This window comes from Lepidochelys kempii, chromosome 1, assembly GCF_965140265.1.
Source record: "Lepidochelys kempii isolate rLepKem1 chromosome 1, rLepKem1.hap2, whole genome shotgun sequence".
In the NCBI taxonomy this organism is placed as follows: domain Eukaryota; kingdom Metazoa; phylum Chordata; order Testudines; family Cheloniidae; genus Lepidochelys; species Lepidochelys kempii.
The window spans coordinates 269,044,327-269,182,996 of NC_133256.1; the positions used below are offsets into that span (position 1 = coordinate 269,044,327).

Below are 138,670 nucleotides of genomic sequence, written 5' to 3' on the forward strand. Positions count from 1 at the left end.
TTACATTATTTTTCCACTTGTACTGGTTTAGTATTCCTTGAGAATCAAATTCTGCCTGGTGTGGTAGATTCAACTCCCTTTGAGACCAATGTATAGTGTGGGTGTGTAACAGCATGAGAGGGGCTTTGCAAAAAAAAAAAAAAAAAGAAATCTTTCATGCTCTTAGTAACTTCTCCGGCTCCCTGTCTAAGTTTTATTCACTTAGGGCACCAGAGTGGATGCAGCAGGTGTATGTCACCCTCTTTTGCCACGTACACCTAACATGTAGCTAACACCACTGTTTATATCACTTCTAGATTTTGCCCAGAAATTCCTCCAGGAGTTGCACTTCCCCTCTCCAGGCTACATTTGGCTGAATTAGCCCATGATCTTTATGCTCACGCAATTCCATATACATAAGCCACACTCAGATTGTTTTCAAATAGAACATATACATGTATATGAGATTCCTGAACAGAGGGTGAGTGTTCAGCACTTTCTGAAAAGCAGGTTCCTCTAAGGTGTCAAGCTAAGCACTCAAATAGAACATATACATGTATACAAGCAGTTTGAAACAGCAAAATATTATATATCTAATCTATAGCTATATCTATAAAAAAAATTCCAAAGCTCAAATTGATTTACATTGTTTATTTGAGACTTGTTGATAGAATTATGCTTTCATACACCATAATAGGATATAATTAATTAAGATATAAGTGAGGTGTAACAGGATCATGAATGGCTGAAGGTCGGGACTGTATTATAGAAGACTAAAAATAAAATACCAGCAGATTGTTTCTGGGCCTGAATGAGCTGATTCTGCCAAACCATACTGTCAGGTACCAGGAGTCCAGAAAACCATGGCAAACTGGGCAGCCAGCAGACTGTTCAGATGGCCCTCTCCTCCCTAATTTACCTTATGGGGGTACAGGACAAAAAAACCTCTCACCCCCAAAAACTTTATGAAGACCTCTGACTTAAGTGAGAGTGCTGAAATATATTGGGCAGAACCTGGGGGAGGAGGATGTTCCGCATTGGCTCTAGAGATGAGTCAGTCTTCTTGAGGGGCTGCCCATAAATTGATCTAAAAATTCTGGACCCAAACTGTTTACCTACCAAAAGTGAACAAAAAGAACGATAATTTCTTAAAGCATGTTAAAAAATCATCTGGCATACATATAATTATAAGAGACATCAAAAGCTCCCACAGAAAACTGAAAGCTACAAGGAAGAACAGAGTAATAAAATTACCAAGCTGCTTGTCTGCCATTTCCTCGATTTCTAATTAAGAGAAATCAGAACACTGATAAGTGATTCAATGAATCCAATTGATTTCATTTAGCAAAAAACTCAAGAGCCACCAATCAATAACAAGACTTCACTCAAGCATATGCTGGATCACAGAAGGATCCACTTCTACGGCCATCAGACTGGTGTGCAGATTTTGGATTGTTGCTTTGATTCCAAAACGCTGTCTCCAAAGGACAAATGCAGCCACAATCTGTGACTGCACATTGTGAGGGTGATGGACTTTACATCTGTAGATGTCATTCAGTGACAAACCCAGGGACAGTACAATATGCTCCCACTCAGGCCCCAGACTCCTGGCAAGTTTGTTAATCTGATGATCTGTTGGTGGGTTCTTCAAAACATCTGGTGGAATTCCAGTTAACCCGTCACCTGGAAAAAAGCAAAAAGCATACATACATCACTAGGCAATATTTTGGGCAAAAAATGGGCAAGGTTAATGCAGCCGGAAGCTTCAACAAAAGGGTTAAGGTTTATGGTTAAAGACTGAATTAATTTAGGGAACAAAACATATATAAAACAGAAGGATTCATTACAAAAAAAAAGTGCTAAACAAACTTTGTTATAGGACTCTGAGATTTAGGAAAATAAAAGACCTAGACATAGTGATACTACTGAGGGTACGTCTACACAGCCTGTGGAACCAAGCCTCCCAGCCTGGGCTGACAGACGTGGGCTAGCAGGGCTCACACTAGCATAGGTGCTGGAACTAGGAATGCTGGGGGTGCTGCCACGCCCCACGGCTTGAAGTGGTTTCCATCATATGCAACGTTTACAGTCTGGTTCAATGGCTCTCTGTGCCTCCGCTATATAAATTGTTCCAGCTCCATCGCACATTAGCCCTCCAAAAAGAGCTGTGTAGGCAGCGCTTTGAAATTGCGGCTTGGGTTGGAGCTCTGGCTCTGAAGCCCCCTCCATCCCCTTCCTAGGCTTCAGAGCCCGAACTGCAACTTCACTAGCTCAGACATAGGTAAGAGGTTTTTCACAGGAGTGGGTGGGTGAGATTCTGTGGCCTGCGTTGTGCAGGAGGTCGGACTAGATGATCATAACGGTCCCTTCTGACCTTCATATCTATGAATCTATTAAACTAGTTTCAGAGGGCTAGCACAAGTCCTGCTAGCCCGAGTCTGTCAACCCAGGCTGGGAAGCTTGCTGTCACAGACTAGTACACATACTCTAAGAGGCCAAGAGTTTCAAAACTGACTGGTGGTACTGGGTGCCTAACTTGAGATTCCTGAACAGAGGGTGAGTGTTCAGCACTTTCTGAAAAGCAGGTTCCTCTAAGGTGTCAAGCTGAGCACTCAAAATCACCAGTCACTTTGGAAAACTTTGGCCAGAGTTTATGTCATAGTTGCTAAGGCCAGAACGGATCATTATGGTCATCTAGTCTCACCTTCTGCATAAACACAGGCCATAGAATTTTGGCCCGTAATTGCGTCAAGCCCATAATTCCTGGTTTAACTACTGTATATCTTTGAGAAAAATATCCAACCTTAAAGACTTCAAGGGATGAAGAATCCACCACATTCCTAGATAACTTGTTCCAATGGTTAATTAACCACATAGTTAAAAATTTGTTCTTTACTTTTAGTTTAAATTTGTCTCGCCTCAGCTTCCAGCTATTGGATCTTGTTATGCCTTTGTCTGTTATATGAAAGAGCCATCTACTATCAGAAATCTTCTCCCCATGGAGTTACTTATAGGTCATGATCATCCCTTAACCATCCTCTTTTAAGTTAAATACACTGAGCTTCTTTTGTCTCACTAAGAGGCATGCTCAAATCATTCTTGTTGCTCATTTTTGATCTCTTTCCAATTTGTCAAAGTCCTTTTTGAAGCGTGGCCATGATGAGTAGACACAGTATTGCAGTAATGGTCTCACTAAGGCTTTATACAGTGATAGTAAAATCTCCATACTGCTTCTTCTTCCCCTACTTATATGCGCAATGATCACATTGGACTGTGAGCTCATATTCAGCTGGCGTTCTACAAGTACCCCTAAGTCTTTTATGTGTTGATGCTTACCAAAATATAGTCCCCTATTCTATGAGTCTGATCTACATTCTGCGTGACCTAACTTTCATGCATATAGTTGTATTAAAATACATGTACTTCAAATAAGCCTGGCTTACCATGGAATCAAACTTGCTCTATAGAACTGACCTGTCCTTATCGTTAGTTACCATTCCACCAATTTTTGTCATCTGCAAATTTTGCCAGCAATGCTTTTATAGTTCCTTCCCAGACCACTGATAGAGATATTGAATAACAGAGGGCCATTAAAAGATCCCTGTGGGATCCTACTAGAAATGCTCCCAGTGGATGGTGATCCCCCATTTACAGTTACCTTTTTTTTTTTTTTTTAAGATCTAGCAGTTAGCCAGTTTTTAATCAATTTCACCAAATTGCCCATGTCTCCTCTCCACTCCTGCCAATACAATACCAACCTGCAACGCCTTATCTCACTGAGCTATTTGGCCTCTCCTCATTCACAATCTCCTTCCCATTACAAATAGTTTCCCATAATCCCTCTTCCCCGACCCAGTTCCATTCATCTGGCCTTCCTCAAATCTCTTTCATGGGATTTCTTCCAGTCCCATGGTCCCAAAACAATTCTTGTGGCTAGCTCCTGAATTTTGTCCAAGCTCCCCAGTGCTTCCCGCAAAATCCAGGCATGTATTGCTCACCTCAGAAAATTCCAATGCACTGCAAGATTTTACTACCAGAGTCACAGACTACAGTACCAATACAGTCCATCCCCCAATACAGCCACCTGCGGAAGTGCATAGGTTACCATAGTTAACAGTGTTTAAAATGTTAAAGGAATTGAACGTAAAACCTCCGGTTAACCTGGGGGGCCTTCCTGAGTATTCCTTATTGTAATTTCAAAGGAACTGAAAAGGATATTTTAGATCTCAATGTGCTGTTCAGAGACACAGTCTTTTGCCTCTAAAGTCACAGCTGATACTAGTTACATTGAAAATGATGCAATTAGAAAGAAGGTATTGCAAACATATCTATGAAACCTAGTCATCCTTAGATACTAACTGTCCCTTGAGATTACACCCTGATGCTACAGGCCAATGAATTTTGTACTCTAAATTTGTTGCCTGGGGGATTGCATCAAAATGGAAGATAAATACCCTCCAAGAGAGTGCTAATTATAGCCTACTGATCTCAATAATGAATAAGCAGCCAGCTCCCTACAGAAGAGCTGCTTTGTGAAATCTAATTCATAGCTCCAATATCATGCTCAGTCTCCATCAGCGTAACACAGTAACAACAGTGAAAATGCAGCACTCCCTTTGCATCACGAAAAGTTTCTTGTAAAATATTTTTGGCATAAAAAATCCAGGGCCTGCAGATCATTTGGGTCATTCAAGACTGATGTACACTATCAAGAGCTCTTTTGAATAAAATAAATAGTTACTGTCTGAAAAATATTTTAGGCTGCTTTCATCTTTATGTCTCCAGACCACTAGAAGAGCCCTGGGGGGTTGGATGGTTAACAGAGGACTAATGATGGGCTACCCTGCCTTCCTTAGGTCACCAGTACAATCCCAGCCCAAGTCAGTACTAGCTGAACAGGATGACCCCCCCCAATTGGCCATTTAGTGGCTTATGGGAAATGAGTTGGTGGTCTCAGTCCAGATCACAGTGGATGTAATTTCCAATCAGTTTGCAAAAGTGGATTATTTTGGGCCTGATCCACTGAAGTTAATCAATGTCTTTCAACCGACTTCAGTAAGCTTTGGGTCATGCCTTTTGTTGGCAATCTCAACAAAGGCATCAAGGATGAAATGGGTAAGAAAACTGAACTACCCTCTCATCAGTAGAGGGGGTCTCTCCAGAAAAGGGTTAAGACAACGTTGGTGGGGCTGCCTGTACTGCCGCTTCCCAGCTCTGCAGGTAATCAGAGGCCTGTCTCCATAACTGTTAATCTGAACCCTCCGTGAACAAATATTTAACTAAAACTAAAATTAAAAAGATATGGTACAGTATAACTATGGTTATATTGTACTCTGGCCGATAATATCTCATGGTAATACAGTTATTATTATGCTTAGCTACTAAATATAAAACAATGACTGCTCCCCTCCCCCCAAAGAACTGTTATCTGCCAACCTCCTATGATCTTTGCTCTTATACCAAACTGTTTACATTTTCTGGGCACTAGCAATAAGATGATTTTATGCTGAGGATATTGAAATGTGATAATGCAGGAGGCCTAACAAAAACACGTTATCCTGCGCGTCCATTCTCTAATATTAAACAGATTTGATTACACCTAGTTGTGACCCAGGGAACCCTTGGTGTCAAATAGCGGAAAGCACAGGGGGTTGGATAGGTTTTATAGGGATCTCCTGGGTCAGATATCTGCATGATAGCTCACCAGAAGGTGACATGAAAGGTCTCTACCGAGAGCCGGTAGCCCACTGGTTGCCATAACTATTGCAAAATGTATGTAGGGATAATATTTAAGGAGTTACGTATCTACACTGAAAATTATGTTCTTAAGGTCTTAGAGTAAGGGAGGTCACCAAGAGGAGACATACCTTGGACATATTCCTTTCAGGCAGGAGGTAGCAGACACTTATATCCCTGTCTGATCATTTGTGTATTGTCTGCCTTACACTGGAGGCCTATGTGCATACTGAGCCAGGTGCCAGTCAAAAAGCTACAAAATCTACAAAAGAGAAAATCTACAGGCAGAAACAAATACAGCAGGCGCAGTGTCCTGTTTATGGATGTAGAAAAAGGATGGGAGTGGTACATCCAGGGGGGCAAGGAAACTCACTCAGTCATCCTTGACCTAGGAGACAAGCTGACAAGTTGTCTGTCTCATGAAAGGAGGATTACAGACAAGCCTGGTTGTAAAGCACTGCAAGGATTTGGGGTGAGCATTTGCTCTAAGACACGAGAATATCTTAGTAATTAAGTCTACTTTTTAGGATGAGTGTTATGATTTTGTTTTATATGTAACCATTTATTTCCCCTGCTACTACTTGAGTCTCTGTGCTTTGTTAAACAAACTTATACTTAATTTCATTATAAATGGGGCCCTACCAAATTCACAGTCCATTTTGGTCAATTTCACGGACAGAGGATTTAAAAAATCATAAGTTTCATGATTTCAGCTATTTAAATCTGAAATTTCACAATGTTATAATTGTAGGGGTCCTGACCCATAAAGGAGTTGTGGGGGGAGGTCCGCCAGGTTATTCTAGGGGGGCTGCGGTAACTGCTACCTTTACGTCTGCGCTGCTGCTGGAGGCGGCGCTGCCTTCAGAGCTGGGCAGCTGGAGAGCGGCGGCTGCTGGCCGGGAGCCCAGCTCTGAAGGCAGCGCAGCTGCCAGCAGCAGCACAGTAGTAAGGATGGCCTGGTATGGCATTGCCACCCTTACGTCTGAGCTACTACCTGCAAAGCTGCACCCTCAGTCAGGAGCCGCCACTCTCTAGCTGCCCAGCTGTGAAGGCAGCAAAATAGAAGTAAGGATGGCATTGTACAGATTTGCCACCCTGACTTCTGTGCTGATGCTGGAGGGGCGCTGCCTTCAGAGCTGGGCACCTGGCTAACACCCGCTGCTCTCTGGCCACCCAGCTCTGAAGGCAGCATAGAAGTAAGGGTGGCAAAACCGCAACTTCCCTAAAATAACCTTGCAACCCCCCTGCAACTCTCTTTTGGATCAGGGTCCCCAAATTTGAGAAATGCTGGTCTCCTCCATGAAGTCTGTATAGTATAGGGTAAAAGCACACAAAAGACCAGATTTCAAGGGAGGGAGCCCAGATTTCACAGCCAGTGACGTGTTTTTCATGGCCGTGAATTTGGTAGGTCCTTAATTATAAACAGCTAATTGCTGTGCATTACGTGGAGTGGTGATCCAAGGTAGATCTGGAAAGCTGGGATGTAGTGTTTCTTTGGAAACAGTGAATCTGTGTATACTGCAAGTGTCCAGTGGACGAGGGGCTGGACACTCCAGGGGGATTGGAGGGCTCAAGGTTTGGAGAGCAACTATTGCTACTTCTGCAGAGTAGCAGTGGGGCCTGCAAAGACTAAAGGGGAGTGTTTGAGTTGATGGTGGTGTTGGGGAGCTGACCCACGCCAGGCACAGACAAGGCTTCCTCATGCTAAGGGCAGATGCAGTAGTGAGATGCTTGGCAACTCGTACCCCTGGGAAGCATCACACAAGTATCTTGCCTTCAGCATAGAATCATAGAATATCAGGGTTGGAAGGGACCCCAGAAGGTCATCTAGTCCAACCCCCTGCTCAAAGCAGGACCAATTCCCAGTTAAATCATCCCAGCCAGGGCTTTGTCAAGCCTGACCTTAAAAACCTCTAAGGAAGGAGATTCTACCACCTCCCTAGGTAACGCATTCCAGTGTTTCACCACCCTCTTAGTGAAAAAGTTTTTCCTAATATCCAATCTAAACCTCCCCCACTGCAACTTGAGACCATTACTCCTCGTTCTGTCATCTGCTACCATTGAGAACAGTCTAGAGCCATCCTCTTTGGAACCCCCTTTCAGGTAGTTGAAAGCAGCTATCAAATCCCCCCTCATTCTTCTCTTCTGCAGGCTAAACAATCCCAGCTCCCTCAGCCTCTCCTCATAACTCATGTGTTCCAGTCCCCTAATCATTTTTGTTGCCCTTCACTGGACTCTCTCCAATTTATCCACATCCTTCTTGAAGTGTGGGGCCCAAAACTGGACACAGTACTCCAGATGAGGCCTCACCAATGTCGAATAGAGGGGAACGATCACGTCCCTCGATCTGCTCGCTATGCCCCTACTTATACATCCCAAAATGCCATTGGCCTTCTTGGCAACAAGGGCACACTGCTGACTCATATCCAGCTTCTCGTCCACTGTCACCCCTAGGTCCTTTTCCGCAGAACTGCTGCCTAGCCATTCGGTCCCTAGTCTGTAGCTGTGCATTGGGTTCTTCCGTCCTAAGTGCAGGACCCTGCACTTATCCTTATTGAACCTCATCAGATTTCTTTTGGCCTAATCCTCCAATTTGTCTAGGTCTTTCTGTATCCTATCCCTCCCCTCCAGCGTATCTACCACTCCTCCCAGTTTAGTATCATCCGCAAATTTGCTGAGAGTGCAATCCACACCATCCTCCAGATCATTTGTGAAGATATTGAACAAAACCGGCCCCAGGACTGACCCTTGGGGTACTCCACTTGATACCGGCTGCCAACTAGATATGGAGCCATTGATCACTACCCGTTGAGCCCGACAATCTAGCCAGCTTTCTACCCACCTTGTAGTGCATTCATCCAGCCCATACTTCCTTAACTTGCTGACAAGAATACTGTGGGAGACCGTGTCAAAAGCTTTGCTAAAGTCAAGAAACAATACATCCACTGCTTTCCCTTCATCCACAGAACCAGTAATCTCATCATAAAAGGCGATTAGATTAGTCAGGCATGACCTTCCCTTGGTGAATCCATGCTGGCTGTTCCTGATCACTTTCCTCTCATGCAAGTGCTTCAGGATTGATTCTTTGAGGACCTGCTCCATGATTTTTCCAGGGACTGAGGTGAGGCTGACTGGCCTGTAGTTCCCAGGATCCTCCTTCTTCCCTTTTTTAAAGATTGGCACTACATTAGCCTTTTTCCAGTCATCCGGGACTTCCCCGGTTCGCCACGAGTTTTCAAAGATAATGGCCAATGGCTCTGCAATCACAGCCGCCAATTCCTTCAGCACTCTCGGATGCAACTCGTCCGGCCCCATGGACTTGTGCACGTCCAGCTTTTCTAAATAGTCCCTAACCACCTCTATCTCCACAGAGGGCTGGCCATCTCTTCCCCATTTTGTGATGCCCAGCGCAGCAGTCTGGGAGCTGACCTTGTTAGTGAAAACAGAGGCAAAAAAAGCATTGAGTACATTAGCTTTTTCCACATCCTCTGTCACTAGGTTGCCTCCCTCATTCAGTAAGGGGCCCACACATTCCTTGGCTTTCTTCTTGTTGCCAACATACCTGAAGAAACCCTTCTTGTTACTCTTGACATCTCTGGCTAGCTGCAGCTCCAGGTGCGATTTGGCCCTCCTGATAACATTCCTACATGCCCGAGCAATATTTTTATACTCTTCCCTGGTCATATGTCCAACCTTCCACTTCTTGTAAGCTTCTTTTTTATGTTTAAGATCCGCTAGGATTTCACCATTAAGCCAAGCTGGTCGCCTGCCATATTTACTATTCTTTCGACTCATTGGGATGGTTTGTCCCTGTAACCTCAACAGGGATTCCTTGAAATACAGCCAGCTCTCCTGGACTCCTTTCCCCTTCAAGTTAGTCCCCCAGGGGATCCTGGCCATCCGTTCCCTGAGGGAGTCGAAGTCTGCTTTCCTGAAGTCCAGGGTCCGTATCCTGCTGCTTACCTTTCTTCCCTGCGTCAGGATCCTGAACTCAACCAACTCATGGTCACTGCCTCCCAGATTCCCATCCACTTTTGCTTCCCCCACTAATTCTACCCGGTTTGTGAGCAGCAGGTCAAGAAAAGCGCCCCCCCTAGTTGGCTCCTCTAGCACTTGCGCCAGGAAATTGTCCCCTACGCTTTCCAAAAACTTCCTGGATTGTCTATGCACCGCTGTATTGCTCTCCCAGCAGATATCAGGAAAATTAAAGTCACCCATGAGAATCAGGGCATGCGATCTAGTAGCTTCCGTGAGCTGCAGGAAGAAAGCCTCATCTACCTCATCCCCCTGGTCCGGTTGTCTATAGCAGACTCCCACCACTACATCACTCTTGTTGCACACACTTCTAAACTTAATCCAGAGACACTCAGGTTTTTCTGCAGTTTCGTACCGGAGCTCTGAGCAGTCATACTGCTCCCTTACATACAGTGCTACTCCCCCACCTTTTCTGCCCTGCCTGTCCTCAGCATGTAAAGAGCATGTTATCAGCCCTTTAATAATAAATTATCATCATCATCATCATCATCATATATAAAACCCATCCAGGAAATCTTTTAATCTTCCATTTAATCCAACATGGGTGTACATGTTTCTGGGATGTTAGCCAGATGTTATATTTAATACAAAGCATTGTTATCTGAGTCCCATTCTATACTCTGTGTTGATTCTTTTTCATATATAGTAGCACAGTTTTTGGAACATTTGGGACAGATAAATAGATAGATAGATGTTATCTAGATATATAAAAACTGTTGTATCTTTATTGAGAAATATTTAAATAGGCCACTTTAGATTCTAAGTTACATAAAAGAGGGTTGAGGTTTATTAAGATTACTGTTTTACAAAAGCAAAGGCATTTCAGTTGAGGGTGAAATTTGCTATACAATTGAGGCCTTAGTCTTAACATATTGTTCAGATACTACAAGTAATTTGTAGTAACTACAAAGTATCCCCTTAAATACTACTTCAGTGTGCTCTAGTGAGCCTACGTGTTGGGGCCATATAGCAAATTTCAATGAACAAGGATCAAACTCATAATCCTTTTCTTTCAGTCCTGATGCATGCAAATTGTATCGCACCTTCCAAAGCCCTGTCTGCTCCCATTTCTAAGGGCTAGTCCACATTAGAAGTGATGCAGCTGTGCTGCTGTAGAACATATGATGAAGACGCTCTATACCGAAATGGCAAAGCTCTCATTGACTTTAATGCTGCAGGATCAGGCGGGGTGTTCCTGAGCTTCCAGACCAGTGCACAGACAGGAGGATGGTACTATGCTGGTGAAAGCAGAAAGCCAACAGAATCAGGATCTAAGCAGAACAGACCATAGATGCGTACCCAGACACAACATGGCTCTCCCTTAATAATCCAAGCAGCACAACCTTAAGTGGAGCAAAATGGCAGGATGCCACCTGTGAATTCCCTTGTTCCTCAGGGCTGTTCTGACTTACAGCAGACTAAATGGGCCATTGAACAGCCCCGGGTCACTGGAGCATTCCAGTAATGCCCCGATGCCAAGGGCGGTGAGGGGAGATGGCATAAAACTAACCAAAGCAGGCTTTATGCCACCTTGAGATTTTCTTATGTCAGGGGACTCCCCAGCTGGCCATGTCAGTCAGCTTTAGCGCTGCTTTGTGCCACTCGTTAGGGCCAAGGATCTGGTCTTCCATTCCCAAGATTGTTGGAAGTCATTAGGAAGTGCGTAATTCCCACAGAGTTCATAGCAAGCGTATCAATAGCCTCAGTGATGACTTTAGCCTCCTGCCTTCACTCCGAGCACAGTTCTTCCCTGAAAAGTGCTAAATTAAAAAAGGCAGCCTGAGGCTCAACATTTCTCATCTCTCAGTGATCTCCATAGCAAATCTGCTCACTTGACAAATCTAGTGAGCCAACAGCCTGTCACACTCGGAACACACGTTTCATTTTTTAAAGGAACTTAACACCAAATTGCTCTCCCTGAGGCCCCCTACAGGCCTATACACTTCCTTAACTGAAACACATCACAGCTCTAACAGCAGGTACCAAACTGGCACACACAAAGCTGCCAGGTTCTGTCCTGCTCCAGGTGTGATATATTACACAAATTATTTAAAGAGTGAATGTTCCTATTAGCAAATAATTTGCATGTAGCTATAAACTCAGGGCATAGACTGGAACAGAATTTGGCAGCTCTGACTGGTAGCTGGGTGGGGGCAGTGAAATCTGAGTGGGAAGCATGGGGAGGTGGTGGTGTGAGGATTGGTGCTGCAGCAGAGCAGAGTGCTAGGGCTCCCAGGGACAGGGAACCCCTCAGGGAGGTAAGAGGTACTTGTGCTGCTTGTTGCAGGGTAGGATAGAGTGAGCTGGGAGCTCTGGAAGCCGGAGGATAGAGGATGTTGGGGCTCATAAGTGGGGGCACTTGGCAGAGGTGGTGGTGGGGAATAGAAGGTTCTGGGGCTCCCTGGGAGTGGGGGGCAGGTTGGGGATGGGGTAGTTTAGCTTGGTTTGTACTGAGGGCAACCTGAGGCCGGTATCAGGCCTCCCTCTTGTGCTGTCACCCTTCCCACCTTCTCTTCCTGGCTGCTCCTTCTTGACCCCATTCCATCAGGCAGAACTATGGGCAAATGCCTGTAGCCCCCTGCAGCATATCCAAATACGTGAGGTCAAGGCTGCCCTGTGGGAATACGTGACTGGACTGTCAGATACATGTTCTGAGATATGCGTGATATTTAGCAGCCCTGCACAGTGAATGTTTACTATGTACAGCACCAAGACCCTTGTTTGCACTTTGCAAATACTTGACAATGAGAATGAAGTATTACAATGATGTTACAGTTATTCTAAACTTCAAAGGGGTCAGATCCTGCTCTCATTTAAGCACAAGCATGGGCTCAGATTGCTCAACATTGATGCGGTCATATAAATTACCCAGACCATTTCCCAATTTCTGACGTTGTGCAAATTGGACATTGAACTTGCTCAGGGGAGGAAGAATGGCACTTTGCAACAGCTCCAAATAAATCATATATTCTGGAATAGGAAGCTATTACTTATGTACATACCACCCCCTTTCCACCCTGTCTACTAACAGGATGGAAGAGTCTGAACCAAAGCCCATTCAAATCAATGGTGGTCTTTCCACTGGCATCAATGGGTTTTGGAAAAGTATTTCAAGGATCAAGGAAAATAGATTTAGATGCTGTAATATTTGAATTTAGGCAAACAGGTTGGATATGTTAGAAAGTTTTCCTTATCAAAGTCAATTGAAGTAATATAGATTAGAACGTTCTTTAGAAGGTACAGAACCCCCTGCAAGCATTGCTGTGTACAGGAATCTATCTGTGCTGTTACACACATGAGCAATGAGTAACATTTCTTCACCTTGGGAGAACATGTCCATGATGCAAGATTTTGGCAGGCCCTGCCCTAATCTCTCCCCACTGCTCCCCTGGAAGAGGTTTTTACTCACTACTTAGCCTCGCCTTCTCCTCATAACCCAGTACAAGGACATCTACTTGTAGTCCTGTCTCATAATTGCTGCCAAGAATTAGCTGACCTGTAAGTGGAAACTCCCTTTTCCTTGAATTACAGAATGGAATCAGTATTTTGGAAAATTCTGGTGATGGAAAAGCTATCTGCAGAAACTAGGGACCAGATTCTTTTCTCAGTAACACCTCAGTATAAATCCAGAGTAACTCCACTGCCTGCTGTAGAGTATGATCAAGCTCAGAGTCTGGCCTATTAAATATACTGCAATATGGAATCTGTACCAAGAGCAGAATGAGGAAAACACCACAAGTCTTCCAAAACTTGCATAATACTTTTCAGGTTCAGTTAGCACTTACCTGTTTATTCCCCATTCCCTCAAACCTACAGTAGCACAGGCTTTAATGAGAAAATTATGCTAGTTTGGGATACTGCTGAGTTAGGTATATACTGTACGTATAGTTTTGCTCTGCAGCCCTTGTTTTCATGTCTGAATTAATTCAGGATGGTATGAAGCCTATATAACTGGATAGCTTCTAATCTGATGATTGCAAACAAAAAAGTCATTAAAATGCAGAATATGTATCATACCAGAAATCACAGCCACTGACAAGTATCCATATGATATTTAGTATTTCCATGTATTGTAACTGATTGATTGAAGCTGCTAATAAAAATGGAAGACAAAAAATAAAATATGGTTTGCCATGTCCTTTGAAATGCTTCTACATAGGATCCGCAAATTCTCCCAAACCTTAAGCATCTGGTAGTGAACGCTGGTAACTTTAATAGTCATCATAGCAAGTGGGGTTTTGTGACCGCAGACCCAAAACAGCGAACAACTGTTGGAGTTGGCAACTAATAATGATCTCACATTGGTCCATGACCCTAAGCAGCGTGGTATCTTCCATTCAGCATGCTGGAATAGGGACTACTGCCCAGGCCAGGGCTGGGTCACCTCATATGCCAATCACACACAGCAAGTGGCGTGTACCGTATTTAATGATTTTCCATATAGCCAACATTGTCTGTCATTGATTCAGATGGGAATGCATCTTCCAATTATAGGGAGTGTACTGAAGCCTAGATCAAACTTCCAGGAGGCAGACTGCGACTCCTTTACAGATACTTAGAACGGAGCAACAGATTATAACCATCCTATTAAACATCATCTCCGGGCAAGATGCAAACCATTGTTTCTGTTGTGCCATTTTTAAAGCTGCAAGTGCAACAATTCCACGCAGCTTCTGACCAATGTACATTCTATGTCTGAACGAGGATTGTGAAGAATTGCTGAGGCAGTATGAGCAGTCAAGTGATCCGGAGATTGTGGACCATTTTATAGAATCATTGGATGCCACTTGCCAGGCTTAATGGGAGGAAGCAAGAGTGGCACTTGACTTTATGTAATCAAGCCGGAAAAGCTGGAGCTGAATTCATCATCCAGGTATGGCTCAATGTCCATGTGCATTAATCAGGCCAGCAGTTACTCCAAATCAGATTGCCAGTCTTCTGTTGAAGGTCACCAAAGCTCCTGTTGACAGAGTTGTCAAATGACAAGTACATGATGAATGGCAATGTTTCCTAAGGAGTAATCCAGTTGATGGTAAAATGGAGACATTCACTAATCTGGAATTGTATAAAGTGCCGAATAATTTAAAAACGTGTACAGTTCCCGGATACGATAGAATTGCGCCTGAATTCATGAAACATCTGGGATCTTGAGCTCAGGAATGGCTTGTTTGGTTTTTCAACAGAGTTCTGCGGGAATCTAAACTGCCTAGAATCTGGTGCCAAACAAAGATTGCCTTGCTGAAACCAGGGAAAGATCCACACTTGCCTTTGAGCTATAAACCAATTTACTTCTAAGCATCTGCTTTAAGGTGCTTGAGCATCTGATTTCAGAAAGAATTTGACCATCTCTGGAAGGCATACTGGTACCAGAGCAAGCTGTTTTTTGCCACAGCTGTAGTACATGTGATCAAGTGCTGGCACTTACAACTTCCATCAAAAATGGATTCCAACATAAGCTGAAGACTGGTGTTAGTTTTCCTTGACCTTACCATGGGATACGGTATGGTTTGGCACATGGGCCTCTTGGTGAAATTGTCTAGAACTATGCCAAGTTGGTTAGTATGTGCAATGGCTCTGTTTTTGAGAAATCACCATTTCCGTGTGGGTATTTCCCTAGCTGCTGGCATCATGCGCTTATGTGAGAATCTCATTGTTAGTTTAAAAAAAAAGCGGGGGGGGGGGGGAGAAAGGGAATTTCTAGTAATTAAGGCTGTGAAGAAAAGCTAGAAATGTGAATACTGCAGGCTAGAAAGCAAATTAAAATAAACAGAACCCAAAATTCATTTTGTTTTTAAATCATGATTTTTAAGACAATCATGATTGTTGGGGCCTGACTTACAATTTTTGAATGTTTGAGCTTGTCATGTTGGTCCCAACCAAGTTCTGTGGCACACTGAAAACTGAATATTAGAGGCAGTGTAAAATTAACAGAATTTAATCTCAAAATAAGTAACACAAGAAAGACTGAACAGATTATATTACTCATTTTATATTTAATTAAAAAAAAAATCCTACCATTTTTAGTGTGCTTAAAGCTACAATAGCATTTCCTGTTTGCCTCAGAATTTAGCCCCGGAGTGCTGAAAAAAAAAATGCTAACTTTTCCATGAGAATAGAGGTCCAGCTTGTGGCAGAATAAATGAAGCTCTGTATTAGAAGGAGGCAGTATGGTCTACTGGACAGAGTACTGGAGTGAGACTCATGAGATCTGGGTTCTATCACTGGCCTGCTGGGTGACCTTGGACCAGTCACTTCCCCTCTCTTTGGTTCTATTTCCCCATCTGTAAAATGGGGATAATGAGGCTTCTCTGCTTTGTGAAGCATTTTGAGATCTACTGATTACAAGAGCTAGGTATTATTGATATACATTAGTACTAAGTTAAACACATGTGCAAGGAAGTTACATTATAGTTAGTATGGAGCCCACAAGTGAATTTTCTGACATTTGAGCATTTTAAAATCTCAGACATAATGCGAAATTAATGCAACAGCTATGAAATGAAATAAAGTTAAGTGAAAATACATTTATGCAATGAATTAGGGCTTGATTCTGGAAGCTCTGCAGCTCTTAATGAAATCAGTGGGAACTGAGGTTACTCAGGAGGTGTTCAACCCTTTCCCAGATTAGGCCCCAAACCAATCTACCCTATCCCCCACATCAAATCCCCTCTAGGTTCTACCACAATACAAATAAGAAATAGTAACAGCAGTCAGCAGCTGCTTGTCATGATAACCATCAAGTACATGCATATCTGCACTAGATATCTTTTAGTTCCACTGGAACCATATTTAGCTTCTGTCAGTGCACACCAAGTAGATGTGGCTGCACTGAAAGTATGTTTCCCCCATGTATATTGTAAACTAGGGAAAACTGAAGTGATGAATAATTGTTTTAACCATTTTGTGACAAATTCATCATATGATTTTCATCAGGGGTTTGGAAATCACTTCTATCCACCTTGAACCCTCATCTCAAAAGGCCTATGCTCTCCTCTCAAAGCTGTTGAGCACATACTATTTGATTGCTCTTTTGCCTGGAAAAATCATGATAAAAATTGACAGTGTGTTTCTCTCCTAACTCGAAGAAACAAACAAAAACTCTTAATAAGCAGAGTGAAATTCTTATTAGTGACATTCCTAGAGAGGGAAATTTCCAAAGGATACATGCAACTTTTCAACAGAAAAATCAAGTGCTTTGGATTTAGCTGCAGCTGTTTCTTTCTTGCAACAACAAAAGTAACACTGCCAGTTATTAAGTGCTGTTTTGTTTTATAATGCAGTTAATCTCACTTTTCCTTCTTACGGGATTTAAACCAAGTATTACTGTAGGCTATTCTGTTTAGCCTTGATAAAACTATTCATTCCTTATAGAGATCTTTCCTCAGAACTGGCTACTTTTCTGGCCTTGGTTTAAGAAGTCAAAATTAAAGATCTATGTAACAGCTGGACCTCAGTTTAGAAGAGCGCTTTTGGGTGGCAAAGTTATTTTGGTTGACAGGTGTCAAACCAAAATTAACATTGTATACACTATGCTTTACTGAGTTTTAGATTTTAGTGAAGTGAGACTGTTCCTTCTTGCCTATGATCACACAACAGGTCAGTGGCAGAACCGGGATTAGAACCTCATAGCTTGACTCCCAGTCCAAAGCACTACTGGACACTGCTGCCTCTTCTAGTTATTGTCAGGGTTTCCACACATGCTTAATGTAGGGCTCTGATAGAATCCTGACCTACTTTTATTTCTCTGTTTTACTTGATTTGATTAAATTCATCTGCAAGCTAGCTCATAAGAGAGACTAGTTAAGTTATTAGACTCCAAGAGTTTAAATAATAAATTGTTCCTAGTCATCTGTAGTGTGAAATTTGGGAGTGATATTTGGCAAATCCACTAACCTATTGACCTGAGGTGCCAGACTGAAATGGCTATTTTACTAGCTCGGCAGCTAGCTATTTGAGCTACAGCTGATAGAATAATACATACATATTTTTCTGAATAAACAAGAGGCCCAATCTTGCAATTGACTATGCATAGATGGACCTCTATGTCCCCAGCCCCACCCCAACTGATGTCAATGAGGCTCTGCACAGTCCCAGAGGGCCTCCCACACATTGTACTGTAAATTGCAGGATCGAGCCTAAGAGTTTGCTCTGATATTGTTCCTTGGATCACATGCTTCATTGTTTGTAACTGTTCCAGTGAGCACCTGGTTATTTGTGAGAACATTTGAGAACTCGTAAATTTTCACAAATGTAAGTATCCAAACATTCCAATCAGAGCTGCATCATTACTGACTTACTATCTACTATTCAATCTCCATCATATATAATCAACCTGTTTAAAAAAATTCATGCTATTGCCCCTTCTGTTTGCTGTGAGTGTAATGCTGTTAGCAGAGACAGTGAAGTAGCATGGACTGGGATGTCTTCAGAATGCACATGACACTCAACTTGTTTGTTTGGTTTTGTATTAGATGCACATGGTGCAGTTGTTAGACATTCCCCAGTGACTTGCTGAGCCTCAGGGTACATCTACACCACAAGCACTACAGCCGTGCTATAGTGTAGACACATACTACAGCGAGTGAAGGGATTTTTCCATTGCTGTAGTAAATCCATCATCTCAAAAGGCGATTAGCTAGGTCGATGGAAGAATTCTTCCATCGACCTAGCTGCATCTACAGTGGAAGTTAGGTCGACCTCACTGTCACACAGCGCATGAAATTCTTCACCGCCCTGAGAGATGTAGTTTGGTCGACCTGTGTTTTAGGTATAGACCAGGCCTAGTGTTCAGAAGAATACTTAGCTGGGTTAAGATCAACTCTAATAAGAAAGAAGTGAGGTAAAGCTGCTGGACCTGGGGAGAACAATCAGAGGAGATGGCACGTGTAATATCTGCTGCCACAGATGAAGAAGTTTGTCTACCTCTTGTTACTCAGGTTTTTCAATTAGAGGGTTTTGCTGGATCTGAAACAGGCTATGGATGCTGAGAGAACAGCCATGCTTTTTGCCCCAGTGGGCATCTGGCACCTTTTCCTCCTGGATGTGGACTTCACCACAATTATTCTTTTTTTTTTTTTTAAACTAGATTACTGCAGTGCATTCTCTGAAGAGCTACTTGGTGACCACTCCAACTCCAGCGGACACAGAATGCAGCTGCCAGCTCACTTTAGCAGTGCTTCCTGTGAGGTGCAGATTACACTTGTGCTCCACAGGTTGCACCAACTTCCAATTTTGTCTCCAGATGCACTTCAGGGTGTTGGTTTTAATCTGTAAATTCCTTTGGGCCAGATTCTGATACCCTTACTCATATGGAGAGTAGTTTTTCACCACAGATAGTCCCACTGAAATCTATGGGTCTGACTGCCCAATGAGGCATCATCTACATGAGTAAGGGGAGCAGAATTTGTCCTTTTATGGTTTGGGACTCAGACTGCTTCTCTTCCTTGCATTTCCTCCTTGTCGTTGAAACCAATGGACTCACTTGAGCTCACACTTCCTGGACGTGTTCAGCTGGTAAGTGGGTATTTTCTGTTAAGGGCCCCAGATTTTGGAACACAGTCCTCTCCCCACACCTACCACTTTTGGTTGGATAGAGGCCCAAGTCTGATGACCATTAGGGCATGTTGCAAAGCCCACCCATTTCTCCAGGCTGCATCTGAGCAGGTGACTTGGTCTGGGATAAGTGAGCTGAGGTAGCACAGGGAGGCTTAGGGCTGAGAGGTTTGTAGGCTTGGATTTTAGAGAGTTAGGGCTGGAGACGGTAAAAAAAGAAAAAGGCTCGATGTTTTCCTCAAAAACTTCCAAACACCACAGAAATGTTTCATTTTATTCTAAGTTTTTTGCCATAATGAAAAAATGAAACATTTTCCAGTGAGCCTATTGCTATGGCATGTGAACATGTTACATATCGAAATAAGTCCACGTGAATGGTATACACATCATTATTTGTAGTGTGGTGGCAGTTTGAGGCTCCACTGTGCAAATGATGCACTGTACAAATGCATAGTACGAGATATTCCCTGCCCTGAAGAGCTTACATGCGATAAAGAGAAGACGGACAATTGAAACAGGAACCATACCCTTGTGTTTCTTGACATGTGTGCTTGTGAAATCTAAAGCATAATGTAGGGTTTTGTATGTATATTATTATTAATTATTTGTATAAATTCTCAACCCAATGCATCTTTACAGACATGGGCAGCAGCAAAGCGTCACCATTCATGCCTGTCGATGGCTTGTTCAACCCGTTACGCTCAACCTGGTCATGTCCCTGCATGAAATGTCCTGCCATCTAGTTGATGATCTGACTGTACTTGGTTGCATTTGCATTAATTTTCTTTAGTATCTTGTTATCTGTTTCTACCCTTCTATCTTGTTATCCCCTTCCCCCGCCATTGTAACCTTTTCAACTTTCAATCTTTTCAGCAATCAGTCCTGTTCCTTGATTATACACTCTACTCTCCTTGTAACTTTCTCATGGGTCTTAAAATCACTCCACTTTACACCTGCCATCTTCTGAAGAACTCTCATCTCTATTGCCTCCAGCCTTCTGAGGTCTGTTTCATTTAACGCAGCTGCTACTAGACCATAGAGCAATACTGTCAGAACACTGGTTTGATAATTTTTCACATTGATACCAAATGCAATGTTTTTATCAGTCCATAATTTCATCAGCTTCTGTGCAGCACTTGTTGCTAAAGCACATCTCCTTTTAGCTTCAACCTTGATGGAACTATTGGCACAAATCAAGCTTCCTAGGTACACATATGACTTTATTTTGTATTTGTATTATAGTAGCACCTAAAAGCCCCAATTTTACAGCTGGGGGACCTTGAGAGAGAGAGATTGTGACTTGCCCACAGTCACACAGCATGACTGTAGCAGAGCTGGAAACTGAACCCAGGTTTCCTAAGTCCCAGGTGACAAAACTTCCTCTCTTCCATGTGAACACCTGAGTTTTCTGTCTCCTGACCCAGGAGCTTCACCATTCTTTTCATTCTTTTCTTATTCTTTTCTCCCCATTCTGGGGGTAGTCTGGATTCAGTAAGGTCGCATCCCTAAAAGTAGTTTGGATTTCTGCCCACAAAAACTTATTCCAATGGGTGAAGAGCCAAAACGCTACTGAAGTCAACCTATTATGCAATATATTGAAAAACTGTTAATGCCAACGTTGGGGTTTTGTTTTTTTAACACTGTTTTTCTCCACCACAGAATTCCAGTAACTGACCTAACTGAAATGTACTTTGATGAGTTACGACAGCACAGAAAACCCACCTATAAAATTATAGCCTTGCAATATCTTCCAAAGTAAATTGTAATCTTGGTATAACAGCTGGTGATGGAAAACTACAAACCAGTGGTTTTCAGGCATACTGAAAACAGTTTAATTTTGTGTGTGTGAGAGTGAGTGAGTGAGAATAACCCAGAGAGATAGATAGCAAGTGCTATTACTTAGACATCTACGGTCACTTAATCTCTTTAGTCCTGGGTTCTGCTACATTGAGAGGGCTCCAAATGATTAACCCCCCTGGAACACTAACAACACTGGCAGCCTATATGCTTGCTCTGTTGGTATCTCATTGCCTTTAATCTCTCTCTCAGGCAGCGGCAGATAGCAATAGTTCTCTGCCCAATCTGTCCCACTGCTGGCCTTACCTCGTATGCCTGGTCCTAAACCATTACTCCTCCAGTGCCTGCCTCCCTCCCTGCTATCTGTCGATCCCCAAAGGACACAAGTGAATCACATTAAAAACATGACTCTATCCCCACAGCTTCACCTCAACCCCACTTGGATTGGTGATGACAGAGAGCTTTTCATCTCAGTGGAGTTCCCTTCTTTCCCCTAGGGATAGCAGCAAAGTTTCTCCCACTCAGAACAAATATACGTTTCAACAAAAATCTTCTCTACCCTCCAGAGAAGCAGCAGTGGCAGCAGGAGAGACTCCCAATGTTTACCCCTGCAGTCAGGCTCTATCTTCTTGGGTGAGCAGGCTATGCCTGTTGCACTGTTCTTCTCCAGCCACACAGTGTTCTGCTGGGGTGGTGTTGGAAGAGCTTTCAGGTCAACAGGTCTTGGAGCTAACCCCCCCTTGAGATGCATGGGGAAATGCATGACTTTCTGAGATATAATTTCTGACTGTCTTCAGACAGAGGCAGACATCTCTGCATTGATTATACTTCGGTCATGTTTCCAAGCTTTTCTCCACAACCATGAGAGAGAAAAGTCTTAAACTAAAACCAAAGCCAAAAAAAACACAACAAAAAACAATCCCAAAAAACAGTGTTGCCAACTCTCTTGATAAAATCAAGAGTCTTGTGATATGTGACCTTTTTTTGATAGCTCTGGCTTCTGGAGTCATGTGAATAAGTGTGAGTCTCAGCTTTCATTTGCAAAGAAAAGCTGGAAAGGTGAACTCTCAAGCTCAAACACCAGGAAAAAAAAATCTATTGATTTGTAAAATCTAATAATTTTTAAACCAATCTCATGATTTCTGAGTGCTTGGATTTGCAACACTGGTCTGATATAGAAGCATAGAATAACAGGGTTGGAAGGGACCTCAGGAGGTCATCTAGTCCAACCCCCCCCTCAAAGCAGGACCAATCCCCAATTTTTGCCCCGATCCCTAAATGGCCCCCTCAAGGATTGAACTCACAACCCTGGGTTTAGCAGGCTAATGCTCAAACCACTGAGCTATCCCTCCCCCCATTTATGGATCAGGGGCAAAAATTGGGGATTGGTCCTGCTTTGAGCAGGGGGTTGGACTAGATGACCTCCTGAGGTCCCTTCCAACCGTGATATTCTAGGATTCTGTGAACATGTACGTTACTAATATATTTGCCCACTTGCCAGAAAGAAAATGGAGCAATGTACAGTGCCCAAAAGGTGTGGATCTGGGCAAGGTTTATTGTCATGTGTATTGCTGTAGAAGAGTCAAGGATCCCTACTCACAGCCCAGGACACCATTGTGTTAGGCACTATACAAACAGAACAAAAACATGGTCCCTGCCTCAAAAAGCTTACTTGTTCCCTCAATTCCTCCTTATTTCCAGTCCCGTTCCTTTTCCTGCCTGTCACTGCAACAAAGAGGAGGGAAACTGAGGGATAGATAAAAGCAGCACTAAACAAACGCTCGCACACAACATTGCCAGCAGATGAGATGAAGCACCTGCAGCCCTGGCACTCATTACAGTGCTTCCTGCAGTAACTGCTGATAAGAGAGAATCATCAGGACTGGAAGCAGTCCAGAAGCAGAAGGTCTGGGGTGGAGGCTGGGTTTGCAATAAAAGGGTGGAGGACATCACAGTACTTCTAGGTTCACTGAACAGAGAAGTGGCCAGTCCCATTCTCCTTTTCTCTGATCCTAGGATTGCTTAGACTATAAACTCTTCATTGCAGGGATGATGTCTTTATTTGTTCCTGAAAAGCAGCTGGCATACTACTGAGTGCTTTAAAATAATAAATAGGATGGAGTTGGGAGGACAGATAGCTTCAGGTTAGCTGTAACTGTTTCACTCTTCCTCTAACACGCTTTAAAATGCCAGTAATTGAAGTGCTTTGGAAAATGAGCTAATAAAATATGCAATTTGCAAGACTTCTGCACAAAATAAGAATGAGTCGGCAGGCCACTTGGCTCCTACTGTTGAGCTAATCTACATCCCAGGCACGTTAGCATGTCAGGAAGTAGTAAAAATGAAGGAATACAGCCTAAAAAATAAAATACTTTAAAAAAAATACTTCAAATTTTGCCACACTTCTTCATGAACACACAAATATTTAAAATGGACAGACTTGCAGGAATGTCCAGATTTTTCTAAGACATCTTGATCTGAAACATTCATGACCATCGCAGTAGTATTTTTCTTGGATAGTGTAATGAATCAAGTTTATTACCTACTGGTGCCAAAGAGCTGAAAATAAAATAACAGAGTTGAGTGCACTCAGGTTCATCAACTCAAACCAAATACTTCTGAAAAATTCATTACTGTCGTACCAGGAATACAACTCTCAGGGTTTGTCTACATGGTAGTATGATGCATTCTACAGTGGTGTGATTTCTAAAGTGCATTCACATGTTATATATAAATTGGTCCGTGTAGACCCCAGTGTGCATTAAAGGGTCCTTAGTGCACTTTAACATAGTACTATTTCAAACAGCACTATGTTAAAGAACACCAGCAGAATCTACACAGGCTAATTTACAAGCAACACAGTGTGCCTCAGAAATCAAACTCTTGTGGAGCACATTACCCCACAGCGTAGACTAGCCCTCAGAATATACTGTCTCTCAAACTGTGTGTTAAATGCATATTTTATCCAGCTGTGTTATTCGAAGCAAATTGCTTATTTCAGAATTTCTAAATTAAATAAAGTGGCTCTGCAAAGACCCCAAAAGGTGAGTTCTTGGCATCTCCATCCATGTGCAGTGGGTGAGCACTGTATGAGCAGGGGGAAAGGTAGTTTTGCATGTTGGTGTTTAAAGTAAGTGCAAGATTGAGTTTTGAAAAATGTACAGAAGTACCACCAACTGCTGGAGAAGCAGGGCTACACAATTATTACAACTGAATTTATTATTATTTGTATTACTGTAGCACTTAGAAACTCCAGTCATGGACTAAAGCCCACAGGTGTAGTTTGACTTCTATGTTTGGAGGGGGTAGCTCCAGTCAGGCCAACAGGGACATGTGTGGGGGGCAAATTCTGCACCTACTTGAGACTTGCAGTTTGGGGGGCAATGCCCCCATGTCCCAACTACACCCATGCTAGAACCCCATTGTGCTAGATGCTGTACAAGCACAGAACTAAAAGACGGTCCCTAGGAGTCTAGGAATGTGGTTTTATCAAACCTTACAGCCTCATTCCACACTAGTCTCCCTGACTCCCACTTTCCCCTGCTCCTTTCTGAGCAAACTGCAGCCCCTTAAACCATCTTTTTGATGGTAGCTACAACTATTTCACCCTCACAGCTTTTGAGTCCCTCCCCAGGGCACCCCCTTCACTACATTATATTCAAGCTTCTTTTCCTTGACTTCAAGACTCTGAGTAACTTGGCGCCTCCCTGCTTATCCAGCTCTTTTATTGCATCAGCCCTGCCTAGTCCACAATGCCATCAGCCTCAATACATCATTTTATCTATTTCTTCCACAACCATGCACACGGAGGTGACTTGTAAAGCCAATATTCCCTCCTAAGCTTCCTGGGGTAGGGGTTGTCTTCATATGCGTTTGGACAGCACACGTTCACAAGGGATACTGTCATATAAATCCTCTATGACTAGGGCTCCTAGGTGTTAGGGTAATACAAATAAATCATCAACATCTTTTCTTTACTTCTGGTCATGCCATGAGTTGTGGAGAGGAAGGGATGTTTTAGAATTATGCTTTTGCTTCCTTGCCTAGTGTATCCATGCTGAATATTTAGATCTAATCATAGATTTTCACCAAATGGAAAACATAATGCAGTAAACTAAACCAAAGCCTACTGAAAACTTTGGGCCATCATTTGATTTTAAAAATAAAAGGCGGGGGGGGGGGTGCCTAAAGCTGGACTCTTATGCTCATACTTAAGCATCTAAATACATGAGCAAATTTTCAAAAATTCTGAAGTTAATGGAAACTTCTGGGCACACTTTTGAAAACTCACCCACTTATTTTGGTGCTTAAGTAACAGCCTAACTTTAGTCACCCAGATTTTTTAAACTTTTGTCTCTTGAAGGAAAAGAGAAAGCAGTTTTAATCACATGGGAGAGGGGCTTTTTATTTTTTCTTTCTGGGACATATCTACTTTGGGCTCAGCAAATAAGGACTCTACCATTAAGTATTTATCACTGAATACTTAAATATCTTGTTCTGTTTTTGCCAAACTTCCTACAAAAATGAAAAATATCCCTTTAAAAAAAACAACAACACTCTCAGAGCTTATTTGTGTCTCCATTGGAAGGCCAGTTGCACAGTTTCAGAAAGACTAATATGTCCTCAGTCTGAAAAGGAAAGAGGCTGTATCATTAGAGCCCTGCACGGATACAACATTTGTATCTGCATCCGATTTGCAAAAACCGTCTGTGGATATCCGCAATCCATGGGTCATAGAATATCAGGGTTGGAAGGGACCTCAGGAGGTCATCTAGTCCAATCCCCTCCTCAAAGGAGGACCAATCCCCAATTTTTGACCCAGAGCCCTAAATGGCCGCCTCAAGGATTGAACTCAGAGCCCTGGGTTTAGCAAGGCAATACTCAAACCACTGAGCTATCTCTCCCACAGTGATGCAGGGCTCTGCCAAGCCCCCAGTCGCCTCCAGGGCTCTCCCAGTGTGGAGGCTCAGACACCCATATGCAGCCACAACAGCTCTAACACATGCAGACCCAGCTGGGACAGACAGCGGCAACAGCAACTCTCTGCTGTTGTTGCCTGCTAGTTTAAAGTACAACCATGCCTCTTTCAAAATGGTGCTTGGCTCACTGTATAGGAGAACATGGTCGCGCTTCCTTCCGGGAGCTGTAGTTTACCTCCTCGATCCAAGAAATCTGGGGGCTACAACGTCCAGAGCGCCCAGCAGCCTTTTGGCACATATCGCAGCCTGCTGCTGCATGATTCAGAGCCAAACTACAGCCTGAGAGCTGGGTGACAGCCGCTCTGTTCGGGTGAGCATGTGCTGCAGAGCCCTGCATGGATACAAAATTTGTATCTACCTCTGAGCTGTGAGTGGCAAAAATGATCTGCGGATATAAAGCAGATATTTGCGGATTTGCAGGGCTCTCTGTATCACGCTTAAGGAAATACAAAGGAGACGTTATTACTGAAAATTTCCATATGCCAGAAAATTTTAGTAGGTCAATTGTTTATTAACACAACCTGAAGGTCTATTTTCAGACACTGTAGCAGAGGGAAGGATTTACTATGGTTTTGGTGACAGGGGAGTGAAGGCCCCTGAAAATCCCTCTTCTCATCCCCATCAGTCAGACCGGCAATTATTAACCCTGAGCCGCGTCTGTTTAAAAGACATCAAGGAAAAATTGGAGCCTTCCTACCTATCCAAAAAGAAACAAAAAGATTTTGAATATGTCTACGCTAGTGACTCTACAAGTGTCCATGTGCAGGTCTGTGCCATCATAACCCCCCTCTTGTCCACACTTAAACCCCAGAAGCACATGTCTCAAGGTGAATAGAGGGTGAGCAAGCAAGCATGCCTGAAGGATGTGGGTGAGTACATGCTTTAGGCTGTGCCACTGCCCTGTACCCATGCCACTTTGCAGTGTGAAAGAGGTCAAGGGGCACGTAACAGGTATTGAGTTTCATTAGTTCTCCACCCTCATTCCTATCATGCACTGAACCTTATTCTTCTTGACCCTGACACAATATAGGCCCCTGTTCCTCTGAGAAGTGGTAGTAGCATCCAGCAGAATAGCTTTCCACTGCACTCTTTACAGGTGAAAATGGATCCAGCTCTGAGAGCAGCAGCTTGGCCTGCTAAGCGCACCCAAGTGCTGATCCATGTGTGGGTGGAGTCACCATCCTCATGGTGTCATGAACCTTTCCAGTGTTTCCCACATTTAATTCAGGAATTTGCCTCTGGGGTCCACTAAGCCTTGCAAAACAACTAAGTAGCAACCTTTTCAGTTCACATATTCATTTTCCCCTTGTAGTGGGCAAAGTATTAGGCTGTGGGTGCCATCAATGGCCCCTGTACAGTTCTGAAACCCCATCCTCAGAATTCCTGCTATTATTTCTGAAACTTTTCTAATGTCAACCACTTGTGGACAGATCACATGTTAACTGCCTTACAAATGTGCACAACCACTACCCTGACAGTGGACTTCTAACCCCAAAGTGGTTTGGACCAATGGACCAACATCTGTCTGGTGTAGCCAGCTTTCACAGGGCAATAGCGACCCACTTGTGAAGTGGTATGGCTTCTCTGAATCAAGCGTTGGAGGGCTGGTACAGACTCCTCACACAGCTCCATGAAAGTCTGTTTCCTCATTCAGAACTTCTGAAGCCATTGCTGCTCACCCCAGATTTCCAAAATAATGCGATCCCACCACACTGCACTGGTTCTCCTGCACAGAAGCAATGGTCAGCAAGCAAAGGTCAGACATCTTTGACATGTCATAAAATGCTGCTCGAATTCTAACCAGCCTCTCACTGAGTGCCCACTAAACTCTATAAACATTTGTCCCACCAGGAGCAGGACCAGAACTGGATCATCATCCCATTGCTCCATGGTTTTCCATCCAGTTCTGCAGGGAATTACAACAAGGATTTACACAATCAGGAATTGCCATTGGCAAAAGGGTGAAAGGGGGACGACAGTGCCAACAAAACACAGCAAAGTAGTTCCTAGACTGTCTCTTTGTGATGCACAGAACCCTGGGATACCATCCCAAAAATGGTGCTAATGTTGCGTACCACAGTGGCAGTGTGGATGCAAGTATATGCGTGTACAAAGCATTATACCCATGTCCAGCACAGCACACAGGGACACTTGGGTGCAAGTATGGGAAGCACGCAAGAACATTTCATGATCCACTACTCAGGTATGTGTGCAAGTTTAGACATAGCCTTAATGAAAACAGGGTGCAAGGGAATTGTTTGGATTTCAAACATTTCCAATGCGGCATTTGTAACCCAAACATTGCACCACAGGTCTAGCGGAGGGGAGCCAGAAAGTGAAACTTGTTAAAATTGGACTTTAAAAAGAAAAGTCAAACTGACCAATCTATTTCCTTTGTTCATGGAACATGAAACTTAAAACATTATTAGCGACGAAAAGCACTCCCATGGAATCAGATACACCCTGGGTTTATATCTGTATAATTCTGTTTCAGTAATGTAAGGTGTTATTAAAAAATATACAGACATTTGTGTTAAAATATATGATTTTTAACTTGACAGTGTCTCTACAGAACATACAAAGATATCTTCATTATACCAAAAGCTCTGATATTTACATGTTTTAACATATCAGTTTAGGCCTACAATATTATGACTATAGTACATTTAAATATAGTATACATTTAAAATATAATGATTTATGCTTAGCACGTTGTCCTGCATAAACAAAATCTTATCAGTTCCAAGATGAATCATGCTATCAGACATACTCTGCAAAGCTCTCAGTAGACTCAGAGTCTGCCATTAAGGTTTCAAAAATAGAATCTGGCATCTATGTTTGCAAGAATAATTTGTAGCAGTAAGTCTAGCCTTAAGAACACTGTATCCTAGCTAACAGCATGTTTCACATCTGGCAATATTCAGCTGTATTATTACTGTACATTCATTAGAGGTAGGTGAAACAAACTTTCCTAAAGTTTGGGAATGTTCAGACCCAACTGCAATATCCATAGCCTTTGAGGTAAGAAGCATACAAAAGAGATGGTTGAATCAGAGGCTCAAAAAGGATGGTGATGAGAACTGTGAAAATTTAAAGCAGACATGCTGCCCATGATGGATTCTATAACTGCAATCCCCTTAGAAGACATCTGAAATGGACAATATAGCAATTAAATCGGTAAGACCACTTCTCTCTCTCCCGGGCTGCTCTTTGAGATGGATACCTGCACCACCGAATAAGTAACTGAAGGGTTAAGAATTAAACAGCCTCAAAGATATAGCACCTAACTGAGGGTAGTCAAGGGAAAGATTCCTTAACCAATTAGAAGGCAATTCCAACCTTCCTTGGCAGGTGTTACAGGAATGTGACCCTACCTGAAGATGAAACAGCCAGCAGTGGAGCAGGAAAGATTTAGTTTGGAAGAAAACTTGGAAATATTCTGAGTATTGAACCAGCTTTAAAAAGCTGAACTCTCCTGAGGCTAATGGGACTTAGGGAAAATGTTACTCTTAGCTGAGCACATGTAACTCCCACAGAAGTTGTGTGTATCTGCCATGTTATCTGGTGGGAGAAACTCCAGGGATGTATACTGGCATTTTTGGATGGGATCAAAACTGAGGGAAGGTGAGTATTGTATGTTAGCATTCAGCTAAACAGGATTAATTGTTTAAATATAGAAGCCTGACCTCTTTGGTTTCTGAGGGGACACATTACCTATCTCCTGACCTCTTAAAATTGACAGTGTCAAGTGAAACGTAACGTTACAAGAAAAAGATGCATGTAAGGTTTCACTCAGAAGTGATCAACGGTGCTCTGGAAAGGATGAGGCTATGAACCGAAGAGGTTCCAAGTGCCTACAACTCCCCCTGACTTCAATGGGCGTGAGGATGCACAGCTGGTTGGCAGAACAGACCCACACTGAGCTGCATAGTTCTTATAACTTAGCCATAAAGCAGAGAGCAAGAAGAAGACATCAGTTGCTGTGACTAAGGAGCCAAATTCTCCCTCAGGACCATTGACTTCAAAAGGGATTACATGGGATTGGGAAGGCCTAACTGAGTAGTGGGAAAGAGTAGTCTGAATCATAACAGAACATAAAAGGACTTCCTGTTGCAGCAATTATAACAGTAGCCAGAAGTGGCAGGTAAGCATAGTCAGTTGAATGGCCAGGAATTTCTTATGTTTCAAAATCAGCCTGGTTAAAACACCATTACCACTAACAACAATTTTTGGCTTTGGTAGTAAAATCCCAGACAATTAGTCAGCCATTTCCAGTTAGAATGTTTTCATAAGGGCTTGGCAAAGCTTTCTATCTAAGGGATGTCTTCCATTGGTGCAAGAGTTCTCAAATAATAGAGAATTCCTCTTGGGGGTGAGCTCTTATGGGACTAACTTCAGTCTGGCTAGTTTCTAATTGTTTGATCAAGCATTCCATAGCCCTCTAAAAAGAGAAAAAGGCCAGTTGGCTATCAGTTACATTTTCATATGTGATATACTGGAAGTTAAATAGAGTGCTCCAGTGTAGGCAAATGCCGAAATCTAAGGCACCTGTCTGTGGTATGTTGACATGAAGAACAGGTTACTTATCTTGTGCTGTAACTGTGGTTCTTTGAGATGTGTCCCCTGCTGGGCGCTCTACTTCAGGTGCACATGTGCCTCTTGAGCCCTGAAGCAGAGATTTTCAGCTATCAGTGTCCTTTTGGCCCATGCATGTGCCCTAAACCTCCTCATGCCAGACACCAAGGCTATATGGGGGAAGGGGGCCCCCCGCAGGAGAACCGCCCTTGGTTCCTTCTCTTCCCCAGCATCCCCTGGCCCAGTCCAAAGCAGAGGGGAAGGAGGGCGGGTAGTTGAGCACCCATACGGATACAGATCTCAAAGCACTGCAGTTACCGCACAAGGTAAGTAACCTCTTCTTCGAGTAGTGTCCCTATGGGTGCTCCACTTCAGGTGACTTCTGAGCAGTATCCCCAGAAGGAGGAGGGAGCTTTGGAACAGAGTCCAGAACTGAAGATAATACTGCAGAGCCCAGTGCTGCATCACACCTGACAGTACAGATAAGGGCGTAATGTTTCATAAAGGTATATACTGAAGCCCATGTAGTGGCCTTACAAATTTAAAAAAATCAGTACGTTCTTCAGTACAGCCACAGATGTTACCTGACAGCTGGCCAAATGTGCTATCACCCTAAGGGGGGGGGGGCAAAAGACGGGGGAAAGGGATGTTGAGCATCTGCAGTCTCATTACAATTTACAATACAACCAGATATTCATTTCGATAGTCTCAGAGTAGAGATAGAGAATCCCCTGGATCTATTTGTGATGGAGATGAAGAGCCTAGGTGACCTTTGAAATTGTCTGGTCCTACCTAAACAGAAGGCTAAAGCTCTTCTAACATCCAGGGTTTGGAAATAGGATTCCTGCTGAGAACCGAGTTTTTTGGGAAAAAATACTGGTAGATGGATGGGTGAAGGTGAAAATCTGACAGAACTTTCGGTAAGAATTTAGGATGTGGGCATAAGGAGACCTTATCCTTGAAGAATACTAAGGAGCGGCAGTGGGGAGACTCTGCCATTAAGGCTCCAGTTTCCACAGTCCTATGGTCTGACATGCTGGCAACTAAGAAAACAGTTTTCATAGATAAATGGAGCAGGGAGAAATTTGCCACTGGTTTGAATGGTGGTCTCATAAACTGATGGAGAACCAGGTAGAGATCCCAGTAGGGGTAGGCTGCTAATACAGGGGTAAGAAATTGCCCAAGCCCTTAATGACTCTAGACAATGCTGGGTGAGCAAATCCAAAGAATCCCTCCCACTGGGGGATGAAAGGCTGATATGGAAATCAAATGTACCTTACTTGAGCTAAAGGACAATCCCAGTTTATTCAGATCCAGCACGTAATCCACGATGAGTGGAAGTGAAATTGAATAAGGCCAGAAGGAGCAATGTCTGCACCAATGAGAGAATCTTGCCCATTTTTGTAGATCTTTCTGCTGTTTAGTAGCACTTGCTGTACGTCCGCAGAGCAGGAAGCCTCTAATTCAGAGAACCATGGAGGAAGCATGCCCTGAGGCGTAGAACAGCTAGGTTGGGATGAAGCACATGACCTACATCCTGAGACAGGAGATGAGGAATGACTGGATGCTTGAACAGTGGTTGGACAGACAGATGAAGCAGATATGAGTACCAAAGTTGTCTCGGCCAGGTTGGCACTGTCAAGATAACTCTGGCTCCATCCTGTCTGATCTTGTGCATAACCCATAGAATTAATGGTATGGGGGAAATGCATAAAACAAACCCTTCTTCCAAGGGAGAAGGAAGGCTTTTCCCGAAGAGTGGTGACCCAGGCCCACTCTTGCACAGAAAAGATGGCACTTCCTGTTTCTGGAGATGGTGAAAAGGTTGACCTGTGCCAGTTCCCATCTTTGGAATACGCTGCGGAGAATTTGAGTGTCCAACTTTCATTCACAGTCCTGTGAGAAGCGTCTGCTGAGGGCATCGGCTGCAGTGTTCTGAATACCTGGGAGGTAGACAGCTGAAATATGGGCCTAATGGGCTATATGCCAGTTCCAGAGCTTCATGGCTTTGTCACACAAGGAGTGGGACCTTGCTCCCCCCGTTTGTTGATGTAGAATATGCAAGACATGTTGTCCATTATAACCCTGATTGCTTTGCCTTTGGGAAGAAAATTACGGCAAGCATTCCTGAAAGTCATGAGCTCCAACAGATTGATGTGTAGCCTGGTTTTTTGGGCTGTTCTTCTGCCTTTAATCAGGAGAGCATCAAGGTGGGCTCCCCATCCTAACAGGGGTTGTTAAAGTCACTGATGGGCTCAAGAGACAGAAAGGGATGCCCATGCAGACATTGATTTGTTCCTTCCACCAATTTAGGGAATTTTTTTTACCTGCAGGGGAACCATCAGCTGCCTGTCCAGGATGTCCTTAAGGAGGGAATAGGTTGATCTGAGTCAATTTTGGTTCAGCCTTGCTTGATCGGTCCTTGTATGGGTATCAGTATGGATTTCTGTACATTCAGCTGCAGGCCCAACTCTTGGAACAGAGCAAGGAGCCAGTGGGTGGATGATAACACTACTTTGTAGGAGCAACCCTGGAGTAGCCAGTTGTCAAGGTACAGAAAGACTAAGATTGCGTCCTGCTAAAAGTAAGCCATTGCTACTGCTAAAACCTTTGAGAACACCCAAGGGGGCTGATGATAGGCTGAAGAGAAGTACCCAGTATTGAAAATGAGCCTGGCCTACGGTGAAGCACAGGTGTTTCCTGTGCGACCGTTGTATTGATACATGAAAATAGGCATCTTGTAGGTCGAGGGCCAAAAGCCAATCCACTTCCTCCAGTAAGGGAATTATAGTTGCCAGAGTCACCATCCTGAACTTTTGAGGCTTCACGTACTTGTTGAAGAGTCTTAGATCTAAGATCAGCCTCCACCCTCTGTCCCCACCAGGAAATATTTTTAATAGAGCCCCTTGCCCCTGTGGGGAGAAGGGACCAGGAACCAGTTCTGTTGCTCCTAACCAGAGGAGAGAGTCCAGCTGTTGTCTCAACAAAAGCTCATGAGAGGTGTCCCTGAAGAGGGACAGGGAAGAGTGTGCAGGGGGTGGGGGATAATGTAAAATGGATGGTATAGCCCAACGTTATGACCTCCATGACCTATTTGTCCATGTTGATCTATTTCCAAGCTTCTGGAAACAAGAAAGATGGTCCCCAAAGTGGAGGAGGTAGGCCAATGGGCACAACTGTAAGTCCAGAGATAAAGGAAGCTTCAAATCCTCAAGCAAACTATCAACACTGCTGCTTGGATGAGGCCTGGGTGGCCAAGGAGGGTGGTTGAGTGGCTCTTTCTCTCCCTGAAATCTCTCTCTCTTTCTGGCAGTTCAGAAGATCCATGGAGTCCAGAAAACTGAGTAGGACGTGACCTCTGGGCAGTCTCTGACCTACTAAACCTCTTATTATTTGCAGATGCATATATATATATATATATGCAGGGATTTTAAGGTAGCCCTCGAGTCTTTCAGTGTGTGCAGGAACTCATTTGTGGTTTCTGAGAAGAGTTTATAACCATCCAAGGGGAAGTCCTCAACAGTGTTCTATACTGTCTCTCAGAAACCCTGAGAACTGAAGCCATGGCGCTCTGCACATCACCACCACCATGGAGATGGATCTGGCAGCAATGTTTGCAGCATCTAAGGATGCTTGAAGAGCAGTTCTAGCCAACAACTGGCCCTCACAGATGATAGACTGGAATTGCTCCCTGTGTTCTTGTGGTAACTGTTCAATAAATATCATAAGTCTGTTATAAATGTATGGGTATGGGTAAATGATGAAGTTGTATTTAGCTATGATCACCTGCTAATTTACAATCTGAAATTACAGGGTTGCTGATGAACAATAACTTACTGCTTTTTGTACTGTGATTTTAGTCTTGTTCATAAGCCAGCTGGCTACTTGCATGAACTACTTTTGTTCACAGTCTGAATTTCCAGCAAGCGAGTCAGCAGCTGGTGATCCGCTTAGAAATTCTTTTAGCTTTGAATTGTCAAAGAAACCCACGGGGAGTTAGGTCTCCAGTTCCCATTGGATTTCATTCAGAGTTGGAACCTGACCCACTTAGGCTCCTTGAAAGTCTCAGCTTTAAGGCTTAACACAAACAGGTATTATTGGTTCATGGCTAAATGGACATGATCCTTTGAGGTACTAAGAACTTGAATTTCATACTGACTTCAACAGAAGGATCAAGCCCTATGACAGCATGATGATGTAGCTGGAATAGTCCAAGTATTTGAGACACTCTACATTATGCTGCTGTAATAAATGGAGAAGCCCATAAAATTTAGTAGTAGTAACTGTTGTCCACATTTGTTAATTCACAAGCACAACATTCAGTTGGAATCTGTAAAGCCTCATGCATGCTTAATGGTGATGGAGAAATAATAATTTGTATTTCTGTTGCACCTTCCATCAAAGGAGCTCAAAGTACTTTACACACATTGCAAAACCCTGTGAAGTAGCTCAGTGTTATCTCCATTTTACAAGTGGCATAGTGGGGCACAGAATTTATGCAACTCAAAGCAGATGAGGCAGTGTCTTTTATATACTTCAACTCAACCAGAAGCTATGGGGTTTACTGAGGAATTATTGGGTAAAATTCTCTGGCCTGTGTTATGCAGGAGGTCAGACTACTTTATCATAATTGTCGCAGCTTGGCCTTAAAAATCTATGAACAGGTTTCCTATATCCTGTTTCCCACTCCCAGGTCTCTCTAACCAGCAGATTGGTTCTCCAAATTCGATTTTTTCTATAATTTAGGGGCAGAAATGGCTTTAAAAGGTTATAGGTTTGCAGGGTTGATTGAACATGTCAGAAGTTGATACAAGATAGGAGACAGATGGGGCAGTCTGCCCCAGGTCTTGCTTTAGCTTCCAGCCTTTGGATCTTGTAATGCCTTTCTCCCCTAGATTAAAGAGATCTTTACTATCCAATATTTTCTTCCTATGATGGTACCTTATACACTGTAGGTAAGTCACCTCTCAATCTTCTTTTTGATTTCCTAAACAGATTGAGCTCTTAAATCTCTTTGTGGCACATTTCAGAGTAACAGCCGTGTTAGTCTGTCTTTGCAAAAAGAAAAGGAGGACTTGTGGCACCTTAGAGACTAACCAATTTATTTGAGCATGAGCTTTCGTGATCCGATGAAGTGAGCTGTAGCTCACGAAAGCTCATGCTCAAATAAATTGGTTAGTCTCTAAGGTGCCACAAGTCCTCCTTTTCTTTTTGTGGCACATGGGTCACATCTACAACTACCAACCACAGATCAGACAAAACAGAGGCTTGAACCCCACCTCCTCTTCTTTCCCTTAATCGGAGTAGAACATTAGAGGCAGACATCTCTTTCCTTGGACCTTATCTACACTGGCGGTGGTGTTTACAGTACACATAGCTACACACCGGAGTGAAAAGCAGGCTGTGTCCACACTGTGATGTGTCACTACAGATGGCAATGGGGAGGCAGCAGGGAAAGGCTCTAGCAGCAGGACACTACACTACTAAAAATAGCAATGTAGATGTGGAAGGCACTACTTGGGTGAGTAGAGAGCCATGTAGGGTATATACCCTAAGATTCGGGTGCTCACCTAAGCAGTGCCTCACAGCCTACACTGCTCTTTATACCAGTGCTAGTGGGACATGCAGGACCTGTACTCTACATGCCGCACGGTACGTGTAGACATAGCTTTAGAAAGACTAAAGTAGATGAGACATCCCTGTATGGCCTAATCATGCACTGTGACTCACTCACGCCAGGACTCACTTACAGCCATAACTAGATTCCGAGCACATTAAGAGTTTAAAAAAAAAAATAAGGTTTTGCCAGCACCAATCCAAAGTTATCCACTGTAAACCTGGTATACTAATGAATACTTATAAATGATTAACTGCCAGAGTGGTTCAGTAGCAAATTCAATTGCAGCTGTAACAGAAAACCCTGAAAAGCAAAACACTCTTAAAAATGACTACAGACTCCACATTTTACTCTGGTTCAGGCTATACTATGAAAAAAACTTCCACATGTAATTGAAAAACTGTAATTATAACAAATAAAGACTTGGCAGAAGCATGTGGGATTCCCCTCCACCCCAATAATACAAGGGACCTATCAGGTCAACATGTTTCAGAGTAGCAGCCGTGTTAGTCTGTATTCACAAAAAGAAAAGGAGGACTTGTGGCACCTTAGAGACTAACAAATTTATTTGAGCATAAGCTTTCGTGAGCTACAGCTCACTTCATCGGATAGTCAACACTATCTCACCCTGACTATTATGCTGAGAGGTACTGGTGAGTGCATGAGTCACAAATCTCTTTCAGATTGGATGTGAATGCATCCTTCAATTAACATAGCTGCCAGGATTGCAAGCCCCCCACCTAAAACACAAGGGGGATGAGAATCTGTCCAGCAGTTTGGACTGAGTTGGTGGAGGAGTATAGCTGAACATTGTCTGTATCGTAGGGAGTAAGATGGGCAGCTTTGGGAGGGGGTGGGGGGTAGAAGTTAGAGGTCTATAACAGGAGTGGACGGGTGAGGCTCTGTGGCCTGCAATGTGCAGGAGGTTCAGACTAGATAATGACTGTCCCTTCTAGCCTTAAAGCAGTGGTCACCAGTTAATCGCGATCGACTGGTTGATCCTAGAGACTCTCCCAGTCGATCGTGATCTCCAGTGGTGCAGCGGGGCTGCTGCTAAGGCAGGCTCTCTGCCTGCCATGGCCCCATGCTGCTCCTGGAAGCAGCCAGCGTGCCCTTTGGGGGGCGGAGGGGGAAGGGTCTCAGCACACTGCTCCTGCCTGCAAGCACTGCCCCCACAGCTCCCATTGGCCGGGAACGGAGAATTGTGGCCAATGGGAGTTGCAGAGAGGGGCAGTGTGTGGAGCCATGTTGGCCCCTTCTGGGAGTGGCATGCGGTCGGGGCAGGCAGGGAGCCTGCCTTAGCCTCACTGCGCTGCTTGCCAGGAGCAACCCAAGATAAGTGCTGCCCGGTGGGAGGCTACACCCCAACCCCCAGCCCTGAGCTCCCTCCCCGAGCCAGAACCCCATACCCCCTCCTGCACCCCAAGCCTCTGCCCTGACCCTGAGCCCCTCCCCGAGCCAGAACCCCATACCCCCTCCTGCACCCCAAGCCCCTGTGCCAGCCAGGAGGCCAGACTCCCTCCCAGAGCCTGCACCCCTCACCCGCTCCTGCACCCCAACCCCGTGCCCCAGGCTCAACCCGGAGCCCCCCTCCCACACTGTGAAGCCCTTGGCCCCAGCCCAAAGGCCGCACTTTGGAAGAAACTATCAAGGTTGGTAGGCCAGAGAACCGATCCACCTTGGAAGCACTATGTCTTTACATTGGGTTACCCATACATTTATTTTTTAAGTGACTGTTGCAGAACTTGAAAGAAATGTATCTATTGCATACCCCTTATATAAGACTTGCTCTGATAAACACTCCCAGTATATAGGCAGTGCATTCCATGCAAATGAGGAAATCAAATGCTGGCAGCAGTCGGGAATTTTATATTTAAAAGACAAACACTAAACCCAATCCTGCAAGCTTTTATTAATGAAGTAATCCTTACTGAAAGTAGGGCTACTCACCTGAGTAAAGATTACATTAGCATGAGTCTGCAGGATCAGATTATGGCTTTCAAAAGTCAGTCAGTTGAAAATTAAATTCACTCCTACAAATAAACACTTCTATTATTTCCTGCACTGGGCGGCAACCAATTTTACTACCAATCTTCTACTTTTCTCCCACAGAGGCTGTTTGACAAAAAGGCTCCTCTTTGCACACATTATTGTCCTTTACTTACAAAATATTACCTGTTGGCTTTAGGAATAAATCACCTGACACTATCCATTATCTACTGGGAAAGCACTTGCCTTTAGTCAATGTGCCAATTGACAGTTCAAGTATCCATTCACTGCCCAAGGCCAGTATTTATTTCCTTCAGATTCTGAGTCAGATCTTCAGATGGTGTAAACTGGTGTAACTCCATTGCCTCTGATGGAACTATGTCAATTGGTGATTTGACCTATTATTTCTTGCATTTAACACAAATTATTTCATTCCAGAAACACTCATACCAAGAAGAGTTACAACAATATGCTCCAATATCCTAATTTTACAGAACTGCACCATCTTGGGCCTGTGTCAGATTTGGATGTGATATGTATTTGATAGTACTGCCACACTTCTTCTAGGACCACTAGGTATTAAGACCACTAGGTGACTAATCTACTAATTGTCTGGTATTTTGCTTTGATTGCTTTTGTGTAGTACCACCTTGTATCTTCCGCAGCTGCTCTCTGTATGGTAATACCCATTGTTTCACATTCTCTATGTATATAAATCTCCCCACTGTATTTTCCACTGAATGCATCCAATGAAGTGAGCTGTAGCTCACGAAAATTTATGCTCAAACAAATTTGTTAGTCTCCAAGGTGCCACAAGTACTCCTTTTCTTTTTGCGGATACAGACTAACACGGCTGCTACTCTGAAACTTCTCCTTACTCTGAAATCCACAAGAGGGGAACTACAATGGATCTCAGTTAGAAAATTAAAAAATAATCCGAAGCTTGGTCAAAGAATGTCTAAGGTAGTCGGACTACTGAGTTGTGCATTCCTGAAAAATCATGCTGAGTTTTGTTGTGTTTGTGATTCCTGTGATAGATGCATCGCTCTGGAAATAGGGAATGTTCAAGGACTATTATATTGAGATGTGACCAATGCTATGGACACATAGAACAGTCAAAGCCTATTGTATTAACTATATAAATAATATATGTATCTTTATGGGCTGGCTTGTATTATATTCCTGGCTCAATGAATGAGCTAAACTATGTTTCCTGTAGGAACTAAAATCACTGTTGGGTACTTAATACAAATCCCTAATGCAGGTAACAAGTGTGTGGAAATAGCATATACTGGTTTGACTTGATTCAAGAGGCCTGGCAGACAAAGAACTTAAAACTGTATAAAGCTCCGGTGAAGGGACAGGAGTCACTGTCACTCCATCCAAGAACTGACAACAAAGTGTGATCAAGAGAGCCAGGCCCTATAGAAAGAGCAAAAGTGCTTCAGGCCCTCGTAGGGGATCCACATAGAAGAGGGATGACTCCATGGCCATCCCAGACATGCCAAGATAATCACAATGAATTGCAGGAGTTGGCAGTCCAAGCCCCAAGTCTGGAGGGAGGAGATCATGATAGCCAACCCTGAGAAAGGTGACAGAAAGCCTGAAATCAAAACTGCAGGTGCCCTCAAGGAGACCACAAAAGAGACAGAGGTGTCATTACCTCAGAAACTGGGCAATTTCTTTTTGCAGTTCATTTCTGTCTGTGTCAGTATGACACACTTTATGTTCTCTCTTGCATGGTAAGTCTATTCCTGATCCCTGGCCTCCCTTTTTTGTTTTGTTTTTTTAAAATAGTCACTAACAATAAACCTGAATTTTTTAAAAATTCAGCTACCGGGGGAGGAGGGGGGTTTGGGGAGGGGGGAGGAGAAAAGGGATATTTTCCAATTAATTTCTCCATGGCTGATGATGGCCAAATACATTTTTTAAATTGTGTAACCTTTTATTTGGGGGTGCAGATGTCTGCCCAGTGCAACACTCAGGTGACAGGGTTACAAACCACAAACTGCACTAGTGACCTAATCACACTTGCCAGGGGAGTGGGTTTGTGGGAGAGTTGTACCACTGAAACCATACCCAGCTCCAGGCAGGTCTCCCAACATCACAGACCCACAAACCCAGGTTTCATTGGTAGAATGAATCAAAACTATAATACATATGATATCTGGTGCTGCAGATGATCGGCAACAGAGATTTGCCCTCTAGCACAAAGACAAAGCCATCTGTGTCTTGACTTTCAATGGAGTCTTGTGGGCACTCAGCAAAATGAGTAAAAGTGTGTGTGTGGGAAGAGGGGGGAGGAAGACAGAGGAGACAAAATAGGATCTGCTGAGTAAATAGCAGGAAAAGAAGAAGAAGAAGAAAAAGAAAAAGGAGGAGGAGGGCAGGAAGTCACAAGTTATGGCATTGTTTCATTGGAAAAACAAAATCAGATGGAAACAAGTAACTTATTATCCCTTCCATTAAATCTAAAAGGAGTAAAAAAGAAGCAATTCAGGAATAGAGGAAAGAATGTAGAAAAATATTACAGCATTTATTTTTATGTTTTCTGAAAATTAGTTTTATTATTTATTCATTCACCCACTCCTTCCCTTTATTTTTTTTCTTGTTTGTTTGTTTGTAACTGGAATCACTTTTTACTTCAGATGGGTAGTGTTTTTTTTCTCAGTGCCACGATTATATCTGCAATTACTGTTTGTGGTTCTGTTCTGGTTAAACATGCTTATAAAAGGTAGCATGTTATGTAACGCATTACAAATCTCTATTTCACAGGTCTTCGAAACTTAAAAAAAAACCCTCTGAATTAGTGGCTCCAAGTTTTCAAATTCTAAGTAATGCATTTCTCAGTTCAAGGGTTCCTGGAAAACACTAAGAATAACTGAGAAGAAACCAGGAACCACAAAAGCACAACAAATAGCAGCTGTAACACAATTATAACAACCTACGTAATTTCATAGCTCCAGGGAGTATTAGAAATTTCAACATACTTTTTGGACATATATTCAGCTTTCAGGCTGGAGTCATCAATAAATACATGTTTCTATGCTTTTGTTTTTAGAATAATCTTTTGCTGGGTATATAATGATCTTCCAGATGCTCAGAATTACATCTCCCACAATCAAAATACAGTGCAGAGATATAATAGGATTTACCACTACCAAGATTAAAGCTGAAAATCCACCAACACAAAGGCTTATTTAAAAAAGGTAATTATTTGCTATAAATACCCAAAAGGATTATTGTAAATTATTTGCAATGCATGATAACAAATAAGTTTTGGTTTTAATTTTAATTCAGATGTAGAAACATTGTGATCCATTGTGAAACATTGTGATAGAAACATGTGTTCATTCATTTATTTTACTAAAATCTAGTAAATAAAAACATGTTCTTTCCCTCTTGTAACTAGACTTTTCTGAAGACTTGTACTAGAGCTAATTAGCTTTAAGATGTCCTTTTTTGTGAAAGAAAAAAAAACAGACTTGCCAGAAACATTCTTAAGACTTTACAGTAGATTTGTATTATTAAATCAAGCAGTTAAGAAATTTTTTCTTCCAGAAAGGTGCACATTTTTTTTTTCATGTGAACTGTTAAATCAGCCAGTGGCTTTTCTAATAAATAGCTAGGTTGATTAAATCCAGACAGCATCATCAACTTTTACTACAACTGGTTTCAATTCCTTGATGTAAGTCTCTCTTTTAAGCCACTCTTATAAGCCACTAGCTTGATTACAGTATGTGTTTTCTTTGAGACAGAAACCACTGCATAGTTAAATGCAAATTTGTTTACTGAACCTTAGAGTACCAATTTAGGACTAGTCATTATGTCATGTCTTTTACAGATGCATGCCTATAGATTGTTTAAAGTAAAATCTGTTTGTGAAAAGCAGCATGGTACATTTGCAGGATGCAAACAGTAAGATTATGTATATGCCATTTGACCATAATAGTCATGTTTCCATTTGCAGTTACAATTAATTGCAGCAAGCCAAAGTTCTATACTTATTCACTATCAAACAATGACAATTATTAAAATACTAATATATTAAAAATGACAAAACAAGTGACTAAAAAACAAGTAACGTTATGACAGGTGAAAATTCATGCACTCCAAAACTACTGATTTCAGTTGTATCCACTGTCTCCAACTCCTGATTTATAGTGAAAATTCAGATACATAATTTCATATCTATCCTTAACACCTGCTGGAGTCTAACATTCAGATATCTGTCTCTAGAAGGGAGAAGGCTCTTTTTTGACACAAACACAATGGTCATGTGTGTAAAACCTTGTTCACAATTTTTGCAGTGAGCACTTAACTTAAATGTACTGAGAAAGGCAAGAACATTGGTTCTTGAGCTAATAAAATAGGGAAGTTCTATTGTACCAGCAAATTTTAAATTTATTTTAGCAGGTTGCTTAGAAAATGTACATGCTGGTGATTTACGTGTTCCCTGCACAACAAGCAACTAGTGCTTTCCCCACTCTTTTGTTCAGAGAACCTTAAAGGACTTGAAAGAGCAACTTTGGAGGAGTTTAATCTTAGAAATCCAATTATTACAATAGCTTTAATTAAACAGATACTGATCCCTGGAATATTTGTACACTTTTTTTTAAGTCTGTAGCTCGATCATGAACAATACCACTCTAAATTCAAGCTGCTTAGTTGTGACTTGTCATAGAAATCAATGTTCCTATCCCCAGAATGGATGGTTGCAACACTTGAAGAATCTGACCAGGAGCTTTGAACCTTTCAAGGAGGAAATAAGTAGGCATGTGTGACCTACAGTTCAGTGTGCTTTGTTCCCCTCTGTACCCAACCCTCAGAGAAGGCAAGTGTATTACAGTCCCTAGCTTCAGAGCTGGGCTATTTAGCTCAAGGTGTAGAGACTAATGCTTTCAGCTCTGGAGGTAATCCAAGATGGCAGATGTTGAACTCTCTCTTTTGGGGCCATACAGGTCTTGGCTAAGGCATCATTCCTAGGGGGAAAATAGTCTACTGTAAGTTTTGACTAGATAAAGACATAAGCACATTTAAATTAGACTCAATTCACACTCATACATAATAACTGCATTTGCAGACCAATTTGCAGTGGGGGTGTAACCAGATCCTTGTCTAGTTCATTTGTTTAGTTCATTTCAATGCCCAGGCTCTGTCATTGGGTTTGGGAATCCTTTTACCCTGGTGTGTCAAGTAGCAATTCATTCCATATACGAACACTCACATGAGTGAGCTTAAAAGGGGCTATCTACATCATCTGTAAGAATGAAATGCAATGTCTTGAATATAATAGGAAGGCCAAAAAAGAATTTGAAGAACAGCTAGCCAAAGACTGAAAAAGTAATAGCAAAACATTTTTTTAAGTACATCAGAACCAGGAAGACTGCTAAACAACCAGTGGTGCTACTGGACAACGAGCACTCAACGAGAAACTAAATGAATTCTTTGCATCGGCGTTCATGGCTGAGGATGTGAGGGAGATTCCCAAACCTGAGCCATTCTTTTTAGGTCACAAATCTGAGGAACTGTCCTGGATTAAGGTGTCATTAGAAGAGGATTTGTAACAAATTGATACATTCAACAGTAATAAGTCAGGACCACATGGTATTCACCCAGGAGTTCTGAAGGAACTCAAAGGTAAAATTGCAGAACTGCTAACCTATCATTTAAATCAGCTTCTGTACCAGATGACTGGAGGATAGCTAATGTGACACCAATTTTTAAAAAAGGCTCCAGAGGTGATCCCGGCAATTACAGGCTGGTAAACCTAACTTCAGTACTGGGCAAACTGGTTGAAACGATAGGAAAGAACAGAAATGTCAGACACATAGATGAACGTGATTTGTTGGGGAAGAGTCAACATGGTTTTTCTAAAGGGAAATCATGCCTCACCAATCTACTAGAATTATTTGAGAGGGTCAACAAGCATGTGGAAAAGGGTGATCCAGTGAATAGAAGGAGTACTAGTGGCACCTTAGAGACAGTATCCAATATTAATAATCCAGTATTAATAGTATCCAATTTGCAAATGAATTCCAATTCAGCAGTTTCTCGCTGGAGTCTGGATTTGAAGTTTTTTTGTTTTAAGATAGCGACAAATCTTGGGAGACAGGCCAGTCCTTGCCTACAGACAGCCCCGCAACCTGAAGCAAATACTCACCAACAACCACATACCACACAACAGAACCACTAACCCAGGAACTTATTCTTGCAACAAAGCCCGTTGCCAATTGTGCCCACATATCTATTCAGGGGACACCATCACAGGGCCTAATAACATCAGCCACACTATCAGAGGCTCGTATACCTGCACATCCACCAATGTGATATATGCCATCATGTGCCAGCAATGCCCCTCTGCCATGTACATTGGTCAAACTGGACAGTCTCTACGTAAAAGAATAAATGGACACAAATCAGATGTCAAGAATTATAACATTCATAAACCGGTCGGAGAACACTTCAATCTCTCTGGTCACGCAATCACAGACATGAAGGTCGCTATCTTAAAACAAAAAAACTTCAAATCCAGACTCCAGCGAGAAACTGCTGAATTGGAATTCATTTGCAAATTGGATACTATTAATTTAGGCTTAAATAGAGACTGGGAGTGGCTAAGTCATTATACAAGGTAGCCTATTTCCTCTTGTTTTTTCCTACCCCCCCCCAGATGTTCTGGTTTAACTTGGATTTAAACTTGGAGAGTGGTCAGTTTGGATGAGCTATTACCAGCAGGAGAGTGAGTCTGTGTGTGTATGGGGGTGGGGGGGATGTGAGAAAACCTGGATTTGTGCTGGAAATGGCCCACCTTAATTATGCACATTGTAGGGAGAATGGTCACTTTGGATGAGCTATTACCAGCAGGATAGTGAGTCTGTGTGTGTGGTTTTTGGGAGGGGTGTGAGGGGGGTGAGAGAACCTGGATTTGTGCAGGAAATGGCCCAACTTTATTATCATGCACATTGTGTAAAGAGTTGTCACTTTGGATGGGCTATCACCAGCAGGAGAGTGAATTTGTGTGGGGGGGTGGAGGGTGAGAAAACCTGGATTTGTGCTGGAAATGGCCCACCTGATGATCACTTTAGATAAGCTATTACCAGCAGGACAGTGGGGTGGGAGGAGGTATTTTTTCATATTCTCTGTGTATAAATAAAGTCTGCTGCAGTTTCCACGGCATGCATCCGATGAAGTGAGCTGTAGCTCACGAAAGCTCATGCTCAAATAAATTGGTTAGTCTCTAAGGTGCCACAAGTACTCCTTTTCTAGATGCTACAAAATTACTGAAGACATTTAAGTCCCAAGCAGACTGCAAAGAGCTACAAAGGGATCTCACAAAACTGGGTGACTGGGCAACTAAATGGCAGATGAAATTTAATGTTGATAAATGCAAAGTAATGTACATTGGAAAACATAATCCCAACTATACATACAAAATGATGGGGTCTAAATTAGCTGTTACTCTCAAGAAAGAGATCTTGGAGTCATTGTGGATAGTTCTCTGAAAACATCCACTAATGTGCAGCAGCAGTCAAAAAAGCAAACAGAATGTTGGGCATCATAAATAGGACAGAAAATATCGTATTGCCTCTGTATAAATTCATGGTATATGCACATCTTGAATACTGTATGCAGATGTGGTTGCCCCATCTCAAAAAAGATATATTGGACTAGGAAAAGGTTCAGAAAAGGGCAACAAAAATGATTAGGGGGATGGAACAGCTTCCGTATGAGGAGAGATTAATATGACTGGGACTTTTCAGCTTGGAAAAGAGATGACTATGGGGGGATATGATAGAGATCTATACAATCATGACAGGTGTGGAGAAAGTAAATAAGGAAGTGTTATTTACTCTTTCTTATAACACAAGAACTATGGGTCACCAAATGAAATTATTAGGCAGCAGGTTTAAAACAAATAAAAGGGAGTATTTCTTCACACAACATACAGTCAATCTGTGGAACTCCTTGCCAGAGGATGTTGTGAAGACTATAACAGGGTTCAAGAAAGAACTAGATAAATTCATGGAGGATAGGTCCATGAATGGCTAATATCCAGGATGGGCAAGGATGGTGTCCCTAGCCTCTGTTTGCTAGAAGCAGGGAATCTGTGACAGAGGATGGATCACTTGAGGATTACCCATTCTATTCATTCCTTCTGAACCACCTGGCATTGGCCACTGTCGGAAGACAGGATATTGGACGAGATAGACCTTTGGTCTAACCCAGTATGGCCGTTCTTGAATGTTCACAGAGAGCAAACCTCAAAAGGGGGAGGGAAAACATTTAAGCGTGATTCAAACAAAGCCACTTTCATGCTTAAATGCTTATGGAAAACGTTTGTAGTGTTTGCCAAGCTCTGCTATAAACTCAACCCCCTGCAGGACTACAACATAGTATAACAGTGTCAGAAACATGAGCCCCAATTCTGCAAGCTGATCTACATGGGCATCTGGGTCGACTCATGTGGCTCAGTTTGCAGGACTGGTACCATCATTTGTAAGTGTATCAAGTATAGACAAAAGTCATGTTACAAACATAACCGTGTTTCAGATGGTTTCAGTCGCAGTCACAACCCCCCATAATGAACAGTGCCTAGTGCTAAAAAGTCAAGAGGCCAAATTCAGCCATATTGTTATGCACTGAAGTGACAGTAAAGCTGCAGCTCTCACCCAATTTTAGCTCCAGACTCCCATCATCTTTGGTTTTTACAAAAATATATTCTACATTTAAATCCCACTCTCTTTAAAAAAATAAATAAAAAAAAGCCTAGAAATTCTCGGTTTCAGTACCACCTAATAAAAAAACATAAACCATGAGGGGGAAATAACCTTGAAATGTGTAATTAAAAAACAAAAAACAAAAAATAACCAGAACCCTGCTGCAGTTCTTAAAATGCTTGTGTCGAAATAAGGATCACTATATTAGCATACAGTGACAGAGCCCAAATTGCGACATCATAAATTGTTTTATTTGATATATAAATTAAATACCCATGAGCATCTTAATTTTAAAACAGCAACTGTGAATTAAGATGCCTTACATAGTATATTTTGGGCCAAACTCTGTCTGCCTGAAACACAGCCAGGCAAAATTTAACATCCTAATTCTGGCTCCCAACAAACCCACAAAGAGGTAAAGTTGCTGTGTACAAGAGCCACAAAGGAGAGGCCTAGCATGGGGCTTAGGCATCAGGCTATTGCTGGGGTTCTGAAACTTCATTGCACCGCGACCCCCTCTGACAAAAAAAAAATTACTACATGACCCCAGGATGGGGGACCAAAATTTGAGCCCGCCTGAGTCTAACTGCCCCGGGTGGGTGGGCCAAAGCCCAAGACCCACCACCCCAGGTGGTGTGGACCCAAGAGCTTCAGCCCCAGGCTTCGGCCCCGGGTCCCAACAAGAGTAAGTTAGCCCTGGCGACCCCCATGGGGTCCCGACCCACAGTTTGAGAACCTCTGGGCTACTGCAATCCCCACATCAGTGCATATGCACCTCCTGGCCCAAAATGGCAATTATGCAGATATACGCACATACTGCAGATTAATCCTACTCTGTGTAGGCCTAACCACTCATGCTCTGCATGAGGCCACTGACAGCCAGAATACAGACACTCACATTAACACTGTTCTGGATTCCTTTATGTGGTGGGCCAGACTTTGACCTTTTGTGAATAAAGCAAGCCGTCTGTTTATTTATTGACCCTTGTTTACACATAGGGTTGCCAACCCTCCAGGATTGGCCGGGAGTCTCCAGGAATTAAAGATTAAGTCATGTAATGAAATCTCCAAGAATGCATCCAACCAAAATTGGCAACCTTGTTTACACACCACTAAAGGGCACAACTACCCCAGAGGACTGCATAAAGATGCTGTACTGTAGCCTGACCAGATTTAAGGATGGCTGGTCTAGCTGCACAAGGGGATTGCATGAAACCCCCATTCCATTCGTGGCAGGGACAGAGCTGCTTGGTGCAGGAATGGAAAACATGCACATCAACTTCAATCACCCCTGGAAGCCACATATCTATCCTGACACACTTCTTCCCCACACCAAAATGGGGCTGATGGGGGATGACTACAGTAACCCTTGCACAGATCCTGCAAGGAGAGGAGGTATAAGACTGGGTTCCGGGAAGTTTTAAAGTTGGAGGAAAAAATGATGACAACAAAAGAATGTTATCAATCAGTTAATACTAAATGCTACTTTTTATCTGCATCAAGCAACCCTCCTGTGCTTTAAACTTGCAATGTTATTTAATGTCATAAAATTGAGAATGGGTGGAGCTATGTCTTCAAAACCCAAACACCCTCTCCACCTCCCTAGAAGCACAGCGGAGGAGAAGGCAGCAGATCAAGGTGAGAGAAGAGAGAATGTCCCTTCCATGACCTCATTCCCTTATTCACACAAATGCCTCTCTGCAGGGAACCAGCTGCATGGCTAGAGTGCAGGCAGGTTTACCTACCTCAGACCATAGAAAAGCCAGAGATGAAAATTTGCAAGAACTTACATACTTATAGCTTGCCAAAAAACCACAAAATTTTACATTTGCACATCTTCCAGGGGGAAAATATCAGGCCTCTTCCCTGGTGTGCTGTTCTGAGATTCCCCTTTTTCTTGTGTGCCACCCAGGTCCATCTTTCCTTCTGCCCCAGTTTGTTTCACCTTGACATCTCATGCTGTTCCTTCTCCAGTGCTGATTCCTGCTTCAGCTCTTCCTCAGCCTGGTTTCCTCCACTCAGCTTATCCTTTACCCAGCTTTGATCCCTCATCATTTGATCCCTGAAGGAATTGGCGGCTGTGATTGCAGAGCCATTGGCCATTATCTTTGAAAACTCGTGGCGAACCGGGGAAGTCCCGGATGACTGGAAAAAGGCTAATGTAGTGCCAATCTTTAAAAAAGGGAAGGAGGAGGATCCTGGGAACTACAGGCCAGTCAGCCTCACCTCAGTCCCTGGAAAAATCATGGAGCAGGTCCTCAAAGAATCAATCCTGAAGCACTTGCATGAGAGGAAAGTGATCAGGAACAGCCAGCATGGATTCACCAAGGGAAGATCATGCCTGACTAATCTAATCGCCTTTTATGATGAGATTACTGGTTCTGTGGATGAAGGGAAAGCAGTGGATGTATTGTTCTTGATTTTAGCAAAGCTTTTGACACGGTCTCCCACAGTATTCTTGTCAGCAAGTTAAGGAAGTATGGGCTGGATGAATGCACTATAAGGTGGGTAGAAAGCTGGCTAGATTGTCGGGCTCAACGGGTAGTGATCAATGGCTCCATGTCTAGTTGGCAGACGGTATCAAGTGGAGTGCCCCAAGGGTCGGTCCTGGGGCCGGTTTTATTCAATATCTTCACAAATGATCTGGAGGATGGTGTGGATTGCACTCTCAGCAAATTTGCGGATGATACTAAACTGGGAGGAGTGGTAGATACGCTGGAGGGGAGGGATAGGATACAGAAGGACCTAGACAAATTGGAGGATTGGGCCAAAAGAAATCTGATGAGGTTCAATAAGGATAAGTGCAGGGTCCTGCACTTAGGATGGAAGAACCCAATGCACAGCTACAGACTAGGGACCGAATGGCTAGGCAGCAGTTCTGCGGAATAGGACCTAGGGGTGACAGTGGACGAGAAGCTGGATATGAGTCAGCAGTGTGCCCTGGTTGCCAAGAAGGCCAATGGCATTTTGGGATGTATAAGTAGGGGCATAGCGAGCAGATCGAAGGACGTGATCGTTCCCCTCTATTCGACATTGGTGAGGCCTCATCTGAAGTACTGTGTCCAGTTTCGGGCCCCACACTACAAGAAGGATGTGGATAAATTGGAGAGAGTCCAGCGAAGGGCAACAAAAATGATTAGGGGTCTGGAACACATGACTTATGAGGAGAGGCTGAGGGAGCTGGGATTGTTTAGCCTGCAGAAGAGAAGAATGAGGGGGGATTTGATAGCTGCTTTCAACTACCTGAAAGGGGGTTCCAAAGAGGATGGCTCTAGACTGTTCTCAATGGTAGCAGATGACAGAACGAGGAGTAATGGTCTCAAGTTGCAGTGGGGGAGGTTTAGATTGGATATTAGGAAAAACTTTTTCACTAAGAGGGTGGTGAAACACTGGAATGTGTTACCTAGGGAGGTGGTAGAATCTCCTTCCTTAGAGGTTTTTAAGGTCAGGCTTGACAAAGCCCTGGCTGGGATGATTTAACTGGGAATTGGTCCTGCTTCAAGCAGGGGGTTGGACTAGATGACCTTCTGGGGTCCCTTCCAACCCTGATATTCTATGATTCTATGATCACAGCCTGGTTTCTCCACTCCCAATTCTGCTGCCCATGCCCGGACTTCCACCCACAGTAACCTGAACTCCTGAAAAATCGGCTTCTCCTCCCACTCCCACCAACTAGCAGACTGATAGAATTTTAAAATTTAAATAAAACACCTGGTTTCTTTCCCAAAAATGGATCTGATTTTTTCTTCAGATATTGAAAGAGAACCAGTTACATACCACAACGATAGGCACTTTTTAAAAAACCTAGGATAGACAGAGGTCACCATAGTGTTTAAAAATTGCACTAGAATTTCTAGCTGAGCCAAGATGAAGGTTGCTTTCTATTTGTACCAAGTAAAGCATTCGCAAAAAGAAAAGGAATACTTGTGGCACCTTAGAGACTAACCAATTTATTTGAGCATGAGCTTTCGTGAGCTACAGCTCACTTCATCGGATGCATACCGTGGAAACTGCAGCAGATATTATATACACACAGAGATCAGGAAACAATACCTCCTCCCACCCCACTGTCCTGCTGGTAATAGCTTATCTAAAGTGATCATCAAGTTGGGCCATTTCCAGCACAAATCCAGGTTTTCTCACCCTCCACCCCCCTACACACAAACTCACTCTCCTGCTGGTAATAGCCCATCCAAAGTGACAACTCTCTTCACAATGTGCATGATAATCAAGGTGGGCCATTTCCTGCACAAATCCAGGTTCTCTCAGCCCCTAAGCCCCCTCCAAAAACCACACACACAAACTCACTCTCCTGCTGGTAAAAGCTCATCCAAAGTGACCACTCTCCCTACAATATGCATGATAATCAAGGTGGGCCATTTCCAGCACAAATCCAGGTTTTCTCACCCCCCCACCCCCATACACACACAAACTCACTCTCCTGCTGGTAATAGCTCATCCAAAGTGACCACTCTCCCTACAATGTGCATGGTAATCAAGGTGGGCCATGTCCAGCACAAATCCAGGCTCTCCCCCCCCCCCCCCCCGGGACACACACACACACAAATTCCAATTCAGCAGTTTCTGCACATCCACCAATGTGATATATACCATCATGTGCCAGCAATGCCCCTCTGCCATTTACATTGGTCAAACTGGACAGTCTCTACGTAAAAGAATAAATGGACACAAATCAGATGTCAAGAATTATAACATTCATAAACCAGTCGGAGAACACTTCAATCTCTCTGGTCACGCAATCACAGACATGAAGGTCGCTATCTTAAAACAAAAAAACTTCAAATCCAGACTCCAGCGAGAAACTGCTGAATTGGAATTCATTTGCAAATTGGACACTATTAATTTAGGCTTAAATAGAGACTGTGAGTGGCTAAGTCATTATGCAAGGTAGCCTATTTCCCCTTGTTTTTTCCTACGCCCCCCCCAGACGTTCTGGTTAAACTTGGATTTAAACTTGGAGAGTGGTCAGCTTGGATGAGCTATTGCCAGCAGGACAGTGAGTTTGTGTGTGTGGTTTTTGGAGGGGGCTTAGGGGCTGAGAGAACCTGGATTTGTGCAGGAAATGGCCCACCTTGATTATCATGCACATTGTGAAGAGAGTTGTCACTTTGGATGGGCTATTACCAGCAGGAGAGTGAGTTTGTGTGTAGGGGGGTGGAGGGTGAGAAAACCTGGATTTGTGCTGGAAATGGCCCAACTTGATGATCACTTTAGATAAGCTATTACCAGCAGGACAGTGGGGTGGGAGGAGGTATTGTTTCCTGATCTCTGTGTGTATATAATATCTGCTGCAGTTTCCACGGTATGCATCCGATGAAGTGAGCTGTAGCTCACGAAAGCTCATGCTCAAATAAATTGGTTAGTCTCTAAGGTGCCACAAGTACTCCTTTTCTTTTTGTGAATACAGACTAACACGGGTGTTACTCTGAAACCTGTCATTAAGTAAAGCATTGTTTATGATTTATCATGGCCTGTATATACAAACACACAACTATGTTTTGCAAACCCTTACTCACATGAATAGCAGTTACACACACAAGTAGTCATTTTGACTAGCCGGACTATTCATACAAACAAATATCTGCAAGATCAGGCCCATACATATGTATAAGGATATATAAACACATATATATGTCTACAAAGAATAAGCTATGCAATAACTACAAGAATTATATATATCCAAGACTTATTTTCTGGGCCTAAACTACCTGACTACCTCTCTAATATTTTGTAGTATAAAACTGCATATGATAGAAAGCCAATGACAATGTAACATACCTAAGGGCTTGTCTACACTGGTAATTTACAGCACTGCAACTTTCTCGCTCAGGGGAGTGAAAAAACACCCCCCTGAGCACAGCAAGTTTCAGTGCTGTAAAGCGCCAGTGTACCAACACTCAGGTTTCAGAGTAACAGCCGTGTTAGTCTGTATTCAGAAAAAGAAAAGGAGTACTTGTGGCACCTTAGAGACTAACCAATTTATTTGAGCATAAGCTTTCGTGAGCTACAGCTCACTTCATTGGATGCATACTGTGGAAAATACAGAAGATGTTTTTATACACACAAACCATGAAAAAATGGGTGTTTATCACTACAAAAGGTTTTCTCTCCCCCCACCCTACTCTCCTGCTGGTAATAGCTTATCTAAAGTGATCACTCTCCTTACAATGTGTATGATAATCAAGGTGGGCCATTTCTAGCACAAATCCAGGGTTTAACAAGAACGTCTGAGGAACAGTTGGGGGGGAGGGAAATAATAAACAAGGGGAAATAGGTTACTTTTTATAATGCATCAACCATTCCCAGTCTCTATTCAAGCCTAAGTTAATTGTATCCAATTTGCAAATTAATTCCAATTCAGCAGTCTCTCGTTGGAGTCTGTTTTCGAAGATTTTTTGTTGAAGGATAGTCACTTTGAGATCAGAAATCGAGTGACCAGAGAGACTGAAGTGTTCTCCAACTGGTTTATGAATGTTATAATTCTTGACATCTGATTTGTGTCCATTTATTCTTTTACGTAGAGAGACTGTCCAGTTTGACCAATGTACATGGCAGACGGGCACTGCTGGCACATGATGGCATATATCACATTGGTGGATGTGCAGGTGAATGAGCCTTTGATAGTGTGGCTGATGTTATTAGGCCCTGTGATGGTGACCCCTGAATAGATATGTGGGCACAGTTGGCAACGGGCTTTGTTGCAAGGATAGGTTCCTGGGTTAGTGGTTCTGTTGTGTGGTATGTGGTTCCTGGTGAGTATTCACTTCAGGCTGGGGTGCTGTCTGTAGGCAAGGACTGGCCTGTCTCCCAAGATTTGTGAGAGTTGTAAATGACTCTGTTTACTTGCAAGCTTCCCTGTGAGTCAGGCCAGGAAGAATGAAGGCTTGGGGTCTCACAGGACATGTAACCATGTCACCTGGTACTGGACTCCATCTTAAACCTGGTGCTTTTCCATTTAGAAGGAGGGGTGGGGACCCAGAGAGACAAAAGATTCCTGGTTTGTGCCAAAGCTATATAAGGGGGTGAAACCGAAGAAAAGAGGCTGCAGTCATAAGAAAGCCCCTAGCTACCACCTGAGCTGGAACAAGGACTGTACTGGGGAAAGGAATGGGCCCAAACTAGAAAGGAGTCTAGTCTGTGAAAGAAGTTTATTGGAACATCTCTGAGGGTGAGATTTATCTGTAATCAGTTTCTTAATGTATTAGGCTTAGACTTGCGTGTTTTCATTTTATTTTGCTTGGTAACTTACGTTGTTCTGTCTGTTATTACTTGGAACCACTTAAATCCTACTTTTGATATTTAATAAAATCACTTGCTTATTCAATTAACCCAGAGTAAGCAATTAATACCAGGGACAGCAAACAGCTGTGCATAGCTCTCTGTCAGTGTTATAGAGGGCAGACAATTTATGAGTTTACCCTGAATAAGCTTTATACAGAGTAAAATGGATTTATATGGGGTTTGGACCCCACTGGGAACTGGGTATCTGGGTGCTGGAGACAGGAGCACTTCTTAAGCTGGTTTCAGTTAAGTCTGCAGCGTTAGGACATGTGGCTCAGACCTGGGTCTGTGTTTGCAGCAGGCTAGCGTGTCTGGCTCAACAAGGTAGGGAAAACGGGCTCAGGAGGTAGTTCTCAGCACATCAGGTGGCAGTCCCAAGGGGGTCTCTGTGACCAAACCCGACACACCCTGCACCGGAGCAGAGGCCCAGTAACTGCACTAGCACAGGCGGTGGGGAGAGGGGGACAGGGTTGCCTATGTGCATCTCCTTGCAGGACGGAGGCCCATATGTTTAAAACAATGTTAGGTGTCATTAAAATGGAGATACAGGTCCAGATCCTTAGCTGGTGTAAACCATCATTGCTCCTTTAAGTCACCTGAGCTACAACAAGAAGGTTCCACTGCAGTATCAGTTCCGTGATTTGGGAGCAGAAGGAACCTTTCATATGGTAGCACAAAAGCATAAATAACCCTGTCGTAACAAAAATATGGATCCAAAAGTTCAAGCCATAGAATCCAATCACATCTTCCTGCTGTTATAGAAAACCTATATATTTGTAATCCTATCTTCCACTGTAAAAAAATTAAACATGATATATGCTGTTGCAGATGTTTAACACACCAGGGAGCTCTGACAACACTGACTAGCAGCCTGCATCTCTGATTGTCTTGCTTTCCATTGTGTGTAGGCTGTTCAGTGCTGAGCCTGTAATAAAGAAAAATCTGAAGGGCGGGGGAAGGAGGGGGAAGCACATGCTTATTTTGTAAATTCAAGACACAAAACAAATTTATTTTCCAGAGTCTGTTTCCATAACTGGTATGGACGGTGCTTCTAGACAGATAGCATTATCAAGTGTCCCTTGCATGACCTAAATTGGTAAATCACACCATTTCAGTGCATTTGGAATGAGTCATCCCTAAATAATAAGGTAGAGATGTGTTTCTATGTCATTAATGATCTTGCTGAAGTACAGTGAACATAGCACTCTATCTCCTTTAGCATCTCCGTACTCAGATTGAGCTGGTAACAGTCCTGTTTGCATGGAATACATTATTCCCCGAGACACACTCTGGTTCCATCTGATGATCCCCAATCAAAGCCTGGCTTTTAGGGAACAAGAAATGATTTTCCAGAAACAGGACCATGTACTGGGGCCTACCGAGACCCTACACCTGCTGCCATGGCCCATAGGTAATGCAATCATTAGGACTAGAGACAGGCTGGAAACCCTGTGGAGCAGTGATCATTTATAAATTGGCAGTTCCTGTGACAACCCAAAAGGTTGCTGATCATCAGAGGCTGCTCTCTTTGTTAAATATACAACCACCCCTGGTTGCATTCTCTCTCTCACCTAAACTCCACGGGGGTGGGTCAAAAAGTGCATGCCCTAGCCCTGCCCCAACAGCTCTCTTCCCTCTGTCCTACGCAACCTACTCCTTCCTTCTGTATGAACCACAGTCATGAAGTAGGTACTTCACAGGATTTGGAAGGGAGGAGGGGTGGAACCATTGCTATAAAGGTGGCTGACCCCTCCTGCACCTCCACCCAGTACTGAGGAGATCTGTGCTCAGTGGGAACCCTTTACGTGTGGATCTAAAGAGGGATGATCTGCATCATATTGACAAGTCTTTCTAAAATCTTCCCCAGAGCAGCCAGATAGCAGTTAAATCAAAGATATGCTGAAGATTAGATTTAGCAAAACAGTCAGTTGACCAGCCAAATAATGTCAACTGACAGGTCAGTTGAACCCCCGTTAGTTGACCATGGTAAAATAGTGTCAAATATTCTGGCAAGAATGCCCTGAGGTAGGTGGCAGTTTACCTTTTGGATTGCAACACAGTGCCATCTGTTAGCAAGCCTACTTACATATCTTGATCACTCACTTTACTACGTAATGCTACCTGTTGAGAAAGATAAACTGGAAGCTGACTGACTGGAATCTTCTAGAATATTGTAAAGATTACATCTTTATTTGTACACCAGCCCATCAATGTATATGTTGGTTTACAAAGCACATTAAACAAGTTCAAAGAGATAGTCCCTGCCAGGAAGAGCTCACAATCTAAACCCATAACTATTTCACATTTGGGGACAATGTATACCTTCAAATCAGCGGCACTGCTATGGGTACCCGCATGGCACCACAGTATGTCAACATTTTTATGGCTGACTTAGAACAACGCTTCCTCAGCTCTCGTCCCATAATGCCCCTACTCTACTTGCACTATATTCATGACATCATCATCTGGACCCATGGAAAAGAAGCCCTTGAGGAATTCCACCATGATTTCAACAATTTCCATCCCACCATCAATCTCAGCCTGGACCAGTCCACACAAGAAATCCACTTCCTGGACACTACGGTGCTAATAAGCGATGGTCACATAAACACTAACCTATACCGGAAACCTACTGACCGCTATTCCTACCTACATGCCTCCAGCTTTCACCCTAACCACACCACACAATCCATCGTCTACAGCCAAGCTCTGCGATACAACCGCATTTGCTCCAACCCCTCAGACAAAGACAGACACCTACAAGATCTCTATCAAGCATTCTTACAACTACAATACCCACCTGCTGAAGTGAAGAAACAGATTGACAGAGCCAGAAGAGTACCCAGAAGTCATCTACTACAGGACAGGCCCAACAAAGAAAACAACAGAACGCCACTAGCCATCACCTTCAGCCCCCAACTAAAACTTCTCCAACGCATCATCAAGGATCTACAACCTATCCCGAAGGACGACCCATCGCTCCCACAAATCTTGGGAGACAGGCCAGTCCTTGCTTACAGACAGCCCCCCAACCTGAAGCAAATACTCACCAGCAACCACACACCACACAACAGAACCACTAACCCAGGAACCTATCCTTGCAACAAAGCCCGTTGCCAACTGCGTCTACATATCTATTCAGGGGACACCATCATAGGGCCTAATCACATCAGCCACACTATTAGAGGCTCGTTCACCTGCACATCTACCAATGTGATATATGCCATCATGTGCCAGCAATGCCCCTGGGGAGGAGAGGGATAGCTCAGTGGTTTGAGCATTGGCCTGCTAAACCCAGGGTTGTGAGTTCAATCCTTGAGGGGGCCATTTAGGGATCTGGGGCAAACACTGAGGACTGGTCCCGCTTTAAGCAGGGGGTTGGACTAGATGACCTCCTGAGGTCCCTTCCAACTCTGATATTCTAGGATTCTATGTACATTGGTCAAACTGGACAGTCTCTATGTAAAAGAATAAATGGACACAAATCAGCTGTCAAGAATTATAACATTCATAAACCAGTCGGAGAACACTTCATTCTCTCTGGTCACTCAATTTCTGACCTAAAAGTGGCTATTCTTCAACAAAAAGACTTCAGAAACAGACTCCAACGAGAGACTGCTGAATTGGAATTAATTTGCAAATTGGATACAATTATCTTAGGCTTGAATAGAGACTGGGAGTGGTTGAGTCATTACACAAAGTAAAACTATTTCCCCTTGTTTATTCCCCCCCCCCCACTGTTCCTCAGACGTTCTTGTTAACTGCTGGAAATGGCCCACCTTGCTTATCAATGCAAAGCGTTTTCTCCCCCTCCCCCCCGGTAATAGCTCATCTTAAGTGATCACTCTCCTTACAGTGTGCATGATAAACACCCATTTTTTCACATTCTGTGTATATATAAATCTCCTCACTGTATTTTCCACTGAATGCATCCTATGAAGTGAGCTGTAGCTCACAAAAGCTTATGCTCAAATAAATTGGTTAGTCTCTAAGGTGCCACAAGTACTGCTTTTCTTTTTGCGAATGCAGACTAACACGGCTGCTACTCTGAAACCAATCTATAAACTGAGTGGACTAACATGCAGAAATTCATTCATAAGGGAGTGTGGAAGGGAGAGGAAGGTTCAGCGCCATTAAATCTCCTCCTGCAACACAAAGAGAATAGATGCACAGCCATTAAGCAGTTTGAAGATTTGGCCTGCTGCCTACCTAGCATAAGTGCATTTTAAAATGACTTTCTTTTACAGTTGCTATGCGTGTTTTATTTGTTTAATTTCATTTCTCTTTTCTTTTGTAATCTTGAATAACGTTCACATTTAAATGCTAACCTAATGTTGCTAAAAATGGTAATAATTATGTGTTCATTTTTTGAACTTCATTTCACTGGTCTTGGTGTTAAAATATAAAGCTACTATACAGATGCTGCTGTCTCAGAGGTAATATTAACAAAAAAAAAACACCCTCAAATTTCCTCATGTCTAGTCTTCATTACAAGTATGCACACAACGATGAACAAGGTAGCATGTCCTCAGCAAGATAACACTCACTGTAGAAATCTCAAACTGCACTTTATATATAAAACCAAAGTAATCAGTTCCCTTTCTGTATAGCAAAATGACATTTTCCATTTGACAGTCTTTAATAGAGGACTGATTTCCACTTCTGTACAAAGATGATTTGCAGTTCAGATCTTTTAACTGGCAATATGGCTCTTGGTGGGAAGATGATAGTCTCACTGTGAACGATTTGATGAATCTTGCCCATATGCTCAGGGTTTAGCAGATTTGCCATATTTGGGGTCGGGAAGGAATTTCCTCCAGGGCAGATTGGAAGAGGCCCTGGAGGTTTTTCGCCTTCCTCTGTCGCATGGGGCACGGGTCACTTGCTGGAGGATTCTCTGCTCCCTGAAGTCTTTAAACTACGATTTCAGGACTTCAATAGCACAGATATAGGTGTGAGGTTTTTTTTTGTAGGAGTGGTGGGTGAAATTCTGTGGCCTGCGTTGTGCAGGAGGTCAGACTAGATGATCATAATGGTCCCTTCTGACCTAAATATCTATGAATCTATCTATGAATCTATTTTTCTGAGTTACAGTAGCTCACAAGTAACTTTTTTGGAATTAGGCATAATAATCTACCAAGGGTAAGGCCTACTGGAGACCATAAAGTCTTATTTTTGTGTGTGTGTGTGTGTGTGTGTGTGTGTGTGTGTGTGTGTACATACTGTTCTAATAAATCAGTGCTTTACAATATTTGACCATTTTTTACATTTGGTCAAATGCCCAATTATTTTTAACCCGTCAAATGCCCAACCCTAGTGAAAACTATTGCACCCACCCTCATTCTGTCTTTACTTTCCCCAGTAACCCTCGCCCCCTGCAAAAGTCATACTTTGTATTAATTTTTCATTCCATATAGCCTTTTTTTTTTTTGAGCCAACAGAAATTTAAAAAAAAAGTAATACTAAAAGACCAAAACCTATATTAGTATAGCTATACTGGGATACCCTTTCTAGTACAGACATAGCCTCCTAATGGAAATGCAGCTTACATGGGCAAAGATGTTCTTTTGTTGGTATAGCTTGTACCATTTCCCCAAATAAAATAAGCTATACTGGCAGAAGCACTCTTTTGCTGACCTAACTGCATCTACATTAGGCCTTCGGAATTTGAAAAAAATCATATTCCTAACCAACATAGTTATGCTGGAAAAAGTCATTAAGTATAGACCAAATCCTAGACAGTGCTTCAAAAGACACAACTGTCTAATGTTTACGTTTTGGACTCTGTCTCCCAGTGACATATTACACAAACTTATTAGATGCAGACACACACTGAAAATGGTTAAAAAAAAAGCTGCCTATATGAGCTCTTTCAAAGGTTACTTTTACATAACATGTAGCAAAGAAATGGGAACTGCATAAGAGAAGGTTAAAAAGAACACACATTGGTGTGTTTTGTTTTCTCAAAAAAAGTGTGGTATTTGAAGCCAGGCCCTTTGGCTTATCTGTTGTAAACCGTGACTGCTTCCCAATGCTCCGTATTTCCTAGAGAAGGGATTCTGAGAAAGAAAAAAAAAAAAAAAAAGAAAAAAAAGTCCTGGTTCCCTAGAAACATTAAATTAACACAAGGGATCTGTAAACGAAACAGCAGAGGTTTGAAAGCCTTACCCTTTACTGTTTCCTGCCTTCTTGGAAAAAATCTCAGGATTAAAACAGATTGGATTACATTACAGGACTGGTTGCTGCTGAAGAATTTTATTTTCAGTTATAAAATATGATGTTTACTTTCTCTCTAATTCAGTTTGTTTTTCACCTTCATTTTGTTGCACTGTTACTAAGGCTCCTGTGAGACATCGAAGGTCTGCGTTTGCATGAAAATTACCATGACACAATCATTAACCATTCCTCACTTTGCAAAACAATCCTTGTTGGAAAATGCATAGTATGTACATTTTTGATTTAAGGAATGTCCTATTTCCAAATGCATTTCAGTCTGATTTTTGCTTTGACCATATTTTTTTTAAAAGTACATTGAAAACTACTGATAGTTTAATGATTTAAAAGGAAAGCAGATGAGTTCTGAACAAATACCCCAAGGCCATTAACCTACTTCAGCCTTTGAATCAGGAATTGTGGGCTATCACCAGCAGGAGAGTGAATTTGTGTGTGGGGGGGTGGAGGGTGAGAAAACCTGGATTTGTGCTGGAAATGGCCCAACCTGATGCTCACTTTAGATAAGCTATTACCAGCAGGACAGTGGAGTGGGAGGAGGTATTGTTTCATATTCTCTGTGTGTATATAAAGTCTGCTGCAGTTTCCACGGTATGCATCCGATGAAGTGAGCTGTAGCTCACGAAAGCTCATGCTCAAATAAATTGGTTAGTCTCTAAGGTGCCACAAGTACTCCTTTTCTTTTTGCGAATACAGACTAACACGGCTGTTACTCTGAAATTTAACCTTATAATCTTCACTTTCAAAGGTAATCTCATAGATTCTAAGGCCAGAAGGGACAATTGTAATCTTCTAGTCCAATCCTCTGCATAACAGAGTCCATAGCACTTCCCGCAATTTCTAGAGCGGATCTTTTAGAAAAACATCCAATCTTGATTTAAAAATTGTCTGTGATGAAAAATCCACCATGACCCTTGGTAAATTGTTCCAGTGGTTAATTACTCTTACTATTCAAAATTTACATGTTATTTCCAGTCTGAATTTGTCTAGCTGAGCATACACAGTAAAGCTCGGAGTAAGCATAGTCACATATCTGTTGCCTAGTACTATCTAATAAGAACCATACTGCAGAAGACTGAATACATCTAGGACTCCGAATCTAATATTGCAGTTGCAGGCAACATTCCCTTTAATACAATGGGAATTAAATTTAGGTGATGGCCACAGGATTAAGGCTCCTGGGTCACATCATCTGCAGCAATTTTTACATTCACGTTTAAATATTTTAAGTAGCTGAAATGAAAGCTCCCGGCATTCTCAGATGACATCAAGAACTGTTAAAGAGGAAAAACAAAAGATTCTTGATAGCAAAATATTTAACACCCTTCTTGGAAATAAATTGTTACTGGGAATTTTTGGGGTGTCTCCACAGTCAGCCACTGCTGTACATTAAAACTGCTTATGCCTCTGAACTCACAAGAGCATTATATAAAACCCAAACAGTGTCACAAGGTGGGATAACAACGCAAAATCAGAGGGCTCTATATTAATCCTAGAGATACAGGAAATATTAATGGGTACTTTGAAAAGTATGCTACTGCCTGTGTAAAAGCAGTAATAGATATTCAAGATATGCAGCAAAGCTTCCCATATACTATAGATAAGAGTAGAGCTTACAAAGTCAACAAAGCAGACCTTGACAAAAAATTGACTTCAGCAGCTTTATGAACACATAAGACATTTATTAAAGGTAGCCTTTTCCAGCTTTGAATGGTTACGTGGCAGAATGGGACTGCTTTACAGTGAAAAGGAGTGGTGAGGGGCAGGATTAGTTTGCCTTTCTTACTGTCTTTTCGTAACAGTTGTCTGTTAGGTTTTAATTTCCCAATGCCACTCAGATATCAAATCACAAAACAAAAGTTTTAATAGAGATACACTTCCCCAGTAGCATAATGCTGGGCAAATTTATATTATCTCTTAAAAAAATCACATATCACAGATTGAAGGAATATTGAAAGAAATTGAATACACATATCAGCAACTGAGTGAAAACCTTTACTCAGATTTTTTTTAAACTGTAAATATTTTTGTTTAAAAATATGGGGAAAACAGTTTTATAAAATCCTCTGTGGATTCATCTTGGCAAACAGCTAAAAGAATCATCTTTCATTTAAGGAGAATAAACACCAGCATGGAGTCAAACTGTGCAGCCTTTATTTATTTTTAACGTCAGACATATACAAAAAAATACAAGTGACATGAACTGATGTAGTTTGCACAAAAACTCTAAAAATTCACAAGTATTTGTGTGTTCTCTTTCACATCATTTTAGCATCACATAAAAATAGATTAACACCAGGTCATACAATTATTACACCACTGATCAAATATCTATAGTGTAAAGCATTCTCCACTCAATAATAAAACACTTGAAAATCCTTCCAGAAAGTCAAGTGTGAGCCACATCTTCTATATCTGATGAGAATCTGGAGGTAATTTTAAATGACTTGCAGAACAAACAAACATTTTCACATTTTCTATTATCCACCCAGATTAAACTGCAGTCAGACATTCAAATGATATTGACTAGTCACAAAACAGGACACTGGCTCTGAAACCTTCAAGATATTATTTTAAAAATTCAGCCACAGAATTATAGCAGTTTTGACAGCACAATGAAAAAAAATCTTTACAGAGAGAGTGTTTTTGTCCACTAATCTCACAAATATACCATTTAAGTCATCATAATATAAAAAGGTATTGGAAGGGATGGAAATTATTCTCATTTTGATTAACTATATTCCAATTCTGCTCTGAATTAATTTAGAATAATTCACACAAAATATATTTTTATATTCCTTTGATTTCTTTAAGAATTTTTTGTTTGTTTGTTTTAAACAGTATAATTGTGAGACAGCCACTGAGGGCTGGATTTTCACAGGTGCTGAGCACCTGCAGTTCCCATTGACCTCAGTTGGATTTCGGCATGCTCATTGCTCTGACAAGTATATAAACTAACAAAAAACCAAACAAGATATGAGAAGACAAATGACTCTTTTAGGCCATCAAACCTACTATAATCCCATCGCTAAATGTTGTTAAAACAGTGTTAAAGTTATATTATTAATAGGGCTGTCAATTAATCACAGTTAACTCACGTGATTAACTCAAAAACATTAATCGTGATTAATTGCAGTTTTAATCACACTGTTAAACAAGACACTACCAATTGAAATTAAATATTTTTGATGTTTTTCTACGTTTTCATATATATCATGTATTTTGTGTTATAACTGAAATCAAAGTGTATATTTTAATTACAAATATTTGCACTGTAAAAATGATAAACAGAATAGTATTTTTTCAGTTCACCTCATACAAGTACTGTAGTGCAATCTCTTTGTCGTGAAAGTGCAACTTACAAATGTAGATTTTTTTTTACATAACTGCACTCAAAAACAAAAATGTAAAACTTCAGAGCCTATAAGTCCACTCAGTCTTAGTTTTGTTCAGCCAACTGCTAAGACAAACAAGTTTGTTTACATTTACAGGAGATAATGCTGCAGTCTTCTTATTTACAATGTCACCAGAAAGTGAGAACAGGCATTTGCATGGCACTTTGGTAGCCAGCACTGCAAGGTATTTACATGCCCGATATGCTAAATATTCGTATGCCCCTTCATGCTTTGGCCATCATTCCAGAGGACATGCTTCCATGCTGATGACACTAGTTAAAAAAATAATGCATTCATTAAATTTGTGACTGAACTCCTTGGGGGAGAATTGTACGTCCCATGCTCTGTTTTACCCACATTCTGCAATATATTTCATTTTATAGCAGTCTTGGATGATGACCCAGCAAATGGTGTTCATTTTAAGAACACTTTCCCTACAGATTTCACAAAATGCAAAGAAGGTACTAATGTAAGATTTCTAAAAATAGCTACAGCACTGGACCCAACATTTAAGCATCTGAAGTAACTTCCAAAATCTGAGAGGGACGAGGTGTGGAGCATTCTTTCAGAAGTCTTAAAAGAGCAACATTCTGATGCGGAAACTACAGAACCCGAACCACCAAAAAAGAAAGTCAACCTTCTGCTGGAAGAATCTGACTCCGATAATGAAAACGAACATGCATCGGTCCACATTGCTTTGGATGGTTTTCGAGCAGAACCTGTCATCAACATGGACGCATGTCCTCTGGAATGGTGGTTGAAGCATGAAGGGACGTATGAATCTTTAGTGCACCTTGCCATTCTGGCTACAACAGTGCCATGAGAACACCTGTTCTTACTGTCAGGTGACACTGTAAACAAAGGACTGGGCAGTATCATCTCCTGCAAATGTAAACAAACTTGTTTTTCTGAGCGATTAGCTGAACAAGTAGGACTGAGTGGACTTGCAAGCTCTAAAATTTTAGATTGTTTTATTTTTGAATGCAGTATTTTTGTACATAATTCTATATTTGTAAGTTAACTTTCATGATAAAGAGATTGTACTACAGTACTTTTATTATGTGAATTGAAAAAATACTATTTCTTTTGTCTTTTTACAGTGCAAACACTTGCAATCAAAAATAAATATAAAGTGAGCACTGTACACTTTGTATTCTGTGTTGTAACTGCAATCAATATATTTGAAAATGTAGAAAACATCCAAAAATATTTAAATAAATGGTATTCTATTTTTAACAGTGCAATTAATCACAATAAATTTTTAATCACTTGACAGCCCTAATTATTAATATCATATTCTAGCAACAAGTAGACCCAATGCAGTGTGCAATCCAATCTAAGTTTTAAAGTCAATTAGCCAAATTCTCTCATTTACACCTATTCAATTTCAGTATTAATTTTAGTGACATAAGTGACTTCAGAACATTGCACTAATGTAGCTGAGGGCAAATTTGGCCCAGTGTATGGGAAATTATATCCATTAAAAAACCCACTAAATTATGATTATCTTTTTATAGTCTTCTGGCTCCTTTCATTATTTGGAATAATGGTATATTTGTGAGAGAACCATTAATGGCTAAGATACTAAGGCTATGTCTACACTACTGCATATGTCAGCAAAATTTACCTCACTTAGGGTGTGAATATTCTACTCCCCTGAGCGACATAAGCATTAGTGTGTGCAGCTCTATGTTGGCAGGAGAGCTTCTCCCACTAACATAGCTTATTCTGCTTGCATAGGTGTCTTTTTTATGCCTACGGGAGAGCTCTCCCCCATAGGTATAGAGCGTCTTCACCACTCACGCTGAAGCGGCACAGCTGCACTGCTGTAGCACTGTACATATAGACATGGCCTAACATTCACACAAAAGTAGTCTCAGAAATGATTTTCTTGTCCAACTGTCACAACTTCTGTGTATTTGAAGAAGCAATTGTATATTAATGTCTGTATAACAACTGCAAATTGCTACAGTAACAGGGTTATATGAACATGTATAAAGCTATTCAAGCACAAATCTTCAGAATAAGGACATATTAATGAATAAATTATTTCAATAATGTAATAAAAGGATATCTAATTTAAAACCATATAGATATTATTTTACAAGAGGATATGATAACAGGCTTTAAAAACTTATTAGGATATAGTAAATACATTTGTAATGAAAATTATGTATTTGGTTAAATGTCATTTGGTGCATTAGTTAGATCTTACATGATAAAATTTCTATATGCTTTGGGGAGGAGAATTGGAAAAAAAAAAATCAAACTTCATTGCATCTACAGTGTGCATGATAAACACCCATTTTTTCATGTTCTGTGTGTATAAATCTCCTCACTGTATTTTCCACTGAATGCATCCGATGACGTGAGCTGTAGCTCACAAAAGCTTAAGCTCAAATAAATTGGTTAGTCTCTAAGGTGCCACAAGTACTCCTGTTCTTTTTTCGAATACAGACTAACACTGCTGCTACTCTGAAACCAGGAAAGAAATGGTTTTAAACAATTTAATGAGCTTCTTACTAAAAAACCTATTAATGATGCTTAGTAGGAAAATAAGCCAATGCATATTGACAATAAAAACAAAAGCAATACTGTTAATAGTAGTCTTCAGGATGAAAAATCATGACTTGCTTGGTTATATACAGTGGGCAGATCCTCAGCTGAGGTGTGACATAGCTGCACTGCATCAGTGGAGCTATACCGATGTACACAAAGCACAAGATAAGAGTATTAGTTGCCATCTGCTACAGACCACCAAATCCCACTATGGAACTTACGCACCTATCTATAACATGCAGAAAACAAATCTGCATGTTCAAGGGGAACTTCAATTTGACTGACATATGCCGAGGGTTTCATGCTACCAGCTACTAAAACTTCCTTGGAATTACTAAATATTATAGAGGACAATTTCCTAACTCAAGAAGTGCTGTAACCAACACAGGAAAATTCTATATTAGACCTTGTCTTGACACAGAGAGGAACTGATCACGGAATTAATAATTAATGGTAGCTTACAATGGATCATAAATTCACCACGTTTATAATGTCCAAACAGAATAAAGTCCAAATCAGTCATATAAATACTTGATGCTTTAAAATGGCCATTTTCATAATTATAAAGCCACATGAACTGGGAGGAAAAATTTAAAATCAGAAAAATGTGAATGATAATTAGGAATTGTTTAAGAACACTTGACTAGATGCCCAAAACCTACACTCCCACAATCAAGAAAGGTGGCCATGTTGGTTAAAAAACAGACCTGGTTTAGAGGGGAACTGAAGACAGCTATAAAAATTAATAAAAAATAAAAATAAAAAGTTGATAGTAATGAATCTAAATCAGAAACTACGTATTGCAGAAAACTGGTAAGGGAAGCAAAGGCACGCAGGGAGAAATCCATGGCCAGCAGAGTTAAGGATAATAAGATGGAGTTTTTTAAACTGTATTAGGAACAAAAAGAATCCTGATAATGGTATTGATCCATTACTAGTTGTAAATGGTACAATTTTCAGTAATAATGCAGAAAAGGCAGAAATGTTCAATAAATATGTCCATTCTATATTTGGAGGAAAAACTGTGGCCCAAGCTGGGGCTGTGTACCCACCCCTCGCTGCTTTGCCTGGGGCTGCAGCCAAGGCTGTGCCCCCCTGTGGTGGTGGGATTGGGGTGGGGGGCAGCTCTCATTCCTTCTCTCATAGGCACCGACTTCCTGATTTCCCGGGGGGTGCTTGACCCCTGCTCCATCCCAGGCCCTGCCCCCACTCCACCCCTTCCACCAAGGCCCCACACTGCCCCGCCTCTTCCTGCCCCCTCCACAAGGGCGCCCCATGGAAACTGGTGCCTCTCCATACTGGGGGGTCATGATCTAAAGGGGAGGTCACATGCCTAGTCACATGTCCCCCGGGTGAAGTGCCCCCCCCATGCCCAGCCCAGGGTCACCGTGCTCTCCCTGACCTATGTTACCAGCAGGGGGAGGTGTGCTTTGTCCTCCCTCTGTGCTTGACCCCGCCCCGACACGTTCCTGGCAGGAGGAAACCCAAGTGGGGAGTGGGAGGGAGATGCTTCTAATGCTGGCCCCTTCCGGTCGCTGCTCTGCAGCCCGGCAGCTGCCTGAGAGAGCCTAACCGGGGAGGCAGCTTCCACTCCCTGCCCAGGCTCGGCAGCTAGGGACTGCAGCTGAGCAAGCCGGAAACATGCAGAGAGAAGGGGGGCTCTGGCTCTCTTGCCCCTGGCATCCAAGCCTGGGCTGGGAGCAGAAGCCGCCTCCCCAGCCAAGCTCTTTCAGGCAGCCACCAGCCCACCACACTGCAGAACAGCATCCTAGCGGCCAGAAGGAGCTGGTCCTACCCCTTCCGCTCCCTGGCATCTGGGGCATGCATCGCCCAGCCCAACCCCCAGCCCTTCCCGGCCCCACCCTCTCCCCTCCTCTTCCTACCCCCTGCTCCTCTCTCTCCCCCCAGCACCTCCCACATGCTGCCAAACAGCTGATCGTGATGGGTGGGAGGCATTGATCGGTGGGGCCCACCGCTGCCCAGAGACACTTTGGGGGAGGAGGACCCCAACAGTGGGTGCTGAGCACCCACTATTATTTTTCCATGGGTGCTCCACCTCTGATGCTCCAGTCCTCTCTCCCCGCTGTAGCCCCTGAGCACCCTCCTGCACCCCAAACCCCTCATTCCCAGCCCCACCCCAAGGCCTACCCCCCCAGCTGGAGCCCACACACCCCTACACCCCAACCCTTTGCCCCAGCCCTGAGCCCCTCATCCCTGGCCCCACCCCAGAGCCCACACCCCCAGCTGGAGCCCTCACACCCCTACACCCGACCCTTTGCCACAGCCCTGAGCCCCCTCCCACACTCTGTACCCATTGGCCCCACTCCACCACATGAATTTTGTTATGTACACCAATATGGAGGTGATGATGCACATAACAAAATTCATTTTGTACATGGTGGGAAAAATTAGAGGGAACACTGGTCAGGGCTCCCGTGAATTTTTGTTTCTTGCCCACAAAATGTCCATGACTTTTACTAAAAATAACCATGACAAAATCTTAACCTTACTTACAGTGATATACTCAAGGAGCTCAATCTATTTAGCTTATCAAAGAGAAGATTCTGGGGTGACTTGATTAGTCTATAAATATCTGTGTGGGAGGACAAATATTTAATAATGGGCTCTTCAGTCTAGCAGAGAAAGGTGTAACATGAGCTAATGGCTAGAAGATGAAGCTAGACAAATTCAGACTGGAAATAAGATGTACATTTTTAAACAGAGAGGGTAATTAACCACTGGAACAATTTATCAAGGATCATGGTGGCGTCTCCATCATTGACAATTTGTAAATCAAGGGTGGATGTTCATCTAAAAGTTCTGCTCTAGGAATTATTTTGGGGAAATTCTATGACCTGTGTTATACAGGAGGTCAGACTACACAATCACGGTGGTCCTTCTGGGCTTGGAATCTAAGAATCAATGAATTTTTAACCCGTGCTATATAATCCTCAGCTTTGGTGACAAGACTTCTATTAAAATAAATACTACCACTGCTTTCACAACTTTTTTTTTTTCATTTTAAAATAAACAGAACTCATACTTGAAGTCAGTAATATCACTCCAACAATAGGACAGAAGTCAATAATACACCGTAGAGAGTTATGGGAAACGGCCTTTAATGGTTTTAATTATCTTTTCCTAGAAAGTTTTATAGATTGTTGTTGATATTTCATCTTGATAGCTCTGTTTTATATTACAAAGTGCATAATGTCAATAAGGGAGGGCATGCTGTCTCAGAGCAATGCTTGCAAACTTTAACCCTTTGTATGCACCAAATCAAAGGACACAGTGCTAGGACAGGCTCCTCTCACCATATATGCATGATGGGTAAAAATTAAAGACTCCTAAGTCCCTTCAGTGTTTTTGAAAATGTTACCCAGTATACTTAGTATTTACAGAGCACTCTTCATAAGTAGACCTACCTCAAAAGATATGCCGACACAGCAGCTGGGAGTGAGCCTTCCAGCCCAGCTAGACAGATTCATGGTAGTGGGGCTCGAGCTAACCTGCTTAAAATTGCAGTGTGGACATCGTGGCTTCGGCAGAGACTTGGGCTAGCGAGCTGCCACCTGAGCCACAAACATCCACGCTGCTTTTTGTAGCGCATTAGCTTGAGCCCTGCTAGTGAGAGTCCGTCTAGCCAGGCTCACTCTCAGCTGCCGTGTAGACATGACCTAAGTACCTAACTACCATCAAGTTTAATGGGTATCCTGAGGAATACTGGTATTGCCTGTGCCTAGCCCGTAGCACCTCACGTTATTTAACCTACCGCTGGGGCTCTTATTTTAGCTTAGCACATTTCACGACTAATAAGCTCTTTATAATCTAGCACTAACATTTTGTTGCAGACTCTGCTCACTTTCCACCCAGGCACAAGTCCGAGGATGGTTTTGCCTGTGCTTCCAAATTCCCTTTCCTGTCTGTCTTTCCATCTTTTTCTATACATTGGTTGCACCTTTTTATTTCTTATTAAATGGCTCAGGATTTGATCCAACAGAAGAATACATCACTAAATGCAGAACAGCTTTAGGGGTCTATTCTTTGAAAGCTCTTTCAATCTCATTGCTCTTTGATTTAAATTGTTGCTTTTATCCACTTCAACGTGGAAGCAAAACATCAAACCTTTTGTCCATGAATATAGATATCCAAGGCCTGACCCAACACTCACTGAAGTAAATGGCAAGACTCCCATTGATTTCAGTAAAGCTGGATCAGGCCCCCCAACCCTTTCATTTCACTTCTTCACTGAATAAAATGCAAAGGGGGGAGAGGAGCTAGTGTTCGATGTAGAAATCATAGGCATACTATGTAAGTGACAAACCCATGTTCATATGGTAAGTGATACTTAAGCACCTGTATTTAGGCATGAACAGCAGCATTCATACTTCAAAACAATTCATAATAATCTCTTGATGATCTTTTCCTGCCTATTTGAGATACAATTATGGGGATCACTGAGGCTGTTCATGAGGTTTAGGAGTCTGGCAGTGGTGGAAACAGAAATCCTCCATTTATCCAGAGAAAACAGAGGGAAACTGCAATGTCAATATTGTGCCACCAATCACCTCAGTATTCTTCTGTTTGTTGGTGAGGCACAGCCCTCTCCTGGGGGAAGGGTAATTCAATCTCCAGTTTAAACTGGTCCTTCCCCTGAACAAAGTCTGCCAGCTTTTCCAGGGTTCTTTTGATTGATTTTCTTATGCCATAATTTCCACTAAGAGTTAAACCTAATTCAGAGTAAAATACTAAAGAGCTGTTTGAGACACCATGATATACTACAAGTGACGGGGGAATATATAAATACTCAGATTAGGTAGATCCTCATTCTGCAATTGTCTCATTCTTTCTTCCTCCCAGAATGGAATCATGCATCTGGCCCTCTTTTGGAACCTTCTGCTATGTGTAACTTTCAAATGTTTCAGGTTCCAGCCACTTGACTCCTTTAGTGGGATACCTGATCCACACAAAAAATGTAACGATATGAAAAAGCACTCCAGTTTCTCAGAATTATAAACTCACTTCAAACTCATCTGGCATGGGATGGGGACAATAAAAATGAGTGATTTACAAGTATGCTAACCACTGAAGCTCCATAATAACCAGTATAATTAGGTAACTGCAGTTCCTGCAGGCCCATTCTCTCCTTTTATTCGTAGCACATCTGAGTAGCTCATGGAGGGATAATGAATAAGTATCATTGCCTCCATTTTACAAAAGGGGAAGCAGACACAGGGTTGATTTGCCAAAGCCATGCACTACATCAGTGGCAGAGCTGGGATTAAAATTCAGGTGGACCTGTCTTCCTGCTCCCTGCACAATCCACTAGACTGCAACTCAAATAAACCAGACTACAGACAATGTTAATAGATTTAGAGGGGGAGACTATTTCCGCTAGGAGCTGTGGCAAAACTAGAAGGTGCCATGGAACGCACGCTCAATTCTATTCCTAAATGTGAGTGGTGGAGGACACAAAAAGAGAAGTGTGTAATTTCCAAGGGGCATCAATGTATCAGTCCAAGCAACAGCAGGGTTTCAGTTGCATGTGGCTAATAGTAAAAGCTATACTATACTATTTGGAATAAAAATTATACATGTCTTTATGATAATTCTATAGTCTTAAAACCCCAAATGGGACAGCTGGATTATTTGGCATGGTAACAGGGCTAGAGAGAAGGGGAAGCAGGACTTGACATAAGTAGGGGCTCAGATATGTGGTGCCATCATAAATCATCAGAGAACCTCAGCTATAAGATATACAGAAAATATAGGTTAAGGTTACTTGGGGGAGATTGGGAGGAATAGGCAGGGAGAGTTACTTCAGGGGCCTGGCACAGTACATTGACCTGTTCTGATAATTCAAGAACAGTCAGTAAAACTGAAAAGATAACATTTTAAAACTGATGAAAGAAAACAGCTTTTCACACAATGCTGAGTTATTCTGTGGAACTCATTGCCACAAGATATCACTCATGCCAAGAGATCACGCACTGTTACATCTGATAGGACTTTTTTTAAAAATAAGATAAGCATATTCATGTTTCTTGACATTAGCAAACCATTAACTGGTGTCAGTTAAGAAACCTCCCCTATGGTGTTTCTTTCAGCTGTTGCTGAAGCATTTGGAACTGGCCAATATTACAGACAATGGCTGCCCATAAGTCTGATCCAGTACAGCATTTCCTATGTTCCTATATAAAGATGAACTGAATGTTCTGCAGATACTTCATTTCAATGTAGAGTCTATTTAGATCTAAAATCTCAGGTACCAGAAATAGTAATTGTAAAATTATATTGCAGATTCCCAGACTAGAATACGGATAATGAGACTGCATGTCACAAGCTTCAAAATGTTGCAAAATTTGCTGGCATCATAATATTGACAGAGTTTAACAACCCCAGTGTTACCTGGATGGATGGCATATCAGGGCATGGTTTGGGGAAGTCATTTATTGATACTATAATTCATAAACAACCCAGCCTGTTTTGGGGCCTACAATGAAGGATCCCCCAACTGTGTCTTAAGAGGCAGGAGTTAATACAGTAGAATGACTGCACTAGTAAAAGGTGGGTGACAGCAGTCAGTGCACAGCTAGGTTTGTTTGCTTAGTAGGAAGCAACTGCCCTGAGGCAACGCCCAGACAAACTTTGCAAAGGGCATATGTTCAGCCTTCAGGTAAATGGTTGAGAGTAAAGCAAAGCGAAAATTCCAAAAAACACAATCAGTTTAGGAGCTATTTGAGAATAATACATTAGGAGAATGGTATGTGTACCTAATAAGTAGAGAAATACATTAGTTGTTAGAGCTACAAAAGCATCTTCACAAAACAGAAATCCTGCCCAATCCACACAACATTAACAGTGCCACACCAGGTGTGAATGAGAGAGACAGTTATAAAGAATTAAGACACAGGCGGCAGTTTAGCCTGAGGGACAGGGGATTGGACCAGAAGTCAGGAGATCTGTGTTCTATTCCCGACAGTGTTGCCAACTCTGATTTTTATTATGAGTCACACACTCTTCGGTGTTCTTCTTAAAGCCCCAACTCCTGGAGTTGAGTTATTACATCAGACTCTCAGTTTGCATTTTTTTAAAAAGCTTCTAGTTCTAGTGGTTGAGGAAAAACTTGAAAATCTGATTCCTAAAGGGTCAAAAATAAGGCAACAAACAAAAAGAACCCCAAATGGACTGTTTTAAAAATCTCTTTATTTTGGTGGGCTTGATTCCTGTTTTTGTATGCTTGGGTTGGCACTACTACTATCTAGCTCTGTGACTTTGGACAAGTCATTTCACCTTTCTGTGACTCTGTTTCCCCTCATACCCTTTGTCTTATTTAGATTGCAATTTCTGTGGGTCTGGAACACTCTCTCACTAAGTGCTTTTATGATGCCTAGCCAAATGGAGTCCCAGTCTTGGCTGGATCATCTAGCATTACTAGAATGTACATAATCATTTAGAAGATATAGCTTTCTCTGATAACTTTTTTCAAAGTATTAGAAACAAGAAGGTTCCATGCTTAACTGAAAACAGTCTAGGCTATCCAAAAGAAGGGATAATATATACAGAGAATGTAGAAGCATCAAATAAATTAAATTAACTTTTTTATATCATTCTTTACTGTAGAATCTGAAGGAGAAATAATTTTTCCAAACACAATTTTTTAGAAAAACAGTGTGACCTGAACAAAGGTTAAACTGTCCATGGATTAAATTAGACAGAACTCAAGTGCTGCAAATCACCAGGTGTAAGTGGCAATTGTTAGGAGATTTCTGAAGATAAGATGTCAAACAGCAGAGATGCAGACTGAAACAGAGCATACTGTAACCTTTAAAACAGCAACTGTTTCTGAAAAGTCATTTATGTTGTGCCTGTTTTTAAAAATAGGTACATCCAGGCAGACCATGACAATTACACCCCAGGTGTTACTAATAGAGAACCTAACCTCAGTTGCAGGGAAACTGAAATAAAGGCTAAAACATTAGGAAGCATGTAACTGGTAAGGTGAAATCCACACTACTTCTGTGAAAGGAAAACAAAAAAACCAAAACCAAAACAAACAAAACCCCTGTGCTTCACATAGGTATTGAGAACAAAAGCTCAGTAAAATAAGTATTTATGCTCTATAGTTGCTACCTATTTATTTCCAAGTGCAAGTCAAGGTGTTGGTCACAATCTCTGAAACCCTCATAATCTGGGACAGAGTTACCAGAGATCATGTATCTCGTACAGCAGAAGTTACAAACACCTGCATCTCTGGTGCTCTCAGTTCCTTCCTGGTATTTAACTCCCATGGCCAGTGAGGGTATTTCCAACGAAGCTCTCACCTCTGGAATGGGTCCCTGCCCTAAGGCTAATCCTTTTTGTAATCATCTTGAGCTCCTGGTCTCAGTGATATCTTGCAACAGCGATCTCCAAAGGTTACTTGTATTTCCTTTTAAATCCAAACCATCATAAAAAGATTGAAGGCAAAAGATAGGACTTCTCTATTTGACCAAACCTTTGAAGGATTTTTGGTTTAGTTTAACAGCAATGGTTTGGGAGCTTTTGTTATGGAAACACAAGTGTCATTGCTCACCTATAAGATGGAGGCTAGTTTTTGTTGCTTTATAATCAATTGTTTTTATAAAAGTGAGGATCCTTTGCCAAGCATTTGGGTGCTCTTGTTAATTTCTGGGTATCAATAAGGGAAATGTTTCTTTTCTCAGATACCTGTGACCTGTGTGACACTAACAGCCTGAAGTTCAAATTCCTATTGCCTGCATTTCTTTTAGGACAGTTTAGTCTTGGTTTGGAATTTAGCACCCACACCTTGAGATATTATACCAAGTAATAATTATAAATATATTGTTCAGATAGTAATTAAAGTCTAAAGGTGATTTATTGACCTTTCCCACATTATAGTTTGTATACAGCTCTGTAGTAAAGGTTTTCAAATAAAAATATAAGGAAGCCAAATGATCTTCATGTCAATATTGAAAGAGGCCCATGTGCATAGTTTTTTATTCTCTGTAACAAATTACAATCCACTATTTGAATCAAACTAAGAAACGATCCCATTAAAAAAGGACAACAGAAATAGAAGAGACAGTTTAGAGTAGCTCCCAGAAGCATACTAGTATTACTGAGAAGCCTTTGGCAAAGAAGCTAAAGGATAGATTCCAACAATGATTTATTGGTGCTTTTCTGGTGGTCTACAAAAAAAACCCCCAAGAACAGACAGGGAATATGGTGGGGGAAGAGCAGGGGAACTTGAGAACTGCGACTAGCATACAGTAACAGCACCTTTTCAACAGAGCTGTGCAAACCTTTTGTAGATCTGACAAGCTTTTAGCATCTATGAAACTTTTAGGAATAAGTTTCTCATGGAGTTCTGACATCTCTGAACAGGAATGAACTTTTTAGACTATGTTTCAAGCCTTCATAATAAAACCTTACCAATAAATAGGTTTTATAGATTGCAGGAATTATTACAAAGCCCTGGCAAACCCACATGCAATACAAAGCTTACCAGTTTCACTTTGAGTTTTGCTTTAGCCATAATAGGGTTTAAAAACAAACCTGAAATTTAATTGCTTAGACACTGAGATGATGGGTGCCAATACATAATACTTAAGGTAGAAAAAGTGAAACGCAGGAGACGCAATAGAGCTGTATTGAATAACAAATTTGGTTCACTAGCTGTCTTTTTGTTCTTTGCCTAGCACAAATAAGAATAATGATGCCAAAAAGAGGGGGAAATCATGAGTAGACCCAAAAACAATGTTTTTCAGAATTTTTTAAATTGAAAACGTTAAGAAAAAATCCACTCCACTAAATGGAGGACGGGGAGGTGGCACACAGTAAGTGCATTTTAATTGATATACCTAATAATCTGGCAGCAATAATGTAGTTAAGCACTGTAATGAATCTTTGGAGCTATAATTCACTTCACTGTTGATTAAGTTCTCTCTTGTAATTTCAGCTCCTTCACAGCACATTTTCAGTCCCACAACCTTCCTAAGACACTGCTGTCTCCTTTGGTTGAAGAATGGGGCCTATATTATTATTTACTGCAAGGGGACTACTCATGTGATTAAATTAAGCATGTACTGAAATGCTTCACTGGATTGGGGCCAGCATGCTCAGAGCCTTCAACTATGAAGTCCATAAAGAATACTCAGTTTATAAAAACAGAAATCTACTCTTTCCAGGAAGTTAATTCCCATTTCTGTTTAGCTTATATATTAAAAAAAAAAAAAAAAAAAACTGAATTTTTCTAGTAAAGTTTTTTTATACATCCCAGCAAATCCCTCCCAACAATACAAGAGATCTAATTAAAAACAGTTAGTGAGCATCAATCCTTGAGATAAAAAAATTAGCTCTTTAGAATTCTGCCCTCACATATAGCTCTCTTAGCATATTCAACCAAACTGATTGAACAGTTGCTTCCAAATGCATTCTAATTCCTAATTAAGATATTTTTAGATGTTAAATTGTGGCTCAAGAAAAAACAGCAAGTCTGAATTATTTCTTTTTTTAACAAGTTCACTGAACAAGCAATTTGTAGCTATATATAAAAATATACACCCAGAGATTACCTTATTATTAGCAGTAATACTGATTTGTAAAACATGGACAAGGTATATGCAGTCACTGTGTCCTTAGAAGTACTGCCTAGATACCATTACGATGTCCAAATTATAGGATGCTGATTCTAATAAGATTTATTTTGCAATATTACTTAATCTTACAGCTGTTCAGAAAATCTCCTTCAAGATGAGTTTTCAACAAAACAGTAAAAAATTGGTAAAAAATTGCAATAATTTGTTTCCATTTGGCAACCAACTCAATTTCGTATACATTCAGAGCACTTTGTGCCATCTACATGCTATACAAACATTAACTGATTAATCAAATCCTCAACAATCTCCCTGTTAGGTATGTTTGTAAAATAAGGATAATACTAAGGAAGAAACTGAGACACAAACCTCATGTCTGCACAGCAAAGAAAAACAGTCGACTAGCCAGTGCCAGCCAACTGGGGCTTACGCTGAGGGGCTGTTTCATTACCCCAAGAGCCCGGGCTCCAGCCAGAGCCCAGAAGTCTACACAGCAATGCAAGAGCCCTGCAGCCTGGGCCTCGCAAGCCCGAGTAGGTTGCACGGGCCAGCTAAGGGTACCCAATGATATTTAAGCACCTAAACAAGCCCCATTTTCAGGCTCCACTGTGATCCACGGAACTCCTTCTCAGCTGCCACCTGCCAATAGGTGCCTAAAGTCACTCAACGCTAGGGTTGCTACCAATCTGGTTTTTACCCAGACAGTCCAGTTTTTGACTTGTGTCCAGGTGCAATTTAGGGTTGCCAGGTATCTGGTTTTCAGGGACCTGGCAGCCCTAAATGGCACCCAAACCAAGAGTCCAGTAACTGCGGAGTGGAGGGAGGTACCGACTCATTAACTCGCACCAGCACCTGCTCAGCTGGGGCCACCTCCTACCTGCAGGCAGGTTCCTTGAGACAATCCAGCGATTGATGGGGAGGGGAGGTGGGAAAGAGGAGAGACAGGGGCCAGGCCTTGGGTGGGGGGAAAGGCTGAGCAGGGGGGAGAGCCTGGGAGAAGTGGCAGAGCAGGGGGTTGGGCTTCAGGGATCCAGCTACTAATAATTAGAAAGGTGGCAACCCTACCCAAATTTTTGAAGTACAAGTTCCCTCGGTGCCTAGGTTTCTGCATCTGACTATGCACACTGTTGTCTCTCTCTAGGAGTCCAGGCACCATCTCCTGACTAAGCCCCTGAGTGATTCTAACCTGGGGAAGGATTAGAATACTAAATTATGTGTGTGGCCCTGTCTGCTAGGCATGCTCAGAAGCTGCCTAACTCCACATAAAACAGCGTGGGGAGAAGAGGAGAACCTCTCCCCTTATAAAATGTAGTCTATAGTGGTTAGAGTACTCACAGGGGATGTGGGAGACCCCCCAGTTCAAGTCCCCTCTCTGTCTGAGAAGGAATTTAAACAGGGACCTGCCACCTCTCTGGTGGGTGCTCAAACCCCTGAGCTACGGAATAGTCTGATATTCAGTTGTAGGAAATTACTGGGGGTGGGTGGGTCAGACAATGATTTAATAAGAGCAGACATTGAGATTCAAGTTAAAGCTTTATAAACCATTAAAACACAAATTGTCATCACATGTCAAAACATACAAAGTAAATATGAAATCAAACTTCTTGAGCAGCATTTGTTCTTGTTTTGTCTATGTGTAAATTTTGGATTAATATAGAACTTTTTTCGTTGGTTGAAAGTGTACAGTGAAATAGACATTTACCGACATTTAGTGATAAAAATCTAATCCTTTCAAGCCTAACTGTTATAAAATGTAACCACACAGTTTTAGAGTCAGTGCTAGTGGATCTAAATGCAAGATCAGGGTCTTATTTAGTTTCCCCTATAAAAAAAGGGTCTACCAGCTCCTACAATAACATAAAACATTGTCTTTGAACTCAGCTTGCTTTTAAAACAAAACTGCACTGAAGGTGAACATTTCAGATAGTTATGAGCATACAATCACTGCTAGAGGATAAAAAGGGGGAAATAATCTAAGGCAGGAGGTGGCAGAAATGGAATACAGACAGCTGTGTGATTTGTTTAATTTAAAACGGAGTAAATGTAAATGTCATGCTCCTTTAAATAGCCAAGTAAAAATAACAGCTTTATCAAGGATAGCAAATAAATGTATACGTAGAAGCTTTCTTCAGACAACAGGGAGGAAAAATATTGGTTCTCCTCTCAGCTCCAGCCCTCTTTTTCTTGCAGCTCTTTCCCTGGGGATTCATATACTGCTACTTAGAGAATTAGCTGCCTGCTATTAATGAGGCTTACCTGCAACTAGAGCTGGTTAGAAAAGTGTAGGGCTGGCTCGCTACTTGATTAATTAACTCCATACCTGCCATAACCTAAATCCCTTCACCTCCTCCTATCAAATGTTGTATTACATATTGCTGTGGATACAGAGGGAGAGAGAGGAACTGGGCTGTTCATTAAATATCTCTACACACACTAAATTACAAATGAAGGGTGAGATTTCCAAAAGCGCTCAGTGTTGGCCTAACTTTGCCCTTGCTGAAGTCAATGGGAGCTTTCCCATGGACGTTAATGGCAGCAGATTTAGGCCAACTGATCAGTTTGAAAATCCCACTTGAGGTGGTTAAATGCAGAGATTAAAGAGCATTCTGAATAAAAGGTACATTAATGGCAATTTATTCCCTTCAGCCCCATGGCTTTAACACTGATTCCCTTAAAAAATTAAAAAATCAAACCAGCTGCTCCCCTAAAAGGCAAATATGAAGGAACACTGAAAACGTCTTATCTTCTGCTCTAGATATTACGAGTTAAGAGAGCTTTGCAAAGTACATGCATAACTGCTTGGCAACGTGTCAGTACATGAGTTGATAGAAATCTATTTACAGACAAAGAAGAATCAGGAAAAAAGTTCAAAATAAAAGAAAAAACAACCCATCAGAAAAATGTCTCATAGAAGCAACAAGATAGGTTTTCTGCTTACATAATCACTGCCAAATAGATAATGATTGCTTTAAAAAGCCTTGCATATAAACCGTTCACAGTACTAACAGGATAAACTGCAATCAAATCCTGGTGCGATTGAGGTGAAATACACTTGGGTATCTGTTCTAATTTTTTTTTTTTTTAATCACAGATATACAACCAACTGAATTAAAAATACATAAAAAAGAACCAGAAAAAGAGTAGTGGCAGGGGTGGGTTGAACTTGAGAGCAGACTGCACTGCAGGCTTGGGGTCCAGGTTTATAATGACCAAAGTTACTACTGCCTTATGGGAGCTCGGTGACCTGTGTCAAATGAGTTGTGACCTCAGTCCAGTTCTCAGATGAGAGACTGTCAGATCGTTGACAACCTCAGGAGAGAGAACACATACTGAATGGGTCTATAAACTAAATTATTAACACCCTTTCACCCTTAGAGATGGTCTTTCTACATGCAAGGTCAAGGTGGCATATTGACGTGTTGGTGCGAGGAAGCCTGTGCTGTATCTGTTCTGTGGATGAACAGACCACAGCAGTCTCCAGGGGTGAAATCCTGGCCCTACTGAAGTCAATGGGAGCTTGGCCATTGACTTCAATGGAGCCAGGATTTCACCCCAGGATACATGGCACAATTTTCAGTTGCCATAGGAGCTTGGACTCAATGCCTGTTGAAGTAGTTGGCAGTTTTTTCCTTGGCTTCAGTCAGCTTTAGAGCATCCCTGAATTTTCACCCACATACAATACGCTTGCTTTTAAAACAAACGGAACAGCATTCACAACATTTCGTATTTTTCAAACTGAATTTCTTCATTACTTAGAAGACCTGTTGCCTCTTTCTCAGCAGTGGGAATACAAACAAAGATGAAAATCATCATCAGATGGTACCCCATGCAATTCAGAAGGAGGTGGAAACAACAGCTGGCCATTACGAAGGAAAATATTCAATACTGGGGATGAAAAATTCTATGAAATAAATTCCAGAAAATCATGAGCAAGGACTTCTCTGGGTCACTTTGACCCCTGTGTGCGTAGATATTAGTATCAAGGATGTGGCAGTATGTATGCATAAGACCAAGTAACTTTTTCCAGCCTTTTCAGGCTCATTTGCTACCTTAATCAGTCTCTAAGAGCAGGTGGTTAAAGAGAGAGTTTAATCTTTTTTTTTTTTTTTAATGTAATTATTGCCATCTATCCAAATAATTTTCAATGGCTCATTTTCCATATCCAATTAAAGACAAGAGCAACAATGAGACACTGGCAGCAAGTTAACAATGGATCCCCAGGATCACACAGGCCTATGTTTGTTTAAAATAAAACAAGATTCTGGCATGAGTTTATCATTTTATGCCCAACAGCTTTGGTGAAAGCTAAGAAGGAAAAAGGACCCAAGACAGTATTATGAAAACACAGTCTGATGGAAAATTATAGGTAATACAATCTGCAAGCTATTTAGAAATGGATACATCTGATGGGGGGAGAGAAGCACTGTACAATAGTTTAAGTGGAGAGTTTTGTTTCTTAAATTTAACAGAAGCAAGCTTTTAATTTTTTTTTGTAAGATCACTGCCACCATATAAATATGCACAGTATGTTTTGGGAGGAAGAAACATGGTACCAAGACAGCTTGTGCTTATGGGCAAGGCTACTACATCCATTAGCCCAAAAAGTTTCCTGTTTTCAACACCAGCTAAACTCTGGATTAAAGCATTAGGTCCTCATCCAACTCCCATTGACTACAATGGCACACTGTAAGTATCCTCCCTCTCATCCTGGGAGGAAACCCTCCAAGACAGCGTGAAGGGATGATGATAGGACAGTGTGAGGAAGCTTGCATTGTTGTTGCCCAGGCTGTACCTATTCTGTGGATACATAAAAGGCCTTCAGGGGAGTCAAAATGGACCCTTCATCACTAAATTTACTTTATTACAAATAATCCATCATTCTTCCCCTCCCCCCCAACTAATATTTTTATCTGTTTCTCTGGAGTTGACCAAGTATGGTTACATCTTTCCGGTCACTTAACTAGAGGAAATAGTTTAAGACAGCACAGTACATTCTTTAAGCTCTTATTGGTGCTGTCAATGCTCTAGGCTTTTCAAAGGGAGACAGAAATGTAAACACAGCTGCTTATTGAAACTACATAAAACAAAAGCTACAAAACAAACTTCCTTTAGCTACAAAAAGATCGTAAGTTTGTACTCACACACACTAAATTGAAACATGATTCAAATGGAACACCCTGCAGCCCTAAGAAAGTCACTTGTCCATATCACGATAAATGTTTATTGAGTGCATGTACAGATCGTAATGTCAGATTTCACATATCTCATTGCAGTTGGAACCAAAGTCAAAGCCCTGAATGTCATATCTAGCTTTCAGGCGGGTTTGGGATGTGGAGAAGAGGTAGGGAAGTGCTCCTAAAAGAGTACACTTGATCCTCTCAACAGAGAGAGAGGATCATTTCCTACAGCCCTCAGGCATACAATGTAGCGCTAAACAGAATGCTCTTGATCTGACAAAGATCAACCCAGTGAGGCCAAAGCCCACCTCCTTCCTCCAAACATGTGGGGGGAAGCAGGGGTGCTGGAACAATTTTTATAGCGGAGTTGCTGAGAGCTATTGAACCAAACTGTAAACCCTGTATACAATGGAATCCATTTCAAGTCAGGAGGTGTGGCAGCAGCCCCCACACTCCTAGTTCCAGCACTTATAGGGAGACGACAGAGAGAAGGAATGAACCCTGTTGCCACCTGACCATGCAATTAAGAGGAGAGGTGGGGGAGAAACAGGAGAGAGAGAATACACACCCTACTGTCCCCACCACTTTAATGCCTGTCAGTGAGAGAAGGAAACCACCTGCTGTTACCCTTTGTGATCTCAAGATAGGCATTGAGGAGAAGACCAACCTTGTTTCCTGAAAGAACGAGGAGTACTCGTGGCACCTGAGAGACTAACAAATTTATCTAAGCATAAGCTTTTGTGGGCTAAAGCACAATTCATCAGATGCATGCAGTGGAAAATACAGTAGGTATACACACACACACACAGAACATGAAAAAATGGGGGTTGCCATACCAACTCTTAACGAGAGCAATCGATTAAGGTGGGCTATTATCAGCAGGAGGAAAAAAAAAACTTTTGTAGTGATAATCAGGATGGCCCATTTCAAACAGTTGACAAGAAGGTGTAACAGTAGGGGGAAAATTAGCATGGGGAAATAGTTTTTAGTTAGTGTAATGACTCATCTTATGACTTTCTTATGACTCAACAGCGTGCCCTTGTTGCCAAGAAGGCTAATGGCATTTTGGGCTGTATAAGTAGGGGCATTGCCAGCAGATCGAGGGACGTGATCTTTCCCCTCTATTTGACATTGGTGAGGCCTCATCTGGAGTACTGTGTCCAGTTTTGCGCCCCACACTACAAGAAGGATGTGGAAAAATTGGAAAGCGTCTGGCGGAGGGCAACAAAAATGATTAGGGGACTGGAACACATGATTTATGAGGAGAGGCTGAGGGAACTGGGATTGTTTAGTCTGCGGAAGAGAAGAATGGGGGGGAGGGAGGATTTGATAGCTGCTTTCCACTACCTGAAAGGGGGTTCCAAAAAGGATGGATCTAGGCTGTTCTCAGTGGTAGCAGATGACAGAACAAGGAGTAATGGTCTCAAGTTGCAATGGAGGAGGTTTAGATTGGATATTAGGAAAAACTTTTTCACTAGGAGGGTGGTGAAGCACTGGAATGCGTTACCTAGGAAGGTGGTGGAATCTCCTTCCTTTGAGGTTTTTAAGGTTAGTCTTGACAAAGCCCTGGCTGGGATGATTTAGTTGGGGATTGGTCCTGCTTTGAGCAAAGGGTTGGACTAGATGACCTCCTGAGGTCCCTTCCAACCCTGATATTCTAGCATTCTATGATCCACTCCCCATCTTTATTCAAGCCTAATTTAACGGTGTCCAGTTTGCAGATTAATTCCAATTCAGCAGTCTCTCACTGGAGTCTGTTTTTGAAGTTTTTTTGTTGAATAATTGTGACTTTTAGGTCTGTAATTGAGTGACCAAGGAGGTTGAAGTGTTTTCTGACTGGTTTTTGAATGTTATAATTCTTGACGTCTGATTTGTGTCCATTTATTCTTTTGCATAGAGACCAATGTACATGGCAGAGGGGTATTGCTGGCACATAATGGCATATATCATGTTGGTAGATGTGCAGGTGAATGAGCCTCTGATAGTGTGGCTGATGTGATTAGGTCCTATGATAGCGTCCCTTGAATAGATATGTGGACAGAGTTGGCAATGGGCTTTGTTGCAAGGATAGGTTCCTGGGTTAGTGTTTTTGTGGTGTGGTTCTGGTGAGTATTTGCTTCAGGTTGGGGGGCTGTCTGTAAGCAAGGACTAGCCTGTCTTCCAAGATCTGAGAGTGAGGGATTGTCCTTCAGGATAGGTTGTAGATCTTTGATGTGCTGGGGGCTGAAGGTGATGGCTAGTGGCGTTCTGTTATTTTCTTTGTTGGGCCTGTCCTGTAGTAGATGACTTCTGGGTACTCTTCTGGCTCTGTCAATCTGTTTCTTCACTTCAGCAGGTGGGTACTGTAGTTGTAAGAACGCTTGATCAAGATCTTGTCGGTGTTTGTCTCTGTCTGAGGGGTTGGAGCAAATGCGATTGTATCTTAGAGCTTGGCTGTAGACAATGGATCGTATGGTGTGGTCTGGATGAAAGCTGGAGACATGTGGGTAAGTATCGCAGTCAGTAGGTTTCGGGTATAGGGTGGTGTTTATGTGACTATCGCTTATTAGCACTGTAGTGTCCAGGAAGTGGATCTCTTGTGTGGACTGGTCCAGGCTGAGGTTGATGGTGGGATGGAAATTGTTAAAATCATGGTGGGATTCCTCAAGGGCTTCTTTTCCATGGGTCCAGATGATGAAGATGTCATTAGCATAGCGCAAGTAGAGTAGGGGCATTAGGGGACGAGAGCTGAGGAAGCGTTGTTCTAAGTCAGCCATAAAAATGTTAGCACACTGTGGGGCCATGCGAGTACCCATAGCAGTGCCATTGACTTGAAGGTATACATTGACTACCCCATGGGTGGGCCAAGGCAGGGCAGGAACAGGGTGAGAAGTACTTAGCAGCAGCAACATCCCACAAAAAGTAAGGAGAGAAGGTAAACCTGACAAAGCCCAAATGTGACTGGTCCTGAATTGGAATTCTCCCAAAGTGTGTGACCCACGCACAGTTTTGATGTGGAGAACAAACTTTAGAGCTGGGGAAGATCTTTACCAGCAACAAATTTGTTTTCTGAAATGTATAGGCTTTATCCAAAACTCTAAAATACATACAAGGACACACATCCCACACAAGGCAAAACTGCAACTCAAAAGAAAAAAATATACATCCAAATTTCCAAGACCCAAACACAATTTGCTGATCACACACTTCAGCAAACAGACCATGCATTAGAAAATACCTCCTTTATTAGTGGGAAGAAACACAATCTGACTCCATCTCCAAAATTCAGTAACGTAAGCCAATATAGCAGGTTAGCAATCGCTGTTTCACAAGTCCAACTTCAGCCTCAGACTTCTATCTGTTTTGATACGCCAGGTTCTTCCAGGAACAAACAAACAAAAAACAAACTGAAGAGAAGTGGGTTAAAAGAGGTTTTAGAAATAAATTTTTACACAAACATCTAAAATATAGAGAAAAATGTAATAAAGAGAAGACATTCCTGAACAGAGACCAGAATACAAAAACATTCTATCAAACAAACAAATCCCCTCCCTAACATGCATTTTCCATTCTGTATAAACACACGTTGGGTAACGGATTGCTGTTCCTAGAAAGAATTACATTTTGTTGCCAACAGCTGTAGCCTTTCATAGGCATCATAAACATTATATAGAAGATTTACACTTTTGACAAAGCCATAACATTGTCCACAGTAGAAAAAAAGCCTTTTTCTTACAAAATAGCCCTACTAGATTGTCCTTAATACTGAGCACAATAGTGGGTTTTCTGTTCAAAGGGTGATATTCACCCATAGGTGCTGGAACTAGGGGGTGCTTAAAGTGGTTTCCATCATATATATGGTTTACAGTTTGGTTCAATGGCTCTTAGCACCCCCACTATAAAAATTGTTCCAGCACCCCGGACTTCACCCCTTGCGTGTTTAAATGATGTATGAGCCCTGAGCTAGTGCTCCACCCAGGGGTGAACTGTTTCACCCTAGCTACTTTACAAACAAGAAATGACATCAGCAACTTAACTTAGCAACCGAACTACATGACTCTGAATCTCTCTGCTGATTTTTTGGCTTTACAATCATACCTTCCCGTTTGGGGGGCAAAAAAAAAAGTTTGTTGCCATATGATATATCCACACAAAACCAAAAAGCAAAAAACAAAAAAACCTACAGAGGAAACTAACTATTCACAAAGGGCTGTCAAATGCCCAAAGTAAACAAACGGGATGGGACGGGGAGAGAAAAATATATTGTTCTTCTCATGTCTTTCAGGTCTAGCAATCTTAGACCCCCCAATCCCATACCTACAGGCACGCACATACGTAAACTCAAGCATGCAGTGGGGATACCCCCCTTTCTTATGTAGTCGTAGGACTGGGGCCTTTTAGTGTTTCTAGTAACAACAGTAGGTAAAATATTTCCAAGCAGAATTGTCAGTTAACTGACTCCCTTATGTTATTAAAACTCAGAGGTGTTGCAAATTTTTTTGTATTTATTTACAAATGACCAAACAGACATATAGGGCCAAATTCTGTAATGACCTACAGCTATATTCTGTGTAGTTACTCCACTACTAATCACAGTGAGTTATAAGAGCTGTACATCACTACATAATTTGGCTCAGAGTGATTTGCCTAATGCTACACGATGAGTCAGTGGCAGAGTCTTGTTTAAAACTCAGACTCCTGGCTTCTATTCCACAGCTACTCAGTCCACTAGAGTACACTTATAGAGCTTTTAGAAAACCTCACTACAAATCTTATAATAGTAGTTGTTCTTCTAAAATTCCTGTAAAAATTTTTTTACTTGGAAAGGGGAAAAATAATAAAACAACTTCTCAGTAATTGAAGCAGCACTCTTTTATGACCATGAAACCACCAGAATGCATTTCCTAACTGAGTCAGAGATAGAATGAGGTTGATTTAGTGAAACAAAATGTTGAATAATTCAGAGTTCTGCTTAGCAAGATATTTAACAATGTTCACTCTTTTGCTTCTTTGGATGGGGGGAGACTAGTACACTGAATTTAGCAGTCTTAAATATGATCAACAACAAATCTTGATCAGCTATGAAATTCAACCTGCCTTCAAGGAACAAATTATTATATGCCAACAAGCTTTGCACAGTTTGGGGCTATGTGGCTTGAGCCAACAAAATCCAGGTAAATCCTGACTTGAGTGGGATTATTTCCATGGGTAAGCATTTCTCCTATTAATAAAGGATTTGGTTCATAAAATGAATTTCAAATGATCAGAGTGTAAATAACGTTAAATACATATACTGCAGGTTCTTTTCATTTAGACAGATTCTCTCAAACATATTGTCATTAACAAACTATGATTCACAGATGATGCTCCCACAAAAGTCAGTGGGAGTCTTTCTATTGACTTTGAAAGGAGTTGGCTCAGGATCTTACCTACTATGGCCTTGACACAAAAGAGCACTTAAACATGTGCTTTAACTTGAAGCACAAGAAGCCTTATTGACTGCAATGAAGCTATTTACATGGGTAAAGTTGAACACATGCCTAAATGTTCTCCTTAATCATGGCCTAACTGAACTGAATCAGTCACTTTAAAGTACTTTCTTGTTTTCTATACTCCATAATTATTACAAGAGAAATTTCAAAAAGTGAAAATAAGACATTACACGTCATTTCATCAGAACAATCAAGATTTTAGTATAACGAAGCAATGCCCAACAATGTGAATTGCTGTACCTAAAACACCGAAGTAGAAATATATTAAGAACTTCAGGCAACCATAGATTGCAGAGATCTGCAGAGCATTTTGCTACTGGTGGTATTGCCCCTCCTGAATACTTTTTACATCTCATCAAAATCTATCTTTGTCCCTCCCCCGTCTCTCCCCATCGGATCTGTGCAGCTCCCAAACATCAGCCAACAGCCTGAGAGGAGGGAAGTGCTGTTATCTCCATTTTACAGAAGGTTTAACAGAGGAATTATGTGATTTATCAGGACTATGCAGAATGTCTGACATAGTCTTAGAGTAGGAACCCCATCTCCTAAGTGCCAGTCCAGTGCCTTAGCCACAAAACTAATCTCCTCCATGACTACGAATCACATAGGAAAATATTCAATTGTTCTGTTAATACCTTTTGTCTTTACTACCTAACAGGAAGAGACTGCATGTTTCAGGCCAGAAAGAACTAGGAAGCTGGCAAATAAAAACATAATTTCTTTAAAATTCTCATAACAGATTTAAGGAAACATTAGCTATAGTATACGGGGCATGTCTAAAGCAATTTTCAGCTGATCATCTCAAAGTACTTTAAAAATACCAACAAGCTAAACCTCACACCAATGTAAGATCTTATCTCCATTTTACAGACAGGGAAACCAAGGCAGAGAAATATAGGTGCTGATCCAACAAAGCACTTAAGCACATGCTTAACGTTAAGTCAGCAAGAACTAGTTATGTGCTTACATGCTTTGTTGGACTGGGGCCCATGGACACACAAGTCAGTGGCAGCGCTATCCATCCTGATCACCCAAACAGCTGTAAACAGTAAATGAGTCTTTGACCCCCATCCATGCTGGATTTTTAACCATTCCACAGTCAGTTTAAGTAGGGTCCCAGCATTCCAAGTTTTAACGTGCTTTGTCCAACCAGTGTGGACAATTCCATACTATTTCAAACCCACATTTAAAAACTATACTTCAAGGGTTCCACATTGGCCAGCCAAACCACTTCAGAAATCATTTTAGCAGGAACTGTGTTTAAACTCCTTAAAAGTCCATTCTAGATGAGCTTAAAGTTTATTATTCTAAACAGTACAAAGTATTTAAATGTATATAGTGTCATATAATTTAAATAGGATAATTCTATTTTTCATGGTTCTTGATACTCATTTAATGAGCTTGGAAAATACTCTCCTCTAACAATTCCTTCTTTTTCATTTGGCAAACGTAGGGTTTTTCTCTCTTTCTAGACTTTTAAATGGAACAGAAATGAATGTTTGTTGTTTAAAAACACAGAACAAGGCTATTCATGCCAAACTGTCTTTGTTTGCATACAAGCAGCACTGGAGAGGTCACCACAGTTAGCATCCTATTTTAAGGGTATCCGCTGCTTAAGGCGCGATGGGTGCTCTGTTCTCGGACTCCTGCAGTACAGAATCAGATATCAGGTATGGCTATTTGCTTGCTATCTTGTTTTCATATTCCGTGTTGCTACAATAAAAATAAAAAGGCACACTAATCTAGTCTGGAGCCCTTTTCTAGATTACACACAGAGTTTGGCAATAGGAATATCAAGCAGAGGCAACCACTTGAAACCAAACAACATAATGTACATAGATAAAATACATTAGTCACAAACTATTTACTGTAAGAAAAAAACAATCCAAGAAAGAATACGAATCTGCAACTGTCCTTCTAATATCAAACTGTATGATGCTGCTGAACATACTTGAGGGTCCAATGCATGTAACTGTAAAGATTATTCAGACGATAAATAAGTAGCAAATGTATATACCACTAATCTACAACAAGCAAAAATATTACCATGATGGGTCAGAGCAATGAGGCATTTTTCAACACTGTTTAATACTGCAGGTACACACTGTGATTATAGCTCATACAACTCATGCCCACCCATTATATATGTTTTTTATTCTCAATAAATGGTGAACATTATTGAGCCATTTCTGCAGTAAGAGAGAAAGCATAAAATGCTGTCTACACAGGTCCAGCAAAAAAAGTGACTGTGTTTTTGATGGAATATGATGAGAATGTTAAATTGTGCAAATTTAGCACTCAAAAAATAAAATCAAGAAATACCAAAATTTAAAGTTGCACATTCATGCTAAAAATCTACTTCCCGGTATGTATGTATGATGATACAAAACCTGATTCTGATCTCACTTACATGGGTGTAAATCAGGGGTAACACCACTGAACCAATGCACTTTCACCGGTGTAAGTCAAAGAATCATTCAAAAATCTTTAATCACATAATGGTTCTCAACCTCCACCATATATTATCATTCCTTCCTCTCCATGCCCCTTCCCCGTCCCCAAAACTCAGATACACGTTTGTGGCATCTTGTAACTTTTAGGAATGGTGCTGCTTCCACCTTAGCTCATTTCCAAACTTTGGAAAGTTTCAAGAGAATGAAACCAATTGCACATCCTACTTCAATCCCACCATGTTAGAAGGGCACCACGGGGGAAATTTACATTGTTCTGCACCCTCTCCCCCAGAGCCGTTTCAAGGGCACGGCAAATTGGGGCAACTGCCCCGGCCCCCCGCTTTGTGGGGACCCACGCTTCATGAGGAGGCGGGCAGGGAGGTGAGGCGGGAGTCAGCGGGCAGGGAGGGGGGAGGAGGAGCCCCCCTACCAACCTTCCCCTCCCCCCTAAGCTTCCCGCTCACCAGCTGGCCCCGTCAATCGGTGCCTCCCCCTCCCTCCCAGTGCCTACCGCCAATCAGCTGTTTTGTAGCATCTGGACTTGGTGCTGGGGAGAGGATAGAACTGGGTGGAGAAGAGGCAGGGCAGGGGTGGGGTAGGGGCAGGACCTGGGCAGAGCCGGGGGTGGGAGCACCCCCCAGCAGATAGAAACTTGGTGCCTATGTCCCGGGCCCCACACCCCCGTAGGGACAGCCCTGCTCTCCCCACCCACCAGGTTAGCCCTTTACCTCCTCCCAGGGCAGCGAGTGCCACACTTTTGTGAAACACTGCCTTATACAATACAAAGGAAATGTGTCAAGGTAGAAAAATGTACTCAACTTCTATTGCCTTTGGATCAGGCCTATGCTGAAGGTGCACAACAAACGAGGAAAATGTTTTTTGCTTTGCCTCATTGATTACTCCACCCGTAAGATGTGCAGCGAATGAGGAGTTTCACTGAGTACCTTCAATAAATATCCATCACTGTGTAGCTAAATCAGCTGGGAGCACCCCTGCTGTGTAGCCTTCCTTAGCTATGCACCTTCACAAGTGTAGAGAGAAAAATCTTGTGAAAAAACTTACCTGCACAGAACATTTTTCTTTCAGTGCATTGTAACATGGCCAAATCAAGGCCAGTTTCCAGCCAAACGCTCAAAGGCTCGGAAGTAAGGACTAATTCCCTGCTAACTTCACACCATTTTGGCACTACAGCTGTTAAAAAAATGTTGCCAGTGTCTTTTTATGATGAGGGAAGTGCATTTTATTCACTCTCCTTGTACTTAAAAATATTTGAATAATTTCATACATACTTTTTCTTTTTTTTTTTTTAATCACTTTCAAGCAAAGCTGAACCCTAGAAAATTTCAGACTGGAAGTAGAAGGTTTTGGAAATATACTGGTAAGTGTCAAGACACTAAGGGTTAGAATACAAATTTGTGCAATTTTAATGTCTCTCAGCTCCTTGTCCTGCTGTAATTGAGCAATGGACAGGAGGTTTGCGGGACTGGTCCTAGATATTTAAGATGGAGGGCATGAGTCCCATTTACACCAAGGCCTACTTTACACTGCTCTGGGAGCGTAAAGGGTACTTAAAGTTGACATAAACGTACATTTACACCTCCTTACACTGTCAAAGTGGGGGAAAAGCAGCCTTAGTGTAAATGAGAATCAAACCCAAAATCAAGTTTGCATCATTCCTAAAACTAAACACTAATGTACATTTGATCTCACTGGGACCTGCTGCATTCTTAGCTGTTCTTGTGTCACTATCATATTTTTATGCTTCCATAGAGGCTGTTGGAGTCTACTTGTAATGCTATAGGTAGTTTATCAAGCAGTAAACAACAAAAAAGCTAACAAATATCCATCCATTAAAACAAAACAAAAAAACAGAATAAAACCCCTATTAAAAAAAAAAAAACACACACACGCACACAACATATATTTTATGGACTGAACCCTTGTGACTGATGAGGTGGTTTATAGACCTGTTCTTCAGCTAGTTAACACCATTCCTAAGCTTACAGCAGAGTCCTCTTTTGGCCAGGAGGTCTAGTGTCTCCTTCCTTGGGAGGCTGTGGAAACTTCTTCACTGGAGGTTTTCAAAAGGAGGCTGGATAGCCATCTCTCTTGGATGGTTCAGACACAACAAATCTTGCATCTTGACAGGGGGTTAGCCTAGACGACTCTTCTAACCCCCTGATTCTTTCCTGCCTGGGCCCTCCAGATTCTGCTCCTCCTGAACCAACGCTCATCTTTTTCCCCCCTCTGCTGGGCTGCCTATCAGGACCTAGGAACCTAGCCTAGCCTCTGCTCATCTCACAGGATCTGCATTACTTCCTCTCACTCAGCAGACTCTCAAGAAATATGGTCTGTGGCCAACCATGGGCACCATGCATCAGGTCTACATGGCACTGCCTCTCTCATCCCAAATGATGATATCAACACAGTCAAGAAAGTGCAGCTCTTTGGTTACTAACATCAAAGCCAACGTCAAAACCACAAAAAGAAAAGGAGTACTTGTGGATTTTCTTTTTGCGAATACAGACTAACACGGCTGTTACTCTGAAACCTGTCAAAACCACAGTGATAGTTCTGGTCTTACCTACAAGATCCTCTGCCATAGTTTCCTTACGCTTTCTCTCCAACTGGTCTCTCACCCATGGAAACTCCTGTAAGGAATCTAAGAACGTCCGAAAGGCCTTGGGTCCTCTGGTAGGAAGGATATCTAGAAGCATCATGGTTTTTCTGTGATTGGTGGCTTGGGACTTTATTTCTTGAAGGTGGTTTTCTGTTAGAATGCCTTCCTGGTAGAGGTAGTGAATGATGAGCCCCTCCACCAGCACCTCTGAGCAGAGCACCAGCCGCAGGGAACGCAGAACCTGCTTGTCTCTGGCATCCATCTGTCACGAGGCGTGTGAGAGAAGAAGCAGGACACGTGAGATATTAAAATGCTTCAGTTTTTAAGATCAAAGAAAGCTATTTTACTGTTCAAAGTGTTTAAAAAGAAAACCACCCTCTGATCAGCCAAAGTGGGAACCATATATCACTGCTCAGACACCTTTTTTTCTGCTGGGATTTCATGTACCGCCTCAGCTGCGAGTTGATTTCTTACCTCTCAGACTGCACCTGGGGCCATGAATTTGGGACCTGATCCTTCTCCCACTGAAGTTAATGTGTGTTTGCCTTAGTGTAGACTTAGATGGGAGCAGAACTGAAACACTAAGGCCACAATCCTGTAAACTCCTTGGAACAGGGATGCAGCTGGATCACTGGCAGGCTTGGGGCCTTGAGATTAAAATAGCATGTTTCTGAGTCAATTGCTTTTTTTGCAGGAAGTGAAAAACTGAGAATTAGGGCAGGACAGACTTACTGCGAAAGGATTTAAAAGGAAAGAGCTCAAGATCTTTTCTGTATCTGAAACAGCTCAGCTTGTATTAAAAACAATAGAATTAGTTGTCTTTAATTACTTGGGTGTACACTCAATGCAAGACACCCATTAGAAACACTCCTGGTGCCCCATAAACCAAAATATTTCAAGGATTAACCTGGTAGTTCCTATATGAAAGACAGTTTTTGCATGGAGTCAACCATTTCCTGAGAGAAGAAAAAGCTAGTGCTGCTCTCGCTTCCTCTCCTCTCAACCTCAGTTGAACTCTTTTTGTCGCACACACACCCATCTTCCCAGCATATAACATTCCACAACTCCCCTCCCACATGGCTCCCTTCCAGAAAGCCAAGGCCACTCAGGCTGTTTGTAAGAGATTAGAGGAGCCAAGATTGCACTGATGAGCAGTCCTGATCCTTGCCAAGAGCTGCTGGGGGAAGGGGGAAATGGAGTGAGGTGTGTACATGTCTTAGATATTTACAAAGGACCAACAACCCCTTTGTGTTTTTAAATGATGCTTAAATACCAGTGTCTTTCAGGCTGGGAAGAGAGCTCCCAAAGTCTAGATATTTGGAGGGGGAAGGCGCTAGACAGGGAACCAAGCAGAAGACCTGGAGACTTACCATGATCCATTCCTGAGGTGAAATCAGCCTAGAAGGAGAGTTTAAAGATGGAGCACAACTAAAAGCAAAGAGCTCCCCCTTTCTCACTAATTTCCCCCTCCTGACTGTTGCAGTGAGAGCTCCCCCTCCTGTTCCAATCTACTATAACCACTGTCTGGAAGGGATCCAAGATCAAGCTAGAGGAGGCTTTTTTTTTTTTTTTTTTTTAAAGTAAATAATAGTGATGGTGGAGGGGAAGAGAGAGAAGAAACACCACATCATCCCTATTACAGAAAACTGCTGTCCACCAAGCAAGAAGACCAAAGTTACAGTAAAGTCAAAAATTTCCCAAGTATTTCTAAATATTTGTGATTTTTCAATTTCAGGACCAGACTAAGAAACATTCACTAACTCAGTGGTACTTGTACAGTCCCTGACTTGCACATTGGTATTGCTATAGACACAGGGGAAATCACTATTTGCATGCATACATTGATGTGGAAGCACACTAGAAGTGAAAGTTGAAAATCTGGCTCTGACTAGCTTCCTCATACCCATTTATTTAACCTTTGAAATAAACACTCTAGCTTTTCCCCGGATTTAATAGATATTATATTAATTGGTTTCTCTGCAAGTCAATAATAATTTGGATTGGATCCCTAGGACTCCTGGCACGTTGCAATAGGGAAGTTAGTGCCTGGTTAGGAAGGAATGATGTGAGCCATTAACTCCAAACGGCCTCATTATTATCTTATCAGGGCTGGAAGGTTTTTCCCAGCTTTTTCAGTTGGAAAATGCTCCATAAACGACATAGATTCACACTTCAGAAGTTATCAATACATAATTTAGAAAACAGGTGCATCCATTACAATAAAGAACAAACAGATTGGCTATTGCCATTCATATTACTCGCGCTGCACGTCTAGTATTTTCTGTAGCTCATCTAATCTAGCAGGTAAGATTTAGGGTTCCCCCCCTCCTCATGATTACTTTATGCAAGAGGAATAATGTCATAAAGCTGTAGGGAGACATTTGTCGTTTCATTGAATCGATATATGCGGCTACTGTCTCAGACACTGTGTAAATACACATAGCTCCAGAACGCCACCTGAAATTCATTGAGAACTTTATAGCTTTTCCGCAGGAGATGAAACTGTCTCAGGGGTTCTGGGGTGGCTGGTAATTTAACTCTAGCAACACAGGAATCCACCAACAAATTACACTTACTATACATCAGACTGAGTCTGGCTGTTTTTTCACAGCCGTGTGTCCGTAAAACAGACAGGACAAAGCCCGTAGCTACGGTAGCTGGGTAGGAGTGGATCTCATGCCCTGAGGGGTGCAAGGCAGGAGCGTTGTAGCCTCCCGTGCTAACCGGAGACCCGGGTCAGCAGCAGCAGCACCATAAATCACAGCAGCACTGCGTGTCTCCGCAAAGCCACCACATCACTATAAACTGAGCCGGTAGCAGGATGCGTCAGTCCTGTGGAAGCTGCTGCGGGAGGACAGCCTACCATGGCTGGACCTGCCTTGGTGTGTGCGTGTGCCTGTAAGTGCCTGGATTGATCTTCCAAAGCCAGCGCCGCTGGGGGCAGCAGGAAAGGTGCAGAGATCATAAGAAGCGGGCTAGACAAGAGGCCGGAGGAAAGGAGCGTGCAAGGCCAGCCCCCAGGGCAGGGGCAGCAGGGCTCCCAGCCAGCGCCTGGGGAAAGCACTGCGGAGCCGGCGTTCTCTCCCCGCTCACTGAAGCGTACTTACAGCCGGAAAGCCGGGGATTACACACGCTCCCGGCCCGGGGCTGGAGGCACCATCTTTGTTGAAGGCAAAAGGGCTGAACAGGAAATGCCCTGCCTCCATCCTTCTTAAGGGGACGAGTCCTCCAGAGGAAATGCAGCAGCCATGTTTGTTGAGGTCAAATGCTTTGCCGTAGAAAGCGCAGCAGCCATCAGTGTTGTGGACACAGGCACTCCCAAGTGTTAGACTAGCAGAGAGCACTTACCTAGAACATGCCATGTAAGTGTAACATGAGTTGTAATCGCTACCCCTGAGAGATTGTTCTTTGTCTGGAGCGGTGTTGTAGCCCTAGCAGTCCCAGTGCAAAGGCAAAATCTTTTATTGGACACACCTCTGTTAGTAAGAGAGACAAGCTTTCTAGCTACACAGAGCACTTCTGCCGGGGGGGAGGGGGGGGAAGATTGGTCTTTGTCATTAGCAGCCAACTTGATTTGTTACAGTGCTCATATGTCCATCCATGAAACAAGATGACTATTTAAAATGGTCAAAAGTCAGAACTGTGATAGTTAAGGTTGAACATGTAACCTTAATTCTGCCCCATTGTGCATATGCATTAAAGTACAGTCATTTAATTTTAATCAATAGCAAACTGTAAAATCTATAGAAGTATAATTATAATATCAAAAAATCCATTGGAAGGGAACAGTTTGGCTCAATATTTAGATTTTGCACAAATTAAGAAAACCTTCCTTTATTACAAATGCTGCTACGTTTTATTCCAATGGAAAATTTTTTTAAACAAACTTCTACAGTGATTACAACTCAAAAAATGCAGTACTAAAAATGTACAAATTAAACTGACTGTAAACAAAGGTGAAATTGACTTGATTGTCCAAACTGAGGGAAATTCAAAAAAGTAAACAACATAGTAAGAGAAAAGCAAATTGAGTTTTTAAAATGTTGTCAGTTTTAAAAATCTAAGATGTCATTATTAGTAATACAGACTCCAGTTCTGCAACACACACACATATTTAACTTTACTCACTGTGAGTAGTCCCATTAACGACAATGAGGGCAAGTAGTTAAGTAAGCACATGTCTTTACAGGATCTGGGCCATCAGTGAGCCTGCAATTGCATGTGCACAGCAGAGCCCCCTTCTGCATTGTAGGATGGAGTCCATAGGCAAAACAAAATGTTTCCTCACACCACATGACTTTTCACTCGAAGTGCCCCTTTTAAACTGAGATAGACAGAACTAAGGCTCCCTATTCCAGAATTAGTTTGGTATTACTAAATTTACCAAGTGACTATAGTGAGAATTCATATTTATGGACAAACTCACTTTGGGGTGTTCAGGGTTTTTTTTTTTTATACCTGTAATGTTCTTTCACAACTGTTTTTGTGAATGGAGATGAATTTAGCAACCTTGTTTTAAAATAAAAAAACAAACAAACCCTACAACAAAAAAACAAGCACCAAAAATGCTGGGAATTCCTTTTTTTTTTTTTTAAGGTTTTAATGAATGATCATTGTTTCACAAGTAATGGGAAGAGTGGCTGTAGCACTGAAATGATTATGCACACAGGAGAGTGGGAATGGTGTCTGCATTCTAGTACTAAAACTTTCTGATAGGGCTACATCTGAAAGGGAATAAGAGGGAAGTGATGCATAAATGTGCTATGATTGCATCTTCAAGTCTGTGAATGAGAGGATGGAGTAATGCCTGTTCTCTGCCATTCTTTATATTCCTTTAGGACCCTGATTGGCTAAAAAGATGCTGGCTTTCTCTGCCTGTCTATCTGTCTCCCTCAACCCAACCCATTCAGTCTCTGTTGGCTCCTATGCCTCCAAAGCTTCTCAAGGCCTACAGTGTCCAGGACTTTCCCTTCTGGATTCCAATGATTCACAGCTGCTGTCAGCCACAGAAGTCTGTCCTCACAGCACAATTGCCCATATACTAGTGTGATATTCATATATTATGTACCAAAGTGTGGTAGGTGTTGTATAAGCACTTAGGGAGACAACAATCTAAAAACCAGAATCTGTTAAGTCTTCAGTAGGATTCCAATTCTGTCATAAAGAGACAGAGACAGAGTTAGTTTCCACAAGTACATCAGGAACAGCATTTTGCAAAAGTGGGACCAGGATAGGGATACCCTCTGTCACCCGTCTCTCTATCCCTAAGTGGTTAGCTGTGCGACTGCTTCCCTCTGGGAGATCAGCTGCACAGCTCCCTTTCAAAGCCTGACCCACTGGTTGGGTGCCTAGGTCCACAGATGCTGGAACAGCTGTTCTGCCCGGGGCAAACCCCCCCGCATGTAATCAGTGAGGAGACATTCCTGTACTCCCACCAATTCTCTCAGCTTCCTTCTCTGGGTCCCCGGGTAAGACACACATCTCTGTGCTCTCTAGAGTGGGATCTATCCCCTGTTCAGCTGTGAAGGGCTCACAGCTAACAGCCGGAACAGTTCTTTCACTGGCAAGCACTATACCCTCCTCCCTCTCGGAGTTGGGTTTGCCTCCAATTACAGAATCAATGGATCCGTCACCCACCTCAGTGGTCTCTACGATTCCATCACCCTTCACTGGTCTTCCCTCTAGGACAGGGTGGCCAACCTGTGGCTCTGGAGCCACATGCGGCTCTTCAGAAGTTAATATGCGGCTTCTTGTACAGGCACTGACTTTGGGACTGGAGCTACAGACACAACTTTCAAATGTGTCAGTGGGTGCTGGGTGCTGACTGCTCAACCCCTGGCTCTGTCACGGGCCCTGCCCCCACTCCACCCCTTCCCGCTCTCTCCCCTGAGCCTGCCGTGCCCTCCCTCCTCCCCCAGAACCTTCTGCATGCCACAAAACATCTGATCAGGAAGTGTGAGGAGGGAGAGGGAGGTGCTGATTGGCAGGGCTGCTGGTGGGTGGGAGGCGCTGGGAGTAGGGGAGGGGGAAGCTGATGAGGGGCTGCTGACATATTACTGAGGCTCTTGGGCAATATACATTGGTAAATTCTGGCTCCTTCTCAGGCTCAGGTTGGCCACCCCTGCTCTAGGACTCATCTCTCTATGCATCCTAGAGTGAGGTCTGTCCCTTGCTCACCTGCAACGTGCTGGGAGCCAGCAACCTGGAGAGCTTTCTCATTGAGAGGCAACACGCTCCCTTCCCCCGCAGGAGGAGATGCCGCCTTTAGCTACAGGGCAGCAGGAGCTGATCTCAACCACACCCACCCCAGGAAGCATACAGTTTTCCACTGCTGCAGAGGAATTAAAGAGACACTCCCATTCTTCTAGTAGTTCCTGAGATTCTACCCTTTCTCTCTGGGGTTCAAGCATAACATTTCTCCTTGACAGCCCAAGCTACACAGAAGAAATCATTCCCCAGCAACAAGGCAATCAGGTTATCATTTACCACAGCCACAGCCAATACAGCTTCCATTTCCAAATTCTCAGTTTCTATGTACACTTTAGCCAAAGGCACAAGGATTTTATAACCTCCTACTAATAAAAGCTCTGCCATCTGTCCTTGCAATAAGTCACTTTCCTGTACAACATTCCTTCTAACCACAGAAATTTCTGCCCCCGTCTTCCCACCCAAGGCATTCCTTGCCATTAATCCTGACAGCCTTCATGTGCTTTATGCCCGTCTGTGAAAAGGCTACTTTTACAAACCCTGTACGATCAGTGGCAATTGCCTGAGGTGCCTCTGTGCTCTGGGTGGCAACATTCACATGAGTTGCTTGCTGCCTGTTCCCTCCCAGCACAGGACATTTATTCCTCAGGTGTTCAGTGGAATTACTTCTCCCCCCACTCCCCGGGTCAGCAGCCCGAGGAGGGGAAAAAGGGACAATAACGTTAAAGGGGCTTTAACATCGCTACCCCTTTTGTGCCCCCCATCAGTGGGCCTGCCGGGTCATCACTGCCCCTTTTGCGCCCCTCCCATCAGCAGCCCTGCCAGCTTCTTACTAGTTTCACTTTCACTCATTTTGCTCCTTTTCTGTCCCTACTTCCCTTTCCCAAAATAAGCAAACAGAAAATAACAAACTGGTAACCTCTTTGACTGATCTCAAGCCACCACACTTAAAACTCACTTAAAATCACCACCAGTGTATAGAGTGCTCACTCAGAACAACAAGCTGTGCATTTAATCCTGCCAACTATGCCACTGTGATGGGTTACCCCCAGGGTGCCACCTGGCACTGGGGTACCCCGAGCCCTCTAACCCACCAGCCTGGGCTCCCTTTCACACTGTACTGCTGTGACAAGCTGCCAAGCCCTCCAGCCTGCACTTTCACCAGCATTCACACAAATAGGGACACACAGGCTCTCTAACCACCAACTTCCCAGCCTACGACCCCAGAGCAGTACCATTCTACCCTGGTCAAATCTGGTCAGTTTAATTGGTATGGGTTTAATACCCAGTCTGCCTCTCCCTCAACGTGAAGAGAACAACACACACTTGTGGTGACCAAGCAGAGATTTTCCCCAAGCACTCCAGTCAGAGCTCACTGATTTGGATTAAAACATAAAATAAATTTAACTACAAAAAATAGATTTTAAGTGATTATAAATGATGGCAAACAAATCAAAGCAGATTACCTAGCAAATAAACAAAAGCACAACCTAAACTTAAAATACTACAAAGACTAGATATGAACAGCAGATTCTCACCCTAACTGATGGTACAGGCAGATTTGTAGATTCTTATGGCACAAGCTACACTTGTTTTGCAGCTTGGAATCCCCAGGTGTTTCAGACACAGAGGAAAATCCCTTTAGCCTGGATCCAGCACTTCCCCCACTTCCTCAGGTGTTTCCAGGAGTCTTCTTGTATGAGGAGTGAAGAATCCCAGATGATGTCACTCCCTGCTTTATATAGCTTTAGTATATGCTGGGAACCCTTTGTTTCAAAGCTTGGTTCCCAGACCAGTTTGTGGAAAGATATTAACATCCCAAGATGGGAGTCCAGCATCATATGGTCTTGTCACATGTCCTTGTAGAGTCATAGCAGCCATTACTTACAGGCTGTCTATAGCATTCTCAAGAAGGCTCACCAAGTAGGGGACAAGCTTCTCCGAAGGCCTATTGTTTTTCCTAATGGCCCATTTCCCTGATCAGGCCCTTCCCAATCACAGATCTAGACTGAAAGCATCTTGTCTAGTGGGTGTTACCCAGGTGTAACTACATTTGAAATACAGATAAGTAGTCAATATTCATAAATTCAGATACAAAAATTATACAAACATACAAAAAGGATAATCATATTCATCAAATCATAACATTTTCAATGATACCTCATGACTTATCTTGTACAAAATTCATCATAATTATGTCATAATCTTATCATAACAACATTACTATGATGAATATGGGGTGCAGTGTCACACCTGCACTAGATCTTTGCAGGGAGACTTCAGTGATCATATGGAGTCCTATTACAATCAATGAAACTCTCTGCAGGCTCGTGGGTGCACCTGCAAGGGGCTCCTGGCAGTACTGGGGCCTAAAGGAAATGAAGAAGGTGGGAGAAAAGGATATAGCAAACAAGCAAAGGGATGAGAGTGATGACTGACATCTTTGGTTAGTTCCATTGGGTTTATGTCATTGTTAGTTTTTGTTTGTTTTTTTTTAATATATGTTTATATATTCTATATAATTTAATGTTTTTATATGTCTATATAAAATCCCCAACTGCCTCTCTGGCTGGCCACTATTAGTTCTTAATTTTTTCATTCATTGCTTACTTTGTTATAAATTATTATGAACCCTTTCCTAGTTCAGAACCTCCCCCCCCCTCCACCCCGCATTTGTTTGCATAGCCCTTTCCCATTTATTATTTCTACTTATTTTTAGCTTACTGACCATTTTCAAAATGTGTGTGTGTGTGTATATATATATATATATCAGCCCTAATTTTTATTTCTCGCCTTTGTGTGTGTCAGATCCCCTTAGTGTTTTGTGATTGGTAGGGGCACAAGATTGTCATGGTGCTCTTGGGCAATGGGTTGGAAGCATTAAGCCACTAACCTGTTGCTCTTCATAGAAGCAGTCTTGTCTTGAGACGTAGCCCACTGAGGCAGCCACTGCTGTACACTTCTTCACCAGCAATGGAATTTTCATCTCACCCCTGGGAAGGGGTAGAGAGAGCAGGCAGTAGCAGAATCTTCATACACACCCTGTTTGGAGTAGCTGGGGGTGGGATCTTTATACCCCTGCACAGAGATACATGGTGATACCTTCCCCCAGGTTAGCAGTCCTTCAACACCAGTCAGGTAAAATATTCCACAGATGTCCATACTTTCTCTTTTTTTGATACTGCTAAGAGAGAAGTCAATAGGGCTTCGGTCGGGCCCATTAGTCTGCCTATGAGACACAGATGCAGGATCAAGGCCACAAGGAGCAATTTGGGGTTGCTCTTCAGTTATAGAATACCAAAATGGTTGGACCTAGAGAAAGCAATTTCCCAGTCTTTTGACTGTTCTTCCTTTCTTTAGTAACATTGCAAATCAATTTAGTCTCCATTCACTGTTTTTAGATCTCCCTTCAGCATTTCCTATTGACTAATACATTGCCTGGGAATAAACATCTTAAATTGGCTTCTGCAATAGTATTAAATATAAATACCACATATAACAAGAAAATTGTTCTAGGAGGAATGGCTCTCTACTGCTGCTTCAAAATTCTGTTTACAGGCTAGTTGATATTACTACTATTAGATTAAATTAGACTGCCCAATTTTAAAAGATATTTTTTGCTACTTGGGGAGGGTCTTGTACTTGAGAAACCTATTTTCAGCAAGTTATTCTTATTTTACCTATGTTAGTACAAAATTCCATTACATAAATAGTTGCTCATGGGGTACAAGTGTTCCCTCAAGTGAAATTCGTTAGCCAACTTCTTGGATTCTCCCTAAGACATTCAACAAACATTCTAAACTTCCTATTTTAAACACTTCTTGTCTCCTGTTAACTTTTTAGAACATTCAATGTTGTTGTAGCCATGTTGGTCCCAGGATATTAGAGACCAGGTAGGTGAGGGAATATATTTTATTGCACCAACTTCTGTTGGTGAGAGGATGAGCTTACACAGAGCTCTTCTTTGAGCCAACAGAAGTTGGTCCAGTACAAGATATTACCTTACCCTCCTTGTCTAGAGCCACATTTAACAAAAACGGTGACTAGTTTCAATAGTACAGAAACCCACTCAAAACTTCAAACTGATTTTGGTGGGGAGCTTATATATGAGAAGTGAATTTTTGTTGAAACTGAACTTGTATCCAGAATATATCTTCATTTATAAACTCCTCTTTTGGAAGCAGAAAGCAATATATTGTGTTCAGCCTGATACATGATATCCAGAAAAAAACAGTAACAAAGATTTCCCAAAGGATTCGATATCTACATGCTACATAACTTTAATAAATATGATCTCATAATAGCACGAGGGGATAAACTTTCAAAAAGCCTTGCTACATGCTTGTTTCCTAATTAGAAGGCTGTATGTAATTTCCTGTCTTCTGATCATCACATTATGTATTGTTTACATAATTCTTTGAAGATGTAAAACTCTCAAAGTGTTAAAAAATAGGACCACTAGTAGTAGTATTTATTGCATTCTTTCCCCCCGTGCAACTGAATGATTCTGTGTGTTTCATATTTGAACATGGGGCAGTAGGTTAGTTGTACTAGCCAATTTATATTTTTTGTGAACTATCGCTGTAATATACTTTAGGTTTGATCTTGAGAAGTTCTGCACTTGCCCAGCTTCTGTGGACTTTAATGGGAATTGAAGGTGCTCAGAAGTACATAGGATTGGGCCTAGGTTCATGTTCTTTTCTTTTTTTTTTTTTTTTTTTTGGGGGGGGGGGTCTATCAATATGTTTCTCTAAACGATTAACAACAATATTTAGTCCTCATGGATCTTTTTATTTCTGCTTTCTTTTAAATCTACTTACCTGAAATCTGTTGGGGTTTTGTAACAACCATTTGGACTCATTATTCAGTGGAGGTATTGACTTCCATCGTAAGTGTGCGCTCAGCCACATGAAAGTACCACACCCAGAGCTGTAATGTATACAGTATTATACACAGTTACCTACTTTGCACCTCATTTGAACAGCTGCATAAAACTTAAAACAAATGAAAAAAACTTTCCCATATAAGAGAAATATTGGTAAACTAGGACCCATCTCAACAAAAACACTGGTATTTTTACATTGTATTTACTGTACTTCAGATGCCATATACAAACCAATACTTGTTTGTTATTAATAGTATCTTATTAAATATGAACATCTTTCTCAAGAATCTGTTTTATCTAGATAGTTGAAAATGTAATACTTAAACAACAGGAGCCTATGATCCATAGATCCAATAGTGTGATTTAATGTCATTTCTTGTCACATGTCATCAAAGTACTTTTTTCTGAGTGAGGATAGGTGTCCGACATCATGTGTGCTTGAGTGATGACAGGTGCTTGCTTTTTATAACCTAATTTATTTTTTAAACTCGGTTTGCAGCACATATTGTATCTGGGGACTGCACTAGGGATTAAAGAAAAGAGCGGCTATATTACCAGAATGCGTTGCCTTGAAGATGTAGGCAGTCACAGTGAGCCTGCTACCAGCTGCTCTGAGTGCTGAGAACTCTCCTTTAAGAAACAAAAATAGCAGCTGCTGCAGCTGCTCCTGAAAATTTTGCCGCCTTGTTATGCAAATCTAATTTGTACATACAGTTTAAATCACTCAGACAATTAAGCATATTTGAAGTTGTTTATGGAAACTTTTCTCAGCTATTTGTTGGAGACTGTACTCCAGAAATAACTGCGACAAAGCTAAGAATATATAAACCAAAGTATTATTGGTTAGAGCTAATTACTGCATATGCTAGGTGTATTTTGCATTATCGAGTTGAGTCTGACTAAAAAAAAACCCAACAAACCTCCATGCCTCTTTTCCTTCAATTTTTTCACTGATGTATGGCTTACAGCAAAGTTAATACTTTATGTGGGCCAAGGACACATTACAACCTAAAAGGCAAGGTTCAAGGTATACTGGGTTTGAGAAGTGTTTTAAAAGAGTTACAATATATTTTATCAGTATATATACTATCACTTAGGTAGCATTTCTGGAGAGGCAGTCTATTAGCAAATCTAAAAGAATATTTGAAAGTAGTCAGCCCCTGAAAAAGTGGCATGCCCATTTTCTGGGATTATTTCAATGTGAGGCATTTAAATTATTTTAAAATAATGGTTAAATAGCATCTTACTCTAACACTTCCGTAAATGTGACTGAATGTTTTTACCTTACATACATGTACAGATTTGTCAGTTTTTCAAGACTAGACATTGAGATTAATAAAATCATTACTACTTGACTCAGACTGGTGTACCAATATATCATTTACACATTAGTGTATTTTATTGAGGTAGACAATCACACAGATGGACAAGTTTTTCCTTCTTGTGCAGCAACACCAGTGACCCGAAAGAGGTATATTATAATTGTACCTAAAATGCAACTGAGATGTTTGTCAGTCTTTCAGATACCAGGGAGAGTTTGTAGGGCTGGCAGTGAGGAAATCCAATATTTGTAAACAGAGCAAAACTGACATGGAATCATGGACAACAATAAACAAGGAACCTCAGGATCCATTTATACAGTCACTCTTCAGAGCAGAGTCATGTGGTCTCTGAAAGCCTCCCTTCACAATTTTCCACTTTTCTGGTGGCCTGGTTGTTTCTCTCAGATGTATACAGAACATAAGGAATCATATTATCCAGGCCTGGGATGACCAAACACTGAGACCTGGAATGTTATAGCACTGGAAGCCTGACCACTGTACTTAACGTGCATACATTTGAAAATTTTAAAAAAATGAACATCTGACTGGACCTGTGCCTTCCTTGGCATGATGCAAACTATTACTTTGATTTATTGTATAGTGCCCAGAAGTGTCACAGGTACTTCACAGAAGAGAGAGAAATTCATAGAGTAAAATCCTGACCCCACTGAAGTCAATAGCAAAGCTGACTGACTTCAGTCATGCCAGGATTTTACCCATTGTCTTTGACCCAAAGAGCTTAGGCCCAAATCCACAAAGGTACTTACATGCTTAAGTCCCAGTTTTAGGTTCCACTGCGATCCACAAAACCCCAACCAAACTCTGTAGGTGCCTAAACTCATTCAGCGCCTCAGTTTTCAGGGTAGAAGTTCCATAAGTGATTGTTTCTGCCTCTGGGCACAAGTGCTGCTGCCTCCCTCTAGGTATGTCACACCTAAGCCCCAGGGCAAATCACAGACTTGGGAAAGATAGGCATTCATAGTCATGCCTGGGGCCTGATCCAGTAGGTAGCCTTTGAACACTCCTATGGGATCAGATGCCATTCAAAATGGCTGGAGGTAGTGATGAGGCCCAGCTTATAAGTTTAGCCCAATGATTAGAATATTAACCTGGGATGTGGGTGACCTAGATTCACTTTCTCCCCTTTCTATCAGAGGGGAGAAAGGATTTAAACAGGCTTCTCCCCCATCTCAGGCACTCCATGCTATGGGACTCCCTCAGTCTCTCCTGTTGAAGCTGTTCCCTGGTGGCTAACTAGTGAAAGTGATAGGAACTGGGGGACTGGAGCCAGGGGTCTCCTACCTCCCAGGTGGCTGCCCTAACCACTGGACTAGTTTCTCTCTCTCTCACTCTGGTCCAAAGACCATTTAAGTAAGTATCCACAGTGGAACAGTCATTGGGCCTCAGAGAGAGCAAGCAAGAGAGAATGACTCTATAATCCCATGGTTAGAGCACCCACCTGCGAGGTGGGAGACCCTGGATCCAGTTCCCCAGCACCTATCACCCTTTTCTTGGCATCTCCCATTGGCTACCTTAGGTGGCTCTGCACCTAGTGTGTTGCCTTTTGTGGATCACATTCTTAGGCACCTGTCTCTCCTCAAACACTATATAGGGAGGCTAGGTATCTAACTCAGCTTTCTGGATCACAGTGTTGTTCGTGTGCTTTTCTAGGTGCCTAAAAGTTAGATACTGCAACATTCAGTGATGCGATGCCTAAGTCCCTTCATAGATCCTTCCTGGCCAAAGTAAGTGTAGACATGAAGCAATGAGTTAGAATGACAATCAGGAGAAGATGGGGCAGGAAACAATGAGAGCAACATCAAGATGATCATGTGGTTAATCCATTCAAAGCACGTGCTTGTCTTGGTGTTTTCTTTAAATATAAAGCAATAACTGGAAATAGTAAATGTAGTTCTGGTTGTTTAAGTTCATCAGCAGCAACAGACGTTGGAAGTTGATTATCTCTGTGTTTCCCCTGTAGTTAGGGCAAGAATGCAGAAGCAACACTTCAGGACTGCATGACTTCCTTTGGCTAAAATATCTAGATTAGGGTGGCCTGTCAAAATCTGTGGGAAGCAAACTGCTCAGCCTCCCACGCTGATAATGCTATTATTTTCTTTAAACATGGATTACTAGAGATCAAAATGCCAGACTTTACAAGTGACCACACATTAAAAAAAACAAACGCTGAGAATTGCATGCAGCTTCTCATAAAAGTGGCATGTCTGTGGGGAAGAACCCCTGGGAGGTATCCATAGAGCATTTTGGGGAGTGGTAGGGTCACAAAAGTGGCAGAACCAAAATGACTGTTTGCTTCCCTTGTCTTTTGGTATGCTTGCCAAAGCTCCTGTATTTTCACACAGCACTGCTGCATGTCCCTGGTATAGTGCTCCTCCCCCAAGCCCTGTGCAATCTTGGCATAGATGTCAGCATTTCTTCTGCTGGATCGAAGCTCTGCCTACCCAGACTCTTCTCCTCCCCCCACTCCCCCCCAAGCAATAAGATCCACCGCCTCCTGTGTCCTCCATGCTGGAGTGGGTTTGCGGCCTTGAGTCTCCATGATCAGCTGTGCTGGCAAGCTCTCCATACTGATCAAACAGGAACTGAAAATTCCAAAGTTTCCAGGGCTTTAACAGGGAGCGATTGTTTCCTGTGTACCTGGCTCACATCCAGTAGAGTTGAAAGCGCTCTCCAGAGCGGTCACAGCAGAGCATTGTGGGACACCTCCTGGAGATCAATTCATTCAAATTGCACAACGCAGTGTCTACACTATCCCCATGTTGACCCATGGATGTCAAATCAATCACTATGCCTCTTGCAGAGGTGGAGTACAGAAGTCAACTTTACAGCCACTTAAGTCGGTGGAAGGGACTTGGTAGTGTAGACACATACAGACGCTCCCCAGGTTACGCAAGACCCGACTTACGCAAATCTGCACTTACGGAAAAAGTTCTGTAAGCTAGAAATAAGAGGTGTTTTTTTGGCGTAACGTTCGGGTATACGTTTCTGACTTAGACAAAATTCAAGTTACGCAAGGCTTTCTGGAACAGAATGATTGCGTAAGTGGGAGAGCATCTGTACATTATTAGATCGACTTAACGCAGCTTAAGTCGACCTACGTTTGTAGTATAGACCAGGCCTGAGATTCTGCTCCATAGCAAAAAGCTGTATAATCATGGAGGACTTCAATTTGAGTGATATATGCTTGAAATCTCATGCAGCCATTAAAAAAAAAATCCTTGGAATTTCTAACGTTTAGGTTAGTTTCTTAACTCAAAATGTGCTGGATGTCTTAGTGATATATAAAAATTAATGGTACTTTAGGTACAAATTGATCATGACATTTTTAATGTACAAAGTTCAGACCAGTGTTTATAAATAAAATAAAAAAAGTGTGTATATATATACACACTGCTTTAACAGGACTGAATTCACAAAGCTGAAAACAATTCTGAGCCAAAAATCAGCTGGGAGGAAGAATTTAAATCAGAAAAATGTAAATAATAATTAGGAATTCTTTAAGAAATCTTCACTAGATGCCCCCAAGGCCACAATCGAGGAAGATGGCTGTTAAAAAACCACTTTGGACTAAAATGGAAGTGAAGGCAGCTATAAAAAACAGTAATATGGAAGAAAGGGGAAGTTGACAGTAAGGAAAATAAACTAAACTAGTAACCATAGAAAATAGATAAGGGAGGCAAAGGGACATAAAGCTATAGCCAGGAGAGTTAAGGACAATAGATGGTTTAAGTTTTATAATTAACTGTCAATCAACATGGGTTTATGGAAAATAGATCCAGACAGACTAAGTTGATAAAATATATCTTAAACAAATTATTTGAGATTACAGGTTTCGTTGATAAAGATAGTTGTGTTGATGTACCATACTTAGACTTCTATAAGACATTTGACTCGGTACTGCATGACATTTAGATTAAATATAAAATTAACATGGCACACAGTAAATGGATTAAAAACTGGCTGATAGGTCTCAAAATGTAAATGGGGAATCATCATTGAACAGGTGAGTTTCTAGAGGAATTCTGCAAGGATCAGTTCTTGGCCCTAGGTGCATTAGCATTTTATTAGTGACCTGCCTGGAAACATAAAAATTTGCAGAAGACACAAAAATTGGGGGAGTGGTAAATAATGAAGACAAGTCACTGATACTAAGTGATCTGAATGCCTGGTAAACTGGGCGCAAGCAAACAATATGCATTTTAATATGTCTAAATGTAAACATATACATCTAGGAACAAAGAATGTAGGTCATGCTTACAGGCTGGGGGACTCTATACTAGAAAGCAGTGACTCAGAAAAAGATTTGGGGATTGTAACGGCTAGCCAGCTGAACAAGAGCTGCCAGTGTAAAATAATGGACTAATGTAATCCTGGGGTGCACAAACAGAGTAATCTTGAGTAGGTATAAGAGAGATTATTTTAACTCTGTATTTGGACTGCTGCTAGAATACTGTGTCCAGTTCTGCTATCCACAATTCAAGGATGTTGATAAATGGGAGGGGATTCAGAGCAGGCCTATAAGAATAATTAAAAGGATTAGGAAACATGCCTGATAGTGATAGACTTAAGGAGCTCAATCTATTTAGTATAACACAGAGAGGGTTAAGGGGTGATTTGGTTAGTACCTAACACAGAAAATAAATATATAATAATGGGCTCTTCAATCTAGCAGAGAAAGGTTTAACACAATCCAATGGCTAGAAGTTGAACAAAGACAAATTCAGTCTGGAAATTATGCATATGTTTTTAACAGTGCAAGTAATTAATAATTGGAACAGTTACCAAGGGTCATGGTGGATTCTCCAGCACTGATAATTTTTAAATCAGGATTGGATGTTTCTCTAAAAGATATGCTCTAGGGAAATTCTATGGTCTGTGTTATACAGGAAGTCAGGCTAGATGATCACAGTGGTCACTTTTGGCCTTAGAATCCATGAATAAAGCTTGAACTGTTCATATAATACCTAAATTTAAAATAATTTCTACAAAATGTAACTCTTGATGAACAGTACTGGAAGGAATTTTTCTTAATTATATTTAATCTGGTATGGATAATCTCTGGCCAAAAAAAGATATTGTGTAGGTCTAAGAGCAGAACAACCTTCAAGTGTGCACATATAGCATATTCCTTACAGGAAGAAATCCCTCGAATGCATGGCAATAAACATTTGCCACAGATATTTGCAAAGTCTGATAGATATTTTCCACCTAAGCAATGTTTAGTTCATTGTTTAAAGTACATACATAATTATTTGTAAATTTCATTTTTTAATGTTCTTTGTGCAGTGAACCTACAAGTTGAATTTGAAAAGTACCTTTATGGATGAAATATTGAAAAATCTCAATGTTTAATGTTTCAGGCTTACAGAAAAAAATTAAAATGAAAAGCAATTATTTTAATAGTGTGTGAATTAAACATATGGAACCACATAAACAAACTAACCCTAAACATCTGACTTTGACCAATAAGGGAAAGAAAATTAAGAGTCAGGTTGAGTTTGAAATACAGTTTCAGCCCTATTTTATTTACAAATTACAACATATCAAACATAAAACTAGTTGCCTGGCATTTTAAATACAGGGAAGATTAGAAACCTGGTTTTATTATTTAAAGGAAGAAATTAAGTACGTTATTTTGGTAAGCTTATATTTTTTATCCCAACTTTGAAATGGCCAAATCAATATATGTTACATTTTTAAAAGGCTAAAACTTTCAGGGTACATTTTAAGAGGACATTCATGACTCATAGAAAGTTTTGCAAAGTAGTGTATTCAGAGACTTGTCATTTTCTACAGGATCCATTTTAAAACAAACCGGGCTCCTCCAATTCTCTACTACTCTATTTATTCCCTGGTTGTAGTGAAACTACTGTTTTCTTTGACATTGCTGTGGATTCATTATGTTGTCAGAGACAATCAGGGAGCAAAGAGAAAGAGCAGATGAAGGTCTTCAAAACACTGATCTTAATGCAAGTAATTTTCTTTACAGATAACGTCCCTCTGAAGTACTTCAACTAATTTTCCTCAGACAGGCATTCTGTTGCTATTGCTTGTGTAATGTAGTCACATATGATGCTTGGTGTCTTATTTTCATCTCTCCCCATCAAAGCATACCCATATAAAGACATTACCACCACTGTAGCTTAAATTCATGGCAGGTATTATTAAAGTATAACTGAGTTAAAACAATTAACAAAAATGTAATAATTAACAATACAAACCTTCACAATCCTTACATATAAGCACACATAGATTGTATCTTATAAAGGCTAAGTCCTGTATAAAACTGCTTTTCATATAAGAAAGTGAAACAACAAGGAATTCCATAAACAAAACAAAAAATAAATCTCAGAAATAATGGTCCATGACTTTTTCCTTACTAAAGATGGTATTTTAATTATGTCCATCTTTGCTGGGGAGGAGAAGGAAAGTTGTCCCATTATATCATTGATTATGGCTACAGTTCCAGAGTTAGAACTGTACATGTGGAACCTCTGTGCTATGTATTATGGGATGAGAAATAAGTAGAGGTTTTGTGGAGATTCAGATATTACGAGGGAAATTTTCAGCAATGAGTACTGCAGGGTAACAGAAAAGCCCACCCTGAACTATGGAACAAATCCAAAGCCCATTAAACTCAATGAAAGACTGACTCCATCTGATTGTAGGACTGGGGCCTGAACATGTATATTTAAATGTGGTTGTATTTGTTAAAACTAAAGTTATCTTACAGTGGTTCTGACAAAGCAATAAATACCATGCAACTGTTTCTCACACAGAGACTATAGAGCCTGATCTAAAGCCTATTGAAGTCAATAGGAATTTTTCTATGGACTTTGGACTGGTCCTATATGAAGCATATTTCAGACATCTATTTTTCTGCAGCAGGCAGAATTTAAGCCTCAATTATGTAATGCTGAAAGCCAATTTGCTCCAAAACAAAATAATCATTTACATAAGCCATGCCAGTGAAAGAAAAATAGAGGCACACATTTAATTTGGTTGTTTTCTTATTTTAACTCTGTGTATCAGAGTCAACACTGAAAACTTCCTGCATAATAGCCATCCCAATCTTTTCTAATAAAATCTCCGCTTGTTGCTCATCCCCAACTACAGAGAGTCCTGTGCTGATAACAAATTTTGTATCTGCAAACATCGTCTGTGGATATAAAGTAGATAGCTACAGATTTGCAGGGCTTTACAAATAAACAGCTTTTGTTCTTGTAGTTTAAATTTTTTTTCTTAATGTTGTTGCCTCAGCATTCAGCTTCTGGAGCATTTTTCAATTTATTCATTCATTCTTGGTTGGTCCCAAGGGTGCATGTTGGAGGGAACGGGGGAGAAGACGACCCTCTCCTTTTTAAATAGGGTTTCTTTTAGGTTTTTGACTGCAATAAAGAGCCACATGGTTTATCACTGAAGTCAGACATTGTAAGTCTGATAGTTTCTTTGTTTCTTATTGCTCTCTAAAGCTCTCCTTGGAAATATGTAGGCTCTATGTAAACTGTCTCTTCTTCAGCATATTAGGTATTTATTGTATTTCTTAATCAATTAAGTCCTTGCCCTCTGGCCCCGCTGAGAACCCAACAGCCACATATTTTTACCATGTGCTTTGTCTTTTAAGTTCAGACTTACAGGCAAAGCCATATATGGATTTCAGTTATTTCTTCTCTTCCCCCACCACCCACACCTCTCCGGGAGATCTTTAAACTCACTCTCCACCTGCACTATTAGTATTATAGTACCTAGGAACCCTAGTCACAGCCCAGGACCCCATTGTGCTAGGTGCTGTACAAACAACGAACAAAACAACAGTCCCTGCTCCAACGACCATACAATATAAGAGACAACAGATGGATACAGACAGATGGGAAACAATCAGACAATATTGGGCAGCATGAAAAGGTGGTTTTCATGACCTTCAGATAAAGATAACAGGTATTCTCACACCCACTTTCTTTGTGTGGACTGGCTAGCTCACTCGTTGAGGTGGTTTCTAATTATACTGCTGGTTTGGAAATTGAAGGAATGTTTTTATGCAATAGAATATATCACAATTTCTACAACGTTGTTCAAGCCATTCTTCTCGCACAAAAAGGTTTCTTAAAACTTATTTGGGTTTCAAATCACAAATATAAATTAGAGAACCCTTTTAAACACTTAATTTATGCATTTTGGCTGCATCAGTATAATGCCTAGAGTTTATTTTATTGATAGAAAGGCAATGATATTTAAAACATGAATAGACTATTCATGAAAGACACCCAATTCTAAATGCTCTCTTCCTATCAAATATTTTGAGGGGAGAAGAAAACAATAAATCCTGCATATACTGAGAAGGCTTCAATAGGAATAATATCAATAGATCCTTTTGTACGTATGCAAAACAAACTTATAAAACTAATTGGGCTGAAACAGGAAGATGCTTCATTTAACTCCACTATTAGGTATAAGCTTCTGTAGTAAAGGAAATTACCTACTGGAAGTTTGTCTGAGCCATGACAGAGGTGGGTAACTAATAGAACATTGCCCATCCTGTTTTATTTAGGAAGGGCAAATTCTTATACTTCCATGCTGTGGGCAAAGTAAGATTGGCTCATTAGAACGGAAGACCACACTATTTTCCCCTCTCAACTCCACACCTTCCACACAGTAATTATAGGAGTGTTTACTCAGAATATTACATAAATTACAATATTAAAGAGGTCAGATTAAAATTTAATGGGATGGATACAACTGCCTGGTTACATTTCCACCCCATCCACCCATTTTGTAGATGAGCCATTTATTCTCCCTGCCTATGGTATAAGCAGCACTGAAACCCTCCATATTGAACAATTAAAGGTGGAGCCTCCAAATTCACACTTCAGTATGGAGTTTTAGTACACTCGGTATTTGTATTGCCAACTTGTAATTTTCATCATGAGTCTTTCAATACTTGGAGGGGTTTTTTCCTTAAAGTTCCACCCTCCTGCAATTGAGAGAATCTCAGATTTCAATTAATTAAAAATAATAAGTTTCTAGCCCTTACCGTTGCAGGGAAGAACTGGAAAATATGGAACTTCAATGCTCAAAAAAGCAAACAAGACCCAGCACTTTTTTTTTTTTTTAAGTCTCCTGATTTAATGCAATCTCATGATTTGTGTTCTGATTCTCATTTTTTGAGCATTTAGGATTAGCAATGCTGATTCAGTCTGTTTGAGCCTACTACAGATTCAAGGCAACATTACAGCAGTTAGAGTCAGATTTGGAATTGAGAGAGCTATGAGTTTAAAGATTAACATTCTAAGCATTGCAGCAAAATCCACAAAGCCACCCTACTCCCACTGCTTTTTAAGAAGTTTGCCTCATGACTGTGCCCTAGAATCGAAGAACATCTCTACATGAGGGATTTTTACATCAATGTAATTTACCACAGCCTGCTGTACTGTATGAGTATGAAGTGGGGCTTGCACTGGTGCAATTAACCCTGGTTTCAAGTTGTGGTAAGTCACACCAGTGTACTGTGTCTACACCAGGGGCTTGCACCAGCCTAGCTGAACCAGTGTTAAGGTCCGTAATGTAGACAAGATCTAGGCCAGGGGTTCTCAAACTGGGAGTTGGGATTCCTAAGGGGGTTGCAAAATTCTTACATGGGGGGGGTCTTGAGCTGTCAGCCTCCACCCCAAACCCCGCTTTGCTTCCAGCATATATAATGGTGTTAAATATATATTTAAAAAGTGTTTTTAATTTATAAGGGGGTGGAGGGTGTCAAACTCAGAGGCTTGCTATGTGAAAGGGGTCACCAGTACAAAAGTTTGAGAACCACTGACCTAGGCTTTCATAGGGAGGATGTTTGCCCTCAAATCTATTCAAAATGCTGTTTCTTCAAAGCATATCACATCCACCACCACTACGTCCCTCCAGTACATTAAGCACAAGCTGCTTGTCTTTACCAAGAAGCAGTTCCGGATTTCAATAGCGCCAGTGGCTCCACGGAGCCGGGCCCATGCTCAGAAGGGGCCCTGGCCTGCTCCACTTGCACTGCGCCCCGAGACCCCGCTAGCTACCCCGCCCACCACTTGCTCCTCTTGGCCTGCCCGCCAGGTGGCAAAGGGTTCCTCTCCGCTCCCTGGCCCCACCCCCTGCCCCTCTCAGGCCCCTGCCCGGACCCCAGTGCACCTCCGCCTCTCTGCTTCCTACCACCTGTGGGGCCCTTCCCGTCTCCCCAGAGCTGAGCTGGTGCAGAAGTCTGGCCAGTCTCAGACGAGGAGGGGAGGAGGGAGAGGGCGCAGCAGGAGGACAATGTGGGGGGGGCTTGGCTAGGCCCCTCTAGGCAAGTGCATCTTGAGAGAGCCTAGCCAGGGCAGGCCTGGCCTGGCTGACTGCACCTCTCCTGAAGGGACAGAGCAATTCCTGGCCCTGGGACCAGCCTTGGCTGCGCTGCCAGCTCAGCCTGGCAGACACAGTTGCCTCCCAGCAGGCCAGTGAGTGTGGCCAGGAAGCAGGGTGTGGGGGAGTGGGTCTCTTGGGGGCTGTGGGTGGGGCTGGGCTGTGAGGGGGTGGGGAAGGTGTGTGTGTTAGGGCACTAGGGAGAGTGCTGGGCAGTTGTAGTGGGGCTGTGGGCAGGGGCAGTGTTGTGCAGGGTGCTATGCATTTGTGGGTGGGTCTGGCCATAGGGAGTTGCGGGGCTGTTGGGCAGGGGGACTGTGTGGTGTGGCATGGGCCTGCCCCCAAGGGGAAGGGGCATGCTGGCAGCATAGGGCTAGGCAGGCCACTGTGCATCTGGCAACTGCCAGTTTGTAAACAGTGCCCTCGCTTTGGGCAGAGCAGGGCCACCCCTGCCATGGCATGCCCCATTGCCTCTGGCTGGCCCCTCGCTCTGGGGACTGACCTCCCCGCGCCATGCTCCATTACCTCCATGGGGGCCCACAAATATGTTTGGCACTGGGCCCACAAAAGGTTAATCCAGCCCTGCCAAGGAGCACTTCTAATCCCACCCTACCTAGCTGATTGATAGGATAATAAGGTACTGTCTCCTTCACTTGGCTGACATTCCCAGTCTTCACCTTCTCTTTTGCTGACCCATATATATTGAAAAGCCTCCAACAAAAACCCATCTAACTATGCTGCGAGACCTACAAGACACCTGCTGGCCCATTGTCACTGGCAAGCCATGACTCACATTCATTGTACTAAGTCAGTAACTTACTGTTGCCTCCTAACAACCCTACTCCCCAAAACAACTCTAATTTTTTGATCCACTTTTCTAACACATGGTCCATTCTTTGTGGGGGTAAGGACTATCTTTAGGAGTGTGTAGTCTTTCCTTCCCCTCCCCCCACAACTTAGTACAATACCTCCCCTCCACCCTGTGGCATCCCTGAAGCCAAATGACCATTAAATATCACATTTGCCAAAAGCAAAAAAAACAATAACAAACCACACCACCAGCAGTTAGTTATCAGCAAGCATAAGATCTTGCTTTTGGCAGTAGTAGCATCTCTCAATGGATCGCGCGGGGGTGAAGAAGAAGAGAAGGGAGGAGACAGAAAGCACTAAATGCCACTGGGGCTAAAACTATCCCCCACCCAACTCAAATTTCCAGCCAACAACGGTAGTGCAGTCATGGGTTTTCAATACAAGTGAATCTGCAAATACTGAAAATATACATGAAACAAGTAAATAGCAGAATAGAGGGAGACTGTGCTTTGGTAGCTGCTGCCAAATGTTCTGGTTTGCTACTGGGAGACAGAGCCTTGCAGCAATCTCCAGGTCCAGCATGCCATACATGAGGCCTTGGTCCCAAGGTACTCCAGAATTAGGGTTCCCCAAAAAACAGACCAGTGGTTAGATCAAGAAGGCATGATGGGATCAGAGAGCTCTACTCTTGCGCACTTCTAGGAAATCAAATACAGAAAGGAAAAAAAAAAAAAACCCAACGAAAAAGAAAAACTGCTACTCTAAAAATGCTTCAAGTGGGCCTTGGAGCATGAGTTGGGGGATTCTTGTCATATAGACTGAAGTCTCTTTAGATTAGTGGATATTGGGTCTGGACAGTAGCATAAAGGAGTTTTGCTCAAAAACAAGAACCCCAGTTTATTTTGCAGCATTTCAAACTGGGCAGGTTTAGCTTATAGTGAGTCTTGGCAGTCCTTGTTCAAACTCTGTTCTATTTGAAAAAGCAGACATTAAGATAATCTTAATCCTTTGCCTGTTTATAAAAGTGATGACTGAGCAACAAACTGTGGACCAGTTCCCCTATGTAAACACATATTTCTATTACCCTACTGTTACACACACACACACACGTGTGCGCAAATGCATCTGTGCCTCAGTCTAAATTACATATGTGTGTGTACACACACACACACTTATGAGAGTAGGGTCTTCATCCCATTTACAGCTTCTGGGAGCTACTGCAATACAAGTATCATCTTTGCTATTTTATGTACCAATGGTGGCCATTAGTGTGCTCTACACCATTTTCTTCAAACATAACACTATATTTTGGACAGGATCCCAAGTCCTCACAAGTTAATATGATGCCAACATACCTTGTTAAAGAGACTGCAGCCTCACCCCCTCTACTCCCATCAAAAATATGATTTGGGAAGGCTCTGTGCAGAACCTTATTTGGAGGCATTTTAAAATCCAAACCTTCCCTTTTCACCCCCCCCCCCCCCCCGACTGACCCTATTTTAATAATAAATTCCATGCTGAATTGTACAGCTGGATACTCAGTTCTTTGGCTGATCTTAATAGTTGCATTCAAAGTTACTCTATGTGAGACATATTTAGAAAAGATATTTATACCTGGTATTGATACTCTTTCAAGTACTCTTTTAATCTTGTTGGTAAAGGCAGTTCCAAGATCTTATTTGTACATTTGTTTATAGTTATTCTACAGCGATGTTGCAAAGATGGAGTTGAAGTATATAGAGGTTTGTTCAAATAAAGATGCACTGTTCCATTTGATGGAGTTTCAGGCCCAGTTTTTCTATCCTTGCATGTAAGAACGTAGTATTCAATCAAATGGACCACACTATCAAATTGTTTAAGCCGAGATCTGACACACACAATGGAGTCCAGTCTGAATTTGCCGTCTTGATACTCGATACGCAGATTGGTTGGTCCAGCTGATGTTTTTACTGAGATAGTCAGTAGGTACTCCGAATGGGAGCTGTCTCTAACCAAGAAAGTACCTTCAGGAGTATCCTGTAATCTCTCTTTGGCTTCAGCAACATTCATACTGCCCCAGTACCACCCTGTTAGAAGAGGGAGAAGGTTGGTTGTTGTTTTTTCTCCACACAAAAATTGCAAAAAGTTTTTATAGTATCTTATTTCCTTTATCACTAGAAAAAGTACTATAACTTGCCAAGAAGCAAGCATCGTAGAATGTCTATTAAATATTTAATTTAGTTTATTGTACAATGTGTCATCCTGACCCTGTCAGGTCACTATTTCCATGTGTATTCCTGTGTGAATAAGTATTAGATTTCAAAATTTGCTGACAACTATGGGGGAAACCATCATATACCATCCTGTGTACAACATCCCAAATAAGTTCATATCAAACTACATAAATGCTTGAAGTCAAGAATGATCCTACTTTTAATAATTCTGGTTAGCTTATTAGTCAAATGATATCTGTATTAATTAGAAATAAGACAGTACAAGTAAGAGGAAATCCATGTTGAGAAACAAGGCTTCCATTCTGGCAGTCTAATGAAGATAAAAATCTTGCATTTTGTAATGCCTTTGATTGTCCTGTGACCTACAAGTATCCTTCACTTTAAAAAACAATAATTTCTACAGCTGTATGATGAGCTATTTTTCCTTTTCCACATTTGAGTGATATAAATATAACTGAAGAGGTTTTTAAAAAAAGTGCATGGGAATTTCAGAGGGCTAAGCTAAACTCTTCTGGACTTTGGGAAATTCAAGTTTGATACTATTTTTAACCATTTATTTTTCCCTGGACAGTAATTCTGAATTCCATCTGGGATAACAATGCAATTTAAGTGTTTCATGATTTTATTAAGGCTTAATTTTTATATATAAAGTGAAGCGATCTTTAACAAAAAAGATGGTTGTCACAGAGAATTTGTAAGAGTAGTTTTTCCACCAGATACCATCTTTCCAAAACAGGCAACTTGAAGTTAGAGGATTTTTTAAAAAAAGTTTTCTATTTATTTTTAAAATAGAAACCCAGTAATCTACAATTGGATTAGTTTCCTCCCCCGTTCATTGCTGCGTACAGAACTGAGGTTTTGTCTCTTCCTTCTCCTCTACCTAAAGACAGAGAGATAAAAAACAAAGCCCCCGCCCCGAGCTGGTTTCTAAGAAGCAGTCACCGCAGCAAAACAAAACAAAAAAATTTTTACGAGCAGTTAAAAGCGACGTGGTTCCAGGGCGCGCAGCGCTGGGTGACCCAATGGCGAGCGGATCAGCACGAAATTGCTACAAATCGCTAGTCCGCCCGCAGCCCGAGGGAAGGGAGCCTGGGCAAGGCGACTCCTCGCGAGTCTCCCGCGCCCCGCCATCTGGCGCAGAGGCTGATCGGGCCGGGGCTAGCCGGAGGAAGCGGCATCTCTGCCCGCGGAGTCGGAGGGGAGGGCAGCGAAGCCAGCCCCCGCCAAGATGGGGATGTGACCCAGCCTTTGGGCTAGTAGGCAGCTTATCTGCCACTGAGGGAGATACAGGACGCTCCCACCGGCCGGCCGCCTGCCCAGACTCCCGGGGAAGCAAGCCCGGCTCTGCAAGGGGCAGCGATAGGTTGAGGCACCTCCACGCCGCGGCTACCTCCGCCTCCCCAGGCGGCAGACAAGTGCCCCGGGGCCAAGCCCTGCGGTCGCCCGGCTCAGCCGCGATGCATGTGCCCGGCCGATTCCCCGGGAAAAGCGCTTGTCCCCCCCGCCTCGCTCGCTCGCTCACCTGCCCGCCTCAGCTCCTCCATGGCCGCGGCCAGGCGCTCCGCCGCCGCCCTCTCGGTCACCTCAGCCCCGGGACCCCGCCACTCGGCCCCGGCCCGCTCCGCACCATCCGAGGACTCGGAAGAGCGCAGAGTCATTTGCGGGGAGGCAGAAGTCACCCGCCGGTGACAGCCCGGGAAGACTCCGCTCCAGCCCCGCGGCGCCCGGCTCTCAGCACCGCTCGGACATGCCCCTTGCCCGGGGCGCCCGGCCGCGCTCGCCCGCCGCAGCCTGCAAGCGGAGAGGAGAGCGAGATTTACCGCCGAGCCCCAGCCCGCGCTTCCCCGCGCCCGCTTCCCGAGTGCCGGAGCGACCTCGGCCCGCGCCCAGCAGGGGAAGGAGCCGCCCGCAGGCAAACGGGGCAGCCCCCCACTCGGCGCGGAGACTCACCTCCCGCCGGGCGGCGGACCTGGCTAGGAGCCCCGGGGGCGCAGCTCGAGCCGAGGGGCCGAGTCCGCAGCGCGGGGAAGGAGCGGAGGGGCCGCCTCGCTCCAGCCAGGGCGCCGCCGCCGTTGCTGCTGTCGAGGAACACGCGGCCCCGCCAACAAAACCGCCTGGCGCGGCCGGAGCCGGGCGGCCGCAGAGGAAGGCGTCCGGGGAACCGAGCCCGGCTCTTACCTTCGCCTCACCAGCGTCCCTGGGTCAGTAGCCGGGCGGGGGGACTTGGAGACAAGCAGCCAGGTGGGGGCCGCCAGGCGGGCTCGGGGGGGGGGGGGGGGGCAAGCAGGTTACTCTTATCCTCTGGGCTGTTACTGCGCAGAGCAGGCGGCGCCCCGCCGGGCAGGGCCCCCAGGGCGAACCGCGCGCGCGGAAGCGGGAGGCGGACGGGGAGCCCCTCTCTGCCGCGCCGCACCGCGCAGGCCTCTGCGAAGGGGAGCTGGCTCGTGCCGCCCCCGGGCAGCGCGGGGCCGCGTGCACGTATTCAGCCCAGGGCGCCCCCCGCCTCCCCGCGCTGGTGACTGCACAGGCTGCTTTCCAGGAACTTTCCAGGAACCGCATCATGTGACAGCGCCAGCTCTGGCGCCTCCGCGCTGAAGGGGAGTCGGGCCGGAGCTGCCGCCGCTGCCGCCGCCGCCGCTGCCAGGCGTGGAGCAGCCCCAGCAGCCGCCCCTCCCACCCCGCAGGGCCGGGAGGGGACACACCCGGCTGGGGTACGACGCGGACCCTTCTGGCCCGTGCTAGGGGCCGGGGCCGGCCTCCCAAGGCTAGTGAATCCTCCCTACCCCGGCGCATCGCTGCTCTGCGGAGCCCCGTCCTCGGGCCCACGCGGTCGGGGGCGCGGCCGGAGGTCGAGGAGGATAGGCTGGGGTCGGCGGGCGAGGCAGCGCGTCAGGCGGCTGCTGTGATCGCCGTGTGGCTGGCGGACGCAGCCCAGGGCCAGGTGCCGCTGTAGGGTCGAGCCGCCCTCCCACGCCGTCTGCCCCAGCGTCGCATGGCCGGCTGCAGCCCACACATACTAGCTATTCCCTCTGTCCCTGGGCTGATTGACCCAGGAAACCCTCTTCTCCGCCCGGCGCAGTCCTTGCTTTTCGGGATACAAAACAGGGTCCCTCCTCAAGAGCCGGGTGGCGCTTCTGGAGAGACTCCCGCAGCAAGCGGGTCGCCCTCACCTGTGGGGAACCTCGCCCTGCCTGCACGCCTCAGGAGTTGGGCGTCCCAGCCTCTCTGTACGCTTGATGTTGCTTCTTTTTCCCAGGGAAAGTCGGGACTCGGGAGCTGTAGCGGCACCTGAGCCTTCCTTGCGCAGTAATAAAAGTGCTCCGGCGTTTCCTTTGGGGAAATCAGTCTCAGGCCCATGAGGTGCTTAAAGGGGCACTGCCAAGAGTTACAGAGTAGCAGCGTGTTAGTCTGTATCTGCAAAAAGAAAAGGAGTACTTGTGGCATCTTAGAGACTAGCAAATTTATTTGAGCATCAGAGATAGCCACGTGGGGCAGGCCCGTCTCCCCTGGGACCTGGAAGCTGGCACTGGTGTCTGTGATGCTCAAATAAATTTGTTAGTCCCTAAGGTGCCACAAGTACTCCTTTTCTTTTTGCCAAGAGTTAGCAACTCTTTATACAGATGTTTTTATAGTTGAAACTCCTGCCCCCACACATCCAGACACTAAAATATCTCATTATTACAACCATCTACTAGGCTGTTATTCCATTTTTATATAATCTGTAAACTGCTTTTGGTGGGGCTCACAAAAATGGTGCATTGTAGTCCTTCCCCTGGCTTTGCATTAGCTCCTAAGTAACCAACACCCTTCAGCATTGCTCAGGGCTGTTGATGTTTTGGTAGGAGGCTTGTAAGGATTAGATTTTTGCCTGGAAATGTTGATAAATGTGGATTTCTCTGGACAGACACCTGTGAAAAATATTTCCGTTGATAATAACTGAAATTTACAGATAGGCAAAGTAAGAAAAATGCTGCTTGATAACTTTTTATAGTTTGATTTAAGGGTATTTAGTTTGTATATTTTGATGTGAGTTGACAGCTAGTGTTTTAACAGTTATAACTTTATGTCTCAACATCTACTGTCATTGAATAATTATTATTGAACCCCCCTATTGTCTGATCCACCATAATTTCTGACTGCTCTGAACATTTAAAATTGATAAAAATAGAAAAATTATGCTTAAAAATAAAAATTATCTGTCAAAATTATAAAATAAATATTGATTTCTGCCAACCCTGTTTATTATTTAAAAGCAAACAAAATAATAACCATATTAATATCAGCTCTGTTCAAAACAGGAAAATGTTACCAATTGCCCAAGAGAAGAGGGCAAAATTGGGATGGAAAATTGTTTTTAGGTATCATGAGATAAAGGATTAGAAAGATTTTTTTAAAAAATCCTAGAGACTCCATTAAAAGACTTAGTTGTGTCTTTTAAAAAAACTCAAAATCTGTGGCACAGGGAAAGATGCAAACGTGTATAACATTGCTCGGTTTTGTGGCATAGCAAGCAAAAGGGTGAGGTCTAGTGATAAGGTAATGTGAACTTTACTATTAATATGACTTCTGAATAAAAGAATGTAGGTAGAATATGCATATGGATTCACTATCAATACAGAGAGAAAGCTCTGGGAGTGTCAAATGTCTTTTGAGTTCTTTTGGGGTAACTCCTGAAACAATTACTTTAACATCTGAAAGGGGGGACTGTTTCAAACAGCTGTGTGGAGGATGTGGACAAGTGGAGAGAAAGATCTGAGTTAGTTTTGTTTAGTTTGCTAGTTGCCAAAGAGAATTGTTAATATTTAGCTGGCCACTCATACAATTCATGAGGCTCCTTTGAAAAAATCTACTTTGCAAAGTGACACTGTAAATATGGCATTATGGGCTTCCATGTTCATAAAGTTTCAGTGATTCCAGATCACATTTGTTTAGTTTGAACAAAAAGATGGTTTTAATTACTGCTAGCATCTCAAATTCAAGATGGGAGTTCAAAATCAAGCAGGCTTCTTTCTGACTCATGCATCGTCACCAGTGATACAAAGTAATAAAGATTTTGAAAACCGTATTCTGCTCCTATTTTCATCTATGCAATTTCAAATGTTTTCAAATTCACTCTCTGTTACTCCTGTAGAGCCCATTTGTTTCCAGCTGCACATATGTGAAGGGGATCAGAATATGTCCATATAGTTCGGAACTTAGTTAACAATTCTGATGTTGATGATGTGAGCACTTGAATAGGATTTAGCTCACTCTTTCAGAACTGTGCTGCTTCTGCATTGTTAACAGGAGTTTTAAAAAAAGTAGTGCAAATGTATTTTTGTTGCTAAAATAATTGTGTCTCTGAAAATATGCTGGGAGCGGATCTGTTGCTCAGGAAAATGCTATTTTAATATGGTAGCTTTTCAGATGAGGACCACATTTTCAAGCCACTCTGATTCATGCTGGAAAACTTTGTAATGTATCCTACCTAGAGAAAAAGCTGCCCTTATTACAGATTTTCTGTACATACCTTCTCTTGTTTTGTTAGTGGCATTTGTATGTAAATTGTATTTTAAGATTTCCTTTGCTCTTGCTATTTATTTCTCATTTGAAGTCCTAATCCGCTGTTTGTAAAATCACAACTGGCTGCTGTAAAAATGATTGTGATATCACAAGAAGGAAATTATGACTTCAGATGGAGAATAAACCACAAGGACAAAGAAAATTTTAACAAGTAAATAACTTATTTTCATTCAAATATCACTATAAAAAGGCTAGAACAAAAATTAAATATAAAGTGTATCAGCAGGATCTCTTATCACACTTTTGTGCCTCATTATTGTAGTTCAGTACATATTTAAGTTTATAGACTGTTTTGAGATCCCCATAACTACCTGTAGGCTTGACAGGATGAGTTAACAGTTCTCTGTTCCTACCTATAATCTGTTAGTCTGTTTTCCTTTTTGCTTGTATGAGTCTTTCAAAATGAGTAGGGGAGAGAAAACTTTTTTTTTAAATGTAGGAAAATACAATTCATTTAAATTAGCTGTGGGATTTGGGGGCATGTGCAGTATGTTAAACTATACAGTATATACATTAAACTTCTTTTCTATAAATTGTCTAGATTGCAAGCTGATGGTGCCCCTTTATCTTCTTTGACACTGCTATTTTAGGTGCATACATGGTCTGTCCTGTCCTACACAACAAAATTATAGAGATTAGAGGAAAAGGAAAATTGGAGAGAGGGGAGAAAAGAAACAGTAGTAAACGCAATTCTTAAAGTTTAGCATGGAGTAGTGCAGACTGGAAAAAGGATTTTAAAATCACTCCCTGACTATGGTTCCTCTGGTCAAAGAGTCACAGATGTGAAGGGAAAAAGAGTTAATTTGTTACAAAACAGGGTGTTTAAAGTGATCATCTCAACTTAAACCAAAAAGTGTATTCTTCTGTCTCTGTGCTTTATGGGAACAATTCTAGGGGAAGTGTCACATACATGTACAGCTGAAACTTTCAGTTCTTTGAGTGTGTTGACTAGTTAATATTCTGAAGCAGTTCTGAGTATTCAAGACAGGTTAAGTCAGTTTTTAGGGCCAATTCATCCAATGAAAGATTAAAAGCATGAATTTCAGAAGTCTCTTGGGAACCTTTTCCAGACACTTTCTACAATGCAAAAATCTTGTTTAATCCAGTGCACTCTCCAATAGTTGAACTGATTAACATAGTTTTTGTACTACTGAGAATACTTATATTTTCAAAGTGCTATTGAAAATCAGGAACAGAATACACTGGCATTTCAGACATGCTTTCAGTGATGTGCTCACAAAGAGGAGAGGTGAGAGACTGGAGGATTTATTTGTGTATTTTCTCATTTAAGCAAAATTCTTTTTTTCATAATCAAGGAGGGAGGCAATAGCTTTTGGCAAAAACATGAAGTGTCTTTGATGGAAATGTTTTTATTTTGTTCTTGAAAATTATGCTGAATTTATGGGCAGGTTAGCACAGTGTTTTATTTGTGTAATGGAATGAATGGAGGAGAGAGGCCTTCGCTCAGATTATTGGCCAGGTTAGGGTTGCTTTGTGCTGCTAAATAGATGTAAAGCAGGTTTATCCAGCTAACAAGGAGAATATATGGACAGTGTAACTGAGCCTTTCCTAATTCTTTCCATCCCTGCCCCTCAAAGTCCCAGTGCAGGATACATAACTAGAACATCCTTGCACTCTGACAACCCCCAATTACTGGAATAGCTCCGTGGCCAGGGAATATATTTCTTAAAGAGTTCAGTATTGTTTCCCAAGCATCCACAATTGCTGATTATTTGCTGTATTTTGACAACTCCTTACCAGAATTGATTTAAATAATACTATAACCACCAGCCCTCCACCTTATCCCACTTTTGTAACAATCAACCAAACACCCTAGCCCAGGGATGGGCAAACTTTTTGGCCCGAGGGCCACATCAGTGTTACAAAACTGTATGGAGGACTGGGTAGGGAAGGCTGTGCCTCGCCAAACAGCCTAGCCCCCGCCCCCTCCCACTTCCCACCCCCTGACTGCCCCCCTCAGAACCCCCAACCCATCCAACCTCCCCTGTCCCCTGACCGTGCCCCCAGGACCCCAACCCCTTTTCAACCCTGACCGCTCCCTGTCCCCTGACTGCCCCGACCCCTGTCCGCACCCACGCACCCTGACAGGCCCCCTGGGACTCCCATGCCTATCCAACCGCCCCATTCCCTGTCTCCTGACTACCCCCCAGGAGTCCCTGCCGCTTATCCAACTCCCCCGCTCCCTGCACCTTTACCATGCCGCTCAGAGTGGCAGGACTGGCAGCCATGCTGCCTGGCTGCAGCCAGCCATGCCGCCGTGCTGCCCAGAGCGCTGGTGGCATGGCGAGCTGAGGCTGCAGGGGAGGGGGAGAGCAGGGGAGGGGCCTGGGGCTAGCCTCCCCTGCCGAGAGCTCAGGGGCCAGGCAGGATGGTCCTGTGGGCTGTAGTTTGACCACCTCTGCCCTAGCTAAGAAATGGGCGTGCCAAATTTCAGGCCTTGCAAGTTTTACATCCAGCCCAAGAACAGGGTTTTTGATGGAACCCCTGAAGACTCCTTTGGTTCCTGACTGCAGCCAGAAGGAGAAGGGCTGCTTCTTCTACAAACTGTTTTTGTTCTTTCCATCAGTTTAATGGATTGAGTTAGATAGTTCCTAAAATGTAAATAAATTCAACAGAGATACAACAAATATTTTCGTAAATAGGATTGACCTGCTCTTTCCAGCCACTGAAGGAACAGAATGTTTTTATGAAATAAATAATGATTTCTATCAAAAAATTTTCCTGTTAATCAGCTGCTACCAGTATTTCCTGCCATTTTAGCTATTTAGATGTAAATTCTTAATATTCTTTATGAATATGAAAGTGCTAAATGAGAATACTCATAGATTCAATATACTCCGTCAGTTTTCTTTTATAAATCACTGAAGTTGTCAAGAGACTCTAGTTATAAAAGAAATCTAGATCAGGAGATATCTGAATTAAAAGGCAAAATTAAACGACAAAATAAAAAGACCTGAAGAAGGGCCTTGTGTAGCTTGAAAACTTGTCTTTTTCACCAACAGAAGTTGATCCCGTAAAAGATATTACCTCACCCACCTTGTCTTTCTAAAATAAAAATATAATTTTCCTGCAGAGATTGTGGTGAGAGAAAAGGATCATTTCCTTTGTTGGATGGCTAGATGAATGGTTGCAAGCAAACCTAGAACTCTGAACATAAACATCTTCCTTTTGTCTTTCTAATTTGTTTTCCTCTGTCTGTTCCTCTGCTTTAGTGGTGGTGGTAGTGTGTGGGGGGAAGATATGGCACTAAGACCCTTCTCTCATCTCATGATATGCTTTATATTATCATGTTTATATTGTGGTAGCACCTAGAGGCGTCAACCAGGTTTGGGCCTCATTGTGCTAGGCGCTGTACAAACATACTTGAGGAACTTTAAGAAATATGTCAAATTCAGTATTTTCATAAGTTTTGCAACTATATTAACTGCATTTTAAAGTAAATTAGAAACATACATCAACTTGATACTTTGGGAACTGATTGGAAATGCTGGTGCAGGGGAGATGGAATCTGATGGCACAGAGAATCAAACATAAATCATAGCATTCCATACACTTATACAAGTCTTGTCATATTAAAGGATCTCAAGGACTCTACCAAATAATGGGGCAAATCCTGTTCTTCTTTGAGTGCTTATTCATGTCAATTCCAAGCAGGTGTGTGCGTGCATGTGTGCATGGCAGACAGAAGATTTTTCCCCTAGCAGCATCCGTCAGGTTGGTCTGGGCACCCCTTGGAGTCACGTCTTCACGGTGCTCAATATAGAGCCTTGCTGACCTGCCACTCCCTCAGATCATTCTTACTGCCATTGATGGTTAGCTGGAACATCCCATAGCTCTTGCCTTGGCAAGCGCTGTTAGCAATGTCCATTGTATATAGTTCTCATACATTAGTTAGTGTTAGTTATTAGTAATTGTAGTGTAGATATAGGTAGGTTTTCTTTGGGGGTTCCCCCCGCCAATGCTCCCAGCGCCGTGGTATGCCACAGTCCCTGGGTTTTAAAACCTGTGAGGCCTTTGGCAGGTATATGCCTAAAAGTGACCTGCACACCTTGTGTTTAAGATGCCTAGGGGAGAGTCGCCAGAAAGACCAGTGCAAGATCTGTTGCGAGTTTCACCCTAGGTCTTTGAAAGACAGAGACCAGCGTCTTAAAGTCCTTCTTACGGACACTGCGCTCCGGCCCCAGTCAGACTCCAGATCATGGGATCCCGCGCATAGCACCTCCTCCTCAGTGCAGAGTATCCCGGCACCATCTACAGGGGAATTGGTGCCAAGAAAGGACTCATCTCGAGACTCTTGGCACCATCACAACTCCTCCCACGTACAGGCAGTGAGCAGGCACCAGTCGTAATTGCTGGTGCCACAAAAGAAAAGGAGGCCAGAGAGGGGGCGCTCTCACCCAGCCAAGAACAAGGAGCTGGCCGCTGTGAGACCCCAGTCAGGCCACACCACCTCGGCCCTTTCATGTGCTAGGTTGCGTCGACCCCTGCCCTGGTGGCGGTGCAGTTGAGTCCAGACCTTCCCCGTTTGCCAGCCTCACAGAGCCAACAATTACTGCTCCCATCGACTCCTGAGACATTTGTGGCAGCTCAGAACTTGTTACACCATACGGTGCCGTTTTTCCCTCCCAGAAGGGACGAATCACAAGCACTGGGCAGTCCCACGGCACCGTCAAGGGGAAAGCCAGCGATGATGTCACGGCACTCACCATCCCCAAACCTCCCCGGAGCAGCAACGGCCCAGATGCAGGAGCCACACCGGTCCACTAGCCCATGCCACAAACTGTCAGTGCCCCGCAGTGCAGCTCCTCCATAGTCCTCTTCAGAGACCTCCGAGTCAGAGTCTGATCCATTTGTTCAGACAGGAGTATGAGCAGGAGATCAAGGTCGCTGCAGGATCATCATGCTTCCCCGGCACCATAGCCTGCTCAATGGCAACAACTGACGCAGTGGCCCTTCTGGACACCCTGGGCCTTCCACCAAAGCCACGGGCGAAGCCAGGGGTCCCAGTCTAGAGCGGCATCGGTAGCTTCGGTTACCTTTGTACCACCGCCAGCTCTGTTGTCTTTGGGAGTACCAGGAGTGGCTCTGGCGCTTACCGATAGCGGGTTACCACCATACATGGCACTGACGTTGGCTCCCGTGGTACTGTCGCCGATCCCATGGACGCCATTGGCACCAATGCTGATGTCAGCACCAACTCTCCCGGCACTGGCTTCTATAGTCCCAGCACCGAGAGTCACGGCACCATTGGGGTTGACTTCAGCGTCCCAGAAACCACAGGTGCCGCAGGACCCCCGGGGCATGGAGGGATGGGAACAGCCACTACTTTGGGGGTTTTCTTCCTCTTCCTCACCAGATGAGAATCTGGCGGGCACTGTTATAGCCCCGGCCCTAGAGGACAGCAGCGTTCTGCAGCAGCTTGTGTGGCGGGCTGCCCAGGGCCTGGGCATCCAGGCAGAGGAGTTTTTGGAGGACGCAGATCCCATGGTGGATATCCTCATCCCCTCTGGACCTGCACGCATTGCCCTGTCCCTCATAAAAGCCATCTCTAACACCACAAAGACTTTGTGGCAGACCCCAGCCTCATTGCCCCCTACAGCAAAGCATAATGAGAGACATTATTTTGTGCCCTCAAGGGGCTACGAGCACTTATACACCCACCCTTCACCAGATTTCCTGGTAGTGGACACTGCCAATCAGCACGAGCGCCAAGGCTACCAGGGACCCTCCCCAAAGAATCGGGAGGCGAAAAGACTTAACATCTTTGGAAGAAAGGTCTACTCGACCAGCGGCTTGCAGCTCCGTATTTCTAACCAGCAGGCCATTGTTAGCAGGTACTGGTATAATACTTGCGGAGCAATGGCTAAGTTTATGGAGCTGCTCCTGCAGGACTCCTGTGCTGAGTTTTCCGCTCTGATGGAGGAGGGGAAGCATCTGGTCTCAGGCGGAACTTCCTCTCCACGTCAATGTCAGAGAGCTGAGAGCAGTCCACCTAGCATGCTAGACTTTCTGAGCCCACTTGGCAGAGAGATGTGTATCAGTTATGACAGACAACACCACAGTGATGTTTTATATCAACTGACGGGGGCTGCACGCTCCTCTCCCCTGTGCCAGAAAGCCTTCAGGCTGTGGGACTTTTGTGTGGAGCATTCAATACACCTGCAAGCATCGTACCTCCCTGGAGTATAGAACGAGTTGGTGGACCATCTCAGCAGGTTGTTCCATGGCCATGAGTGGTCCCTAAGCCTGGATGTCACAAACTCCATCTTCCTGTAAGCAGAGTCAGGATGAGCTCCACCCTGACATCTGGTGGTGAGGTGTGGCAAGTTGTGGAAAAGAACTTCAGGGGCCGATCTCATTTGCATAGGCACACCCATCCCACCTAGAATGAGGCCATAGCGGCCCAAATGGTCACTGTGGCTGCTGTGGGATCCCCAGTGTCTCTGTTATTGGGGCAGGAAGAATAAATTTTTATTACCCTGATTATGGGAATCAAGGACAGTGGAACTGTACTTGGCCTTTTATTATGATGGAGGGACTCGCCATCAACTAAGTAGCACTTGCTAGGCAAGGGACATGGGTTCCAAAACTCTGTGAATGGAGAGAGGTTGGGGACAGATATTAATACTTGCTGGCATTGGTCCCCTGGTGAGGGCCTTACATGCTAATTGCACTTCCTCCTCCCTCCACTGTGGAATATCAGAGCTAATTTTGATTCCATTAGGAGTCTAGTTACAGGCTGCTGAGCTGAATTCACTTTGGGCTAATGGTGCACCAGCACTGAGGCTCCCCTACTACAAGCTGAAATCATAAAGGAGCTAAACTTACTAAGAGCTGAAATCACTGAGTGTTGTGTTAAGTCATGGGGGAGCCTGAAGACATATGGTGGAGCAGTTTGCGGGACGGCGAGCAGAGCGGCTGGTGGAGCAGATCAGTTTGCGGGACGCGGAGCGGCTGGTGGAGCAGAGCAGTTTGTTGGATGCCTAGAGCAGCTCATGGGGCGGCTGGCAGAGCGGAGCCCCATGGAGAGGTGGGGCCATCAGCTTTGGACCACGTAAGGTGCCCCTTAACTTCCCCCCCCCCATTCTCCACCCAGGTTGGGAGGTAAAACTCTGTAGATAAACTTTTAAACTCTGGGGCTGCCTTGACCAGGGACAGAAACTTTTGGGTCGTTGGACTTTTGGGACTTTGGGTGATTTGGGGTTGCTGGACTCAAGAACCAAAGGGAAAGGACATGCCCCAATTTGCTTGGGGTGGGTTTTTTTGGTCATGAATTCTTGAATCCTGTTATGAATCCTGTTGGTGGGGTTTCCCCAACATAATGCCACATTGTTTCTCTCTGTTATTAAAAGGCTTTTCGCTACGCTCAGACTATGTGCTTGCGAGAGGGGAAGTATTGCCTCTTGGAGGCGCCCGGGGGGGGGTGGTATATATTTGTCCCAGGTCACTGGGTGGGGGCTCGAGCCGGTTTTGCATTGTGTTATTGGAATGGAACCCCTAGATACTGAACCCGGCCCTTGTTGCTGCCAACTCTGACAGGCAGAAGGGTTACATTCCAATGGTAGGGCTTTCCCCAAATAGACCTATTTGCCACACAATGCAACAGGAAGTGCCAGCAGTTTTGCTCCTTCCTGAATCACAGCCTGGGCTCCATCACAGACGTTCCTGCTCCTTTGGGGAAGCCTATGTGCATGTCTGCCTATCCCTTTCATTCACAAGGTGCTCCTCAAGATACGGAGGGAAGAAGCTTCAGTGGTATTGATAGCTCCAGCCTGGCCCTGCCAACACTGGTACACATCTCTTCTGGAAATGTCCAAGGAAGCCCCAGTCACTTTGCCGCTCTTCCCGGACTTGATAACTCAGGAACACGGACCTCTCCAACGCCCAACCCTTGAGTCGATGCACCTCATGGCGTGGAAGCTCCATGGCTGAACTCGATGGAGCTCTCCTGCTCAGACCTGGTTAGACAAGTCCTCGTTGGCAGTAGGAAACCTTCCACCAGGGCTACCTACCTGGCCAAATGGGAGATTTTCAATCTGGTTGGTGCAACACTGTCCGTCTCCAACGCTTGCCTCCATACCACTTATACTGGACTACCTTCTCCATCTTAAGCAGCAGGGGTTGTCCATGTCGTCAATAAAGGTTCACTTGGCTGCCATTTTGGCCTTCCATCCAGGCGCAGCAGGCTGGTCGGTCTTTGCCAACCCTATGGTCAGCTGTTTCCTGAAAGGTCTCGACAGGCTACACCCACATGTCCAACAACTAGTCCCAGCCTGGGACCTTAATCTGGTCCTTTCCAAACTGATGGGGCCACCCTTCAAACCACTGGTAACTTGCTCCCTGCTCTATCTCTCGTACAAGGTGGCCTTTCTTAATGTCAGCCAGGAGGGTGTCTGAGCTCAAGGCCCTAGCATCAGAGCCTCCTTACATGGTGTTCTGTAAGGACAAGGTTCAGATCAGGCCACTCCCAGCTTTCCTCCCAAAGGTTGTCTCCTAATTTCACCTCAATCAGGACATCTTCCTCCCAGTGTTCTATCCTAAGCCACACTTGAGCTCCAGAGAGCAGAAGCTTCACTTGTTGGCCGTCCGCAGAGCTCTGGCCTTCTGCATTGAAAGAATGAAACCATTCTGGAAGTCCATTCAACTGTTTGTGGCAATGGCAGACATGGTGAAAGGTTTTCCAGCCTCCTCTCAACGAATTTTGTTGTGGATCATGTCCTGCATCTGTGAGGGTTATAACCTGGCAGAGGTGCCTGCCCCTCCACTCACAGCACATTCCATTAGGGGAAGGCTTCTTCAGTAGGTTCCTGGCACAGGTTCCCACTCAGGAAATATGCAGAGCAGTGATGTGGCCCTCTATACATACCTTTACACTGCATTATGCTATCACCCAGCAGGACAGAGACGACGTGGCCTTCGGTAGAGCAGTGCTCCAATCGGTGGACATCTGAACTCTGACCCCGCCTCCGGAACTTAGGCTTGGGAGTCACCTGATTGGAATGGACAGGAACAAGCACTCGAAGAAGGAAAAAACAGTTACCTTCTCATAACTCTTGTTCTTCAAGATGTGTTGTTTGTGTCCATTCCAATACCCACTTTCCTGCCCCTCTGTCGGAGTAGCCAGCAAGAAGGAACTGAGGGAGTGGCGGGTCTGCAGGGCTCTATATTGAGTGCCATGGAGGCCCGACTCCAGGGGGAACCCAGGCCAACCTGATGGATGCTGCTAGGGGAAAAATCTTCCGGCTGCCCTTCACACAGCGCACACACACCTGATTGGAATGGACATGAACAACAGTTACGAGAAGGTGAGTAACTGTTTTTTTCCATGACTTTTTTCTGTCATGGAGTCATATATACACAAACACACATTAGAGGAGGTAAATACAGCAAAACGTCTGTGAACTTTAGTTCACATTTTTAAATACATGTGCTTCAAATGTATTCCCACCCCTGTTACGTTCTGTTGCTCTGAATATTCTAGCAAATGAGTTCATAGGTAAGAATGTTCTTGGAAACAGCAAATTTTAAGTAAATATTAGTGAATATTCACTGAATGTGAATTTTAAAGCTCAGATCACAATATAAGGAGGTATAGCTGTAACATTCAGGCACTTGTATTTCTGGCTGAGATAGAGGGCACAGACACTATCGTGTTTCTTCTATATAGACTTACTTGAATTTCTGGATATTTTTGGAATTGTATGTGTGTATATACCCAAACACACATCTCTTTCTTCCAAAATCCAACAGATAGCCCAGTTGGATGCATTACAATATTTCTGCATTAGTGTTCTAGAAGTTGCCAGGAAAAAACAAGAATTTACACTTAAAGGAGCCCAAACGTTTTTTCTTCACAGTTGTTAGTTCTGTTGTTCAAAGTAGAAGAAAGGAGTTAATGTCTGTGAAACATGCTTTTCTGGCAGACAATATGTAGGCAGTCGTCCTGTCCCCGGCCAGACTATGGGTAATTAGCATTTGCTTGGTGGCAAAAAATCAGCTCTGAAGCTAATAGGGAAAATTAAAACAGGACATACAACAGACAGTTCCAAAGCAGAGAGCTGGGAGGTACCCAAAGTAAGAGAAAGACAGTACTTTAAAAAGTCTCTGACCCATTGGTCTCTGTTCTGCATAAGAGTATGGTAATGTTAAATTACTGTTCTAATTCTTGTATTAAAGAAGATAGTTTCAAGCACACTGAATAAGTTGAACTTCAAGCTGAATTCTCTACAATTAATTCTTTCTCATTAAAATAACTAAAACAGGCGGATGAAGATTATACAAGAGTGCTGTGAATCATCAAATGATTTAGAAGATAAATGATTACTTCCCTCACTTCATTGTAGACAGGGTTGGACACAGAATATCATACTCACAAGCCAGACTAGATTAAGCACATAGGAATGGCCACACTGAGTCAGACCAATGGTCCATCTAGCCCAATATCCTGTCTTCTGTCAGTGGCTGATGCCAGGTGCTTCAAAGGGAATGAACAGAATAGGCAATCATCAGGTGATCCATCTTCCCATCTACTCCCAGCTTCCAGCAAACAGAAGCTAGGAACACTCAGAACATGGTGTTGCATCCCTGCCCATCCTGGCTAATAGCCATTGATGGACCTAACCTCCATGAACTTATCAAGTTCTTTTTTTGAACCCTGTTATAGTTTTGGCCTTCACAACATCCCCTGGCAGAGAGTTCCACAGGTTAACAGTGTGTTGCGTGAATAAATATTTAATTTTGTTTGTTTTAAACCTGCTACCTATTAAATTTCATTGGGTGACCCCTAGTTCCCATGTATGTGGAGTAAATAACATTTCCTTATTCACTGTCTCTACACCAGTCAAGATTTTATAGCTCTCTATCATATCTCCCCTTAGTCATCTCTTTTCCAAGATGAAAAGTCCCAGTCTTATTAATCTCTCCTCGTCTCTATGCTGTTCCATCCCCTAATAATTTTTGTTGCCCTTTGTACCTTTTCCAATTCCAATATATCTTTTTTGAGATGGGGCGATCAGATCTACATTCAGTATTCAAGATGTGTACATACCATTGATTTATATAGAGGCACTGTGACATTTTGTGTATTGGTATCTATCCCTTTCCTAATTGTTCCTAACATTCTGTTAGCTTTTTTTGACTGCCACTGCACATTGAGTGGATGTTTTCAGAGCTCTATCCACAGTGACTCCCAGATCTCTTTCATGAGTGGTAACAGCTAATTTAGACCCCATCATTTTGTATGTACTGTTGGGATTATGTTTTCCAATGTGCATTACTTTGCATTTATCAACATTGAATTTCATCTGCTATTTTGTTGCCCAGTCACCCAGTTTTGTGAGATTCCTTTGTAACTCTTCACAGTCTGCTTTGAACTTAACTGTCTTGAGTAATTTTGTATCAGCTTCAAATTTTGCCATCTCACTGTATATCTCTTTCTCCAGATCATTTATGAATACTTTGAACAGTACTGGTCCCCATACAGACGCCTGGTGGATACCATTATTTGCCTGTCTCCATTCTGAAAACTGACCATTTATTTCTACCCTTCATTTCCTATCTTTTAACCTGTTACTGATCCATAAGAGGACCTTCCCTCTTATCCCATGACTGCTTACTTTGCTTAAGGACCTTTGGTGCAAGACTTTGTCAAAGGCTTTCTGAAAGTCTAGGTACACTATATCCACTGCATCACCCTTGTCCACATGTTTGTTGACCCCTCAAAAAATTCTAATAGAGTGGTGAGGCATGATTTCCCTTTACAAAAGCCATGTTGACTCTTCTCCAACAACACGTGCTCTTCTATGTGCCTGATAATTCTGTTCTTTATTATAGTTTCAATCAATTTGCCTGGTAGTGAAGTTAGACTTACTGAGCTGTAATGGCCTTAGCATAATTGATGTAGACAGGCATGTGGGACTTAAATATCTCTGATTGCCATGTAAACTGTTGTTAGCATTTGGTCCCGTGTAAACCAAATTCAGACCTGCTGTTGAGGTGACATTGTCATCACTGTCTTTTTTAAAGATGAACTCGAAAACAAGCAAACTTGAGATCCCTGAACAATAACAAAAATAAGTGAGATTTTTAAAAACACTACATATGTGAGCACACACGTGTTTTGGTAGAATCTCTTTTCTGACTGCTCTGAGCTATTCTCATGCATTATGGATTTTTAGCACTCATTTTCGTCTCTGAGCTCACTTGCCCGATCAAATTTATTCATAAAGGTATAATTTATCTGGAAAGATGCCTGAGGCACAGTAAAATTTCAGGCCACATTAGTCTAAGTCCAAAGAAACTGCAGCATCTTCTGCTGCAGAACGGTTTTTATTTTGGTAAAGCGCTGAAGAGACACTAAACCATTAAATGAACTTTTTGAGACACAGGCTGGACATCATGCAGGATGTTGGCACAGATACTCAAAGGTATTTAGGTGCCAAACTCCCAGGAGTCTCTGTGTCTAAAAGGGGGCCAAGAATAGATTCTCTGAGCCAGTGTCAGCAGCACTGTACTGTATGGGTGGAGTTTAGGGAAGACATTGCCCCCCCCCTTGCAAACTGCAAGTCTTGGGAAAGCATGGAATTTGCTCCCCCACACATATGTGGCTCCAGTGATGAGCTGCCAAAATCTTAACAACGGGTTCCATCCTCACCCCACGAGGGGGTCGTTGCCCACCCCCGTCCCCCAGGACTCCTGCCCCATCCAACCCACCCCTTGATGGCCCTCCCAGGACCCCTGTCCCCTGACTGCGCCTAGAACCAGGCAGGAGGGTCTTGTGGGCCACCATAGTGGGTGCCCACCCCGCCCTACCCCTAAGAGCCAGAGGCACCTGCCCGGGGGGCGAGGTGGGGAGTCCCGGAGGTGCTTACCTGGGGCAGCTCCCAGGAAGCATCTGGCAGGGCCCTCTGGCTCCTAGGGGCGGGGGAACGTACTGGGGGGGAGCAGGGGGAGCGGCCGCTCCCCCACTGTTCACATCAAAAGTGGCGCCTTAGGCGCTGACTCCCTGGGTGCTCTGGGGCTGGAGCACCCATGGGCAAAATTTGGTGGGTGCAGAGCACCCACCGGCAGCTCCCCACCCCGCACCCGGCCCCAGCTCACCTCACCTCTGCTCCGCCTCCTCCCTTGAATGCGCCACCCCGCTCTGCTTCTCCGCCCACCCCACCCCCCGGCTTTCCGCGAATCAGCTGTTCAGCGGGAAGCTGGGGAGGGCTGAGAAGCAGGTGGCTGCTTCCTGCTCAGGCCGAGGGTGGCGGAAGTGAGCTGGGGTGGGGAGCAGTTCCCCTGAGTGCCCCCCACCCCGGGTTACCTGCTGCAGTGCAGGCGGCCCTCCTCCCGCCCCCCTGCCCCAGCTCACTTCCGCCTCCCTGGGCCTGAGCGGGAAGCCGCGGCCTGCTTCTCAGCTCGCCTCAGCTTCCCTTGTGTCCATCAGCATGACATACATACACTAGAGCAGAGGACTAGACCAGCACGCAGTCAGTGCAGAGTTGGGAGTTCAAAAAGGGCACCTGTGCAGTCCCTTCCTGAGTTATGCTGTGCTCCTTGGCCAGTATTTAGATCAGTACAAAAGCTGGAGTTCAAAACGATAGATCCTGAGCCTTGTAGCTTTGACCTTGAGGGTACTGTACCACCTGTGCTGAAAGATAAAATGACTATCTTCACATTTGGATGACCTGAGTAAGAGACAACATAGCTGAAATTTAAGAGTGGTGAGGCTCCCAGAGGGAGCTGAATCCATGACGAAAGAGCATTATTCTATCACTTTGATCTTTTGGACAGATCTCTCGTCAGAGGAGTTTTTGTTGTTGATAGCCTGAAAAATGTCTAAATGAAAACAGATGGGTAACAGATCAGGGTCTGCGTTTGAAGCAGTCCGTTCTGGTGGTTAGAGCTATAGTCAAGAACAGGTAAAGGGTTGTAGCTGGTTGTAGCGGTGGGACTGGGCTGAGGGCAGCTGAAACCCAAGGTTGGGCACAGATTGTGGGTCAGAACCAAGATCAGAGTTTGTAGATGCGCCAATTCAGGATGGTAGTCAGAGTCCAAACACAGGGCAAAGGTCAAAGCCTGATAGGAGTCACTCTGGGGTCAGAAGGCAGCTACAGGCCTGGAGTGGGTCTGTGAAAGGGCATGAACAGTCAGAGTAGGGCACAGGAAAGGCTGAAGCAGGCATGAATGAAGCTCAGGCAAGGCCTGGGCAGGAACTGGATCAAGGGCAGGCTGGAAGCCATAGAAGTCTGTGACACTGTGAGAAAGCAGGAGGGTTCCTGGTCAAGAAATGCTGTTGTGCAGACTAACTTGCAGCTCTGGCATGGTCAGAGACATACCAGTGCCTGGGGGTCATCTGATCCAGGTCTTACCCAGGGATAGGCTGCTGAAGTACACTTGAGTGCTGAGTTGCAGCAGGCTCTGCTTGAAGGATGAGTCAGTTGCAGCATGCCTGAATAATAAGTCACTGCAGATCTGTTAGGAGTGCAAG

The 138,670-nt window shown here is 42.9% G+C and overlaps 2 protein-coding genes across 6 annotated transcripts; both read right to left on the minus strand.

The window, feature by feature from the left end:
- Nucleotides 1-615: 615 nt before the first annotated feature.
- CRADD (CASP2 and RIPK1 domain containing adaptor with death domain) lies at nt 616-96,218 on the minus strand. Of its 3 annotated transcripts, none has more exons than XM_073327543.1 (3): nt 96,134-96,218; nt 92,750-93,047; nt 616-1,662 (listed from the first exon to the last, which is right to left on the minus strand). In XM_073327543.1, exons 2-3 carry the CDS (start codon nt 93,045-93,047, stop codon nt 1,361-1,363), a joined length of 600 nt encoding a protein of 199 aa, XP_073183644.1. In that variant the 5' UTR covers nt 96,134-96,218; the 3' UTR covers nt 616-1,360. The 3 variants fall into 3 exon arrangements, with proteins under 3 accessions (XP_073183644.1, XP_073183643.1, XP_073183645.1); XM_073327542.1 differs by lacking the exon at nt 96,134-96,218 and adding an exon at nt 95,893-96,033; XM_073327544.1 differs by lacking the exon at nt 96,134-96,218 and adding an exon at nt 95,362-95,868.
- A 20,069-nt stretch (nt 96,219-116,287) lies between these two features.
- Nucleotides 116,288-121,485, minus strand: SOCS2 (suppressor of cytokine signaling 2). Of its 3 annotated transcripts, none has more exons than XM_073327551.1 (3): nt 121,398-121,485; nt 120,137-120,405; nt 116,288-118,467 (listed from the first exon to the last, which is right to left on the minus strand). In XM_073327551.1, exons 2-3 carry the CDS (start codon nt 120,270-120,272, stop codon nt 118,010-118,012), a joined length of 594 nt encoding a protein of 197 aa, XP_073183652.1. In that variant the 5' UTR covers nt 120,273-120,405; nt 121,398-121,485; the 3' UTR covers nt 116,288-118,009. The 3 variants fall into 3 exon arrangements, with proteins under 3 accessions (XP_073183652.1, XP_073183651.1, XP_073183650.1); XM_073327550.1 differs by lacking the exon at nt 121,398-121,485 and adding an exon at nt 120,793-121,243; XM_073327549.1 differs by lacking the exon at nt 121,398-121,485 and adding an exon at nt 120,565-121,243.
- Nucleotides 121,486-138,670: the final 17,185 nt, after the last annotated feature.

Bases quoted from the DNA above. Each gene is read 5' to 3' on its own strand.
- CRADD (XM_073327542.1), bottom strand. From the start codon at position 95,991: ATGGAGGCAGGGCATTTCCTGTTCAGCCCTTTTGCCTTCAACAAAGAT. The intron at 93,048-95,892 runs GTAAGTACGCTT...GCCTCGTGACAG, and splicing joins TAATCCCCGGCTTTCCGGCT to ATGGATGCCAGAGACAAGCA. The intron at 1,663-92,749 runs GTAAGACCAGAA...GCTTTTTTCCAG, and splicing joins TATGGCAGAGGATCTTGTAG to GTGACGGGTTAACTGGAATT.
- SOCS2 (XM_073327551.1), bottom strand. From the start codon at position 120,272: ATGACTCTGCGCTCTTCCGAGTCCTCGGATGGTGCGGAGCGGGCCGGG. The intron at 118,468-120,136 runs GTGAGCGAGCGA...CTCTTCTAACAG, and splicing joins GGAGGAGCTGAGGCGGGCAG to GGTGGTACTGGGGCAGTATG.